The 144,179-nt window shown below is 45.1% G+C and overlaps 1 protein-coding gene across 4 annotated transcripts; it reads left to right on the forward strand.

The window, feature by feature from the left end:
* The first annotated feature begins 1,572 nt into the window (after nucleotides 1–1,572).
* Nucleotides 1,573–113,185, forward strand: LOC147893311 (mechanosensitive ion channel protein 6-like). 4 transcript variants are annotated; one of them, XM_087385993.1, is made up of 10 exons: nucleotides 1,573–2,076; nucleotides 2,617–3,623; nucleotides 5,472–5,645; nucleotides 5,783–6,451; nucleotides 35,104–35,244; nucleotides 47,951–48,193; nucleotides 48,462–48,677; nucleotides 48,826–48,857; nucleotides 80,796–81,072; nucleotides 112,884–113,185. In XM_087385993.1, exons 2-10 carry the CDS (start codon nucleotides 2,622–2,624, stop codon nucleotides 113,028–113,030), a joined length of 2,901 nt encoding a protein of 966 aa, XP_087242119.1. In that variant the 5' UTR covers nucleotides 1,573–2,076; nucleotides 2,617–2,621; the 3' UTR covers nucleotides 113,031–113,185. The 4 variants fall into 4 exon arrangements, with proteins under 4 accessions (XP_087242119.1, XP_087242121.1, XP_087242122.1 ...); XM_087385995.1 differs by having other exon boundaries at nucleotides 5,556–5,645; XM_087385994.1 differs by lacking the exon at nucleotides 1,573–2,076 and adding an exon at nucleotides 2,416–2,504.
* The last annotated feature ends 30,994 nt before the right edge of the window (nucleotides 113,186–144,179 follow it).

Consider the following 144,179-nt stretch of genomic DNA (forward strand, 5'->3'; position numbering starts at 1 on the left):
CTCAACGCCCTACAAGGCTGAGGTAATCTGATCCCCAATCTGGTCCCAGAGCCTGGACACCTGCCCTTATCACAAAAAGAGTAGTCTTGAACTCTATGTTGGTGAAGGGTGCATCAAGTGAAACTCTCATATCTCTTGTCACCCACATAGGTAAGTGTTGCCAAATAACAACCCTAGCATCATCTCTAGCCTATGTTAGGATCTGTTGTGAGAAGGGATGTATAAAAGTCTATAGCTACCTGCAAGAGGGCATCTGGATGTGCTTGTAAAACCCTGTCTGATCAACAAGCTGCAGAATGCTCTCCTTACTATGTTTGGGGCCAAACGTAGAGAAGAACTGCTTGTTGACCCTATCTCCAATCTGAGTCCAAAATGACTCTCTGGCATGAAAGGCATACTTTGCTCTTTGATCTAAGAGTGACTCCTCAGCAATCTCTGGGTAAAACAGGCTAGAAGGAGCATCTAAACAGAAGAATTCTCCTCCTCCTTTCTCCATTTTTGGCGTTCTACCGAGATTTCTTTGCTGACGTTTAAAGCAATACTACGATAATTTCAACCACACAATTGGCATCTCGATCTAAACAAGGATGAAACAGCAACGCTCCTTGCAGAATTGAGCTGAAGCAGTTGAGTTGGGTGCAAGATCTAACCACTTGATCCATAATTATTGCACTGATACCGCCAGATACAATGTGACTCCGCATATGAATGCAAGGCTCTAATCTATTGACGGTCCAAAACTATCAGGTGATCATGACAACAGGCAACATCGCTCACGCGAAGTATATAAAGGACCAGAGAGGGGGGGGGGAGCATTCAGGGCTGTGGGGTGAGGGAAGGAGTCGTCATTGCCAAGCCCAAGCATGGGGATTGGTTGAAGGATTCCACCTTCCACTCGATTCGTCCACCAATCTGCAAAAACGTCACAGATGTCACTTGCAAAACTTCACTCATGGGAAAGAGTTTTGGTCATGCTACCTTGAACATTCCAATGCCTTGGCAGTCCTGAGCCCTCTTGTAACAACGAACGTGGACTCTGGAGTGTACCCAAAAATCGAAGCCGCGATGCAGAAGGGATAGTCTGATATCTCCCTCCTCGAGAGCAACAGGAGAGTAGAAAAGCTCGTCGTCGATAGAAAACGGAATGCAGAGTAGGCGGATGAAGATGCGAATAGAGAAGTGCTTTCAGATCTTCGTTCGAAGACGACTATAAATGTGCTGAAGCTTGGAAAATTGCAAGAATGGAAAGACTAAGGTTGGGAGCATAGCAATATGGGCAGGCGGCGTCGAGTCGAAAGATGAATAGATACTGATGTTCATACAGGTAGAACGGGCACGAGGAACATGGAAGCTACGTGAGCAACTTTGAAACATGAGACGTCTTGATGCGTTACTTTCCATCTCTTCATCTTCCAGCTGCCCCATCAACCTCTTCGCCTCCCTACTTATCTTACTCTTTAGTCGTACTTGTGATGAAGGCGCATGTATGATTACGTCGGCTTTCCTGTACATCGTTTAATTCGTCATCATCTCGTCTCATCTTTGCTTCGATTCATCTCCGCTCACCACCCTTGTATTAATCTACTGTGCAGACCATCTGATCGTTGCTCCGATTGACCTTTGCTCACAATCACTAGAGTCAATATATCACCTGTCGTACTGTGTTCTGATCAGTTCAACGCAACCCAATAATGCGTTAGAAGTAAAGAGACTGTATCTAACGCTGATTCTATTCTGCTTAAATTCAAGTCATCATCACTTTGTGGGCAGTAGATTAGTGCCAACTTATTCTGCAACCGGCCAAGAATACGCCAGAGAGCTTAACAACATTGCCAGACGTTTCAGTGTCCGCAGTAAGTGAGACGATTGCACATAGCTGACTCAACTCAATAGCTTGCCACGGGAGGAGCTGTGCGGCTCTCCTTTCTGTAAAGAGACGGCTTCACAGTTACCGTGACACTATATACGCGCACCGAACAATAGAGCTTACACATCATTGGATCAGAAATTTGATCAAAGCTACGGCTATCGTCACACTAGAACAGAGCATACACATTCAAAATTGATGAATATCAGGTGGAAATTTCAAATCTTTCCTTTTACGCAGCTTCAGAACATTTATGCCGTTTTAGCAAAACAGAGTAAACTTGCAGGTGCCCAGGTTTCTCACATCAACATCTCCACCATAATCTAATCTATGATACGAGGCTAGATTTAACATTGCCAGACACCGTCCAAACGTACACAAGCATTACGTAGGCTCCCCATGCCTCTGTACCGAAAGGGCGCGCAAGGGCAAAGGGGGGGGGGGGGGGGGGGGCAGAGTTGTATCTGGGATAGCGCCGGCTTCTTAAGAACTGCTTTAAGCTCACACGTCACAAATTGAGCCATTTGTGCTGGCGATAGAAAGGAAAACAAATTTTACGAGAGAGTACTTTGCCTGGAGATAGTTGTTTGTCCTTTTCCGTGAACAAAGTAAGAAACTAAAGTCCTGACCATTCAAGGTGTGCATGCATCTGTTAAGATTTTTTCATGATCACTTGATTATTGTTGCCTCTAATAGCGTTGAGTAGCATAAATTATGGCAAGCAACTGAAGCTATTGTCTGTCTTTCAGAGTGGATGGAAGACATATGCGGAGAATCACAGAACCAAGTTGATGAAGTCGCTAGGATGGCTACTACATGCCATCAGACGTCAGCACCAGACAATAACGCAAAAGGACCCAGGTTTTCCAGCCACGAAAGTATTTTGCCAAAAGAGCATGCAAATGCTTTTGGCCAGTTTGAAGAGGAAAATTATCCCCAAGCCCCAGAATGCCGTATTCACAGTAAAAACGTTAACCATGAAATTGATTCAGATCGAAGTCTAGGTGGGGACATTGAACAACATGCGTGTGAAACATTGAGACATGAAGCTGAAGACAAATCCATCAGCATTAGTCATTACAAGAGTAGATTGCCTGGTCTTGTGGATCTCACGCTGCCTTCAACTCCAGATAATTCATTGAATACCATGTGGAAGGATAATGGTGATCCCTCGAAGGAGGGCGATGATAGTAGCGGACCTGGCTCACCTGCAGCAAACCCTTTACTGGAAAGCATACCACTTCCACTGTTTGTGCGCATGAAGACACGTCTGCAAGACCCACCTCCTTTAACACCTGCTGTGAAGCGTCAGCTTACATATTGCAGATCCTCATTGACCCATAGAAGGACTTCTTTGACCTCTAATGAGGGAGAGCAGAGCTCAACATTAAATTGTAGCCCTACAAATGTAGGTCCATCACAGGTGGCAGATCAGACGAATTCAAATGAAAGAAATTCCAGCCTTGGACATATTTCATCCAATTCAAAATTAAATGTCTCCGGATTTGCAAATACAGAAGAGGACAGAGATCCCTTAGATGAGGTTTTCATTCCAGATCACAAAAAGGAAAAGCAAAGCAAGTGGCTCATCATTATACAATGGCTTAGCCTTTTCATTCTGGTGGCACTTTTGGTTTGCACTGTTAAGATACATACCCTTGAAAAGGCAATGTTTCTGGGTCTCAACTTGTGGCGATGGCTGGCCCTGACATTGGTTACCTTTTGTGGCCACCTTATCTCTGGTTGGATTAATAAGGTCAGCCACCTCTTGGAATTATGCTGGGTGCTTATGTCCATCTGAATTTATGTATGTTAAAGACTTAAGTTTCAAGAGGTATTATAAGGAATGAAAGGAATTGCCACTCCCTTGTCCCCTTGCTCTCTTATGTTATTATGTATCAAGAGGTCCGAGAGCCTTTGCGTAACATCACAAGGACTCAAGCAACTCAGCAAGTGATGAATAGTTGTATATCATCTTGGTTGCCCTTTCTTATGCATGCGGCAAGATTTTAGCTGTTTTTGTCAGGCTCTGTCTGCCTAAAACTAGTATACCAAGGTTTGACTGCACAAACTGTCCAGGAGAAGTGCAGCTTTCCATTCAACTTTCCTGCATGCATCTATTCGCCATCTTTGGCACTATCATCACAGAATAATTGTAGTACTGCTCAAAAATTTGAGAATCAGAGTTGCTACAAAATATTTCCCAGATCCAATTTTATCTAGGATGGACAAGTATACCGATACATCTCCTTAATCGTGTGGATCCAGAGTGCTATGAGAGGGGACTGAATGCTGGGAGTAATGCAACAGGATAGAGGTGAAGAAGCCGAGTGGGAGACAGGAACTGCTTCCGGTAGGTGATGCTGGCAGTCAAGTACTCACTGAGAATGTTATGGAGCGCTCGTTGCCTATCAGCTAGATTTAGATTTAGATGCTCGTTGGGGAGAGACTAAAATGAAAATGTTTAGACTTCACAAGCAGTTGTAGCTTGAATGAAGAGATTTTGGACTACCTTTTGATTAGCCTTCTCCTTTAGTGCTAGCCTTTATCATGGCTGAGTCTGCCCTTCACCTCTGGAGTGCCGACAGAAACTCAGTATGAAGACTTTGTATAAATGGATGCTCAAGTATGTGTGGCTGTGTGGATTTGTATGTGTGAGAGCATTTATACTATGGTCTACACCCACTGTTGGGCGCTGATGATGTCAGTGGGGATGTCATAGTAGCTAGTCCCTGCTATGCTTGATGGAGTTTATGGTTTTCAACCTTGTGAGTGACTATATCTAGGTAAATGCTCCATTTTGGTCAAGCACCGAGTTGTTTATCATTCATGGTGCTCTAGCCTTCCTGCTCATCCTGATTGCTTGAGTATTCAACTCAGATCTCCACTGAATCTCCCAATCTACAGCTCTCTCCCTGTCTATCAGTTTTCCATAGAAGAGATGGTCTCACATGTTTCAGGAAATATTGAACACAGTCTTAGGCATTGTCACTGGGGTTGGCTTCTATAAACCAAGCTAGGCCTTTTTCATTTCCTTTTTCTTTAGTTTGCTCTTGGCTTTGACACTAGAATTCTTTGGCCTTTACTCTTAAGACCTGTGCAATCAAGCCGGAGTTTTGTTGTATTTCCTCACTTGGCAAGGAGGACTTGCTATCCTAAAGTAGCAAAGCTGAAATATCTCTGGAAATTTGTGAATTTGATGTGACTCATCATCAGTTTACACTCGTAGTATTATTCTAGCTAAGTGCTTGAACTTTGCAATATATGAGTGTTATAGATGCACTTTGTACACCGTACATAACCACACCATGTACTGAACAGAAAGAACTTTGCAATTGGGCCTGGCTTTAAATTTGTTGAGTCTAGATAATCATAGGTGCTTCCATTTTGCAGTAGTCTAAACGTGCTTATAGGTTCATTGTTTAGTGCTAGAAGTTCCTATAATTACATAAATCTTTGTTTATGTAATCAATTTATTGAATTCAATTGAAGCACACATCATGATGCAGATTTTTGGATGTAGATTGCCTGCCACCATTGTCATATGTCCTACTTTGTCTGAGTCCTTTTTTAAATTGTACTCTAACAAGGATCATTGTTGAAGTTGTTTGTGTCATTGATAGAGAAGCATTACCTTTTGAAAAAAAGAGTCCTTTATTTTGTGTATGGCCTGCGGCATTCTGTGAAGAACTGTATCTGGCTAGCGTTAGTGCTTGGAGTTTGGGAGGTGATATTTCAGGGACATGAAGAGACAGCTGCAGTCAACATCATGACCAAGGTACACCTTTCATTACTAGTCGCTTTTTCTGACGATTCAAACAAGTTCAATTTTTCTTTACGTTTTATTATCCATCTGTTTGAACAAATTCATGTAGTGGGGATGTTATTGAAGTGGCCATTTCTCTGAATTAACAGGTACTTTGGTGCCTTTTCACTGCATCCATTTCTTGGATGGTGAAAGTTCTTGCTGTAAAAGTTGCAGCGAATAGCTTCCATCGCACTGCATACTTTGACAGGATTCAAGATTGCTTGTTCAATCAGTACCTTCTGGAAAGGTTATCTGGGCCCCCAGCCATGGCAGACACTCCTCTCAATGAAGAAAACACAGGCAGGTCTAAAGTGCATGCAACAGCCAACAAAGCAAGAAAACACAAGGCCATAGCTGATTTGTCCAAGAATGAAAACGTTTCAATACCAAAATCTATTTTGGACCTACATTCAAAGGAAGAGGAACCCCCAATTGAAACCTCTAATATCAATTCTGCTGGGAAAAGCAGTATTCTGACAAAAATTAAACAGATTTGGCAGAGAAAAAAAGGCATTAAAAATTTGCAAGGTCCAGATGAAATGCATGTGCAGCATTTTGGATCATCCCTGCATACTTGGGGAAACAGGTTTGGAAGAGATGAAAGCATGGGGAAAGGGGAGACAATAGAGAGGTCACATCACAATGTCATTGAAGTAGGTTGCTTGACGCCTCCAGCAAATTCTTCAATCCAACCTCCTGGCACCTTCCAAGTTCCTATGACTGCAAGAACCCCAAATCAAATTCAACAAGAGAAACTGCAAGAATTGACATCAGATGTGAGCTTCCTTGCCTACTCAAAACTTTTTGTTTCCTCTCTCTCTCTCTCTCACACACCTTTTTTTTTTTTTTTGGGGTGAAATCATTGATTGATTATATTATATGAGTAGTAACCTCAAAGAAAGGTTCTACAATTACATCAACTGAAAATTTCAGTATATGCCAAAAAGACCTCATGATCTATGCAGCGGGCCTGCAAGCAATCAAAGAAAGATTGCTGCAAAGAACACCTAAAAAAGCCAAACAGAGAGAAAGTAGGATCATCAAAGACTTTACAATTCCTATATGTCCATAAAGTCCATAGTGCCCAGTAGCGAACCCAAACGAAGAAAAGATGAAACTCTGGTCTGGATGGATGAAACTCAAATAGCTAGAAGAACTTCCCAAACGGAATAGATGGGAATCTCGCTCGCAGGTGCTGTCGAAGCAGATCAAAAAACTCACGAGAGGACGGACAATGCCAAAACGAGTGAGGCACAGTCTCCGAAGAAGCAGAACATCTATGGCAAAAGTGCAGGAGCAATGTGTCGATGAGCTAATAGCTGTCCAGATGGAAACACTCCCAAAAGAACTCGCCAAAAGAAAACCTATTGCCGAAGCGGTACTATATAGGTCCAAAGTTGCTGTAATCTTTTTCTCCACCACTTGGCTGGGCGATGCATTCGCCAAACAGAATCGCCTCTCTCTGAAACCCAAGGTTGAGGCAAAAGGATTTTATACAATGCAGGTACAATAATCTGAGATAGCCTCAAAGGACAAGAAGAGGACCCTGGAGAAGTCAAAGTCCAATCTTCCAGTCGGTCCTGGAGTTCCAAAGGAGGAATCGGAACAAAGGGCAAAAGCATAGAAGTAATTTGTCGCCACAAAGGACGATAATGAGAGCCCTTATCCATATGTAGTGGCTGCTAGAGAAAAGGGGAGCACAGTACTAGCATCATCTATAACATCAGCAACCGAGGTGATGCCTTTAAATGAGACAAAGTAGGAACGTCGAGGTTCCTGTAAAGCCAAGGGAGGCTGAAAGACTTTCGACCAGTGAATGCTTTCAGCTCTCAAAGAATTCCCAAGCAAAGATTGCCATCCATTCCATTCCAGATGAGAAAGAACATGCTTCCAGTCAAGAAGCAAGCGGGAGACAAAGGGGCATCCAGGCAAAGTGCCATCAGTGCAGTCAAAAAAGAAATCCCAGTGATCGAGTTGCCAATGACCAAACGCAGAAATACTGATATGAGTGACCAGAGTCCTAATCATAAGAGCTCAAGGCTGATCACCTTGCAGAAATTGCAGCAACATTTTCCCCCTGTGGGCAAGAATATGCACATGAATAGCCGTGATGTTCAATCCACCATGCATCTTGGGAGAACAAATGTGATGCATTGAAAGCAGCCTGAGACTTTTTCTGCTATGTTTGGATCGCCAGAAGAGTTCCATAAAGACAGACATGAAAGATGTAAGATCTGCCTTAGTGAACATGATCAATGGCAAGTAAAATTGAATATATGCCACAAGGATGGACTGCACTATTCGAAGACGAACGTGCAAAGGCCAGGTTGCCAGTTTCCAATACTCAAGCTTTTTCCGAAGCTTAGCCAAAACCCAATCAGTTTGTTGTCGGCGAGTGAGTTCCCACCCCAAAGGGTAACCAAGATGACAAACAAATTGAGTGGGTGGAATGATATCCCCGGGCCATAATAGACTATGCCAGTCTTTGGAATGCAAAGGGAGCAGCTTAGATTTTTGAAAATTAACATGAAGACCAGCTACCAAACCATAAATAGAGAGGGCGTGCATCAAGACACCAAGATCATGGGGCGTATTCTTCGGGGTAAAGAAAGAATCATCAGCATAAGCTTGAGCAACCATGCTGCGATTAGCATCCAATTCCAAGCCATGAAGTGATCCTGTAGCCACAAGATGATCAATATATTGTAGCATAGGATGAGTAGCAATGGCATATAGTAAAGCATTGAGAGGGCATCCCTGGCGGACCGAACAACGAAGAGTCCACTCATCAGAGATATCCCCAGAGATAATGCAAGCCGCATTGCTATCTCTGTAAAGCCAGTAAATAACCTGCTGCATTTTTTGTCCAAACCCCAAAGCTCGCATAGTTTGCGAGATGAAATCCCATTGAACTGTGTCAAAGGCTTTTGCAATATCTATCTGCAAGAGCAGAACATCCTGTTGCGTGTATTTGGCATATTCAATCCCAATATAAGCATTGGCAATGTTATCTGTGATATGGCGACGTGAAACAAAGCCATATTGGAAGGAATGCAACCCATCATGCAAATAACCGTTAATCCGATCAACCACCATTTTGGCAATGATCACACACTTTTTTTTTGTGAAACCAGTAACTATATTATTAACATGAGATCAATGTACATGACATTAGACTCCAAAAGAGAGCCTAATGGAATAACTCAAAAACAGTCAGAAAACACTTCAAGGCTAGTAGCATCCAAGTCCCTCGCAGCATGACTATCATATAAAGATTGCTTGAGGGACATTCTGAAGAAAGCATATACCTGAGGCAATGATCACACACACACACACACACACACATTTTTTCGTGAGAAGAAATCTTTATTTCTATAGAATAATTACATTCATAGCTGCTTCAAAAGCGAAGTAGCTACTACTCAAGAAAAGATCTCAGTATAGGCTGTATACACATCCTGATCAATCAAACGAGTCTGAAAACAATCGTAGAATGATTGTTGCAGAGATCGTTTGAAAAAAAGGAAGGATGAAAATAGTGGATCACCAAAGACTCTATGATTTCTATCCATCCATAAAGTCCATAGGGTCCAATATCGCGCGCGCGCGCACACACACACACACACACCTTTATTTTATTTTTTGGTGAAATTTTGTTGCTTTATATCACAAGAGAGTTTCCTCGGAAGGGGAAGCTAGACAATACATCAACAGAAAATCTCAGTGTAGGAAAAATATACATCAAAATCTATGTAGTGAGTTTGCAGACAATCAAAGAGAGATTATTGCAAAGATCTGCGGAAAAACAAGAAAAAGGATAAAAGACTCTATGATTGTGATCTATTTATAGAGTCCAGAGTGCCCAGTATCTAACCCGGTACATCTTGGAGAACGATTAAAAAGCTTATCCACCATTGGTATCTGAAATTCTAGTTAAGTTACTTATCCTCATGAAGGAGAATATGTCTCGCTGTGAAGAACCATGAAGCACCTCCCATGTGTCATCGATTCCATCAGGCTGCAGTTACTATGAATGAGTATATATTGTCCAAGATGCGTGTAAGCCCAAAGAAAAAGTTATTCCTGCAAGTTATATCCACCGTGAACACAAAGAACAAACAGAGCTCTTGCCCAAGTCCTTCTTCAGATCATCTAAGCCTAGAGTGGCTCCTTGCATGCATCACCTCCAGCCAATAGTAGCGGGAAGCTAAGGAAAAAGGGCAAAAGATTATTGCCACTCGAATGGTTCAAGGTAGTAGCTATTACGGAGCCAAAACCACGATCAGCGTGTGGGATACCAGAGTGCAAGTGCCAACGCGTTGTTGCAGCTATGGATTCTGGTTAGTTCCTTCAATAGTGATCTCAATAGAATCGAGCAGGTTGGCAGGTGTGGATGCTACAACCTCCATCGCCCCTTCACGAACGCAAGTGTAGACGTTGTAAGATTATTCCCTTCACGAACGCAGGTGTCAGACTTCTATTTTGCCTTTCTGCCCACCATGCATAAGCACTGGTCACTATAGTTAATGAATCGTGCCTATGTCTCGATCAGAGTGGCGTAGCTGAAGGAATGGGAGGAAGGTGGAAAGGAGGGAAGGGAGCTAGAAGGAAGGAAGCATACCTTGAAATAGAAATGAAAGGAAATGGAAATAGAAAGAAAGTCAAGAAACAAAGGAAATCACTTACATGACAAAAAAGATCCACTTGAGGTGATTGATGTGACAAGTGAAAGTACAACACTCATATAGAGTGGACACACGTACTCAAGTAGCATATGTATATGGGATAACTCCCAAGATGCCACATGGCACTCTCTCACCCAAAGACTCATGAACTAGTTTCTAGTACACACTAGAACACACTCTTTGACTATGAGTTTTCCAACATCCCCAAAGAGTGTAAGACCCAACACGCAAGGAGTAGACTGATCCCCCCTCCACCGCAACTCTGCAAAGAGGAAGTCCAACTATCCAACACCTCTCGTGTGATAGTGCAAAGAGGAAGTCCAACTATCCAACACCTCTCCTTTGTCACCCCCCCTTACTCTAAACTGGGTAGGAGCCTTGCATAGCCATAAGAATAAACACCGAATACAATCATTTTTTGGGGGCCTACCCAGGGTAGAGTATTGACTCCCAAGCCACAAAAGCATACATCATTTTAGAGGGACCACACACACATACCTCACCCATGATGTCACAAGGGTGATGTCAGACAACTAATCTACACACAAGTGGGCAAGTGGCCACCTAAGGACCCATGCACACCCACACACTTAGGGACACACATACTAGGACTCAAATACTCACACTAGGCCTAGTTCCCACAACTAAGCTCCGAAATACCTCAACAGGCATGGGCAGATAGTATGGGCAGATAGTGCTTGGTCGATGATTGGAATCTCCTCTGATGTCTCCTATCCTTCAACCAAGTTGGCATGATTCTGATTTTGTTCTTTTGGTTTCGTTGTGTAGCAATGTGCTTCAATATGGCCCTTGTGCTTATAATATTTGCACGTGATGTTCTTATGGGCTTTCCATTTGCTGGTGGAGGCAAGAGCCTCTTCAGTGCCTAATGCAAAGAGTGGAGATTCTTTGTTCCGGCGAAGTTTTTCGAGAATAAGAGTTACCATATCATCAAAGGTTATTGAGGCAAGCCTAAGTACTTCAAGAGTATTCTCAAAGCGAGAGACTCCTTCCATACTCTTCATGAGCACAACCATTTTGTCCTCATCATCAGGTGGACACTTCAGGCTAGAAATTGTTGAACAAGAGATTGCATTTTTGCCAAGTGTGCACATAATGCATCATTATTCTCAATTTTTAACTTATAAATTGTACCTTCAAGAAAACCTTGGAGTTTGTGATTTTATTACCAAAAAGATTCTCGAGACGCTCCCAAATCTCCTTGGCTGTCGATTTGAGATATGCTGAATCAAAGTGTTGGCAAGGCAAAGTCCAATAAGAGCAATGGGTCTTGAGTTTTGTTGCTTCCATATCTTGAGTTGTTAAGATCCGTTGTTGTGGCGTGGTTGCGATCATTCTCCATCACATCCCATACATTTTCTTTCATGAGGAGCAGGTGCATCTTAGTTTGCCAAGTAGGGAACCCCTAGCCCTGGAACTTCTCGACAATGAGGGATGCAGAAAGAGAAGTCATAGTGTGGCAGCTCCAAAAGAGAAGGCAGTGCCAAGAAGAGGCAGTGGGTAGGCGCGAGTATAAGAGAGCGCGGCAGCGAGCAGCGTGGGCAGCTTTGGAGAAGAGGCAGCGTGGGCAGGGAGAAGATGTAGCACGGGCAGCGGGCAGGGAGAAGAGGTAGCGGGCAAGAAGAAGAGGAAGGGCTGGAGGCAGTTGGGATGTTGCACGGGCAGCTAGCAGCAAGTCGATGATGAGCAGCTCCTCCAATTCGGCATCTTGATCTTCATGATGAGGCTGGATAAGAGATCTAGGGAAGGGCTGCCCTTTGGAAGAAGATAGCTTCCATTTCCAGGCTACCTCACTCCTAAGGTTTGCCCAAGGAAGGAAAAACTAGAAAGGCGGCATGGCTTTGATACCACATAAAGGAATGGGAGAAAGGTGGAAAGGAGGCAAGGGAGCTAGAAGGAAGGAAGCATAACTTGAAACAGAAGTGAAAGGAAATGGAAATGAAAAGAAAGGCAAGAACCAAAGGAAATCACTTACATGACCAAAAGGATCCACTTTAGTTGATTGATGTGACAAGTGAAAGTACAACACTCATATAGAGTGGACACACACACTCAAGTACCATATGTATATGGGATAACTCCTAAGATGCCACATGGCACTCTCTCACACAAAGACTCATGAATTAGTTCCTAAGTAAACACTAGAACACACTCTTTGACTATGATTTCTCCAACAGTAAGGAAAGCGTGGTGAACCCAGATATATATGGCAACAACAACACTTAGTTGTTCACATACTAAACAAGCCGATGCCTACCAGGCCATGGATGCTACAACCTCCATTGCCCATTCACGAACACAGGTGTAGATGTTGTAGGCTTCTCCCTTTCACGAACGTAGGTGTCAGACTTCTATTTTGCCTTTCTGCCCACCACTCGTGAGCACTGGTTACTATAGTCAATGAATCGTGCCTGTGTCTCGCTTTCTCCGTTAGGATGATGAAGTCACTTCACTTCTTTCTGCAAGACACTTGCGTAATGTGCAATGAGCTGAAGCAAGGATCTCGAGATGGAGCAGGAGCAAAAGTCGAATCACCAGGCTGAATCGAGAGTTGGAGATGCGAATGGCGAGTTGGAGAGGAAATGGGCAGCAATGTCGAGGTGTATGGGTGTACAGATGGCGAGGCAATGTATGGAGCTGTTTGCAGGCGCAATGTACGTAAATCAGTCAAAAAACGGCAAAACGTAAGTGATATTGCTGGTATTTCTGATCTGGCGCTCATAATGAAATTTTGAGAGCACGAACAGCTCCGAAAAGGGGGGTAGGACTCTAGCAAGACTGATCAAAATTCATCCGGAATTCTTGATGCAGCTACAGAACTTCCGGTCGCCAAAATTGCTTGAAAAAACTGCATGCGCGACGCAAAACAAAGTCGCCCAAGTAAGGAGTGCTTCCTAGTGCAAAATCTCGCAACAAAACTGAAGCTCGAGATCACGCGAAGCTAATGGGAGCTCAGAACAGCCAGAAGAGAAGTCAACCAGCAAGAACTAACTTCTTCTCCGTTACAGAAGTGCAACAGGAGCGCGAGGGAGAGCGGGAAAGCATGCGACATAGCTGGAAGGACTAGCTTTGATACCACATGTAGGAACAAGAATTGAGAAGAGTTGTGAATACAAGAGAACAAGAAGTGAATACAAGTGAACTCCAACTAGTCATAGATTATGTGGAGCAGTGCTTCATATCATGGAGGATTTGGCTCTATGGAGGTGTCCCCATAAAATACTTGCAGTGGGATCCCAAGGAGTGGGAATGGATTGATACAGGGCACCAAGAAAAAAATCTCTCTTTTGATATGCAGTTAGTAATGCTAGGAAATTTCAGTTTAGCCTCGGAGGTTGGAGACCCACCAGAGCTCTTTGTTGGGAGGACTTTCAGATTTCATCTGATTTATAGAAGTCATTTTGGAAGAGACTCTGGAAATCCCTCAAGATTAGGAAAATTAATTTTTCTTTTGGCTTTCTATTCATGGAGGGATTGCTGTAAATCAGTGAAGATTTAAGTTTGGAGCAGCAGACTCCACTTGCAATCATTGCCCTTCTGTTGAGGATTCCATTCAATACTGCTTATATGGGATTGCAGATAGGCCAGGATCGTTTGGAAAGGGATCACTAGATTATTGATCACATTTATGTATTCTCCTTGGCTCTTGTAGAGATATATACAATGATATGGTGGTGTAGGATAGACTAGGACTTGGTCTATTTTAGAGTTTTTGTGTGCTCTAGTACTTAGACTATATATACCAAGTACTTGTACTTCATTTGGTTGAACATTTCTTTCCAAGATTATGGTCCTAGCAGGAGTCCTCTAACCACCACACCTTACATAATAAAGCTTTTCTATGCAAATCTGGGTCTATTATGTCGAGTCCTCCTTTCCTTCTAGGGAGAATCAAGCTCTTCTAAGCTACCATGGCTCTGGTGCCTGTCGAACCATCTAGTCCACTTCAAAGAAAATTCTCTATAGGTCTTTTTAGCTGAGTGATACAATCCCTAGAATGGCCAAATAAGAACACACAAACCATGATGTGGCCAATAGAACTTGGTTGACCACCCCCCTAGAAGCAAGGTCGAGTTTGGCAGAGCTCCAAAAAAGAAGCTTCCTCCTAATACACTCCAACACTGGGGCAAATTGCTGCAAAGGAGAGATAGCCACACCAACCTAGCAGCCTAAATATCTTATAAAAACACCCCTTTGGATCCATGTAAAACCAAAATCAGCTCCCCAAGCTGTGGTGTCCTCATCACTGATCCAAAAGCATTGGATTTGTTCCAATAGAAGCAAGGTCGAGTTTGGCAGAGCTCCAAAAAAGAAGCTTCCTCCTAATACACTCCAACACTGGGGCAAATTTCTGCAAAGGAGAGATAGCCACACCAACCTAGCAGCCTAAATATCTTATAAAAACGCCCCTTTGGATCCATGTAAAACCAAAATCAGCTCCTCAAGCTGCGGTGTCCTCATCACTGATCCAAAAGCATTGGATTTGTTCCAATTGATGTATGCACCTGCTACATATAAAACAAATCCAAGGCAGCCTTGAAAGATGTGAGTTTCTGTGTAGTGGCACCCCAAAAAATAGCAGTGTCATCAGCCAGCTCATATCCTAGAGTTCCTTACCCTATCTAAGGTCAAGTCTCAGCCCAATGATGTTCGCATGGGATCTCAAAAATATACTCATCGCTTCAGCCACAAATACATACAAGAAGGAGGCGAGAGGGCATCCCTAGCAGAGTAATCTGAAAATCTGAAATCTCTCTGGCTATGGGCTGATCTATAAAAAGGGGAAACCCCTCTAGTTCATGCATCTAAAAATCCAAAATTGTGCAAGGGTACCCTCCATAAAACTCCAATGTACACTGTCATATGCCTTTTCAAAATCCAGGAGTAGAATGGTGAGCCACTGGCCACTCTGCATAGCCCAAATCAAAGCTTTCCAAAATATTGTCAAAGATGCTTTTGCCACGCACAAAGCTTGTTTACATATCGTGAATAAGATCTAGAAGAATGAGGCGCAACCATAGACTGAGAGCTTTGGCCAAGATCTTGTGAAATGTTCTCAACAAAGTGATGGGTCTCCATTGGGATATAAAATTTCGCACCCTCCCTTTGGGATAAGATGGATATGACCCTCAATAAGTGAATCATGCAGCTATTAGAGTCTCAAATGTTCAGCATGGCTGAGGTAATAGGGTCCCCAATCATATCTTAAAAAGCCATGAAAAAGGTGTCAGTCCATATGAACCCGAGCAAGTGCCCTTGTGCAGGGCATGAAGAGAAACCATGAATTTGGATTGGTGAAAGGGGCATCAAGTAAATTTGTTATATGATGTGTCACCTATAGCAAAATACTCTATCAAACTCTATGTCTAGCATCATCTCCAAAAAGTGAATCAGGATTTGGAGGCATAAAAGTCTATAGCAATCTACATGACAACATCATGATCTATTTGCAAAACTTTGTCAGAGTCAAATACAATTTCTCTACCTTGCCTGCAGCCAAAAGTAGAGAAGGAGCATTTAATGACTCTTCCTTCCATCTAAATCCAAAAGGATTCGTTCATGAAAGATATAGTCCAGCAAAATATGCAAATAAGCCCTTGTCGCAGCAAGGCGCTTTTGAATCCAAGCATTTGTGGGCCTTTTCTACTCTTCCTTGTGTAAGGTTGCTAACTGTCGGTGGAGGCTCCTCTCTTATGTGAGAGCATCATGTCTCCTGGTGTTAGAAATAGTATGATAAAATCACTTAGACCACACAGGGCTACTACCACATGTGAAGGAGATGATACTCTACCGTGCAAATGAGAAACACACATTTGCAATGCATCCTCGTGAGGTCCTTCTCTGCATACAAGGCATTTGAAATCCAAAGACTAGCAGAGAGCACCATGCATGACGCTCCAAAATCACAAAATCCACTAGAAATTGATCAAAAGTGTTGACTTCTTGTGTAATGTATACCGAGCCATCTCTATCCAACGCCCAATCATTAACAAACCATCTGTCAATCCGTGCATGAACACGCATTTGTAACATCTTGTTGGACCACGAGAATAAGTATGAAAAGCATCATCCATCCAAGATCTTTACCATTGTATTGAAATAAGAAGGCATCCCAAGCTGCTCTCTCAGAGGAGTGAATGCCACCATGTTAAAAGTCTCTTCCAATAATCCATGAATTTGTAGCTCCTTTTAGAAAAGGACACGATCCCCTCTATTGCTTGGAGCATATAGGTTAAGTAGACCAATCTTATGCTCCTTAATCAACCAAATAATCTAATGTGATCTGGAGGGTATGATGATACCATGTCCAACCACGAGGGAGTTGAAAGAATCTGAAATTGAAACACATGTTCCTTTCCTAGTGCCCAAATCAGGTGACTAAAAAGTATGACTTGAAATACATGAGAGTGTTTTTTCTATTCTTGGAGAGATTTCCAGAGTCTCTTGCAAAAGTTCTTCTTGAAGTCAGCAGAACTCTCAAACTCCTCCCAATGGGGAGCTCTGGAGATTCCAACCTCCACAACTCAGCTGAAATCTCTTGGCATTGCTAATAGTTTAACGAAAGAAGGGGTGGTTCTTATCTCACCGCTCTTCATCAATCCACTCCCACTCTCTAAGATCCCACTGCAAGAACTTTATGGGAACACCCCCATAAAGCCACAGCCTTCAAGCACCTAGGGTAATAAGACGCGGATGAGGATTCTATGTGCCACTTTGGGTCTGAACCACGCTCCACATGACCAATAATCGTAACAAGCTGAAATGCAACTGCTAATAAAACATCATCCGTTGATCTAGACTTCTTGCTTCTTACAAGGACATCAAAAACCAGGGCATCCTTATCTGCACCACAAAAAGCAATAACTTGTAGAGGAATCCCTCCTCTCATGAAAGCTCCCATCTAAGTGGAACGCAAAATAGGCTTATCATCTGTGTCCATCGAATCCATTGGAATATCTGCATCAATCTGCTGAATTCTACCTACACTCCCTCTGAGGTTGCTTACCAACTGAGCCTTACGGTTCTTTTGGAGCTTCTTGAAAGCTTTCCAGGACCACAGTAGAGACAAGGTCCCTCTCCCATGTAAGGAGCTGCTTTGCAAGTTTGGGTCTATGATATTAAGTCCTACTTCCCATGTGGGAAGGATTAGGGTATCCCAAGCGACCCTAGCTCTGGTGTCTGCCAAACCATCTAGACCACTCTAAAGCAATTTCCTTATCAGCCTTTAAGATGAGTGATGCAGTCCATGGAGTCGCACCAATCAAAGCATACAAACCAAACCACGGCCAACAGTACCTGGTTGACCACTGCCAACCTAGAGGCGAGTTCAAGCTCAATTGAACTCCAAAAAGGGAGTTTCCTCCTAACACTCTCCAACACAATTGCAAAGTACTGTGAGGGAGAGATGCCTATACTGATCCAGCCCAAATATCTCATACAATCATCCTTTGAATCCAATTGAATCCGAAATCTCGGTCCCCCAATCTGGAGTGTCGTGTCACTAATCCAAAGGCCATTGGATTTATTCAAGGTAATATGTGCACTTGCTACCAAAGAGAACAAATCCAAGGCTGCATTGAATGAGGTAAGAGTGGCATCCAAAAAGCAGTAGTATCATCAACCAACTCACTATCCAAAATCTCCTCATACTCTCTCAGGGCTATAGGAACAAGAATGAAGATGGATTGTGAACACAGGAGAACAAGAAGTGAACACAAGTGAACTCCAATTGAAATGTTCAACCAAATGAAGTACAAGTACTTGGTATATATAGTCCAAGAACTAGAACACACTGAAAAACACCAAAATAGACTAAGTCCTAGTCTATCCTACACCACCATATCATTGTATATATCTCTACAAATTCCCCCCTCAATGATATGGCTGAAGTACTCTAGAATGATCTCAAAAGTACCTAAAGTACCATGGTTGTACAAATTCATCCACATGTGGATATAGCAACCTCTGGGAGTACAAAAGAAAACAATGTTATTTTACAACCCCCCTTGACATTGTTTGAATGTCTCGTATGTCGATGTCGTGTGAAGAGAGGCACTGACAGGCTTTTAGTAAAGATATCTGTCACATTGTCCTCAGTGGAACAATATGTGAGATCAATGAAGCCATCTGTGATACAATCTCGCACACAATGTTAGTGGTTTTCAATGTGTTTCATGCGAGCATTAAATACAGGATTGTTCCCAATAGCAATGCAACTCTCGCTATCACAGAAGATCGGAGTTGCGTTACCATCGTGAGCATGATGCAAGTCATGCAGAAGCTTCCTTAACCACATACATTCCATAGTGACTGAATTTGCAGCTTTGTATTCTGCTTCATTTGAGGAGAGAGACAGGTGGTCTTGCTTCTTACTGAGCCATGAGATGCATGCTGAGCCCAATGAGAAGCAATAGCTCTCTCTCTCTCTCTCTCAAAAGAGCTCTCAAATACACATATAAGACATTGAACACTCTCAAAAGAGTCAAGACACAGGTGACGACCTGTGCTAGGGTGTTTTGCCCAATGCATTGGCGTTTCATCTAGAAACGTTTCTAAGTGTTTCTTATGCTAGAAATGCGTTTTTTCGTTACACTATGTCCGAAGTAAGTGTTCCAATTCTGGAATTGGTTTGGTTTTCAGCCAATGCTTTGAACTCCCTGAACCAATTGAACACTTCAGATTTGCTTTTCATGAGAAAGAGCCAAGTGAACCTGCAGTAATCATCAATAAATGTGACAAAATATTGATACCCTCTATGGCTTGTGACATTCATTGGTCCACAAACATCAATATGCACAATCTGCAACACCCTTTGTGCGCTTATTGAACGTGGACCATCCTTTTGGAATGGTAGGCGATCCAACTTTCCAAGAGCACATCCTTCACACACATCATGCACTGGTTGCTGTAATTTAGGCAAACCCTCAACCATATTATGATTAAACATGTATACCAAAGCACTGTGATGTGCATGACCAAACCTAGCCTGCCATAGATCACCTGAAGTAGCATAAGAGACAGCCATAGCATGCTGAATATAGGGCTGAGCATTAAGCTTATAGAGCCCCTTGCTTGCCTCATAAGTGCCTGTAGCCACAATTTCATCCCTTTTCGTGGATCCTTGATCCTGATCATCATGAAATTCCATGAGCATGTGCTGATCATGGGCAATGGATGGAACTTAAATAAGATTCTTCCTCACATACTAGACATCACATATATATTTTTTCTTTCTTGAATCTAGAAGGATGGGAATATGTCCCACTCCTGTGATGTCTTGGGATGCATCATTGGAACAAGTAACTTGTCTGCCATAAATAGTTTTTATTTCTTCAAACCACTCTTTCTTGTGAGTCATGTGCTTTGATTCACCACTATCTAGATACTAAGTATCTATGGCAGCCAAAGAAGAGGCATGAGATGAAGCATGAGAGGCATCATATGCAATTGAATCCCCCCTTGCACCAAAACTGTCCTGAACTGTAGTAAATACAATATCTCTTCCCTCTTTTGCAAAATTTTCATGGGATGGTGGAGCATTTGCACCCTCAGCTGGTGTAACATAATTACTGCTTGTGCCTTGTCTGTTTTTCTCATTGGCAATCCTTTTCTAGCACTTTGCAATGTAATGACCAGGTTTCTTGCAACAGTTGCATTTACCCTTCTTCACCTTTGCACCTTTGTCTGCATTCCCTGCATTTATGTTTGCATTCCCCTCCTTCCTGGGCTGATAAGCATGGCTGGTCTTTTTATGAAATTCACCCTTTCCATGAGTGGCAAGTGCTTGCTCACTCTGACTAGAGGAAAGGGCTGAATTGGAAGTCCTCATTTCTTCCTATAAAAGCGATCCAACTCCCTCCTCAAAACCTAAGTGAAGCAGCCCTGAGCATAATGGTCAAGGAAGTAACAAACGTATCATAAGAGGGAGCTTGTTATACTGAGATCATGCAGGACCAGCTATCCAGTCACTTAGTGAGGGGATGACATGGTCACAAGTATGACACAAGTCATGGCGATGACATGGTCACAAGTCATGGGGATGACATGGTCACAAGGATGACACAAGTCAGGGGATGACATTGTCCCTTTTGGGATACAAATGCAATCAAGCACTATATTTCTGCCCCAAATGTTGTCCTCAATCACAGCCAAACACTGGCTCAAATGCAATGTACTTTTGCCCCAAAAAATCAGCTGGAATCTCAGCCAAATCAATGGCTCACAATGCAAAAGCAAACTCTTGTTCAATAGGCATCCAAAAGTGCATCAACTTATAGCCTTTCGGGGGCAGTTCCTATGGAAGAGAGTCCGAAAAACACTCCTTAAACTGAAAAAGAAAATTTGTCCGCTGCTTTTCCAACTTAGAGAAATGAGACTTTTCTCAAGGCACATGGTGTAGAGGGAGAGGTTAGGCTAGGGAGAGTGATAATGATACTCAAAGAAAGATATAATGAAATGAAAATGAAATGACTAAGTAATGAACAAATAAAAGTACTCACATGTAGAGTGATAATGATACTCAAAGAAAGACATAATGAAATGAAAATGAAATGACTAAGTAATGAACAAATAAAAGTACTCACATGTAGACCAGAGAGCTTGTAGCTTGATACTTGATTGATTTGAAACTAGACAAGTACAGCTCTTATATAGAGCACACATACACATATGAACACCAATGCATATGGGATGACTCCCGATGTGACACGTGGCATCCATAGGACACACTAGACTAGAGCTCACACTAGAATACACCAAACAGACTCATCTTGACTCCATTTCCTAACACCTCCCCATGGAGGAAAGGTGAGTGACTTGTAGAATGGAACCAAGAACAGAACATGACAATGACGGTGTGTGGACAAAAAACTAAATATGTTTTTCACTTGTTGCATGCTAATGGGTAGGTACATAGCTATGTACATAGCTAGTTGGTGGTGGCTTTGAGTTATGGACACCCTCATAAAGGACTCTACACTGATGTATATATTTTCTTGAGATGGTAGATACTTCTACGGGGACTCTTGGGATATGATGAAATGCAATGTGGGAGCATCAGGCACTCCAGAGCATTTGGTGTGGAATGACATGTCTTTCATTGATGTCTTGTATTATGATTATCTTGCCATGAGTGGTTCCTGATTGTAAGACAGGTGAGTATTCATATCATGGGTTGTGGGCTTGAGGAATGTGCGGTCATGTGTGGCAATCAAGCACCCAATGCTTGCTTGAAGGTTATGTGCAAAGTGTGGTACCCAAGGTTGGAATGTGGGTAGAGACCTTGGTCTAAGTTCTTGTGAATGGTGGAAGAGTGGTAAAATAATGTGATGATGTGGCTATAATCAAGAAAGGTATGCATGCAACGTGGCTATGTGATGAGGAGGAGAGCTTCTAGATGATGAGCTAGTAGGTACGTGAAGAAGGAAGGTGTGGCAACGCGATGGCACGCTGCATGGTTCTGGAGGGAAGCCGAGAATGTACAAAGGAGGAGACTGGAGTGAGAGAGGGGGGCGTCGTTGCCTTCACGGGGAGCGGCTGGATTTGATGAGGAGGACGACTGTCCATACTAGAGCTTGGGGGACCTGGCTCGAGGGCTGTTGCTCTTGCTGAGAGGATCTCAGAAGAGGATAGAGGGGAGTTTGGTTAAAAAGGCAAAATGTGAGCTCGGGGAGGGGGCACTTGCTTGAAGGTTCAAAAGGCTTGGGAGCGACAGGGAGCAGACGAAGAAGGTATCTTTTACTATGCAGGGGGGGACGATGGCTCTCTGCAGGGAGCTCTGGAATCCGGCTAGGCATGGCTATTGTGTGGCTAGAGGACCTTGGAAGATGGAGCTGAGCTTAATGAGCAATAGAGAGACTGTGGGAGCGCCTCACTAGTATCCAGCTGCAAGAGAACGTCAGTTCATTGTTGGGGGCTGCTGGAGTCTAGAAGGGTGAGCCGTTGCCTCATAGCCCGAGCCTCTGGATCTAGGTGTTTGCATCTCTACAGAGGGGTCTCGATTGTGGAGTTTAAGAGGACCATAAACATTTCGAATTCAGGGACAGAGAGCTTCTGGGAGGGCGATGCAATGAATCAGGTTGGAGAACTATGGGCGATGTGAGTCTGTGATTTTGTGAGCAGGAGAGATGAGCTGCTGCGGGATGCTGCTTGATATCCTGGCTTTTGCATTGGTGGAGAGCTTTTGGATGGAAGATGGTGGATGACCAGGAGGCCACAACATTGTTGGAGGTGTGGATTGGAAGTGACTTGGGAATGATTGCGTATGGGAAGGGGATCGTGAATGGACAAAGAGGAGAGAACAATCATGTGGGGAGAGCTCCTTGGCTAGCTGGGGGTGGCGCGACCCATAAGCTGAGTACTCCATGAATTGGAGAGGAGTGGGAATGCATGGACGTTGGTGGGTGCTCCATGGTCCAAGAGAGAAGCTGTGAGGCTACGATGCACACCTGGGGGTAATGGGCAACGGGGGTGGTGTAGGTGAGAAGACGGGCTGGCTGGTCATTGGATGGGAATGATTGCTCTAAGGCTAAGAGTAGAGAGGCCTTGCCAGGCCGGATGTTGAGATCTCCAGGGGTGGCGAGCTGTGATACGGGAGCTTAGTGCACCTCAGACTTCCGTGAGTCCATAAGGAGCTTGTGAGTGGTAAATAGTATTGCCAATGGGTTGTTGGCAGTTCGGTGGATAAATGTGAAGGCAGAAAAGAAGACGAGGTACTCGATGTGAGGAACTCAAAGGATAGCACGCTATTACAGGAGAGCTTGGTTCACTTCAAACTCAAAGAATTTTGATGAGAGCTCATGGATAGCAAACAGCTTGCATATGAGATGTGTGAAGGCCTTTAGTGGTGTTGCATAATGAATAGTTGTAGTTGTGGAGTACGCTCATATAGATGAATTTATGTTTCATGGGTCATCTATGTGTTTTCTGAGCTTGTCTTGAGCTGTGTGATCCACTTGGTTCTTTTTTAGGTTTTTTAGCTTTCAGTGGAAATGTGGCGAGAGTATGAGTTGTATCCGGAGGTGTGTAGAGACAGGGAGTTTCAACGAAAGCCTTTTATCTTCTGATGGTGTTGTTCACTTGATTTAAATGTGGATGAGGGTGGCTGTGAAGGCGGATTAGGCTCTCGTCGTCCGAGGAACACTTCAGGTTGGAAAGTTGTTAAACAAGAGATTGCATTTTTGCTAAATGTGCACAAGGTATCACTATCCTATATTTTCAATTTATAAAATTGCAACTTCAAGAAAACCTTGGAGTTTGTGATTTTGTTACCTAAAAGATCCTCGAGATGCACCCATATCACCTTGGCCATTGATTTGAAGTCGATGTGATGAATGAAAGTATCATCGAGGCAAAGTCTGATGATAGCAATAGATTTTGAGTTGTGTTGCTTCCATGTCTTGAGTTGTTGAGAATACGTTGTGGGAGCGTCATCCTCAATAGCATCCCATACATTTTCTTTCATAAGGAGCAACTGCACCTTAGTTTGCCAAGTAGGGAATCCTTCCCCCTTGAACTTCTTCTCAAGCAATGAGTTTGAAGAGAGATAGCTCATTGGGTACCTCGGGAAATGGCAACTTCAGTCTTCAGCACTTTAGGAGCGGGAAAAGAGATTAAATTGAGGGATGGAACTGAAGGCAGAAGAGGCGGAGGATAGGGATGTCATTATGCGGGAGATGGAGCAGCAATTCATGGGCAAAATGAGGGTACCTCAGCTCATGTGGAGGAGAAGAGACAATGAGCAGCAATGGCACGCATCCTGAGGGCAATGAGTAGCAATGGTGGGTGTACGGGCAGGTTGTACGGGGCTGGTACGGTGTGGCAAGCGAGGGTAGTAGTCCCAAGGGCAGTACGGAGTCTTGGCGGGCAGGTTGTACGGTGCTGGAACTGTCTGTACAGTCAGTACAGACTATACAGCCTGTGTACAAAGGCTGTACGGCCTGTTTGCAGGCTAAAACAGCGACACTTTCAGCCTCAACCTTAGATTTTTTCTAGTTCGCTTACCCATTTAGCATGTTTATCCTCATGTCTGCATGATGTATTTTTGCCTTGAGCTTGCTCTTGCGGGTTTTGTTTATACTTAATTTTCATCCGGAAAGAAAACTTAATCTGAAGGTACGGAACGAAGAAAGAGAGAGTGCAGGTACGTAACGAGTCAATAGATCAATAGTCACATCAAACTTTAGATAGATGATAACACACAAGTACAAAGTACTTGTACCTAGACCTAGGACTAAGTGTCCTAGGTGTCACATAGGACTAAGTGTCCTATGTGACCTAAAAGGCACTAACACTATAAGTGCCTACACTTATGCCTACAAGGCACATACCATGGCCTATAGGGCATCACTAGAACCACCAGAAGATGGCCTACAAACCCCCCTCCATGGGATGGGCTGAAGTACTCTGGAAACGTCTTAGAATACCTGGTAGTTTTTGGTCATGGTGGCACATGTTCATCCAAAAGGATATAGCCACCTATGAATGTACAAGGAATGTCAGATCATGTAACAAAGGGAACCAAGTGTAAAGCCTGTCAGAAGACTTCAAACTTGGGATGAGGAAGTGCCTTTGTAAACATATCTGCGATGTTGTCCTCTGTGGGAAGATAGGACAACTCTATGTCTCTTGCTGACAACCGCTCCCGAACATAATGATAGTGAACTTCAATATGCTTGGTACGCGCATGAAACACTGGGTTACGCGCAATGGCCAAAGCACTCTGGCTGTCAGTGTAGACAATAGTGGAGGATGTTTGGCAAATACCAAGATCTGTAAGTAACTGTCGAAGCCAAACACACTCTACTGTAGCGGTGAAAGCTGCCCTGTACTCAGCCTCACAGCTAGACGTGGCAACTGTCGGTTGCTTCTTGCTAAGCCAAGAAATACATGAATTGCCAAGCAAAAAACAATTGCCAGTATGTGACACTCTGGTGTCGGAACATCCTGCCCAGTCACTATCCGTGTAAGCATGCATGGTAAGTGAACCCTGATCACCATAGAAGAGGGCTAAATCCTGAGTGCCTCTGAGAGATCTGAAGACTCTCTTCACTGCCTGCCAATGCTGTGAACTGGGCATGTGCATGAATCTGCTGAGCTGAGATACTGCATACTGCAAGTTAGGTCTGGTGTGACATAAATAAATAAGGCATCCAACAGCCTGCTGATAAAGAGTGATATCACATGGTGGGCTCCCATCATGAGCTGAGAATTTGAAGCCAGGGTCCACTGGAGTAGAGATTGGCTTGCAATCCTCAAACTGAAAATGATCAAGGAGCTGTCCAATATACTTGGACTGAGACATCATGATACCCCCCTCAACATGAGCAAAGCCGTCCCATGTCTGACATGTCAAAAATCTGCTGCAAATCAGCCTTGAAAGCTGCAATTTGCTGAGTATCTAGGCCCGTGATAAGCATATCATCCACATATAAAATCAGCACTAAAAAATCAGATCCACTCCCACGGACATAAAGAGTGGGTTCTGTGGGACTATTCTGAAAACCAAGGGATAGTAAGTGTGCATGAATTTTGGCATACCATGCCCTGGGTGCCTGCTTCAAACCATAAAGGGCTTTTCTAAGCCGGCATACCTTATTTTCAGAATTGACAACCTCAAAGCCAGGAGGTTGTGTGACATAGACTTCTTCCTGCAGATCCCCATGAAGAAAAGCGGTCTTGATGTCAAGTTGGTGCACTTGCCAATGATGATGGGCTGCAATGGCAATGACACATCTAATGGTAGTAATCCTGGATGTGGGAGCAAATGTCTCCTCAAAGTCAATGCCTTGTTGTTGGGCATACCCTTTTGCAACAAGACGGGCTTTGTATCGATCTATGCTGCCATTAGATTTCCTTTTTAATTTGTAGACCCACCGCGTTCCAATGGCATGCTTGCCGGGAGGGAGATCTACTAATTCCCATGTGTCATTTTTGGCAATAGATTGTAGCTCAGCTTTCATTGCATCCATCCACTCTTTGCTGTCAAAAGCATCTTTATGGCACAGAGGCTCTTCATTGCAAGCTGTAGCAAGGAGTGCAAACTCAAGAAAGTGACCATGTTGTCTATTCCTTGATCTTGTCCGGGCAGCAAAAGGCTGATCTTGTTTGCTGTCCCTCAATGTATCAAGAAGCCATCTGGGAACTTGCCTTTGCTGTCTATTGACAGCTCTTTCTTCAATGACTGCATCATGAGTAGTGGGATCATTTTGCTGTCAAAAGCATCTTTATGGCACAGAGGCTCTTCATTGCAAGCTGTAGCAAGGAGTGCAAACTCAAGAAAGTGACCATGTTGTCTATTCCCTGATCTTGTCCGGGCAGCAAAAGGCTGATCTTGTTTGCTGTCCCTCAATGTATCAAGAAGCCATTTGGGAACTTGCCTTTGCTGTCTATTGACAGCTCTTTCTTCAATGACTGCATCATGAGTAGTGGGATCATTTTGTGCCGGAAGAGAAACCTGCAAATCAGCATGAGGTTGTGGCTGATTATTGCTTAGTGGAGGGCCTGCAAGAGGCTCATGTTGCTGGTCAAAATCCTCTTCTGATGATGGCAGAGGTAACCAGGATTCAAAGGCATCAAACATGTCAACATCTGGCTTTGCCTTGCCGTCCACAAGAGGAGAAGCTGAATGTTCAGCAAAGATCACATCTCTACTGACAATAATCTTTCCAGTATTTGGTTGATATAACCTATACCCTCTGCTCTCCTGGCTGTAACCAATGAATATGCATTTGATTGCCTTGTCATCAAGCTTATGTCTCAGCTGAGATGGTACATGAACATATGCAAGAGACCCAAAAACTTTCATGTGTGAAAGTGAAGGCTTCCTGCCTTTCCATGCTTCATAAGGTGTAATAGTCTTCAATGCCCGTGTAGGTGATAATTCAGCACATAGTTGGCACACATTACTGCATCAAGCCAAAATTTATTGGGCAAAGACTTGGCCTTAAGCATGCATCTGGCCATCTCCATTGTGGACCTGTTTTTCCTTTCAGAAATAGGATTCTGCTGAGGAGTGTAAGGAGTAGTGCATGAGTGAATAATGCCGGGTGAGGATAGAAATGCATCAAACTCCTTTGACATATACTCACCCCCCCTATCTGTGTTGAGGGTGACAAGCTTGTTTCCTGATTCATTCTCAACCATATTCAGCATGAAATACTTGTATCCTCCAATGGCATTTGTCCTCATTGGGCCACAGACATCACTGTGTACTACCTGCAATTTCCTTTGTGAGACTTTGGGACAATTCTTTTGAAAAGGAAATCGATGCATCTTACCCAAAAGACAACCCTCACACACATGTTTGGAAACTGTGTGAGTCTGAGGTACATCATTTGCCATCTGCTGTGAATGTAGCTTTGCAAGAGCTCTATAATTGAGATGGCCCATTCTCTCATGCCAAAGATGAGTTTCAGCAAGTTGTGAATTTGAAATAGCCAATGCTTCAATAGAAAGTGCAGCTGGATGATGATCAAGGTGATAAAGCCCTTTTTGCAAAGTGCCAGTGAGAACTATGGCATTGTTATCACGAAGATCATATCCTAGGCATCTGTAGCCATCAAAAATTACTCTGAAACCTGAAGTAGCAATTGCTGAAATTGAAATCAAGTTGACTTCAATGCCAGGCACAAAAAGAACATTTGTCAGAGTGACAGGATGGCTGGAAATGGATGTGAGCTATACATCTCCAACTCCTTTTACAGCATATGAAGCATTATTAGCACATGTAACAGTCCCCCCTCGAGGTGCATCAGCTAGAGAATGAAACAACTGTCTATAGGATGTGACATGCTTGGAAGCACCACTATCAAAGTACCAGGACTGAGCATCATTAGCAGTAAAGAGTGCATCAGCTTTGGAGGGATCAAATGAGCAATGGACAGCCCATGCCCAATCATCCTGAAGAGCATGTGCATGTGAAGCATCTGCTGGCTCATGGGATTCAATAGCATGTGAGGCATTAACTGTCAATCCTGCTTTCTTTTTCTCCGAAGCAATGCGCTTCCTGCATTCTGAAATGTGATGTCCAGGCTTGCAACAATAGTTGCATCTTTTCTTCTTTCCCTTATCTGCTGTATTTTTAGATGCATGGGAGGAATTGCAGCTGCTATGCGCAGATTTTGGCCTGCCCATAGGCTTGGAAGCCTTGTCTCTTCCTATCTGCTGTGAAGCAAATGCATGATCAAGAATAATGGCTTGTCTGTTAGCTCTACTTTGCTCTTCCTGCAAAAGCAAAGTAACTAGCTGGTCAAAAGAATAGTGGTCTGGATTACCCATGGCCACTAATCGAAGGGTTGTAGCAAACCCTTGATATGTATTTGGCAGTCCATTCAATGTGGTACTGACAAGCTGTGAATTTGGCACCACCTCATCAATGTTGGCAAGCTGTTCCATGAGGTCCTTGACCTTTGTCAAATATGCATCCATTGACTCACCTTCATTCATATTCACTTCCTGTTATTGCCTTCTCAAATATGCAAAACGAGCTTCATTGCGAATCTGATAGAGAGAAGCCAATTTATCCCAAGCATCCTTTGCTGTCCTGCAAGACCGGATGTGTGGAATAATGATTCTCTTGCATGATAAAGCAATGCATGAATGTGCATTTGCATCTCTTACATCCCATCTTGACTGTTCTTGAGTTGGAAGAGCAGAGGCAGGAGTGCTAGAGGAAGAGGCATCAGGAGGAGTACCCCCTGCAGAAGGACCAGCAGTAGAAACAACCATTGTAGCATTGGCTGGCCTCAGATCAGCCCCAGAAACAATATTCCACAAATGCTTTGCAACAAGAATATGTTTCATGAGATAAGACCACATCGGATAGTTGGTGCCATCCAACTTATCATCTTCACGAAGAACTCCAAATAAATCTTGATTGTTCCCAGCCATAGCAACTGTGATACCCTGAAAAAGACCTGAAAACCCAAAAGCCTCAAGGCTATCATTGCAAAAAGCTGGCTGTCCCAAAAATGACAGCAAATATCTCTAAATTTCTGATTCAAATCAAAGGGCAAATGCAGATCTGACCCAAATGTGACTGTGACAGGCAATGCTCACTGCAAAAACAGCAAATTTTGCAAAAGCCCCAAATTTATTGAGGGCAAGTAGGCCAAAAAGAGGGCAAATGCAGAAAAGCCCCAAATTTTGCTGAAATTTTTGCAAATGTGACCCAATGTATGCAAATCTGACTCAATGTCCTGCAAATGTAACTTAATGTCCTGCAATCTTACCCAATGTACTGCAATCTAAACAAGAAATTGCAGACCAAATCCCAAAACTCCAATATTTTTGCAAGAAATTGCAACCAAAGGAGGTGAAAAGAAATGAAAGCCCCAAATTTGCCAATGTCCTGCAGAAGCCCCAAAACTACAAATGTTTGTAAATGACTGCAGTGAGACCCAAAAAGGGTTATAGCAAGCAGGAACCAAGAACCTGGTTCACAGCCAATGCCAAAACGGAACCTGTAGGTAGATTCGCACGTGTGAAACTGTACGGAATACCCATAGCAAGTACAAGCTGTACGATCAGCTGTTCTACATGTACATGTGTACGGAAAGCTGGTACAAGCTGCTGACGACTGATCTGTAGGTATACATGTACGGAAGATCATACGGAAAACATGTACCTTGTACGGAACATGTACGGTGCAAGTACCTTGTACGGAGAAGTTCCTACGCATGTACAGTTGTACAGAGAAGTTTCTGCACAGGTACAGTTGTACGGCGTAGGTACCTTGTACCGAGAAGTTCGTGTGTAGGTACGGTTGTATGGCGTAGGTACCGTTGTACGACGGATCTATCGCTGTAAGTGCTGTTGTACACAGCAGGTGCGACGGGCAGAACAGCTAGCGACGTAGCTGGACGGCAGGATTCGGGATCTGTACGGAAGCCCGTACAATCGTACGGATTGTACGGATGGAGCGCAGGCTGTTGAAATCTGTGAGTGATGCAGATCCGGAGGCAGGGGAACAGGTCCAGTAGCGCTCTGATACCACTGAAGGTACGGAACGAAGAAAGAGAGAGTGCAGGTACGTAACGAGTCAATAGATCAATAGTCACGTCAAACTTTAGATAGATGATAACACACAAGTACAAAGTACTTGTACCTAGACCTAGGACTAAGTGTCCTAGGTGTCACATAGGACTAAGTGTCCTATGTGGCCTAGAAGACACTAACACTATAAGTGCATACACTTATGCCTACAAGGCACATACCATGGCCTATAGGGCATCACTAGAACCACCAGAAGATGGCCTACATAATCGAAGAGACAACAATGCAATCTCCACTTCTCTGTTATTTGTTTGAGGTCTTGGATTCATCTTCAAAGTCAACTCATTCTCCTTGCAACATGATGTGATTCTCAATCCCGTCCTTTGAAATAACCTATCACAACCTTGATCTCCAAAGTTGGTCCTTTTTCTTTCTAGTTGTTTGCTTGAATTTGGCGAGGCTAAAGAGTTGAAAATATTGAGCTCTTAAAATTTAAAGAAAGGGGAAGAAGGGGTAACAAGAAGAGGCTTTTAGAAAAGTTGAGGTGGCTTTTTGAAGTCTTTGGAGGTGGAAAACAGAACTTTAGAGAGAGAGGGTTTAAAAAGCTTGTTGAGGTGGCTTTTCTAAAGAATATAAAACTTTGGAATATGTGGCCTGCCTTGTTTCTCTTTTTCAATTTTGTGCATGTCTCGTCAACACAGCTTCTCGCCGGGATCTTGAACCATCTTCAAACACGTATAAACTAGTGTAGGTACAAGAGCGATCTCAGAAGGAGATGAATTACTATAAACAACAATTCGTTTGTGCTTCCAATGTCCACAAGATGCAGCCTCTCTTTTGCTACAATTAGTCAGATTTTGTATATTTACACACACACACTCTTTTTTTTGGGTGAAAACTTTGAATGCTTTATATTACAAGATAGCTATCCCAGAAAACTGGCAAGCTGAAAGATTACATCAAGAGAAAATCTCTGTGTAGGACAAATATACATCATGATCTATGTAGTGAGTGTAGACAATCGGAGAGAGATTGCTGGAAAGAACGATGGAAGAAAACAAAGTAGAAAAAACTAGATCACCAAAGACTCTATGGTTTATATTTTTCCAAAGAGTCTAGAGTACCCAGTAGGCAGTGATGAACCCAGGTAAAGAACAACTCCATATCTGGCCGTTGAGGATAGATCCCAAACAGCCAGAAAAGCTTGCCAACAGAGGATGCCCAAGAAGCTCCGTGTCTCAACAGGGTAGTGCCAAACATATGAGATACAGATTCCCTTAGAGCTTAACACCTACGACAAATAGCTGGAGCTATACGTCTACATGATAAAAGCTATCCAAATGGAACAACCCGCAACAGAACACACCATTGAAAGACCTGTTGTCGTAGAGGGACCTTGGAGTGCCAAATTTGTTTCAATCTTTTTCTACACCATTTGACCGGACAATGCAAACACTAAATCTGATTAGCCCTGTCTGATGCCTAGGGTGGAGACAACAGAACTTTATATAAAGATGAGACTATTATATGAGACAACTTCAAAGGATGAATGGACAAGTATACTAGAAGAACAGTCCAATCTTGAAGCATGTCTTGAAGTTCTAAAGGCGGTACTGGTTGAAATGATTGAAGCATCCGAGTAATGATCTGCCATACAAGACGATAGTGCATTCCTAAACCATATTTTCCAGTAGCCAAAGGGAAGGATAAAAGAGTTCCATCATCATGAATGACATCAGCCATAGAGGAAATCCCTTTTGAATTAAAAAAATACGAGCATCTAGGCTCCCGTAAAGACAATGGCTGAGAAAAGCCGTGTGACAATGGATGCTCTCAGCTCTCAAAGAGTTACCTTGCAAGGAGTCCCGTCCATGCCAAGCCAGATGCGAGAGAATATGTTTCCAATCCAAAAACATTTGAGTAACAATAGGGCAACCTTTGACCTTGCCTTCAATATTGCCCAATTGAAAGTCCCACTAAGTGGGTTGCCAATAGCCAAAAGCAGGAGTAGTAAGTTGAAGAAGTAAATAGCGGATCATTGCAGCCCAAGGGTGATCACCATGTAGGATGTGTGGCTATAGCATATAAAATAGCACTAAGAGGACAACCTTGGTGAACTGAACAATGGAGTTTCCACGCTTCAGAAGTATCCCACGACAAGATGCATGCAGCTTTGCTGTCACGGTAGAGCCAAAAGATGATATGCTGCAATTTCTGACCAAAGCCCAAAGCTCGCATGGTCTAAGCTATAAAATCCCATTATATGGTGTCAAAAGCCTTTGCAATATCTACTTGCAACAAGAGAACATCCTGTTCAGTATACTTGGCATACTCAATCCCAATATAGGCACTTGTAATATTGTCAGTTATGTGCCTACGAGAAATAAAACCATGTTGCACCAGATGAAGGCCCTCATGCAAATATTATTTGATACGATCAACCACCATTTTGGTGATGATCTTATAAATAACATGCATCAAAGTGATAGGTCTCTAATCAGCCAGAGATTCATAGACTGGCTTCTTAGGTAGATGTTTTACAAGCCCTTTCTTCCAAGAATCTGGCATGCATTGATTTTGCCAAGCACTATTTATCATTGCAGAGATTTGAGGAGATCCCAGTATGCCAAGAAGAATTTAACTGTGAGACCATCCCAGCCGGGAGATTTCCATCTACTACACGATTTAACAGCATCAATTAACTCTCTTTCAGTGAAAGGATCTTCAAATCCAAAGCCTATGTGGGTGAGACAATGGGAGTGGCATGCTGTAATAATTGTTGCCTTGCTGAAATAACCTCCTGTGAAGGAGGATCTGCTTTTACCAAAATGAGCACAAAATGATGAACACAAGCTGCGGCAGGCTGTGTTCGAGAAGAAGTCCAAACACCATCAGAAAGAAGAACCCTGCAAATACTCTGAGAGTGCCTCTTATAGTGTAAGCTTTAAAAAAAACTTTGGATGAACATCCTTTATCCAAAAAAGCCCTCTGTCGTGCCTGTGTCTCCCATTTAGAGATTTTTCTTTTGTCATTGCATTGCAAACAATGTTTAGCCTGGCATAAAATCTGATTTTCTTCCACATAAAGATTTCTAATATGACTCAGCTTAGTCAAGGATTGACACGTGTGTTTAGTATGAGCAACATTCTCACTCAAAGTCTTCATGTAAGTTTTGCCATAGTTGTGAATAACTGCTTGCATTCTAGCAATGAAAGCTTCCAAGCATAGTCAATGCCAAAGCGAGACTGTTGTGACAAGGGGTGGACAGCCTCATACACCATGGCCTTGTATGCATCATTCTCCAAATAACTATTATTGACAATGATTAGTCTTCTTTGTGTAAGCCGATTATCAGGCATGTCATGAAGAGAGATCCTCAACCACAAAGGGGCATGATCAGAATTACACTCACACACAATGTTTTTGGAGTATTTTTTACTTTTTTTGGTGTAAAATCATCTCAGTTAGGTTCCAACTCTCCATGCCAACAACAACAACACTTGTGTGCTATAGAGACAGCTTCTGCGCTACACTTGAAACTATATCTACTTTATTTCCCATCAGCCTCCTCTGCCAATTCCACAATACTACATCGCTTTAGCCTGCCTTTACGTTGTTTCTTTTGCCTTCGCATAGATGAGTAAGAAACAACACAACCAGAGATGTATGCACAACATAGAAAACCTAAATTCATGCTCTTATTACTCTTCCGCTTATTGAAGCTCCTATGTTGAACGATTTTTTCCACTGCAATTGGACTATCAACCGATGTTGTGTTGTGCTGCTTGAAATCAAGATACACATGATTTCACAAAGATTGCTTCCCATCTTCACATTATATCCTGTTTACACGCCTCTAATTACACAAGGCAATTGTTCGACCTAGGCACAATTTCAATTCAGCAGCCTGCAATGTTTCTCTCCCATAAACCAGTTGCTACCAAACAGGACTTATGTATTCTCAGGATTGAGTTTGTAGCCCTGATACTAGTGATACAACAGCACAAGAAGAGGGCCTCTCACCTTGTTTTCCACCCAGCCGTGGATTCCCACATTGAGCTTGACCTTGACGTGTGTCAATTCTTACGTCAGGTTCCTCTTTTCAAGCTCCTTTCTTGAGCTCCTTCTAGAATCCTCCCTTCTACCCCAACACTTGCCTCTTGGCCTTTCATATTTGTGCCATGTGTCCCACAAGGGACCCTTCCATTAAAGCCCTCTCCTAGGCTTCCCTATGCACCTCTTCACTAATGCCTAAGCCTAGGTAGGGCTCTAGACCCAACCCTATGGATGCAAGTGTTGTCAAGCCGTCTTGGTTTCCCACCTTACCATAACCAAACCACAAGTCTCCACGATTATGGCTGATGTAACAAAGGTGAGATGAGTTGGTGCAAGCAACAAGTAGGGCAGCTATACTAGTGTCTAGACAACTATACAACAGACCGCATGGAAGAAGGGGCTAACAGCGAGGCGAGGGAAGTATTGTACGGAGAAAGGGGATCAAGGGCAAGGAAGGGGTCAACTAGAATATGTAGAGGCAAGAGGCAGGGTAATGTCCTAAAGTTTGTGAATTTTCTAAAATAGGTGCTTCATTTTAGAACTTTTGCTAACATAAATGGAAAATAAAGAAGTTTTCAAAGAGACTATTATCCTCACATTCTTCTTTTGCTAACATAAATGGAAAATAAAGAAGTTTTCAATTATCCTCACATTCTTTTGATTTGCTTTTGCAGACAGTCTCAGTATGGACACTAAAGAAATTGATGAGAACAATCAGAAGTACAAACTTAAAAACATACTCCTCAATGTTGTCACATGAAAAAGGGGATTCTGTAATTACCAGTGAAGTCCAAGCCAAAATTGTTGCAAAACAGGTATGTCCTATTTTGTGGTATATAACAAGATGAATTTCATTCATGTGGCCTGCCGTGAGAGAGAGAGAGAGAGAGAGAGAGAGAGAGATCAGCCTCAGCCTTGGTTTCTTTCTACCTCATTCCTCTGAGGTGTTTTTATTACATGCTTAGCATGTTGTATTTCCGCACAGAGCTTGCTCTAGCGAGTTTCTTTCTTACTTAATCGAAGTCTCTTTTTTGCCCAAAAAAAAAAAAAAAGTTGCGAAACAGGTATGTCCTATTTTGTGGTATATATTTTTGAGGAAAAATATCCATTTAACATTCCAAATCACTCATGGAGAAATTCTTCCTAAGAAACTACGAAGTATAAAAAATTGGAGAGATGTGCTCTTATTTTTCTGAAAGTAAAACGCTTGTGGTTTTATATGTGTGAAAGAGGTAGAGGTAGAAGATATGATTTGATTTCACAGAAGAGAGAGAGAGAGAGAGAGAGAGAGAGAGAGCTGATACTGTTGTATAAACTCCTCTTGAGACCCTTCTGGATCTATGGGACTGCTGATCACTATCAACAAATAGTGATCCTTTACAGCCGGTAAAGAAAATACTATAGACTTCTTGATGAGCTAGCTTGTGTGCGAGTCCAGGTATCATGTTGTGGTGTTCCAAAACTTTCAATCAAAGAATAGGGCTGTCCACTAGCAGCCTTTTGTGCCCTCATCCGCCGAGCTTCTGGTTGGGGGGCGAAGCTCACGCAAGGGAGAGGAGGTACCTCTGAATTCTCAATCAATGTCTTCTGCGGTGGCTTTTCCATCACCCGTTTTCTAGGCACCACTGGGCTTCACTCCCATCTCCTTCTCTTTGTTGAATGGGCTTCCTAGGGGGAAATTGGATGGGCCTGCTTGTGACTTCTTCTCACGCTTTTGTCCTAAAGTCGTCACCTCCATCGCAAACCTCGCTGTTCTAGACTTACGGGAGGGAAACCAAGGTGTGCTGCCATCACCTTGAGAACTGGATTGAAGATCTTTGGTGACACTCCTGACCACCTCCTGGTACCTTGAAGGCATAGATTGCTCACTTGGAAATGAGGTACTTTTAGAGCAAGTGATAGGTCTTGACGGATGTGAAGCCCTTCTTGTTCTTTCTGATTCACTAAACAAGAGAAGACAAGGGTGATGCACTCCTGTGCCCACTGTCCACCTTGGAGGAAGGAGGTGGGGATGCTCCTCTAGTGACTGAGTTGGTACTAGTTGGTGATGAGGCCTCTGATATTGATGTTGAGTCATCCTTACTACTGTCACCATTCGTTTGTGACCTTGTCACAGCTCCCAACACGGCACCAATCAAATGGGGTTTGTCACTCTCCCTTGCCACTACTACGTCAACCATGTTGACTTGGGATGCTGATTCCCCTCTGCTATTGGGACAATCTCTGGTGTAGTGGTCATTTGTGTTGCATTGTGTACAACCCCAAATGGTTGTGTACAGTCATTTTGGTAGTGGCCGTACTCACCACATCTGTAGCACATGATGGGCTTGCGAAATTTGGTACCTTTGAGGTAAAGCCTTCAAAAACCACCCGCCCTTCATGATGGCATCATTGGGTGGCGTAGACATCTTTGCAGCCAGGACCCTCATTCTTGTGTACATCTCCGAGATACTTTCGCCAGGCTTCATGGTATCAGTGGATAACTTCTGGACAATCATGTGTTCGAATTTTTCCAACTTGAAAGTGCGTAAGAATTCCTCCCTTAGGTATGTCCATGTCTGGAAGTGGTCAGGGGGGAATTAACTGTACCATACATCCGCGGCATTCCCCACACCTTTAGCTCTACATGCTGTGAGGAATTTCCTCATATGAGCTTCCGCATCTTTATGAAGGTGGCCTTTGAACTTTTGAGTCTTCATGTGGACCTTGTTGAGTAGCTCGAGAAGTCTAGCTTTGTTTGCAGGAGTGAGAATGCCATCACTACCCGAGAGGCTGAAGCAGATGCAAGAGTTGGAGGAAGTCCCGATGGAGCCGTAATGAGTGTGACAACACCTCATGTGGAGAACCACACTGGGAAAGTCACTACTGATGTAGCCGTAGAGGAAGTGTACCCAGATGGTACTGCATATGCGGAGGGCCTCGGTGTTGCAGAGGGAAAGGGTGAGAACATAGAAGATGTGGGGGTTAAAGAGGATGGGAGAGCATTTGGGAAAGAGAGGGATGGAGTTGAAGTCATGGATGAGTAGGCAGTAGGGAAGGAAGGAGGTGGTGGAAAAGGCAGCACCAATGTGGATGGAAAGGGAGATGAAACCTTCATGGCAGGTAAAGGCATGGCCGGAGCAAAAGTACTCCTGAGTGGGATAGATGTGGAAGAAGGATTAGCTAGGAACCCGGAGCTATGCATAACAGATGAGGTAGCAACTTGTCCAGCAGAGGTCGAGTCGGGAGCAGAGGGAGTCACCACTCCTGCAGAAGTGGTGATTGATGAAGACAACGTTGCAAGAAGAGGAGCGGGGCTGCCTTGACCTTGATGAGTCCCCGAGGAGCTTTTGTCCTTTGTACCCTCTTCTTTCACCTATTCTCCGCTTTGCATTTCTTCTTCTCCGGAGTCCAGATTTGACCACCAGGGTTCCTGTTGATCCAAGTCAATGAGAGTGTCGATGAAGTTACTTGCTCTGGCTACTATTCCAATGGGCTCACTTTATGCTCGCGTTGAGGATTTTGCGAACTTTCGTCGCACGTAATGCTTCTTGTACCGAGTTTGGTTTGCTGGAAGTCTTTTCTCCACTCTCCTAAAGTACCTCCTAGTTCTCTCACTAGCTCCTTCAAATGTTTTATAACTACTCGGCATAAGACCTCTCTCTAGGACCCTAGAGCACCACTTCACTTGTGCTACTCAACACCAACAGTGTCCCACCGTGATCACCATAAACTATCTGAGGCGGGGGGGGGGGGGGGTTTCCTTAACACTTCCGGAAGTATTATCGGAGGCCTAGGGCCACTAAGACATGCCATGGGTGTTTCGGATAGGCGAGTGCTAGTCGATGGTGTCAACGATGTGCGAGCGGTGCAAGTGCAGGAGTGATGTGAGCAAGAAGAAGACTAAAGCGGAACAACATCATAAAAGCCAACCCTCGACATGAATGGAGCAGAACTCCAACCACATGACACAGGGTTTGGGGTATAAATGGGGTGAGATGTGGGACCGTTAAATCCAATGCTTACTACGCATAACACATGGCATGCCAAAAGTTTCACAAAGTTGGATTGTCCCTCTTCTTCCTATGAGAGACAGTCTTGTCCTTTTGTGGGAAAGACTATAGGGTTTGTGGGAAAGACTACCCTGTAGTGTAGAGATGCTCTAAGGACTCTTTGGGTAGGAAAGGTCTAATTGATCATATTTTTATTCTTAATCAAATCATTTCTTTTTTATTTCCAATAAAGAGAAATGCATCATGCTGGTTTGAGAAAAAAAAGCCTTAAATAGGGCAAAATCAAGCTCCTCTAAAAGAGCTAAAGAATATCCAAGGTTGAGGCTGAAAATGCCACCTCAATCGTGTGGATGATTTTGAGAAGAATGGGAAGCCACTCCACTACCTCAAGAAAACATTCCCTCTAGTAGAGGCTTCTCATGAAGACCCCTACATGCTCCTTGAAATGGCTACCAAGGTGTGTAGTGTGTATGTCGAGTTACTAGCTAATGTGTGTGAGGGGTGGACCTAGGAACCATCCAAAGCCTCTGTACATCTGGGTCTCCTTTCACATTGATATGCTCGCCAAAATCTCCCACGAAGTATCCATAGATGCATGCGAGGTCTGCATAGAGAGCTAGGAACATTTTCGAGAGAACACGACTCAACAAAATGTCGTTTAACCAAAAGAGCCCAAGAAGAGTCATGCTTCTCGTAGAACACCTAAAGGCCCCAAAAGAGGAAGCCAAGCTATCGATCCCCAGCTCATGAAGAAAGGAGAATGCATAAAGGTGATCAATAGTCTATCTATCCCCTTTCAAATGATCCTCGTTGTCTGTAGTCCCATAAGCAATGTTGAATTCTCCCAAAAGGATTTTCGCAGATATGAAAAAATCTGAAAATTTGCCTACTGAGGAGCTTTGGTGGGCTTCTAGCAAAAACAAGGCTAGGCTGAGATCTCTTGGCATCACTAATCGTGTATCAAAAGAAGAGGAGGCTCTCCTCTTGGTGCCTTACGCCAATCCATTCCCACTCCCCGGGGTCCCATACAAATTCTTTATGGGGACACCTCCATAGAGCCAAAGCCTCCAATGAGCCCAAGGGAATGTGATATGGGTTAGGCCTAGATACCATCTTGACTACAAAAAGGATTGTTCCACATGACCTGCAACCCTGACAGGCTGAAACGCAATATGCATAAGTATATCATCCATACCACAATGTTCTGCATGGATGAATCAATGATGGATGACCGGATGCTTATGAGCCTTCTAACCGTGCAACTGTAGCTGCGTATATACAAATGAGAGGCACGAATAGGGAGAGAGAAGGGGCTGGTGGTGATGGCCAATGGAGAAGGTGGAACTGGGTTGGAGGGCAGAGCGAGATATGGCAATGGGCTAGGGTAATTTTTGAAAGGCCATACATCTCTCCCTCTCCTCCCCTCTCCCTCTCTCAAGCGTTCCCTCTGCTTTCCCTCTTCCTTCCCACGTATCTCTCCCCTTCCCTCCCCTTTCTTGTTATACTATACTAATGGGTCTCCATTTAAAAATATGTATCTCTACATTCCAGGATCGGATTTCCTTGTAATTTGTTGCAACAAGTTTGTAATTTCGTATATTAATTCCATCGGGATTCAAGAATTCCATTTAAGCAACAACAGTCGAACAATTTCAAAGAACGGTTCAAAAATTCGATTGTACAAAAGCTGCGACTTATTCAACGTAAGGTCTGCAGAATTTATTGAATGGAATCGAAAGGCTTACAGAAGTGAACCCTGACTACGTGGATTGGACAGGAAGGGTCAAGGTTTTGATGGTAGATTTGGCCAGTTGCAATCAGTGAAAGGGGATGCGCAGATATGGCTATGGCAGCAGAAAGGGAAGCGGAGAGAGGAGGATCGAGGGGAGCTCGGGTGTAAGGTGGAGGGGCAAATGGGAAAAAAGAGCGACGAAGAGGCAAATGGAAGAACAAAACGATGGAGAACAGCCAATAGATTTTAAGCTCTGGACCTCCAATCTAGAAACATCTTTAATTTTTGGGTTGTACCTTAGGTTATGAGCCCTTTCTTTTCACCCCCCTTAAGGCTTGTTTCCACAGATCGCATGTGCGATGGTGTTGTGGCCATTGGTGTCACTGCGGTGGTAGGAGGAGTAGGAGGTAGATGAGGCCACACACTTGTTGAAGGCAGTGAGAGCTAGATCAGGACTCAGAACACAGAGCAAAAGAGGGAAGACATGGATGTAGCTGTGCATGGGGACTGCCATGTGGTTGGAGCTGGTTGGCAATCCAAGAGCTGCACGTGTGAGCATGGTATGAAACGGGCAAGAAACACTCTACATGCTGTGAGATCCAGTTGGAGGATGTCATGCCAAAGTTGGAGGGCCTGGCTCGAGGAGGGTCTACGTCTTCTTCACATGACATATCCCATCATTGGAGGAACTGTGCCAATTTCTCATGTTCGAATGTGATCTCCCCCAGGGCGCATATTCTGCAAAATTTCTCGGGAAAGGCTTCTTACTCATCAGAATGGGTTTCCGAGCCTCCACACAACGTGTAGTACTGCGGTGTTGGCAATACCATCCTTCTGGATCCGGGGGAAAAAAATTATATCCGTTATGTCTAGTATGTTCCTAACTAAGGAATAATCTTATTTCAGTTCCATCTAAGCCCATGATCAGCACATGCTCATGGAATTTCAGGATGATCAATGGCTACAGGCACTTATGAGGCAAGCCAGGGGCTCTATAAGGTTGATGCTCAAACCTATATTCAGCATGCTATGGCTATCTCTTAGGCTACTCCAGGTTTTCTATGGCATGCCAGGTTTGGTCATGCACATCACAGAGCTTTGGCATACATGTTTAATCATAATATGGTTGAGGGTTTGCCTAAACTACAGCAACCAACGCATGAAGTGTGTGAAGGATGTGCTCTTGGAAAGTTGCATCGCCTACCATTCCAAAAGGATGGTCCAAGTTCAATAAGAGTACAAAGGGTGTTGCACATTGTGCATAGTGATGTTTGTAACCAATGAATGTCACAACCCATAGAGTGTATCGGTATTTTGTAACATTCATTGACGATTACTCCAGGTTCACTTGGCTCTTTCTCATCAAAAGAAAATATGAAGTGTTCAATTGGTTTAAGGACTTCAAAGCATTGGCTGAGGACCAAACCAATTTTAGAATTGGAACACTTCATTCGGACAATGGGGGAGAGTATACTTCATGAAGGAACATGTAGCAAGCTATCTCTAGGAACGGAAAGGAAAGATTGCAAGCATAATGGAAATGAACTCAAATGAAAGTAGGCAATAGCAATGAACCAAAATACTCACATGTAGATAGCTTGATATTGACTGGCATGAAAAGACTCAAGACAAGTACAACACTATATAGTGTGAGCCTCTAGATTCTAGAAAGTCACAATGCATATGGGATAATCTCCCATATGACACGTGGCACTATCTAGGATTCACTAGACTATAAAATAAGTCCTAGGGACCTAGGACGCACAAATACACTCACTTTGACTTAATATTCTAAAATCCTCCCATGAAGGAAAGTGAGGGACTACTGGAACGAAGCCAAGAACAGAACATGACAATGATGGAATCTACTGCTCTGTGCACCCCAAGTAGCTCAGAGGCTCAAATGAAGCATGGCTACCTGACCAGCACATCGGTCTAGGGAATGCACCAACATCTTGGAACTCGGCCAGGCCTGATAGAGAGACCCATCAAAGCCAATAGAAACGCTTTAACAATACATCCCCCGATGGCTTCGTAACAAGACTTGGTAGGAAGCCACACACCACTCATAAAGGAAATAAAACATCATTTGAGGAGGACTATCCAAGGCTGAGAACCTTTATTGACTCAAGGACACAAGACTCATTATTACAAGCATTTTTTGGGAACTATTTAGGGCAGAGTACCCAAGCATACATAGAATAGATCAGAAACAAAAGTCCCAATCATCAGTTACATAGACCTCTGAATGGAGAGAGAGATCTTTGATGTCGGCAGTGAGAGCATGAGTTGGTGTCGAAGTATCATCTTCTTCTTCGTCTTCACCAAGTTGGCATGATCCTTGTTTTGTTGCTTGGCAAGCTTCTGGAAGTAGTGATCCTTGGTGTGACCAAGCTTCCCACAGTGATTGCATTTGAAAGGTTTGAATTTGCCTTTGCCCTTGGAGTACAGTGCACTGGAGTCTGGAATGTCTAGCTGAGATCTACTCTCTCTACCATGTCTAGCTAAGAGTAGAGAAAATTTCTTGGATCTGCTAAGAGAAGAAGACATAAAAGTATGTAGCAATACGCATGACGGGGATCTGTCTTCCATCAGAGTGAATAAGCTTATATGTACTCTCTCTACCATGTCTTGGGCCGAGAGCAGAGAAAAAGTCTTTATTTAATCTTCCTCCCATATGGAATCCATAAGGATTCCTATGCATGAAAGATAGTTTTCTCTTAGATCTAGCAGTATCTTCATATGAGTCCTTGCTGCAGCAAGGCACTCCATCATTTGTGGGCCTTTTCTGCTCTTCCCTTTGTAGGACTGCTAACTGTCGGCAGAGTATCCTCTCCTACTTGAGGATCTCATGTCTCCTTATGTTAGCAATGGTTTTGTAAAAAGCACTAACACTAGATAGGGTGCTACAATATGTGAAGGAGATAACACTCCACTCTGCAAATGAGAAACCCATATGTGCAAAACCAACTCTGTAAGGCACTCCTCTGCATACAATGCATCTAGAATCTTGATACTAGCAGAGTGGTACCTCTCATGAGGCTTAGAAATGATAAGAACCATAGATGCTCTCTCCAGAGAATAAATGCCATCTTCTCTCCCCTCCTTTTTTTCCAAAGGCAACGCCACCATGTTGAAGTCACCTTTAATAATTCATGACTACAGTGGTATCAGAGTAGGCGGCTATCTTGTGTACTATGGAGTGAACACATGGCATCTGCACGGTTATGGTGGCGGCTGACACTGACTGTGTAAGATTGCAATGGCGGCTTGATGGTAGCTGGCATGGGAAGTGATTACCTACGTCAGTCCGCATGTTGTGATTTGTCCAACGATTTGAGGGGTTGACCCAGCCCTATGTGGGTGGTTGCCATTATTATTTGATCCGGCCTATTCAAGGGTGATCAAAGTTTGTAGGTTGGTCAGGTCTGCTCGTGGGGTTAGGCCCACTAGGGGTTTTGGCAATATGGGCCTTGGTGTGTGGTCCAAGCCGGTACCCTTGGTAATATGAATGTATTGGAGGGGTATTGGAGCCCCTTGATGCACAGATGACACGTGGATATATGAAGGGATAAAAATCCCACATACTATGGTGAATTGGTGGATCTTTGGTGTATATGAGGTAAATGAGTAGACCCTCCTTCAGTCCCACTGGCCTTTTGCTGGGGGTTGAAGGAGGCTATGCGCAATTGGGCCCCAAGAGAGAAGTTCCTTCTAGAAAAACACACAGTCCCCTCTGTCATTGGGGCCATAGAGATTGAGAAGATCAACCTTACATCCACTAATCAACAAAATAATCCATTGTGCTCTACAAGAAATAATGATACCATGGCCGACTACCAAGGGAATCCCTCCTAGCGCCTAAAGCAGAAGACCAAAATTTATGACCTGAAAGTAATTTATCTAACTTTGAGCAATCACTGGTATCCAAGTTGTGTTTGTGAAAAAAGAGTATATCAACAAGACCACCAATGACACGTGGATGAAGCTAATTGCAGACCAACTACTTGTGACGGCAATGAGGCACACCATCGAGGCCCTAAATGTTGCAACTAACAATCCTCATCAACGGAAGGAAGCAGGATGGAACACCATACCCGACCTAGTGCCAAAAAATCCTTCCAGGGTACGGGGCCTCCTAGTATATGCGTGAGAGAGGGGCAAGAAGTCCATAGGGGAGAGATCCCCAAGAGGTGCCCTATTGACAAGAAAACCAATAATTTTGTCCTCAAAGTTGGAAGGCACAAACTCCTCCTCTCCAAAGTCCACCAAGGCAAAGAAAGAGTTTCTGTGAAATATGCTTGGTGCTAGAGTGCATAGAATCTCTGCACTCAAGAAATGTGAATAGGTAAAAGCCACCCTCTTCCCTTGATCAATGAAGGGAGTCTGAAAAGTGGACAAAGAGGGTGATTGCTCGGATGAGGGTCTAGGACCTCAAAGAAGATATGCATGAGAAGCATCACTAATCCTATCCGAGATCGAATCTAGTAGAGTGTTCGTCATGACTTCAGAAGAATCTGGAACCTCTCTAATCGTTGTAGGAACATGAGTGTTAGGGGCAGCCCTAGCAAAGGCTAGATCTAGTGCAACACTGGCCACGACTTGAGATGCGTCTTGTTCTCTACTGGATCTGGAATGACTGAAGGCCCAGCAAGGATGGGTTCCGGGGTGAATCCTCCCCTCCTAATCTATAGGTGTTGGAGGATCCGCTTTCACTCTAATCAAAATCGAACATGGGGCAGTATGTACAAGACTTATGGTGTCGAACAAGAAGGTAGTCTTGAAGGTATACTCTGTTGAGTATGTGAGCGGGCCGTATTGAAAGCTTTCTTATATCTTTTTTCTTCTTTTATGCAATCTCAAGCAAACAAAGATCATGCATATCCGACATTGGTCCTACTTGCCTGCGATCTTGGCTCTCTACCAAAAAAGAGAGCCATTTGGATGCCAAGCATGATGGGTCATAAAAAATATTAGGGTCGGAGACAACCACCCTAACTCTAGGTATCCCATCCAATCTAATTGCCTTGCCGATGAGGAGGTAAAACCAAGGGGGACTCAACGACCACTCCAAATGTAGCTCCGGTCACACCTAGGGCAAACCTAGAAATCTGCTGAAAAGAGAGGTCATCTGCCTGCTGTTCTCCTCCATTGGGTCGAATCCAAGAGAGAAGGACTTGAGGAAAATTTTCCTAGAGCTGAACACTAAGGGACTAGCCTTGAGCATAGTGCTTGCAGCTCCAGGGGTATCAAATGCCACTTGAAAACCTCATCCCAAATTCAGACATCAATGAGGTGTTGAGTGAGGTCTGAAGGTAAGTTCGCAAGCATTTATCCCCAGCTTATGATCTAGAAGGGTAGGACCCATTGGTGCGTGCAAAAACGGTGGTGTAGTTCCCAAGTCCCACATCCTTTGTAACTGCAGCAACTTGTCTTTTGAAAAGATACATGTTCTCATGGCTAGTGGAAGTGGAAAATGATTGATTGGATGTGTCGCCATTCATCAATCAAGAATGCTGATGAAATATATGTCCCTCGATTGGAGAAGGATGAGGGAAAAGGGTAAAACAGGAAATCCTGAGCAGGCATGGAACCAAAATGCGAGTTGAACCAGCAAGAAATCCAAGAGCAAAATTGCAATTTGGATGTGTGTGAGGCCTCCATTAGCAATGTGACATCCTAGAGCATAGATGTAACGTCGAGCTGCCCTAAAAGCTTGGGACAAATTTGTGATTTGCAGCTTGAGGTCTTCGGGTAGCAAATCCAAGATTCGAAGCAACTTCCTAATCAACTATTGGAGCGGGATAGGGAGGGAGTGATGCAAGGAGGATGAGGGGCTGAGTTGGGGCTAAGAGGTTGAGCTAGAAGGGGAGGGAAGGAGGGAGAACGATGTAGCCATCAACAATGCTATACGCCTTCTTTGCGTGGAGACCAAAGGGATAGTACCAGATGATCTTTACGTCAGCCCATCTCAGGTCTCCCTCTTCTTCTCTTACGGCTGCTGTCTTGAAAGATTGGGCTAGCTTAAATAGTACTTTGGCGAATTCCCCCATCCTCTCTAGAAGAGCTTGACAAACAGTGCATCATGTGGAATGATAGCATACTTGATGAGCATGGTAGACCACTTGAAACTTCTCGTTATATGCAGTGGTAGATGGGAGAGAGGCCCTGCCTCTTCTTGGAATCCTGGACAACTTTTGCGAAACTTCTAGAGGGTCTTAAAGTTCAATTGGTAAGTCACCTTAGAGGAAGTGCAGGGAGAATTCAACAAATTGATGTAGCCATATCCATGGATTGGGTTGACACAAATGGCATGTGTATTTCTTGCTCTACTTGGATGGGGGCTTTCACGGGTACATGTTTTCCAATACAAGTTATAGCATTACAACAATCAGATGAGGATGTCTTGATCTTCAATGTTAAGACAGGAAGTAGGCTGTCTAGATCTACTCATGATACCCTATTGGGAGTTCCTTTTCAGCCTATCAGGATCTTAGGTTATATGGAGCATGGCTCAAATTCACAATGGTACCTAGACCGAGACCCACTTCTTCCCTCTTTGGGCTCCTAGAGGATTTGGCTATACGGAGGAGTCCCCATTAATCTTTTACAATGGGATCCCAGAGAGTGGGGGTGGATTAATGCAGGGCACCGTGTGAAGTAAAATTTGTTCTTTTGTTACACTTTTGTTACACAGTTAGTAATGCCAGGAGATTCCAAATTAGATGTAGAGGCTCTAGGCCCTCTAGAGCTCCTCATGAGAGAATTTTCATTTGCAAAAAGTTGGAAATCCCTCTAGAATAGAAAAATCACTCTTTTCTTTTGGCTTGCTATTCATGGAGGGATTGCAACAATGAACCTGTGGAGGTCAAGGTTCAGGGTAGAAGACTGTCCTTGCCATCATTCTGGGGTGGATTCTATTCAACATTGTCTATGGGATTGCAGATAGGTAAGGATCATCTAGAAGAGTGTTGCCAAGATTTTCAGTATGTTTGCTCCATTCCCTTTATTTATGACCTAGGGCTCGGTAGCTTGGCTCTCTTTTTCTGGACCTCAGGTATATGAGAGACATGACTTTTCTTGGGCTCTCTCGATTGATGATATTGAGTTGAGTCATGCTCGCTAGATGATAATCTCTTCTCACACTTCAGACCCAAGCATGCATCCGTGGATTCTTCTTGGGAGATATTGGCACGTATTTCAGCATGGCACATCTAGAGAGCCAGATGCACCCCAGGTCCACCCTTCTCACACTTTGGCCATTGTTTGAACAGATACTTTTCATATGTTGATGCCCATTTTGACAAGCGTGCAGGGGACCTTATGGTGAGCTTCTAATAAGAGTGGCTACATTCCTTAGGGAACGGAGGGGTTCCCCCTTTTCTCTGAGTCCATTGCAAGTTGAGATGGAACTTTCAGCCTCAGCCTTTGTTTACTTCTTATTCGCTTCGAGGAACTTTTTATTTTCCCCTTCTAGGGTGTTATTTTTTAATGCTTGCATGATGTATTTTCGCATTGAGCTTGCTCTCGTGGGTTTTTTTCATACTTAATAGATGTCTTTTTCTTGGTAAAAAAAGAAAGAAGTGCAGTCCTCAATAACATCAATTCTTAAGAGTAAGAAAATATAATAACTATAGAATAAGCAATTACAGGTTAAAGATAATGCCAAAAAAATGGGAGATTCACAAATTTGGCAGGGGCATCATGACGTGCATATGTACTTTCTTTTCATTGATATGCAAACAGCTTTCTTGATGTTTTCAATGATGTATCTTACTCTTTCTTTTTTTATTGTAGATTTTTTATAACATGGTCAAGACAGGGCAAAAATGCATTATGATTAAAAACTTCATGTGCTTTCTACCTAAAGATCAAGCGGCTAGGGCATTTTCTATGTTTGATACAACTGAGGCTGGAGAGATCACTAAGAAATCATTTATGAACTGGGTTGTCAATGTTTACAAAGAGCGTAGGGCTCTTTGTTTGACATTGAATGACAACAAAACAGTCGTTGAAAAGTTACACAGGGTTTTGAATGCGGTAGGTGCAACCTCTAACTCTATGCTTGCTTAAGGTGTTGTTTAAGCCTTGGTTGTTGTGGAGAACAATTAGGTTTATCGTGGGACTATTTCCTTTAGGGGACTGATACCATATATGAAAGAATTGAAGAGATATGATATACATTTGAGAATTCTCTAGATGTCTTTGTATAATCTTGTAAGGGTTTATGTTTTTACTACTGTTTGAATATTTTTTGCACAACACTTGATTCGGTAGTTGCTCGTGAAACTCTTGTGTCTCTTAACAGGTGCTCACAGTAATTCTTACGATCGTTTTCATCTTGATTTTTGGAGTCGAAACATCTAAGCTTCTTCTATTTTTCTCATCTATAATTGTGCCTTCCGTATTTATTTTCGGAAATGCTGCCAAAAACACATTTGAGTCCCTTATTTTTCTATTTGTCACTCACCCGTTTGATGTTGGAGATCGCATTGTTGTAGATGGACAAAGTATGCTTGTAGAGGTATGTTGCACATCCTAGGCCAAATATTTTCAGCTTTGTCATTTGAGAAAATTTATAAAAAAATAATATCAATGTATGATAAGCATTACAGATTAAAAAAGGATCTTCCTTGCAATGACATTTCAAAATGATGTCCATTGATTAACAGGAGATGAATGTCCTGAACACCATTCTTCTCAGGTTAGAGAGCTTATTCTCCACCTTTAATTTTAATCATTTTTATTGGAGTACACAATAAACAAAACAATAATGTCTATTTTTTCTGCATGGTTCCATACATCCATTTGTAGTGGACATGTGACAAAAGGTGCCTCAGTAGCACTCAACAATGAAAGTCCACTTGTTTTAAGAGTTCTCCTTTGCTGCTTGACCGGACTGCCATGATGTCATTCTTCTCTGTGCCCTCTTCCTCCTGGATTCCCTGTCACTAAACCTTGTCCTGCCTTGACCTCTTTCTCTCCCGGCATGTTGTTTGCTTCTCCACTTTCTTGGCTTCCGCTCCCTGTCCCCTTGTTTTTGCCTGTTTTCCTGTCCCACTTTCTTCTGCTCCTGCATTGCTGCTTCCTTCCTTGACTTCGTCTTCTGCCTACTCTCTTTCTCAGCTTCTGGGAGCCCTCACCCTTCCTGTTTGCACTTTCTTTATTCCAGAGTTTGTTATATTTAAAATTTTGCTTGAATAATTCTTTTTCTTCTTCTACACTAACGAAGTCACCAGTGTATCCTCTTCCCCATAACTTGGAGCTATGTCGTATTTCCTACCTCGTGTTTTATTGGTGATGGCAAAGATCTTGTCGTCTTAGAAAACAGCATCATAATATACGGGACCCAGCTTGGTATTGATACCTTGTGCTATCGAATCTCCCTCCTGGACTGTACAAGGCCACTATAGACTGTGAGCAGTTACAAAACGGCCTCCACTCTTATATTGCTGTTACTGATGGCCACATGAGTGAGAGGTGGGCCTCAACATCGACGTAGTTCACGGTTTCTATATCTTCTCGCATAGACATGGACCACATGCAAACGAAAACAATATAGACACAAAAATGTAAAGGTCAAGGTTAATGATCGTGGTCGCCGTAGTGTTAATGGAAACCTATTGGGATGCAATCGCAGGGAGGCTGCAACAGCCACTACAATAAGGCATTCAAAAGCAAAAAACACCACAAGATAAACGCAGTCCACCAAGCAACACACACAGAGTTTGACTAAAACCATCACATAAGCAAACTTGTTTTGATAGAATTTGATACCCAAACTTTGCATCATTCAAAATGGAGAGCAATGGCATGAAGCAGGCATGCTAGACAAAAGAAGAGCATGCCAATGGCAAGAAGCTTTGCAAACGGCAGAATGGTCACCCATAAAATCTTGAAGCTCAGAGAAAATGATTCAATTACCACAATGAGGAAGAAATAGTGCTAGCATCGACAAAACACCCCATTGGAATGCAATACTTCTATCATCGACAAAATCCCTAGTAGTGAACAGCAGACTGCTAGGGCTATAACTGCCTGGCAGGGGGGCACATGGCCGACCCACTGCCCTAGGCAATCAATCAGCATGGAGGGTGGGCTGAGCCACCTCTGCCCTACATAAGGGACTGCCAGCAGCCCTACAAGGGGGCTGATCCGCTGTGCCACATGGGCCGACTATAGGGCCAGCAGTAGCCCTAGGTGGCCCACCACCTCAGCCCTCTATAAGGGCTGGCACACAGTCCTAGGAGGGGCTGGTCCCTCGCTCCATGCCGACTAGCCCTCCACTAGGGCCGACCCCTGCTGCCATACCATGGGCCAACCAGCATGCCGCCCTCAGCCAATACAGGGCTACTAGGGCCTACCAAAACAACATGTGGACCAACAAGGGGCCCAGGAGGACCACACAATACCTACCCTAGACTACACTCACGGGTGCGGGCACACCCACAACACAGGCCCTCGCTCATCCTACCCTAGCCTCCCATTGAGTGGGCACACCCACAAGCAAGGCCCTCTCTCTCTAGGTGACTTCAGGAGATGTTTACCCCCAACAGGGAGGTGAATCCCTTCTTAGGACTATTGACAGATGTTTTGGCCTCCAACTGCCTCTCAAGATCTCTATCTCCACATCCTCTGCCTTATGCCTCCTCTCTCTCTCTCTCTTCCTCGCTCACCTCCCCCTCTCCCTTGCTCTCCCTCCCTTTCTCTCTCTCTAAATCTCTCTCTCCCTCTCTCTCCCCCCCTTCCTCCCTCACTCTCGTTCTCTCTCTTTTTCTTTCCAAAAAAAAAAAACTTAAATTATTGAGAAAAAAGGGAAATTTTAAATACGTGGAAAAAAAGTTTTGAATAGTTGGTTGTTCCTTGCTCCTCCTTGCTCTCTTGCTAGTTTGCCACATGTTGAGGGTGCTTCTCCCTCAAATGTTTCAAATGAGCAGCGAGCTAGTGAGGAATTACAGCCCAATGTTTGGAAACACTACCACCGTCGTGGCGTTAGTCAACCAAAGGATGGTACAGCCAGCGGTACAGATGATAAACCCATTCCAAAATGGGCAAGGTTGACCATTCAGGATGCTAAGGATCAGCCTACTTTGGGGAGAGCAGATGCATGTTTTTTGATACTCAGGTATGAGACGCGGTGGAAAACAAGAAAATAAGCATGCCCACACATGCAAACAGTGTCCAATGGGTATGATACTTGCCTAGGACTTAAATAAAATACGATTAATTTATTTTCAAAGTATCTTACCTATCGTACAAAGACACACTACGATGGGAGCAAGCAGATGCATATTTTTTAATGCTCAGGTATGAGACATGGTGCAAAATAAGAAAATATGCATGTCCAACCCTGCGAATGATATCAAATGGGCATGAAACTTTGCATGGGACGTAAAGTAAATAATTTAAGACATGTGCCATCATCATAAGGTGGAAAATCCACATTGGTTGGATGCATGCATTCATTTTCAGGAAAGGCAACATCTCTGCTATTATGATCTTCATTGTTTCTAGATCATAGAGCTTGAAGCCCTTACTTTGTGCACTATATCCAACAAAAATGCATTTGATGCTTTTGTCATCAAATCTTTGATCTATGCTGAGATGGAATCAAAGCATAAGCAACTGGGCCAAACACTCTGAAATGATGAAACTTTGGCTTATAGCCATAAAACCTCTCAAAAGGTGTCACATTGACCAATGCTTTGGTAGGGCATCTATTCTGTAATGCTTTGGTAGGGCATCTATTCTGTATGTATGTGGCTATAGTTATGGCCTCTCCCAAAATGCCTTTGATATTTTCTTGAATTTCAGCATGCATCTTATCATTTCCAGAAGTGTCCTATTCTTTCTTTCTGCAATAGGATTGTGTTATGGTGTGTATGGCACTATCTTGTGATGCTTGACCCCATTTTCCTTCAAATACCCTTGAAAGCATTTGATGGGTACTCTCCCCCATTGTCGGAATAAAAAGTTTATATTCTTGAATTGGTTTGGTTCTCAACCAAGGCCTTGAACTCTTTGAACCAATAGAACACTTCAAATTTAGTCTTCATGAGGAAGAGCCATGTGAATCTAGAATAGTCATCAATGAAGGTAACAAAATACCTTGCCCCTCTATGGGTTGTCACATTCATGGGACTGCATACATCACTGTGTATTATGTGCAAAACTCTAGTTGAGTTCACTAAATTTGAGCGGTGCAATTTGCCAAGAGCACACCCTTCACAAGCTTCATTGGCTGGCTTCTGTAATTTTGGCATTCCATGAACCATTTCATTGTTGTACAAGTAGGCCAATGCTCTATGATGAACATAACCAAACCTAGCATGCCATAAATCAATTGAAGAAGCAAATGAGATGGTATCAAGGTACAAGCTCTTTGGTCTACATGTGAGTACTCACCCTTTGTTCATTGCTCTAGTCATTTCATTTCCATTTCATTATGTCTCCTTTTTAGTATCACTTCCTCTCTCCCTAGCCTACCCTCTCTCTCTCTCTCCCTCTCTCCACCATGTGGTATCAGAGCCACCTCTCCTACCTTTCCTCTTCCCTTCTCCTAGCTCAACCTAGAGGATGAGGGAGGCCCGCAAATGGAAGCTACCCTCTCCCTCCAAGGTAGAGCTGCCCTCCCCTTTCCTTAGCCTCTCCATTGAAGTCTAATGCTGCTCCAGCCCGCCATCACTTTGATCTTATACTGGAACCATCACTTCAGCGATTGCTGCACCATCTCTTTGCTGGTCCAGCCTTCTGGAGAGCTTTTGGATGAGTTTCATCGCGAGAATCGCTTGCTGAAACAAGAAAACAGCTTTTCGATTGGGTGGTTTTGATCAACTCCAAATTTTCTTGCATATTTGCAGTCACTACAGCAGGGCGCCTCATCCTGGTGCAAAATCCCCTTCAAAATCAGCTCCCATCCTCAAAACCACTGCTGGTTTTTTTTTTTTTGTTGGTAGTGCTAGTTATATTACTTGAATAAGCGAGAGTACAAGAAGGCCTAAAGGCCAGCGGGCTGCAATCACAAAATGGATACAGCCCAAGAAAAAAGAGCCAAAATGCTAATTACAAGCCTCTCAGGGCATAATCATCAGAGAGTGGACAAACAGCCACGGTGGGGGGGCGTAACGCCACTGAAGACTCTGAGTAGAGTGCTGGAAGAACAACTCCCGGTGGTCCCAGTCACGAAGGAAGCGCCGTCTCTTTTCCTTCCCTACCCGGGACTCCCCTTGAATCTGATCCCACTGACCCTTGAGCGTATGAACGATCATGCTCCAAATGTCTGCTAGGGTCTGGGTAGCAGAAGAAGTCTGATCTCCTACAGTCTGCGTGCATCTAGAAGTTTAGATATGCCAGCCTGCAATGCTCCCTATGATCTCCCAAACTGGGTGCCGAGTCATCGCTCCTGCATCTGTCTCTGTCAGATGCCAAGGGAAGCTGTCCATGTATGCCCAGGTGGCCTGCGTGATGAAGAAGACGGGATCCTGTCTAGAGAACTCATAAGCCAAGTGATGTCCCATCTCAGTGCTGCACCAGCAAACGGCTCCCCAAGTGATCGGTCCTAGCTCGGGTGCAGCCCTCGCTAAGATCCCCATGACTCCCTTCCAAACTGTCTGCGCATGCGAGCAGCTCCAGAGGCAGTGTTTCAAGGATGACTCCTCCTGAAAACACATCTGGCAGTGCCCCTCCTGCCCCATCTGCCTTAGCCAGCTGCCAACTGGTAGCCCCTTGTGTGCCACCATCCAAAGGAAGTAAGAGATCTTCCTTGGCCGCCAGCTAGCCCAAAGAGTCTTCCAGAAAGTGCGAAGAAAGACCAGAGATATCCCCTGGGCATACCAACTATGTGCCTGTGTGGGTAGCCCGCGCTAGAGAGCCCCAAGAGCACGCCTACCCGTACGCGCACTGTAAGAGAAGAAGGGGGTAGGGTTCTCTGAGGTCTCCAATGGTGGCCAGCGCCACTCCCCTGGGTCCCACTCCACCTCTGTCAAGGAACGGCCCTCCCATATCCAGAGTCTCCAATCTTGGTCCTGCATGATCAGGGGGTCTATATGCCACGTCTTCCCTTGCAGCCCTACAATGCGAAGGCGCTGCCAGGGAAGCTGGGGGTCGATCACAGCCTCTCTGCTCTCTAGGCGGCTATCATTGGCGATGGAGAAGAAGTGTATCGAGGAGTCCGAGAAAAGGCCTGCAACCACCAAAGGAACGCCCCGTGGAGTGAACTGTCCTAGCCACCTCTCATCTCCCGAGAAGAGCTGTCCGGTGACCATGGGAATCCTCCAACCTGCAGGAATGGCAGCATCAATCTCTGCTCGTCGATCCTGGATCCCACGTGCCATACCAACTGCTGCTGCTAGCTCGCCTGGGCTCACAACTGGCTGTAGACGTCCCTCCAAACCCGAAGCGAGCGCGTGGGCCCACGTGCCAAGAGCGCCCAAGGGATATGGGATCTCTCTCCAAGCTGGCGACCTGTATCATCTGTCACCTGGCTGCTCCAGATCAGGGGCTGTCTGTCTATGTCCTCTCGGCAGCTGGGGGAAACCTGGGAGAGGCTGTGTCGCAACTTCCTCCAGACCGATACGAGGCTACGGAGGAAGGGGGAGCGGGGCTGAGTCAAAGGGACAGAAGTGAAGATCCACCGGATAGATGGCTGCCAAACACCCCCTCTCTGGGGGGTACACGCGCTGAGACCATGCTGTAGCAAGAGCTTCCACGTTTGCCCTCCTGGGGTCAGACCGCGGATGACTAACTTGCCAAGTAGTGCTTGACTCTGCAGTTCTGGATCTATGATGCCGAGGCCGCCCTCTATTTGGGGGAGAATGACTGTTTGCCAGGCGACCCTGGCTCTGGTGGTGTCGGAACCGTCTGAACCAGACCATAGGAAGTTCCACACCAGTCTCCTCAACTGGGCTACACATGATCTCGAGAAACACCAGCAAGAGGCCACATACCAAGCAGTGGCAAGAAGGACCTGGTTGACCACAAGGGCCCTGCTTGCCAAGGATAGCCGAGCCGTGCTCCAGAAAGCAAGCTTCCATCGTATGGAGGCTAGGACCGGCAAGAACTGCTGAGCCGGCGTGATGTCCAAGCCTACCTGAAATCCCAAGTAACGTGTCATCTGTCCTCTAGGGATCCAGCAAAACCCCAGGAAAATACCCCACTGTGAGCTGGCTCCTGGATCTGTAAGAAAACCAACTGATTTATGCCAGTTGATTTTCGCCCCAAGCGCAAGGCAAAAAATCTCTAGGGATAGTCTCACTCGCTCCAGTGACTTGACATCATCCTGCACATATAGGGCTGTGTCGTCTGCATACTCGGAGTCCAGAAGTTCTGCATCATCTCGAATAGGGAGACACATCCCACGAAGACCAGTGGTACAGGCTCGAAGGAAGTGGGTCATGGCCTCCACAAAATCAAGCCTGTCGCAAGGCTCTCTGGCATCTGCCCGCTGGAGAAGATATGCTGGAAGGCTGCGAGCAAGGGCCGGTGGATCTGCTCCCAAAAGGTGGTGAAGAAAGCTCTGGAGAGGCCATCCTCACCTGGGTGGAACAATGATCTGTAGAAATCTGTCGCCAAGTCCCAGACCTCGTCTGGATCTGTCCTGACACTACCATCCTGCGCCCTAAGAGAACGGAGCTGCTTCCTTGCTGACCTCTGTCCATGAGTCCTGAAGAACTCTCTGCACATCCTGTCGCCTTTCCTAGCCCAGAAGGACTTGGAAGCATGAAATGAGAACTCTGAGCGATGCTGGGTGATCTCCTCTAGCATGGCTCGGGCAGCATGGCTCGGGCGCGAACCTCCTGCTGTCTGAGCTCCTCAGAGCCTGGAGAAGACTGCTGCATCCGCTGAATCGAAGCGAGATCTCGTCTGAGACCCCTCTCCTTCGCCCAACACTGCTGCCTGACCTGAATCGCCTCCTGCTGACAAATGAGGCTAGACTCAGCAAGCGCCTGAGTTACCTGTACTGCCATATCCTCGGTGGGGTCCCAATCCTGCTCCCACAGGTCCACTATCCTGCTGTGAACCGCTGCTCTGGAGTAGATGGAGTCTGAGATCCGGCAAGAGCGTGGAGGTGAGGAGTGAGGGGCTGAGTCCAGGACTAGGATGACTGGGGAATGGTCTGAGAGTGTCGTCCCTGGAACCACTCCTGACTCTCCACCTCTGCCAAGCGCCCAATCGCTGACATAGAAACGGTCCAGCCTCTCCAAAAGTCTGCCTCCCTCCCTCCTGTAACCCCAAGAGAAGTCCAGACTTCCTGTCCACCTGCGAAAGGAAGGCTCCCTCCAGCTGTCCCGACCTCCCACTGCAAATAGGAAGGAGTCCCAATCTGCCTGCTCTAGCCTGAGCTATACCGAGGAACTCTGGGCCCCGTCCTTGCTGATCCTCTAGGGTCTCAAGGTTGTTGAAGTCCCCTCCTACAATCCAAGAGCCCATCTCTGGCAACAAGTTTGTCAAGGATCTCCAAAAAGCGGCTCTCTGTCTGAGATCGGTCGAGGCATAGATATTGAGGATGCCGATACGGGATCCCTCAATATTCAAGCCCACCCAAAGCGCACGTCCTGGGATCAAAGTGCCAAAACCACACACATGCTGAACTAGAGAAGCGTCGATGGAGGTACAGACACCCCCGCTCCTCCCCTGCTCGCCAATCCAAGGTTCCCAGTAGGTGTGGGAGCGTCCTATGAGGACCTTCCCACAAATACTGGTCTGAGAAGCCGAAAGCTTGTGTTCCTGCAGTAGGAGCACATCTACCCTTCCCACCAAGGCTGGCTGGAGCTCCTGTCTGAGCACCATCTTCCTGGGGCCGTGGGTTCCTGATGAGTGGAACCCGTTGACATTCCAAGAGATAATGCGTATACTCATGAGGAGGGAAGGTGGGCCACAAACAGCTGTCTGCTTGCGGTCGAAGTCGAAGTGGTCGGAGGATGTCTAGTGTGCAGATGAAGGCGCTTCTGTGAGGGTTTCGAAGGAGAGGCCGGATCATCGAACCCATCCTCTAAAACCTTCAGTAGCGGGGAGAGGCCCTTCGTCCCATGGTGGTAGGCTCTCTCTAACCAGCTCGACGCCTCTGCAAGGGAAATATTGTAGAAGCCCGCTACCTCTGAGGTCCTCCATGGGCGGAGCCCTTCCGCGTAGGCCCACTCCAGAGGTGGCCGAATAATGACCAGGAGTCGGAAACGTTTGGTGCTGTGGCGCCATCGCAGACGAACGTCACCCTCCTTCCACTGCTGCTGAAGCTCCGCTGCTCTGCTACCGATCTAGTCCTGCACCTACTCCTGGGACTGATCTCGTATCGTCTCCCAAACATTTTCATTCGTCCATTGCTTATTCCCTTCACTGGAGATAGTGAAGGAATAGCTAGGACCATCGTGAGGGGCAAGAACGGACACCTTGCGGAGGAAGAAGATGCTGATGTCTAGGCATGCAGGGAAGGAGCCAATACCCGCTGCATCCAAATAATCCCAAGGTCCTGCTCAATAAAACTCCAATGGAAGAGCTCTAGGAGCAGCCCTTGGGCGTGGGGACGAGGATGAGGAGTCTGAACCAGAGAGAGGGGTGCTGGCCATCTGCGGGGAAGGGCCTCTCCCCTCTGTCGGGCCAGGAGGGATAGGCGCGGGTGAGGTCTGTGCTGGCTTCAGGGCTGCAGGTGGCTCAGGCGGAGGGGGGGGTTCCCTCTGGATCATGCTCGAGGAAGAGAGTGGAGCGGAAACCACCGGTGCTGGGGGGGATCCTGGAGGGGGTGGGGGTCGGGGGATCAAAGAGGAGGGGGGAGGGGAAGGAGGGCGGGGTGAAGGATGAGGGGGAGGCTGACTGATCTTCTCCTTTCCCTTCTCCTTCCCCTTACCGGGCTGCTGATGAGTAGTGATCACAGGGGGGGGCTCTTGCTGTAGATGGGCAAGCTTTTTGGGTCCTGCTTTGTTTCCCTTCCGTTTTCTTTTGACCTCCGTCCAGCCTTCCCCTTCGGGAGGGGGTGCCGCTGATTGGTGGGGGGGATCCTGAGTTGCCTGAACGGGGGTCTTCTGAGGTTCTGTACCCATGAAGCGAGGGCAGGAGCGCGCCTGGTGCCCGAAGCCATGGCATCTCAAACACTGATTTGGGCGACTAGTGACCAAAATGCGCTGCGTCACCACACCTGTGTCCGTCTCGATCTCGAACTCCGAGGGGATGCTCTGCGGATCGAGGACTGCCACTTTGACACGTGGCACCCCTTGGGCTGCCGCCGCATCAACGTAGGTGTCCTGCATAGGCCAGCCAAAGTGCGCCCCCAGGTCCTTGATGATCAGGCGAAGCTCAGTTGCGAGACCTGGGAAGATAAGGGTAACTGGATGGCGAGGAATGCGAAAGCGGGCATCGAAGTCAGCTACACTGAAACCCCTATACCATGGGACCATGAGGATGATCTTCCCACCCACAGACGTAGGGGGTCGCCTGACCATATCGCTCGCAGCCTGTGCTGAGGAGAGCTTGAGCCAGAAGATGCCATGTCCCATGAGTGCAACCTCCTCGATGTGACTGTCCTCAAGGTAGAGGGTGGACTCTGCAACCAGTCCCTGATGTCTGCTCGTGAAGGGGAGTAGCCAATGACTCTCCCATAAACGGATGTCTGGGAGAAGTCCGTGGCGGCCTGCTTCACCAAAGAGACCTGGTGCTTTGTCAATGTTACGCGATAGGCTGATGGAGGGGGGGGGGTCCGTCTGGGCCACCGGTTCTGGGCACGTGGCCGCCATATCGCATTGACTAACTGCGAACGCTCCAAGGCGGGGGAAGGAGAAGGAAACGGAAGAGGCGGGGATGGGGGATTGAGGCGGGGGAGGGAAGAGGGAGGGATGGAGAGATATGAGGAAACGGGGGGGGAGAGAGGTGGTGACGAGGGGGTGGGTAGCAGAGGAAGGAGGAGGAGAAAGAGAGGGGGGGGGGGGCAGCGCAGCGCAGGGGGGTGAGAGGAAGGGGGAAGGGGAGGTATGGCAGCGCCGCACGAGAGGGGGTGGGGAGGAGGGGTGAGGAAGGGAGGGAGGGGGGGGGGGGCAGCGTAGCGCCGGAGCGGGGGGGGTAAGAGAGGGCGGGGGGGTGGTAGCGTAACGCGAGGGGGGGGAGGCGGGTGGGGAACTGAGTGCGGAGAGGGGAGGGGAGGAGCGGAACCGGGGGGGGGGAGCGACAGGCGGAGAGGGGAGGAGTGGAGCGGGGAAGCGGGGGAGAGCGGAGTGTGGAGAGGGGGGATGAGCGGAGCGACGGGCGGAGGGGGAGGCTAGGGGGACGGAGGGCCGCGCGGGAGCAGCAGTGAGGGAGGAGGAGGAGGGGAGGGCCGCGCAGCGCGAGGGGGGGGTAGACGGGAGCGGAGGAGGGGAGGGAGTTCGCAGGAGCTGTGCTTGACCATAGGTTGAGGTCTATAAACCACTGCTGGTATTGCCAAAACCACCTCCGGTTTTAGGGTTCCAGCCATGTTTTCTGTTTCATAACTCGTAGTACTATTGAGGAGAAGCTTATCCAATACTCACAGCAAGTTTCCAGGTTCATTTCGTGCTGAAATCTGCGAAAAACTGTCAAAACTGTGATTTTTGATCTAAAAGTCGACTTTTGCAATTTTAGCCCAGATTTTCAGTACTTTTTGGAGATTTTGACATATTTAGCCTCTGATGCACTAGGGCTTACAGTTCTGCATGTTTCTGAGAAAATAATAGAAACCCTAATTCTGAGAAATCCTAATTTCTTTTTTTGAGAAAAAAAAAAGAAATCCTAATTTCAAAAATTAGGGCTTTTCTGATTCTTTGATTCCTACAGTTGTATTACAGCCTCCTCTATGTAAAACTCTTGAGGCTTACCAAGAAACTTTGTAAAATCATCACTATTTTGTAACATTTGTTCGGGGACATTGTAAAATCAAGTGAAATTACTCGACATTTGTAACTCCTTCCGGCACATTGAGAGTCATGACATGATCTCCCTTGGTAGCTGCTCCTATGGCCTTCATCAACACATCATTCGAGGGCATTCTCGCTTGGTTCTTCACCAACATACCTCTTTGCATCAAGATGTGCACACTCTTGTGCGGTAGCTACTTCGGGCTCATGGGTTCTCTGCCTTGAGTAGTCCCTCTAAAATGAATGTTTGGAGCGTCAATAAAGGTCCTCTGCCGCCTTGGATTGTCCTCCTAAAATGATGTATTTCTTTTATGGTGTGTGACTCCATGTTTCTAGTCCCTAGAGTCAAGAGGCGGATGTACTGTGGGAGCCATGTATTGGCATTGATAGGATCTAGTTATCAGGCCTGGCATATGAGTTCCAGGATGTTGATGCATTGGTCTTCTAGACCTCTAAGTTGTTCATGCATCCATGCTGAGACATGAGTCTCTGAGTCATGTTTGGGATGTGAAAGCCATATGCGTGCTCAATCTGACCTCTGAACCATGCTTAGACTTCAGTCTCTGAGTTGGCATGGGAGCCATGTCTAGTTCAGACATTGCATAGTTTAGTAGTCCTGTCACTGTCATGTTCTGTCCTTGGTTCCATTACAGTAGTCTCTCACCTTGCCTTCATGGGGGGATGTTAGAATATGAAGCCAAGTTGAGTCCGTTTGGTGTGTTTTAGTGTGTTCTAGTGTGAGTTCTAGTTTAGTATGTCCTATGGATGCCACGTGTCACATTAGGAGTTATCCCATATGCATTGGTGTTCATATGTGTGTGTGTGCTCTATATAAGAGCTGTACTTGTCTATTGTCAAATCAATCAAGTATCAAGGTACAAGCTCTTTGGTCTACATGTGAGTACTCTCCTTTTGTTCATTGCTCTATTCATTTCATTTCCATTTCATTATGTCTCTTTTTGAGTATCACATCTCTTCCTAGCCTACCCTCTCTCCCTCCCTCTGTCCACCATGATCCTTTAGCTCCTCCTCCTCTCCCTCCTTGCCTAGCTCCTCCTCCTCTCCCTTCTTGCCTAGCCCCTCCTCCCCTCTTCCTCCCTACTCCTATCCTTGCCTAGCCCCTCCCCCCCTCCTCCTCTCTTATTGGCCCCCCGAGGATGCTAATAAATTCTACTTCTACTTCTTATCCTACCCCTTCCTTGCCTCTCTACTCCTACCCTCTATCCTAGCCTCTCCCCCTTCCACCTCTCTTTCCCTACCGCTAGTCCTATCCTCTCTTCCCCTCTCTTAGCCTTCTTCATCCCCTTCTCTCCCCTTAGCCTTCACCCTATCCTCCCTTTCCTCGATACTAGTAGCATTTTTAGTCAAACGGAGCTCAACAGTGTTCGAGTCAGTCTTCCCACCTCGATTGACGATGGCTCAGCCTTCAGCCAAATCCTCGCTCGCTTCCACCGACGGCGAAAACCATCACTTTCTCAGGAGAAACAAGGATTAAGATATAGATTAGCAACAAAATTCTCATTACATTAAATTTTTTCCTTTAATAAGGGTTGGTACACCCTTAATCCAATACAAGCCTGATCAGATGATCAACATATATGATAATGAAGGCTATGGATGAGGTCTCTTAATGAAATGATGTATTCACAGAACTTGATGCCTCTAATGAAGAACTCAATGGTTCAATGAGAAATTATTACAACAGTCGTTTCCGGGGTTTTTGGGCCTTCTGAGCTCATTTCTGATGTCATAAAAGCCAAATTATGTATGTATCAAAATGTTGGATTTTGTGTAAGGGATTTAGGCCATAAATATATGTTTTTAATCTCATATGCGACCTTTGAAATGTAGACCATGGTTATATTCAGAAATTGATATATAAACGTAAAGGCATCTCTAGGCTTGATATAGATAAATTTAATGTCTTCATGTAATCCATAGATATGGGTAAAGTCCTAAGTGCAAATGTGTGGAAAAGGTTTGCACACTTTTCAGGAAGCCAAAAAAGTTCACCGAGAATTTCCTTCCTATAATGTAGGGTTCTTGATCTCTTTAGAGTTGGTGGATTTTTGTCCACATCTAAAAAGAGTCATATTGTGAGTGTGTGTGTGTGTGTGTGTGTGCGTGCCTATAAAGTACCGCTTCGACAATAGGTTTTCTTTTGGCGAGTTCTTTTGGAAGTGTTTCCATCTGGACAACTATTAGCTCATCGACACATTGCTTCTGCACTTTGCCACAAATGTTCTGCTTCTTCAGAGACTGTGCCTCACTTGTTTGGGCATTGTTCATGCTCTCGTGAGTTCATGCAGGTTCCGGGTAGGTCCCGTCTACAGCTGCGTGCTCATCTATTGTTTTCGTACAGACCTGCTTCTGTACACTACTTCTTCCTGCTGCTCCTATCAGCCCTCTTGATTTCCTGGCTGTCTACCCTTGAGTTTACTCCTCCCTCCCTCCTTTTTTCCCTACCTATCTTTGCCCTTTCTGTGACCTCTTACAGAGATTCCTTTTTTCTGTCAAGTCCTTTATTCTTTCTCCTTTCATTGCTCTATATATATTTCACTTTCTTTACCTTTCCTCTTCTTCAGAAAATGGCATACTGTCCATATGCAAAGACTTTTCAAAAAGAACAATCAGCTCAAAGCAAAAAGCAAAAGCAGGTCATGGGTCAGGATGACCCCTTTCATGCCTCTGCAGAGGCTCAACTTGTATACGAGGTGATGCATGAGGGTTTTGAAGATACCCGAAAAAGTTGGAAGGATTCAGTTCCCACCACAGGTATTATGGTGGAAGTGGATGATATTTTTGATCGAGTTAAAGAATATGCCAAGCATGCCATCATTATATTTTTTCTAGGACGGATGCCTGCCGCTGCAGATGTTGGTAACTGGTTGACTAGAACCCTGGGTGGTTGCTATGTCAAAAAAGTTCATTATGCAGCAAGGGGTTTTTTTGAAGTGATCATGGTAGATGAAGAGCACAGGCAGATTTTATTGGAGCACTCTCCTCTTTTCTATGGGCAGCAGATGGTTCATGTGTTGCCCTGATCTCCCACCAGAGACTATCAGGCGTTGATCCAACACAGATGCCCTGTCTGGGTCGAAGTTGTGGACTTCCCTCAATGTCTGGCTTCTCTTTTGCCAGAAATCGCAGCATCTTTTGGCAAAGTGGTATGTCCACCATGGCCTAATGGCAATTCAAACAGATATTGGATTTTGTGGGACACAGATAATCCAACCCCAGACTCTTATTCGGTTACAGTGAATAATGTTTCGATGGGCAGTGCTTTCTATAAATTGAAATAGGGTCTCTTTGCAGGTGCTTGCTTTGAATGCAAAAAGTTTGGGCATATGGCTTCGCAATGCCCTTCACATACTCCAAAAATGCCAGTGAAGGCTGATTTGTCTCTGCCTCCGAGCAAGACTTTTACTGTCCCCTCTTTGATGAAGACTAAGGGGGTGAAACAAATTTTTGCTGTTCAGGACAAAGGGAAAGCACCGCTTGCTTCAAATGGTGATGTTTCTCCTTCTGTGCCTTCGGCCTCTCATCCTCAAGCAAAGGAAAAAACTTTGAATGATGCTTGGCAAACCCCAAGAAAAGTCTTTTCACCTAGGAGACCTTGGCCCTCCCAGACTTGGAATGGTGCTTCATCTCAGGGCAAAACACCGGCTGAGAATTCTGATATTGGTTTGACTTGGGTTGAGGTGATAGCCAATCGTACCCTCTTTCCAGAAGAGGAAGTTGCTGCATTATTGTCTTCTCCTCGGGCTGAGTTTTCTTCTCAAGGCCGAGGCCCGGATATTGAGGTGGAAATGCAGACATAGAAGGCATTTTTGCTGTTGTACATACCTGTCCTATATCTGTAAATATGCTTGATCATCTCAAATGTGTCACTTTGAATGTACAAGGTTTGTGTGATGCTCGAAAATGGAAATTGGTCTGGCTGTATATACACCAATTGCAGCTTGATATAGTGGCTTTGCAAGAGCATAATCAGCACATGTATGCTGGAAAATCTGGACATTTTGCTGATTATGACATTTTTATACTGGAGGGCACTCCCTTGGGGTAGCTTTTTTGGTCAAGCATGATCTTCACCCTATTGTGGCCTTCAATTATCACCATGGTCGATGGATGATCATACAATGCCTCATTCAAGGCGACATCTTTGAATTTGCATCAGTATATGCTCCTCAATCTTCCGGGAATCGAGCTTTGTGGTCTGGGATGCCATGCATAAATATCCCTGGCGGCATTATGCTTTTATCTGTGGTGATTGCAATAATGCCCCACAACCGAGAGATAATACCTCAAGCCACACTCACATGTTGGCTTCTGAAAAGAAGGCATGATCTAATTTTTTGCTTCAGTTGTCTCTCATTGATCTTTGGAAGGAATTGCAGCCCATGCTTCCAGGGTATACCTTTCAGCATAATTCTCAATCTTCATATCAAGCACGCTTGGACAGATGGTATCGGGTTGATCCGCAGCATTCTGATGCCTTCACTTGTCAGCTTTGGATAGACCATGCTTTCATATACTCTGATCATGCTCCTCTTTGGCTAAGGCTCTCTTTGCATGACTTTACAGATGACAGATTGGCTTGCAGAGGCCTTTTGCTGATAAATAATGGTTACCTTGATTATGTTGATTTTAAAGACATGGTTTCTGATGCCATTCAGCCTCTTTCTCATCAGATGCACATTGATCTGGATTATGCATGGCAGGCTTTTGTTGCAAGAATACAAGCTGTTATTCGGGATTATGGTAAATCCTACATGCAGGCCACACGGGAGACCGTGAAGCATGCCAAATACACTTGCCAGGGTTTGACAGATCTCAGTCATCTTCGGCCTTTGTCTTCAGAACAAAGCATGCTATTAAAATAAAGAGTGATGTATTCCATTCAAAACAAATCATACAACAGGTGGGAGAGCAAGTACTCTATCCCTAGCCTCAACAATGTGGCAAAAAAGCCATGGTGGTGGTCTAAAATGCCACGACATCCCAAAAGGGGTCAAATGAAAAAACAAGGAGCAGTCCCATGTCCTCATGAAGGATATAAGTCTCCCACGAGCTGCCGAAGAGGTGCCTGTACACCGCTCCCACTGACTCCTGAGAGTGAAGATAATCTTCGCCCAAATGGAAGCGAGAGTGTCAGCCTCCGTGCATAAATGGCCCCCAAGGACAAAAGAACATCGCGAACACCATATCCGCCATAGGGTAATGCTGGAAATCACCTCCCAGGCTGACCCTGCAGCTGAAGTAGGCAGGGAATCCTGAGCTGGTACAGGTACCAAAAGCAAGTCCTGTGGCTCCATGATGTTGGCCTCTGTGGGACCTCGTCTCTGGCGACGCTGCGTGAAGAAACCGTGGTCTCCTGGCTCTGACTCAAAGAGAGTAAAGGCTCCAGATCCTCTCCCCCAAAGGTCAGCGCCCTATGTCATGGGAAAGGACTCGGATGTAACATGTGAGAACAACCTGAAGATACCTGTCCAGACCACTCTAGAGCTGGGGCAGCTCCATAAACAATGCTTGCTAGATTCCTCTCCAAGCTGACAACGTATACACAAGGAGGGTCTACCCATCTGCTGAAGCCAAGTACCCATAGGTATGCCTCTATGTATAGTGAGCCAAAGAAAGTAGGAGACTTTCCTGGCTCTACTGATGCCCCAAAAGTGAGTCCAGTAGCTCAGCAAGAGCTCTGCAGTAAGTCCCTGTGCGTGCCAATGCTAGGAGGCAGATGGTAGGTGATGAGAGTCTCTTTGCTGAAGCCTGTAACCTGCCCTCGTTGAGTGCTGGAAAAAGGAAAGAGGACGATCGCCTGCCACCGGAGCAGGCCATGCCCACTCACCTGGGTCCCAGTCAAGCTCCGCAAGAGGTCGACCCTGAAAAATCCAAAGTCTCCATCTAGTATCCTCTGCAATGGTCAACCTGGAAGGATCTGTGGCCCATTCCTTACCCAGGCAACCAATGACCCTGACTCTCTGCCAAAGGAGCTCCTGCCGATCCAGGGGCTGAGTGGGATACAATCTGTGAGAGGAGTCCGCCTCAAAATAAATAAACGGTGCCGGTCCTAAACGAACTCCAATGCATAGCCCAACCTCACTAAAACAACCTGACCAAGTAGAGATGGGGTGAACATAGGCTGGATCTGTGAGTATATCCCTCCACTGTTGAGGAATAGCTCTCATGATCAGTAATCGGGTGGCAACAATCTGTCCAAGTGGCCCGTGTCTATCTCTGATCACCTTCTCTGACATCTCCACACCTCCCCTGAACCAATCTCCAACTGTCACAACCCCCTGAGCATGCCATCGGGCCAAGGGAGTCCTAAGTTCTGTACCAGGGGAAGATCCCTGATACCGAACCAGGGGGTTATGGGAAAGCATGCTATTATGCTAGGCTAAATTTTGTCTCCAATCGAATGATCGAAGAAAACTTGCTAAATGGGAGACCCGATCTAGGCAAAGGGCTGTTGCTCTTCCAAGCAATTCTTTAAAAGTTTGCAAGCTGCCAATATTTGTCGGATCCGGATGCCTCATGGTTCTTGGTCCTCATCTCGCTCAGAGCTTGCTGTTTTTTGTGTGCAGCACTTTTCATCTCATTTTGGGCATGTGGACATTCTTTCTCCTCATGTTGTGTCTACCCGCCAGCTTCTTTTGCAGCTTGTCCATCCCATCCTCTCTGATGCTCAGGATTTGGAATTGGAAATTCCTTTCACTGAAAGAGAATTATCAGATGTTGTTAAATCCTGTGGCAGATGGAAATCTCCCGGATGGGATGACCTCACTGTGGAATTTTTTCTTGCTTTCTGGGATATCCTCAAGCAGACTTTGCTGCAAATGGTCAATTTAGCCTGGGAAAATCAGCAAATGCCTATGTCATGGAAAAAAGGACTTGTCAAGCTCCTTCCAAAAAAGCAGTTATGTGATTTGCTCACTGATTGGAGACCAATAACGCTCATGCCAGTTATTTACAAGATCATAGCCAAAATGGTTGTTGATCATATTAAAGGTTATTTGCATGATGGGCTGCATCCTTCGCAATATGGCTTTGTTCTGCGTAGGTATATCACAGATAATATTGAATATGCCAAATACACACATCAGGATGTTTTGCTCTTACAGGTGGATATTGCAAAAGCCTGTGATACAATTCAATGGGAATTCATCTTGCAAACAATGCGAGCTTTGGGTTTTGAAACAAAAATGCAGCAGATTATTTACTGGTTTTACAGGGACAGCAATGCAGCTTGCATTCTTTCTGGAGATCTCTCTGATGAGTGGACTTTGTTCGGTCCGTCAAGAATGTCTCCTTAGTGCTTTATTATATGCCATTGCTACCCATCCCATGCTGCAATATATTGATCATCTCGTGGCTTGGATGCAAATCACAGCATGGTCATGGTGGTTTGAACATCATGAATATCTAGGTGCACATCCTTGCTCACAAGGGAAAAATATTGCTACGTTTCCTGCAAGGTGATCAGCCTTGGGCTCTTATGATTAGATCTCTAGTTACACATATCAGTATTTCTGCCTTTGGTCACTAGCAAATCAATTATTGGGATTTCTTATTTGGCCGCATCGATGGCACTTTGCCTGGCTACCCTTTGGTCTCCAGTTTGCTTCTTGATTGGAAGCACGTCCTCTCTCATCTGGAATGGAATGGTCGACAGTCTTTGCTGGGTAATTATTTGGCGAGCTGAAAGCCTTCACTGGTCGACAGTTTTTCAGTCTCCACTGGCTTTATAGGAACCTTGTCGTTCCTATTTTGTTTCTTTTAAGGGCATCACTTCTGTTGCTGATGTTATTCAGGATGATGGCTCTGTGCTACCTTTCTCTCTGGCGGCTATACGGTATGGCTTGGGCTCTCATTATCGTGCTTTGTGGCAACAAATTGCTTATATACTTTTGCCGTTTGTTCCGATTCCTCCTCTGGAACTTCAGGACAGGTTGGAGGATTGGACTTTGACTTCACCAGGGTCCTCTTAGGCTATCTCAGATTACGGTGCGTGCATTGTATAAAATCCTTTTGCCTCAACCTTGGGTTTCAGAGAAAGGCAATTCTATTTGGCGAATGCATCGCACAGCCAAGTGGTGGAGAAAGAGATTAAAGCAGCTTTGGGCTTACAAAACTCCTCTCCGACAAAAGGTTTTCTTCTGGCGAGTGCTTCTAGGCATTTTTCCATCTGGACAGATGTTGGCCCGTAGACACATTGCTCCTGCTCATTGCCACAGATGCTTGAGTCCTCAGGAGATTGTGCCTCATTTATTCTCGTTTTGTCCATGTTCTCGTGAGTTCATCGATCTTCTTCACCAACGCCTGCGAGCGAGATTCCCAACTAGTCTTTTTGGGAAGTCTTTCTGGCTCTTTGGTTTTCATCCACCCAGACCAGAGTTTCATCTTTTCTTTGTTTGGGTTCACTATTGGGCACTTTGGACTTTATGGACAGACAGGAACTGTAAAGTCTTTGGTGATCCCATATTTTCTTTATTTGGTTTTTTAAAGCGTTCTCTGCAGCAATCCTTCTTTGATTGCTTGTAGGCGCACTGCATAGATCATGATGTATATTTAGCATACACTAAGATTTTTAGTTGATGTACTTTTGGCTGCCTCGTTTTGAGGTTGCTACTCTTGTAATATAATCAATCAAAAGTTTTCACTATAAAAAAAGAGTGTGTGTGTGTGGGGGTTTCATCTTTTCTTTGTTTGGGTTCGCTATTGGACACTCTGGACTTTATGGACAGACAGGAACTGTAAAGTCTTTAGTGATCCTATATTTTTCTTGTTTGACTTTTTTAAGCGTTCTCTGCAGCAATCTTTCTTTGATTGCTTGCAGACACGCTGCATAGATCATGATGTATATCTAGCATACACTGAGATTTTCAGCCGATGTAATTTCGGCTGCCTCGTTTTGAGGTCGCTACTCTTGTAATATAATCAATCAAAAATTTTCACTTAAATAAATGTGTGTGTGTGTGTGTTGGGTTAAAGATCTTTAGGGTTGTCATGCCGCCCTTTGAGGTAATCTCACATTACTATCCCTTCTCTTTACAAAGTACTGTTGCCTCCGCCTTGGGCTTCTCACAGGGTGACTCAGATTTGGCATATTGAAAGATTTCCCAAGTGGTGCAGGAAGAGATTGAGACAGATTTGGCACTCTAAAGTTCCTCTCCATCAGCAGGTTTTCTTTTGGAGTTTTTCCCTCCGGGCAGCTTTTGGCTCATCGACATATTGCTCTAGCTGCTTGCCGTCGTTGTTTGGCCTCACGGGAGACTGTATCTCACATCTTCTAGCATTGTCCTCATTCCAGTGATTTCTTAAACTTCCTAGGGCAGCATTTGCGAGCTCGTTTTCCTCGTGCTACTTTTGGGAAGTTCTTCTGGCTTTTTGGGATACACCCACCTCGATAGGAGTTTGATCTGTTTTTTCCTTGGGTTCGCTACTGGGTACTATGGACTCCATGGAAGGATCGTAAGCATAAAGTCTTTGGTGATCCAACTTTCTCCAAGTTTTCTTTTTTCCAGCACTCTTTGCAACAATCCTTGTTTGATTGCTTGCAATCGCACTATATTGACTATGAGGTGTACTTATCATAAAGTGAGATTTTCTCATGATGTAATTGTGCTGCCCTTTTTCGGGTTAGCTTCTCTGTAATATAATCACTCATAGTTTTCACCCCAAAAAAAAAAGTGTGTTGGGTTAAAGGTGGTGTGATTGGGGATCTAAAAAAAGCTCGCAGATTTCTCGAAAAAGCTCACAATAAAAATTTCCCCCCATCAGACCTGTCTACCTCTATTGCTGAAGAGGGCATGCCGGCGAGGAGGGAAGGGATCTCTATGACCAGACCAAATGCAGCACCAAGGAAGGAGACAATGGTAAACCTAAGGGAGGCCAGGAAACCTAATGAAAAGGGAAAATTTTTTGTTATCCTCCTCAATAGGGTCAAAGCCCAAATGGAACCATGAGATAAAGATCCTCTTGAAGCCTAGCATCAAAAGGTTAGCTTTCTACATTGTGGCCGTAGATTCCAAAGTGTCAAAAACCACCTGGAAGAACCCACGTCCCAATAAGCAAACATAGGTGAGATGGACTGCAAGGTCTCCAGGTAACACTGCAAGCATCCAATCCCTGGCCTGTAGCTAGAAGGGATGGGATCCAAAGACCCGGGCATGAAGGAGAAGGGCAGAGGTTGGGGCAGGTGCAAAGGCGGGGGAAGGTAGGGAGAGAGGGAGGGGAAGGAGGCGGGGGAGAGGAGACGGGGAGGGGCTGGGAGGGAGAGGCTTCTCAAGGTAAACATTCTCAAAATTTCAAACCGTATGCTCTCTATCCTCCTAGTATATTTGCCTAGCTTGTAGAACAGAGGCATTGGGAGGGATTGAGGTGGCGAGTAAATTTTGGAAATGTTGTTTGATCAGCTGAATTTTCTCTTCATATTAGCATCATGATAGTTATCCCCTTTCTTCAAAAGAGGGATTTCTTCATTTACACTCTTTCTTTTGATTATCTTCAAGGTTTCTTTTGTGGGTCGAACCTATGCCGACATTGTTGTTGCACTGACAGAACTACATCATCAAGATTGATCTTTTGTTTGGGCCACCCCGCAACAACTAGCCTTTGATGATCTGAAGCATCGCCTCGTGAAGGCCCCCATCCTCATGCAGCCAGATTGGGATGTCATTTTTCATGTCCATGTGGGTGCTAGTGGGTGGGCAATAGGTGCTATACTGGCTCAACCTAACCAGGATACCAAGATTGATTTGCCCATCTACTTCTCCAGCCGACAACTCAATGGATGAGAACGCAATTATAGTACCACAAAAAGCTCTTAAGTATTTATTGAATAAGCCTACTTTTGGTGGCCAGTTAAGCAGATGGATTCTTCTTTCTCAAGAATTTGAATTCGACATTGCGGTGAGGGTCGGCAGACTGCATCAACTTGTAGACCACTTGTCCAGGTTACATTCCGGGGAACCAGCCAGTGGTAGCACATATAAATTACCCGATGCGGGCCTTTTTGGGGTGATGGCACAACCTAATGAATGCCTGTTTGTAGTGGATGTTTCCCACCATGGTATGCCAACATAGTACACCTCTTGTCTACAGGTGGCTTTCCTCCAGGGCTCCAACATAGAAACGCAAGAGGATCCTGCTCCTTTTAAGTTGATTGCAGGTCAATTGTACAAGCTCGGGAAGGACCAGATCTTGAGACGGTGTGTGCTTCCTCACGAGACACAATCCATTCTTGAAGAGGCACATGTTGGCATTGGTGGAGGGCATATGACCTCAGATGCTACTGCTCAGAAGATCATGCGTGCGTGGTTCTGGTGGCCCAAGCTCTTTCACGACTGCCATGCTCATGTGACCCGATGTGATTCATGTCAACGAGCAGGCCCCAAGCCTACAAGGCACGAGTACCTTCCTCTCAAACAATTCACTCCGGCGCCCCCCTTCTATCGTTGGGGATTGGATTTCATTGGGCCCATCTCTTCTGCCACATGCCCCAGATCATCTCTCGGTTTGGTTGTCTTGTTGAGTTGATGAGTGAAAGAGGATCTCACTTCCTCAATGACACCATTGTTGCCCTGGTTCACATGTTACAAATAGTTCACAAAATTTCATCTCCCTATTACCCACGTGCCAATGGTCTAGCTGAGAGCTCAAATCAAACAATGTGCAAGATCATGCATCGTCTCTGCTTGAGTTGTTTAGCAGATTGGGATGACATACTTCCAGCTGCTTTATTCGCCTACCGAACGGCTTACAAGGCGAGTACTGGGAATTCACCCTCCTTCGAGGTGGTCTATGGGCTGGAGGCTACTATCATGCCTTATGAATTTCATCTTGATACCCACAGGGTGCTTCTTGACAAAAATGACAACTTTAAAGCCTGCACAATGGAACGCTTGTGGGATTTAGAGGCACTAGCGAAGCATCGACGTGAAGCAGTCTTCGCTCAAGAACGCTCAAGAAGTGTGGCAGAAACGACAAAAAGCATGGCATGACTTGAACCTCAGGAAGAGAGATTTCAAAGTTATTGTTGTATTCCAGTAAGTTTCTCAAACACAAACCTAAGTTTGTAAGTGGTTGGACAAGCCCATTTTTCATTGCCAAGCTTATCCCAAGTGAAGGAGTCTACTTGGCCACTTTGGAAGGCAAACTCCTACCTGCACCAATGAATGGGTCACGTGTCAAGAGGTACCATGTTCAATGAGAAAACACCCTCCTAGTCCTTGTATATACACTCTTGCCCTCTCTCTCCTCGATGACACCTTCTCTTTCTACTCGGTGCCACTTTCTCTCTCTAATAAAATCCTTCTCTTTCTACCGCGATGCCACTTTCTCTCTCTAACAAAATCCTTCTCTTTCCACCTTGGTGACACTTTCTCTCTCTACATGGGTCCTTATCTTTTCACCCCAGTGCCACTTTCTCTCTCTACATGGGTCCTCTTTCCATCCCCCAGTGTCACTTTCTCTCTCTACATGGGTCCTCTTTCCACCACGGTGCTATTTTCTCTCTCTACATGAGTCCTCTTTCCACCGGTGTCACTTTCTCTCTCTAAGTGAGGCCTCTCCTTTTCATCTCGTGCCACTTTCTCTCTCTAAGTGAGGCCTCTCCTTTTCAACCGGTGTCACTTTCTCTCTCTAAGTGAGGCCTCCCCTTTTCATCCCGTGCCACTTTCTCTCTCTAAGTGAGGCCTCTCCTTTTCAATCGGTGCCACTTTTTCTCTCTAAGTGAGGCCTTCCCTTTTCATCTCGTGTCACTTTCTCTCTCTAAGTGAGGCCTCCCCTTTTCATCTGGTATCACTTTCTCTCTCTAAATAGGCCTCTCCTTTTCATCTCGTGTCACTTTCTCTCTCTAAGTGAGGCCTCCTCTTTCCACTCCCGTGTCGAATCTCTCTCTTGAGCACGGACTTCCCTTTTCACCCCACCCCATGTCACCTTCTCTCTCTAACTAGCAACTCCCCTTTCCACCTTAGTGTCACTTTCTCTCTATAACATAGTACTCACCTTCCACACAGGCATCACCTTCTCTTTTTAGAGGGGATTCCCTTTCTGAGTGTCACCTTTTCCCTCTTAATGGAACCTCTCTCTTATAAACCCCTTCTCTTTCCACCCTCTATCCACCCCTGCCTCTCTCTTACAAAACCCTTACCTTTCCAACCTCTGTCCACTCCCGACCTCTCTCTTACAAACTCATTCCCTTTCCACCCTCTGTCCACCCCCATCTCTCTCTTACAAACATCTTCTCTCTCTCTCTGACAAAATCCTTCCCTTTCCACCCTCTGTCCACCTTCCACCTCTCTCTTACAAACTCATCCCCACCCCCTATCTCTCTCTTATAAACACCTTCCTTTCCACCCTATGTCCAACCCCTACCTCTCTCTTACAATTCCTTCTCTTTCCACCCTCTGTCCACCTCTACCTCTTTGTTACAAAACCCTTCCCTTTCCACCCTCCCATCTCTCTTACTAACTCATTCCCTTTCCACCCTCTATCCACCCCCTACCTCTCTTACAAACACCTTCCCTTTCCACCCTATGTCCTCCTCCATCTCTCTCTTGCAAACACCTTCTCTTTCCTCCCTATGTCCAACCCCTACCTCTCTCTTACAAATCCCTTCTCTTTCCACCCTCTGTCCACCTCTACCTCTCTCTTACAAACCCCTTGTCTTTCCACCCTCTATCCACCCCCCATACTCATTTCCTTTCCACTCTGTGTCCATCCCCTACCTCTCTCTTACAAACACCTTCTCTCTCCACCCTGTGTCCACCCCCCACCTCTCTGTTACAAACACCTTCTCTCTCCACCCTATGTCACTCTCCCATCTCTCTCCTACAAACCCTTTGTCACACTCCATCTCTCTCTCTCTCTTACCAAAACCTTCTCTTTCCATCTTCCATCATCCTTGCGTTGGCGCTTTCAATCTATTTTTAGCACTTCGCTAAATTTGGCGGATATGCTATTTTTTGTGGATTAGGTTAAGTTTGGTGGATTTGCTTTTCGACCTCTCCCCCCTCCATTAGTTCTCTCCACTCCCTTACACATCACACTCAAAAGTGCTATTTTTAGTATCCTACTAATTTTAGCTTTCTTGCTTTTGGTTCACTTCCCTCCTATTCCTCTCCCCTTTCCTCCATCAGTTGAATCCCTACACACCTTCTGATTGCAGACAACTTCTTCCAAGACTTCTCCGGTCTTCTTGTCACCCACCTTCCCCTCTCCCTGGGCCAGTCTTGGCACCCAACTATCCTCCTCCCCTGTCAGCTCCCTCCCTCCTCATCAGCTCTCCCTCTCCACGCAGCTCCCCCTCTTCAGCGCAACCCCCCCTCCTCCCTCAGCGCAACCCCCCCTCCCTCTCCCTCTACCCGCCACCCTCCCTACCCTCTACGCTCCCCTCCCTCTCCCTCTACCCGCCCCCCTCACCACCTCTACGCTCCCCTCCCTCTCATTTATGGCTATTTACTCTTCTAGACTATCATGTAGGTATTCTAAATAATGGGGGTGGCTTTTTGCACTCCTTGGGAGCTGCCATCTGCCCTCCCTAAAGCAGATGTACTAGAGGGTTTCTTGCTGTCCCATAGATCTTTTGGTCTCCAGTGGACGTTAATAGACTTTCTTTCTTTCTTTCTTTCTCCCTCTGGACGATGATAAACCTGCAGACGTATCAGAAAGCGGATGAAAAACAAAGCAACCTTTGTGTCCTCTTATGCCACCCACATGGTTGATCCCCAAGGTGAAAGGAGAAAGAAATTTTGTTATAGAGCTAAGGGATGGAGATATAGGGATGGTCGAGAAGGGGGGGGGGGGGACATACAACCTATTTGGAGGGGTGTATATGTCTGCACAAGGAAGGTGAGGCAGGGGTGAGCAGAGAGGAGGCAAATGAGGGAAGAGGACTGGCACAACTATAGGCAGGAGCTTTAGGCTGCGTACAGATTTATAGCCATACAGGCTCCATAGAATAGTGGAAGGCAAAAGTTAGCCAAAGGCTGGGGAAGCATCAGAAGGAGGGCGTAGTTGATGGGTGGGTACAGAGGAGGTAACGGAGAAGAGGTAGGGAGGAGTAGCAGCCGTTTCCACAACATCTGTGGACTCACATTTGGAACGTTCATTACTCATATATCATTGATTATTGCTCTACCACACAAAACTTGACATCTTTTGTTGAAGCTGGTTGGGATAAAGGCACATTGCCACCCCTTTATTAAAAATATGACACCTATGACTGTCTTAAGACAGTCATAAGGGGAAAAACCTAATCCTAATAAAACCTATGAGTTTGTGGTGTGGCTCATCACTTCACACCCGCATCTTGAGTGTCACTCTCTCTCTCTCTCTCTCACCTTCTCTCGGTTGTTCTTCTCCCTCTGACCTTCCCTTTCAACTGGTATCAGAGCCAGCCTCTCTTCCCCCACTATCCCTCTGCCTACCATACCCTCTACCTCCCTCGGGACTTGTGCCCCCTTGACATAGAGCAAGCAGCTAGGGCTGCAGCGCGGGACAGCTACGCGAGGCGACAAGGCAGCAGCGCAGGGCAGCGCAGGCAGCGTGCAGGCAGCGCGTGGGCAGCATCTGGGCATCGCGCGGACTCGCGCCGTACAGTCGTACGGACATATGGCCGTCCGTACAGTCGTAAGGACACCGTACTGTCGACTGTACCGTACGGACCGCCGTACGGACTACGACAGGGAGGGGCGTTTTTCGATTGGGAGCAGCTTCAGGAACTCCTTCGTCAGGGATCTGCGTCAAGAAAGTTTTTTTTTTCGAAACCTTTCTTTTTTATCTGTACCCTGCAGAGGTACAGCAGGTACACAGGTACTCTGCACAAGTACACTGGTACAAAAGTACAACAGGTACATCAGTTTTGTTTTGGGAGAAAAAGAGGAGGAGAAAGAGCACTCTGCTCTTTCATTCAGGATCATTTTTCAGTTCTCAAAACTGTGTTTTTTTGAAAGTACAGCAAGTACCTTCGTCTCCCTCGTGCTTGAGGTGACCAGTACCACAGTGTGTGGTTGATTGCACAGTTATCTTGTTTTGGGAAGGTAATGCCGTGATTTTGCAGAGGACTTTTATGCCTTTGCTGAGTGCAAATCTCAGCTTGTGGGTGACATTTTCAAAGGGCTTTTGCCTGGAAGCTTATGTAGTGTATGCCTTGAGGCAGTGTGGAGCCAGGGAGCCCACATTAGTCTTGTTTCCGCAGTGTACTCAGTGACATTTCTTGCAGGTCACATTTTGTGTACGACACCTTTTGAAAATCTCAGTTGAGCCACGCTTGGCCAGGGCGCATCGAGTTTACTCGGTCCCTAACTGTCCATCGTTGACAGTGCTCAAAAGATTCTCTTCAGTGTCTGTACGTTGGGATCTGTGTTGTTATTGTGTACACAGGGCTGTTTATGCATTGCATTGTCAGGTGAAAGTGCCAGGAGAGCGCTACATTTTGTATGCTACCTCAGTGTTGAGGTGTTCTTCACTTGGTTCAGGTGTCAAATCAAGGGGCTTTTGCCCAGATTTTGCTTGAGAGCACTTGGGTTACTGTCAGAGACCTTCAGATGCCTTTTATCACCTTGGCAGAAGGGTGATTGCTTGGGATTTGTCCCATTTTCTGTTGCAGGTTTGTGACAGGCTGAAGAGTCTAGAGCTTCTTTTTTCAGTGAACAAAACAGTGTATGACAAGTGGTTTGTGCATATAAAATCAGTGCAATACCTCATCTAAGGTGGGAGAAGTGATCAGGACAGCAGTGTTTTGTGCTTTGTCAGCTGATGATGCACTGTTAAAGCACTTGTGGAACAGCTGCAGCATTCTGAAATTACTGTTTTATGCCTATTTGAGCACGGTACAGTGTGTCAGAAGGTACAGTAATTGGAGGGAAATTTTTTCTGTTTTGCTGCAGATTTTTTGACAGTAAAAACAGCACTATTGTGAGTGCTCCTGGCTCTTGATAGAGTAGGTTTTTCTGAGAAATCAGAATTTTATTCAGTCTTTTTTGACTTACAGGGAGTCAGGTACTTTCCTTATCTGATATGGCATCAGGGGGAAGTGAATCATCAATTCTGAACATAAAGAAGTTGGAAGGGGCACACAATTATGCATTATGGGCAAAACAGCGTTTGAATGTACTTCTGCTTAAGAAGATTTCTAAGCCCATAAGGGTGAAGGGTGTCAAGCCATCTGGGATGTCAGATGATGAGTGGGAGGAGCTAGATCTGTCCGCGAGGGCTGCTATCATGCTTACTCTCAGTGATTCTCTTGTGTACAATGTTCAGGCTGAAAAGACCTCTTATGGTGTATGGCAGAGGCTAGCAGAGTTGTATGCCCAAAAGAGTTCAGCCAGTAAGGTGTATTGGTTGAAGAAGCTGGTTGATCTTCGCATGAAGGAAGGTACAGCTATGACCTCACACTTGAGTGAGTTCAATGCCATCTTTACACAGCTGATTGCACAGGGGTTGAACCTTGATGAGGAGTTCAAGGCTACTTTCTTGTTGTGTACCCTTCCTGAGAGTTGGGACACTTTCAAGACCACCTTGTCTAATTCGAATGTCACTCTTATATATGCTGATGTAGAGAGCTCTCTCCTCATGGAGGAGATGAGCAGGAAAAATAAAATGCTTTGCAGGTACAGGAAAGAGGCAGGACTCAGCAGAAGGGGAGATCTGCTAGTAAGTCCAAATCCCGCAGTGAGTCCCGTGGTAAAAAGGATATTGAATGCTTTTATTGTGGCAAGAAGGGACATGTGAAGTCTAAGTGCTTCAAGTTTATACGGGATCAGAAAGCCAAGAAGGCTGAAGCAAAGGATGCAGGCAGTGGAAGCAAAGGCAAAGGCAAGGCCAAGGTAGATGACTTGGATGCAGTGAATGTTGCAGCAGAGGACAGTGACAGTGACACAAGGGATTTAAGCAGGAGAAAGGTATTGACTTTGATGAGATCTTTTCCCCTGTAGTCAAGATGACTACTTTGAGAGCAGTGTTAACTCTTGTTGCTCATGAGGACATGGATTTATGTCAGATGGATGTAAAGACTGCTTTTCTTCACGGAGATCTCCATGATGAGATCTATATGAGTCAGCCAGAGGGATATGCTGTTAAAGGGAAAGAGCAGCTTGTGTGTAAGCTCAAGAGGAGCTTGTATGGACTCAAGCAGGCACCAAGAGAATGGTACAAGAAGTTTGATGCCTTCATGCAGTCCCAAGGGTATCATAGGTGTGAGACCGATCATTGCTTGTACACCAAACGGGCAAAGGATGGCAGTTTGATGCTACTCATTCTATATGTGGATGACATGCTGATTGCCAGTAAATCTCAGCATGAGATTAGTGCTTTGAAGAAACAACTGCATAAGTCTTTTGACATGAAAGACTTGGGTGATGCAAACCATATTCTTGGCATGCGGATTACTCGTGACAGGTCCAAGGGACTTTTGTTTCTGTCACAAAAGGAGTACATTGACAAGGTACTGCAGAGGTTTAAAATGGAGGGGGGGAAGTCTATTAGTACCCCGTTGCCTCCACATTTAAAACTCAGCAGTAAGGACAGCCCCAGATCAGATGATGATAAGGCTGAAATGGCCAATGTTCCGTATGCATCTGCAGTTGGTTCCTTGATGTATGCCATGGTTGCCACTCGTCCGGATATTGCTTTTGCGGTGGGAGTCATCAGCAGGTATATGGCAAATCCAGGCAAGTGGCACTGGGAAGCAGTGAAAGGTGTCTTGAGGTATCTCAAGGGTACGAAAGACTTGTGCATATGCTATGGTAGGCAGGATGCATTGGTGCATGGTTTTACAGATTCAGACTATGCAGGGAATGCAGATAACCGGAAGTCTACTACCGGTTATATTTTCACATTTGCAGGAGGTGCTATATCATGGGTGTCTCGGTTGCAGAAATGTGTTGCACTGTCAACTACTGAAGCTGAATATGTTGCAGCCACTGAGGCTTGCAAGGAAGCGATATGGCTTACTCGGCTGGTGGGAGATTTGGGCATTACAGGAGATATGCCAGTTTTGCATTGTAATAGTCAGAGTGCTATCATGTTGGCAAAGAATCCGGTCTTTCATCAGAAGACCAAGCACATAGATGTGAAATATCATTTCATCAGGGAGGTACTGGAAGACAAGCGACTTGAGCTTGTGAAGGTGCATACTGATGATAATCCTGCAGATTTGCTCACTAAGAGCTTGCCTACAGAGCGGTTTGCACATTGCCGCCACATCATGGGATTAGGATGAGACCACTCTTATTTTATGGTCTTGTATACAGTAACTGTATATTGCTGTAATTTTTATTCTTTTCTCCCCTTCGGCATATTGGCCTTTAGGTGGGAGGTTGTTGGGGTAAAGGCACATTGCCACCCCTTTATTAAAAATATGACACCTATGACTGTCTTAAGACAGTCATAAGGGGAAAAACCTAATCCTAATAAAACCTATGAGTTTGTGGTGTGGCTCATCACTTCACACCCGCATCTTGAGTGTCACTCTCTCTCTCTCTCTCTCACCTTCTCTCGGTTGTTCTTCTCCCTCTGACCTTCCCTTTCAAAGCTCATCTAGTAGCCTTGTGGAATTGATTTTCCTCACAAAGAAAAATCAAAGGACATGACCATTGTGAGAGCCATAAATACAAAGGTTCTGAATACAAAGGGTCAAGAATTTCCTTTCTCCTATTGGCACACATAGTATGAACTGGCATTAGTCTATACAAACTTTGTTGTTCTCTATCTAGGGATTTCTACTATTCTGTGTAGGTTACTTTCTCTCAAGGTTGAAGTTGCAAAACCACATGCATCACATCAGTTTTGCTTATCACGAGGTTGAGTTGGCTATGTCAAGATTTGGCAGCCAAGAGAGCTCGGTTTTTTATTGGTGTTGTCTTTTACATAATTGGAAGTATCTTTATCCGAAACAAAATAAGCATCAAGATCTGTGCTGCAACTTGGGGATGAGGAATCAAGTGGTAATTCATGTCTTCATCTATCGAAAGAATTTCTTAAATGATAATAACTGAAGAATAGCCAGTCTTTAAGTCTTCAACTGGCTGTAGGAATGAGCAGCTTCCTTGATTAAATTCTAATTTTAAATAAGTTTTCCTTGTGAAAGTGCATGCTACATGATACCTAAAAACAGAAATGTACATCAACAAGGGAAGATTTAACAACTTTTACCAAGATATACCACCTTTTTATGTGGTTACCTATAAAAAAGGTCAAGCAGTCTCTCATGGAGGCATAAAGTTTCCAAAGATCATTTTCCCAGGTTTCTTTCCCTCTTTCCCTCTATATCAGTCATGATTAATAGAGCGGGATGTTGTTATATGAGATTTTTTCAGCCGATTAATATTCTTAGCTGATGAGAGACATGCTTTTCTGTGATAAAAAACATGCTGTGCAAAAAGTAGGGCCATTATTCTTTGTCGTGATTCCTTGCCTACATTAAAAGGGATCTACCTATGGCTTTGTTGTTATTGTGAGAATTTCAGGGATCAGTTTCACTTAAGGAAAACAACATTATTTCTAATGGACAACTTTCGAATTAAGGATAGAAACAGTAATGGCCAACATTGGCACTAGTATCAGCAGCGTATGTTCTAGCCTAAAGCTATTGCTATTTAGTGAATACATATCCAGAACAGAAGACTGCCTTTTGGATGCTTCTCTTTACTTTCTGGCAACACCAGCTGATGCCTTTAACATCTGTCATGCAGTGCACAAAAGTATTCTTCATGAATAGATCATACATTTTGTACCTCGATATCATTACAGCTACCAACTCTATGCTCTATTGATTTCAGCTCTTCGAGTGAAAAGGTGTACTTCCCAAATTCTCTACTTGCCACAAAACCAATCTCAAACTACTATCGAAGCCCAGACCAATGGGATGGAATCGACTTCCAGATTCACATGAAGACACCAGTTGAGAAGCTCACAACGTTACAGGAAAGACTCCAAAGGTACATTGATGGCCTACCGCAAATTTGGTATCCGGAATTCCGACTAGTCTGTAAAGATATAGAAGATTGTACCAAAATGAAGATGGCTGTGTGGATGAGACACCACCTAAACTTCCAGGTATGTTCCTCTAATCAGCCTTTATATTATTTTACCTCTTTTGTGATTTGCTTTATCATTTATCACTTACCAATATTAGTTACTTTCTACCCTGATAGGTACCACCTTATTCACACTTTGGATTACCAAAATCAAGCTCGTTAAGCTCGTCTATTACTTCACATAAAATTTCAGCTGTCGCATCCTCATTTCATTCTATAAATTAGTTCTCTTTGATGAAAATTACTTGCTGTTATCAGACTTTGAAGTACATAGAAATTCTATGAAAACAATAAGAGACATTGTTACTACAGGAATATTATTTCCAAATCTTTTCACATGTCTTTTGGCTAATTATCTGTAAAGTTTTGTATATATTTGTGACGTCCCCCTAATGGAGCATACGTCAATTAAGTATGAGAAAGCAGTCAAGAGCAAACAACTCAAGTCATGCTGAGCATAAAGATACCACTCCATCTAGGATCGAGCTGCAGCCTGCTCCCTCTCATGCTCCTTCTTCCCCTTCCTTCCTAGCTAGATTCCCTCCCTCTCAAACCTTCCTCACCCTCTCAGCCTTTATGCCTCATTTGCTCCCTCACCCAATCTAGGAGCTGCCAAAGAAGCTGAAATTTTGTTTTCTCTAAGAGTTGCCAAAGATTCGTTTTTCCAAGTTCTGCCAAAGAAATTCGTTTTTCCAAGAGCTGCAAAAGAAAAAAAATTTCCAGGAGGCTGCCAAAGAAATTCGTTTTTCAAGACTTCCAGTGCCTCAAATTGTGGATTATTTGCCTTATTTCAAAATGTATCAAACTGCACATCTGCTCCAGGTTTGCGGTGCTCCAAAACAAAATTCAAATTCCAGGAAGTGCTGCTCCAAAATGTGATTTTGATCTAAGAAGTTCTGCCCTCTCATTCCAAAAATCTGATCCAGCATTGCTTCCCCCATCTGCTCCATTTAGTCTGCTGTTCCAGGGCAGGAATCTGCCCCTCAAATCGCATTTATCTGCTGTACCTTTTGCCTAAAAGAGCTTTAGTTTTGCAGCCTCTTGTAGCTCCTAAGCCCTCTCTCAGATTCTCCTATCAACCTCTCCACTCTCCACCCCTCCCTTTCCCTCCATCAGCCCCTTAACCTCATCCCTCTGTAACCTCTCAGCCTCTAACCTCTCCTCTTTTTTTTTTTTTTTTTTTTTTCCATGAAAAATACTTCTATTAAGTATGAACAAAAATCCGCGAGAGCAAGCTCAAAGCGGAATACATCATGAAATCATGAGGATAATAAAAAACCCCTCAGAGTGAGGTGGAAAGAAACCAAGGCTGAGGCTGAAAGTGCCATCTCAACCGTGTAGTAGATTCAGAGAAGAAAGGAGAATCCTTCCATTCCCTGAAGAAAGAAGCCCTCCTAGCTGAGGCTGCACGGGAGTCCCCCTGCATACCCGTCCATACGGCCATCAGAGTGTGTACGATGTCTGTCCAGATACTAGCCAATGTGTGCGAGGGATGAACCTGAGTCCCTCCATAGCCTCTGTGCATCTGGCTCTCCAGATATGCCAGGCTGCTATGCTCGCTATAATCTCCCAAGAAGTATCCACAGAGGCATGTACAGCTGTAAAAGGACGGTGTGGAACCACATCCAACGAGCAGAACTCAACCCGATGACGTCGAACCGAAATGGCCCGAGAGGAGTCGAGTCCCTCATAGAAAACCTGAGGTCCTGTAAGAGAAAGCCAAGCCACCGAGCCCCAAGTCATAAAGAGTGGGAAATGGGCAAAGTGACTGAAGATCCTGGCTATCCCCATCCAAATCAATCTCGCCTGTCTGCAATCCCATAAGCAATGCTGAATAGACTCCGAAGCAGAAAGGCAACGAGGGCAAGTAGGGTCGGCTCCGAACCTGGACCTCCAAAGGTTCACTGCAATCCCTCCATGAATAGAAAGCCAAAAGAAGATGGTGATCTTTCTATTCCTGTGGGATTTCCAGAGCCTCCTCCAAAAGTACCTCTGCTGATCCGCAGTGATATCAAAAGTCTCCCAATGAGGAACTCTGGAGGGTCTCCAGCCTCTACTACTGAGCTGAAATCTCCTGGCATTACTGACCGTGTAACGAAAGAAGGGGATGGTCTTCTCTCGATGCCCCGCGTCAATCCACTCCCACTCTCCGGGGTCCCACTGTAAAGACCTGATGGGAACTCCTCCATAGAGCCAAAGTCTCCAAGACCCGGTGGAGAGTAACTGGGGGTCAGGGTCTAAGAACCACTCTGAATCTGATCCCTGCATCAAAAGGCCTACGACCCTGATAGGCTGAAAAGCAGACTCAAGCAATATATCATCTGTAGATCTGAGCAATCTGCCACCATCCTGGACACTGAAAACCAAAGCATCCTCCTGTGCATCTCGGAAGGCTAAGACCTGAAGTGGAACCCCGCCTCTCGAGAAAGTACCTGCCCAAGTGGAGGAGGTGAGAGGCATATCATCTGTGTCTATCCAAGCCTCTGGAAGGGCTGTCTCAATCTGCAAGATCCTCCCTGCACTCCCTCTGAGATGTCTTGTCAACTTTGACTTGGTTTCCTCTGGAAGCCTACGGAAAGCTTTCCAAGATCCCAAAGAAGAAGCAGGTCCCCTCTCCCACCTGGCCCACTGCATGTAGAGTGAGGCCCCCAGTGGTCTGCCACGATCATCTAAAATACTGTCGTTCCACATGATGGGCTGCCTATCAATCTCTTCCCAGGAGGAAGGAGGAATCCTCCGAAGAGAGCTTCTGAAACTAGCCCAAGCTTTCAGAATGGCAACCATGAGAGGGGATGAAGGTGATCTGAGGTGTGCTGAGGTGAAGATCCATCTAACACTGCTCATCCAGTCTCCTCCTGAGGAAGGTGTGCACCTCTGTATGCTGCTGATAAGAAAGTCCTTCCACGGTTCCTGTCCTGGCATAAGTCCTCGCACCACTATCTTGCAAAGTAAGGCTCTGCACTGTAAATCTGGATCAATAATATTGAGACCCCCATCCTGTGTAGGGAGGATGAGGGTCTCCCAAGCCACTCTGGCTAAGGCATCTGCTGTGCCATCAAGCCCACTCCAGAGAAAGTTCCTGATCGGTCTTCTGAGCTGAATGATGCAGTCCCTAGAACGGCACCAACATGAACAAATAAACCAAGCCGTGGCCAAGAGGACCTGGTTGACCACCACAACTCTAGAGGCAAGATCCAGCTTGGCTGAGCTCCAAAAGAGAAGCTTCCTTCTGATGCTCTCCAACACGGGAGCAAACTGCTGCGTGGTAGAAACACCCAAGCCGACCTGGCAGCCCAAATACCTGATAGGCACACCCCTCTGAACCCAAGTGAACCCTATGTCAAGCCCCCAAACTGGAGTGTCCTCATCACTGATCCAAAAGCCATTGGATTTATGCCAATTTATCTGTGCCCCTGCCGCCAAGCAAAATAAATCCAATGCTGTCCTGAAAGAAGTCAATGTCTGTGGAGAGGCATCCAAATAAATTGCTGTGTCATCAGCCAACTCACTGTCAAGCAGCTCCTCTTCTCTTCTGATAGGAAGTCTCAGCCCAAAGATGTCAGCTTGAGATCTAACATAGATGCTCATAGCTTCGGCCACGAATAAAAAAAGGAAAGGAGCAAGGGGGCATCCCTGACGGACTGATCTCGAAATCTGAAATCTCTCACCCCTTACCCCACCAATAAGTACCTGGCTATGGGCTGATCTGTACAAAGAGGAAACACCTCTGATCCAAACATCAGTGAATCCAAAGCGTAGAAGGGTGCCCTCCAAAAAACTCCAATCTACTCTGTCATAAGCTTTTTCAAAATCCAACAGTAGAATGGCAAGATTCTGGCCACTCTGCATGGCCCACTCTGAAGCTTCCCAGAAAGAAAAAATGTTATCAAAAATACTTCTGCCATGCACAAATCCGGTCTGAGTGTCATGAATAAGATCAGGGAGAAGTGGCTGCAATCGGAGGCTGATAACCTTGGCCAGAATCTTGTAACAAGTCCCCAGAAGTGTGATAGGCCTCCACCGGGACAATAAATTCCTGCTACCTCCTTTTGGGATAAGGTGGATGAGGCCCTCTGTAAGCGATTCAGGCATCTCGCCAGAGTCCCAAATGGCCTGCATGGCTGAAGTAATATAGTCTCCAATCATATCCCAAAATGCAATGAAAAAAGACGGGGTGAGGCCATCTAAACCTGGGCACTTGCCCTTGTGAAGGGCTGAAAGTGCAGTCCTGAACTCTGTGTTGGTGAAAGGTGCGTCAAGTAGAACATGCATATCCGGATTCACCAACACTGGGATACTCTGCCAAATAGCCTGTCTAGCATCCTCTATATCGTGTGTCTCAGGATCAGCAGTAAGGAGGGTGGCATAGAAATCTGAAGCTATGCGTAAGACATCATCTAGCTCTGTCTGTAAAACCCCATGTGAGTCAATAAGCTGAGATACACTCTCTCTACTATGTCTAGGGCCAAGAGTAGAGAAAAAGTGTTTATTGACTCTACCACCCATCTGAATCCAGAAGGACTTCCGTGCATGAAAGGCATACTCTGCTCTCTGATCAAGCTCTCTGATCAAGCAATAACTGCAGATGAGCCCTCGCTGCAGCAAGGCGCTCCTGAATCCAGCTCCTGAATCCAAGCATCTGAAGGCCATTTCTGCTCTTCCCTCTGCAAAGCTGCTAATTGCTGGCGAACACCAATCTCACGTCTGAGAATATCTCGTCTCCTGGTAGAAGCAACTGAGCAGTAAAAGTCGCTAATACTAGAGAGGGCAGCGGCTAAATGTGAAGGATGTGGCTGCCCTCCCTGGACATGAGCAAACCATATCCGTAGGGCTGCCTCTGTAAGGTCCTCCTCTGTGTAAAAGGCATCTGGAATCCTGATGCTGGCAGATCGGCCTCTCAAGTGAGGCTCTAAGATAGCCAGAACAACAGGGAAATGGTCTGAGGTGGAAACCCCCGCAGCAATGCATACCGATCCACCTCTGTCTAGTGCCCAGTCATCTACATAAAATCTGTCAATGCGTGCATGAATAGGCATCTGTTGCCTCCTGTTCGACCAAGAGAACAGGAGGGACTGTGGCTGAATAAGAAAGGCATCATCACACCAAGTATCTCTGCCACTCCTCTCACTCAGCCCTCCTCGGTAACTCTCTCCCTCTTCCTAAATTGACAAAGTGATGAACATAAATTTTCTTGGAGTTTGATTTGGCCTCAGATCTTCGATTGTCAAATGGATCCCCATTCAAGAAATCCTCGGCCATTTCCACAGGCCACAAGAATAATCGTTTATTCAAAGATGAGCTACTGCAACTCAAAAAGGATGTGGAGATTGAGAGCTCCATAGCACTCTTTGCATGTCATTCTAGGAAGATTTTCCTCAAGTCCTCTCTTCGTTTTGACCTTGTAGTGGAGGATAGGAAGATGACTTCTCTCTTCATTAGATTCCTAGGTCCGCCCCAAGTTTACCATGGGCTCATTTGCCATGATTGGAGCTGCCTTTGGATTGGTTGCTAAGATCCCCTCCCTCCCCCCCTTCCTAGTTTACCATCTTCAGTGGTAGAGGTAGTCCGATCAGATGGGGTTTCTAGAGTTACGGTCCTTGTTTCCAACCCTAACATTCTGAATAACCACATCATGCTCTAGCATCCTGATTTTTCTCTTTTTTGATCGAGACTCGAGATCGGAGGTAGACACGACTAGTGCAGGATCTGTAGGACCCTTGGGCATTTTTACAAGGATTTTTGACAATGACGGTCTAAGGTGAGGGACTGACTATTGGAATGGAACCAAGAATAGAACATGACAATGACGGTCATCAAACTGTGCACCCTATGTAACTCAGAGGCTAAAGTTTGAGCGTGTTTAGAGGTTGATCCAAGCACTCTCATGGCTTGAGACTCAACATGCTCAGAGGCTCACGTTATAGCATGGCTACATGACCAGCTCATAGGTCTAGGAATACACCATCTTGGAACTCGTCCAGGCCTGATAACAAGACCTATCAAAGCCAATACATGGCTCCCACAGTACATCCCCTCTTGGCTCCAGGGGCTAATGAGAGACATAGAGCCACACACCAAAACAAAATAGAAAAATACATCTTTTTAGGAGGACTGTCCAAGGCAGAGAACCTTTGACTCAATACACATGATTTATTTGCATTCATCTTGGGGGACAACCTAGGGAAGAGTACCCTTGACACTCAAACAAGAAAGTAGTAAAGATATATTTCATTCATTTTATGCATAGCAAGGACAGAGAACCCATGTGCCCGAAGTAGCTGCCGCACAAAAGTGTGCACATCGTGCTCGTCGATGATGTGTCGAAGATGCTCAGGTTGAGGATGCCTCGGAAGATGTGTCGATGAAGACCATAGGAGCAGCTACACGTCATGACTCTCAATGTGCCGATCAGAGAGTCATTGAATGCACAGAAGAGGCTCAAAAAAATGAGCGAAAGTGCTCAAAAAAATGAGCGAAAATGTATTGTAGGAGATGACGAGGTCTGAAAAGAGTATCCCCCACTATCGGAAGCCTCAAGTTAATGTACCGGAGTGTCGGTACAGTCAAAATGACTTGTGGGTAAGCTCGGGAAGCTCAAATCACTGGTGGAGGTCACGGGAGTCCAAATCTGAGCAAAAAATGCCAAAAAGTAGCCTAAAACTGCTCAGAATCGGCTTCTGACAAGTTGTACGGACTCCTTGCATTGTCGCGCATTCGCTTGCAAAGGTCCGTACCAGCTGTACAGACAAAAAAGCAAATTTTTTTTCCTCGAAATGGTGTGGGACAGGGTCGTTTATGTTTGGGTAGTGCCAAAATGTCAAAAAACGTCGAAATTGCACCTCAAAAGGTCAAAAAACAGCCGTTGGACTGCTCCAAAACAAGTTTTTTTTTTCCCCCCAAGAAAAGTACTTTATTAAGTATGAATAAAAACCACAGAGCAAGCTCAAGTGTGGGAGTACATCATGTCAAACATGAGAAAAAAAAAACAGCTCAAAATGAGCAAACAAAAATCCCAGGTGGCAGCTGAAAATGCCATCTCATCCTTGAAGGAGAGTCAGAGAAGAAAGGACAATCCTTCCAAACTCTAAGAAAAGCAACCCTCCTAGCAATAGCAGTCCTGGAGGTTCCTTGTATGTTCGCCCAAATGGCCATCAAAGTATGTATAGTATCTGCCCAGATACTGGCGATAGTTTGAGAGGGGTGAACCTGGGAGTCCTCCAAAGCCTCTGTACATCTGGCTCTCCAAATATGCCATGCTGTGATACTAGCCAGAATCTCCCAAGAAGTGTCTACAGAAGCGTGCGGAGCTCTAAATGGAGTAAACGGAACATCCCAGAGGGAGCATGACTCCACAAGATGTCGACGAACAAAGAAAGTTGTGTCTGTGTCATGTCCCTCGAAGAAAGCCTGTGGACCAGTGAGTGACAACAAAGCAACTGATCCCCAGGTCATGAAGAAGGGTGCTCTATGAAAAGTGTAAAATATCCTAGCAACACCCTTCCAAACCATCCTCACCTGAGTGCACTCCCAAAGACAGTGTTGCACTGACTCAACTGCTGAGTGGCATCGAGGACATGTAGGGTCAGCCCCGAACTTGGATCTCCACAGGTTCACTGCAATCCCTCCATGAATAGTAAGCCAGATGAATAACGTGACTTTCCTATTCCTGAGGGATTTCCAAAGTCTCCTCCAAAAGTTTTTCTGCATCTCTGCAGAAATCTGAAAAGTATCCCAATGAGGAGCTCTAGAGGGCCTCCAGCCTCTACAACCGAGCTGGAATCTTCTGGCATTTGTGACCGTGTAACGAAAGAAGGGGATGCTCTTCTCTCTGTGCCCTGCAACTATCCACTCCCATTCCCCTGGATCCCACTGCAAGGATCTAATAGGGGAACCTCCATACAACCAAAGCCTCCAAGATCCAATAGCCAGGAGAACGGGGTCTGGATCAAGATACCACTGTGAGTCTCTACCCATCTCCATGTATCCTGCAATCCTAACAGGCTGAAAAGGAGCCTCCAAAAGAATGTCCTCTGAAGATCTGTGGAGTCTGCCTCTTGCATGAATCTGAAAGACAAGGGTATCCTCATGTGCATCCCGCAAGGCTATAACCTGCAGAGGGATACCTATCCTCGAAAAAGCCCCCAACCATGTGGACTCAAAAATAGGCAAATGGTCTGTATCCATCCACTCCACTGGTATGGCTGCATCTATTTGCTGCATCCTGGCTGCACTTCCTCTGAGGTGACTAACTGAACAAGCTCTCTGATCCTCTAGAAGCATCCTGAAAGCTTTCCAAGCACCCACCATGGATGCAGGTCCCAACTCCCATCTAGACCACTGCATATAATGTGACATGCCCAGTGATGTGCCATGCTCATCTAGTATGCAATCATTCCACATGACGGGCTGCCTGTCAATTTCTTCACGAGAGGAGGGTGGTACTCTCTGAAGAGTACTTCTGAAGCTGTCCCAAGCTTTCAGAATGGCAGCCATGAGAGGGGAAGTAGGAGATCTGAGACGGGCTGACGTAAAGATCCATCTAGGGCTGTCCATCCAATCTCCTCCCTGAGAAGGTGTGCATGTAAGAAAAAATCCTTCCAAGGCTCCTGATAAGGCATCAAACCTCTGACCACCATCTTGCAGAGCAAGGCTCTACACTGCAAATCTGGATTAATAATATTGAGGCCCTCTTCCTCAGTGGGTAGAATAAGAGTCTCCCAAGCCACCGTGGCTATCACATCTGAAGTGCCGTCTAATCACTCCACAAAAAATTCCTGATAGGTCTCTTGAGCTAAGTGATACTGCGTGTAGATCGGCACCAACAAGAGCAAACAAACCAGGCTGTAGCCAACAGTACAAAAAACAAGCTTTTGGCGACCAACCGACGAGGAATGTCCACCAATGCCGAGGGAGAACCACGAACTGATGCGGGAGTGAGCTGAACTCACAAACGAGGACCAGGAGCAATCACTAGGATACCGGAGTACTTGATGGCAAGGAACCATGGCAAGGCTAAGGGAAGGGAGGCTCTACCTTAGAGGAGAGGGGAGCTTCCATTTGCGGGCTTCTCTCATCCTCTAGATAGAGCAAGAAGAAGGGGAAGGTAGGAAGGGAGGCTTTGATACCACATGAAGGAACATGGTGGAAAGAGGGAGAGAGAGAGGGTAGGCTAGGGAGAGAGGATGTGATACTCAAAAGGAGACATAATGAAATGGAAATGAAATGACTAGAGCAATGAACAAAAATGAGAGTACTCACATGTAGACCAAAGAGCTTGTAGCTTGATACTTGATTGATTTGACACTAGACAAGTATAGCTCTTATATAAGAGCACACACACACATATGAACACCTATGCATATGGGATAACTCCCAAAATGACATGTGGCATCCATAGGACTCACTAGACTATAAAACACCTACTAGACACCTAGTACACTTATTTTTTACTCACTTTGGCTTCATATTGCAACACATAGCCCCTCCGATTGGGTTTGCACTAGGAAAGGAATGAAAGAAGTTGTGGCAAATCGTCGAAACGAGGTTGAATAGGGAGAGCCGGGAGCCCCATGTACTGAGAGACCAGAAAAGAAAGAAAGAAAGTCATACTAACGTCCGCAGGAAACCTCACAGGTCTATGGGACAAAGTACAAAATAACAAAAAGACTTACAACATCTAGATAAGTCAGAGGATCGAGGAGTGCACATGGCATCTCAGATCGATTATTATATCACACTAATACATACTAGGACTATAAAACTAATAGAAGTGGCCTTCATAACATCAGTTTAAGACTAAGAGTCTTTAGGTTTAGATTTGAAATCTCTAATTAGTGTTGTTCCATCTCGATACACAGCCCATTTTCCAGCTTTATGTGCATCCTTCATTTTGGTGAGCTCGACACTCCTCTGCTTGAGCTGAGTTAAGGTGAGTTCCTCAGAAATCCAAATCCTTGTGCCCTTCAACTTGTTTGTCTGTCGAAGAATCTTAATTCTTCCCGCTCTCTCCTCGAAAAACACTTGTACTTGCATTCTTGTTTGGGAGACACAGCTGATATCGTTATGATCCCACTCTACTTGTGGTATTTCCTTCTTGAGACATGCAATCCTCTCATCTGCTGTGTAATCTTCTTCCGGGCCAAGGCAATCCTTAGGCAGCCCTCCAACGCATAGTATCTTCTTATTATGTGCTATAGCCTGCTGCTCTTTTACTTCTGTGTACAAATCCGCTTTGTTGAGTTTGCTGTCCGCAACAATAGCCATCTCTTCCTTGGCTGAACTCACTTGGGTATTGATCATTTCCTTGACCTTGGAGACAAGAGTTGGAGCTGGTGGAAATGTGCTGAATTTCTGCATAGCTTCTGCAATAATTTCTTGCTTGCCTTTGTTCTCCATCTCGTTCACCTTCTGCTAAGAGCTACAACTAGCAGCCTAAGCTCTCTGACTTCATGCTCCAAGTGGTAAATGTGCTCCTGAGGGTCTAATCCGATCCTTTTCTAGTAGGTCAAAGCATAGGGACTGGGTGTTGCTGCAATGTCGGAGTAAGAGGGCTTACTGATGGGGGTTGTGGTGAAAGTCTTCACCTTCGGGAAATCCATGATGGCCTTGCAAATTCTCCAAGCCCTTCACTGAAGCTAACCCCCCATGCTGAGCCAAGGGCTCAGCTCAGCCGGGGGTAACAAGCTGTATGGAGGCCGACGACTTGTGTACGGGCTAGGTGGTACGGACGACGGTGACGAGCTGTGTACAGTGACCTGCTATGCGGCGCTGCTTAACGACCTGTTGTAGGGCGGCACTGATGTACAGGATGTTGTACGGTCGGGCTGCTGTACAGGCAGGCTGCTGTATGGGAGTGAGAGAGTGGGTGTGCAGAGGGCTGAGGCCGATTTCAGCGAGAGGCGATGTGCTGTAGGGCTGAGGCATATCAATAGGGCAGGATGGGAAGCAGAGGGATGAGGAGCAGCAAAGTGGCGATTTGCGGCAGGCTGTCCAAGAGGGAGAAGTGATCCAAGCACCCTCGCAGGCTGCCCAAGAGGGAGAATTTGCACCAGGCTGCCCAAAGAGGAGATGGCAAGGAGATGTGATTTGCAGCAGGCTGCCGAGGGAGGAGATGCACAACTAGAAGAGGGGCTGCCGGGAAGTAGTAGACGTGATCCAAGCAAGAGGGTGCTGCCAATCTTAAGTGATCTCGTTGGAGGGGGGGATTGCCAAGAAGAGACGCCAGAAGGGAGCCAAATTTAGCAAGGTTGGCTAAAAATAGCATGAGAGGGCTGCAAGATGCGCTCCAAAAGCAAGGATCACGGTGGAGGATTTGATCGCCGAGTACCTATGCTGAAGTTGGCCAACTGCTAAATATAGCATTGGTGGGAGGCGGGAGGTGAGAGAAAGAGCGGTGGCAATATTTGAATGGGTAAGCCGGCAGAATTTGAATTTAAATTGTCCACCACCTGTATAGGCCACGTGAGACGTAAAGCTTTTTTTTTATTAAAGTGGTCCCAGTGGTGAACAATGGTCACTGGAGTGACAAAGAGGTGGACAAGAGTGACATAGGGGTGAACAAGGTGAACAAAGGATGAACCAGGGTGAACCAAGGATGAACAAGGGGTGACATGGGTGTGAACATGAGGTGACATAGGGATGAACATGGGGTGAACAAGGGGTGACCTAGGTGTGAAAAGGAGTGACCTAGGGGTGAACATGGGGTGCACATGGGGAGAACATGGGCTGAACAAGGGGTGACAGAGGGGTGACCTAGGTATAAACAAGGGGTGAACATGGGTGAACAAGGAGTGACAGAGGGGTGAACAAGGGGTGAACAAGGGGTGACCTAGGGGTGAACATCGGGTGAACATGGGTGAACAAGGAGTAACTTGAGGGTGCATGTGGGGTGCACATGGGGTGAACAAGGGGTGACCTAGGTATGAACAATGGGGTGACCTAGGTATGAACAAGGGGTGACCTAGGGGTGAACATGGGTGATAGATGGGTGTGAACAAGGGGTGAACAAGGGGTGAACATGGGGTGAACAAGGGGTGACAGAGAATGACCAAGGGGTGACATAGGTGTGAACAAGGGGTGACAGAGGGGTGAACTTGGTTGACAGAAGGCTGACCAAGGGGTGATATAGGTGTGAACAAGGGGTGACAGAGGGGTGAACAAGGGGTGACATAGAGGTGACCTAGGTATGAACAAGGGGTGAACACGGGGTGACCAAGGGGTGACCAAGGGGTGAACTAGGCCCTAGGTGTGAACATGGGGCGACAAAGGGATGGAGAAGGGGTGACAAAGGGATGACCTAAGTGTGAACATGGGGTAACAAAGGGGTGAACAAGGCGTGATAGAGGGATGACCTAGGTGTGAACATGGGGTGACAAAGGGATGATCTAGGTGTGAACATGGGGTGACAGAGGGGAGGTGAACAAGGAGTGAACTAGGTGTGAACAAGGGGTAACCTAGGGGTGAACAAGGGGTGATAGAGGGATGAACATAGGGTGAACATGGGGTGACAAAGGGATGAACAAGGAGTGAACTAGGAGTGAACAAGGGGTGACCAAGGGGTGACAGAGGGATGAACATAGGGTGAACAAGGGGTGACAGAGGGGTGACATAGGTGTGAATTAGGGGTGACAGAGGGTGACCTAGGTGTGAACAAGGGGTGAACATGGGGTGAACAAGGGGTGACATAGAGGTGACCTAGGTTTGAACAAGGGGTGACCTAGGGGTGAACATGGGTGAACAAGGGGTGACAAAGGGGTGAACATAGGGTGAACAAGGGGTGAATATGGGGTGAACAAGGGGTCAGCTTGGGTTGTTTCTAAAAAATGAATGGAATAAATTATGTGTGTTGGGTCAATAAAGGTTCTTTGTCATGGATAGTCTGTTGGAAAGGTCACCTCCCCATCTGTAAGCCCCCATATGAGGAGAGCATGGGGGAGGGAGACCTAGGGCAGTACCCAACAGAAAAAGAGAGAAAGGGGCTGCCACATAGACAGCATCATGGCTGTCATGTGGGCAGCACACCTAGAGCTGGAACAAGCCTGGAGCAGAGGCAAGATAGTCTGGGACAGATTGCGAAGGATCTAGGACATGGAGGCGCACTGTTTGCAGAGGCGCAGATATGGCAGGGTGTGCAGGCCCAGATCTGCAGCAGGAACTGTGGGTGTCAGTGGGCAGGAGACAGGCCTTTTATAGGCTGGATATATGCCTTGAAAGGAGGGCCAAAGCCCTAGTGTTGTGGGCCAAGGGCCCTTGTAATGAGAGCCCCAAAAGGGCAGCCCACAGTCCCATAAATGGGGAGCTGTGGGGTCGGTTTTCAGACAGACTGAGTCGGCCAGATTAGGGCTGACCAGTCAGTATTTTTGCAGGCCTTGGGGCCTATATAAAGAGGCCATTCAGGCCTCATTTCACATCACTTGCAGCAGCAGTTCAGGGAGCAGAAGGAGCAGCAGAACAGGCACCTGTGGGCCTCTCTCTAGGAGGATTCAAGTGGGCTGTAGAGCTGCAGACCTAGCTCAGAGTGCTGCCCACCTAGGCTGGTGCAAAGACAGCAAGGTGGAAGGGATATGGACGGAAAGTCTACAGAAGCTCGAGGTGGAGCACGCGGACTCTAGTCTAGAGATAGCCAGCAGATAGGAGAAGGACTTTGTGGTAAGATCAGAGGACCACACCATTGGTGGGACTCTAGATCTGTCTCTCTTGTATAGTGTCCATAGTTGTGGACGGAAATATATATTTTGGTGGTTTCTCTATCTGGTTGGTTCATTGTCTATTGATGAGTCTGCACACCTATTGTATGCACATAAGTAAAGAAGTATGTGATTCCACACCCACACCGCACACTGTGTGAGCTCCTGGGCATTACTATAAGTCTTCCGCTGCGTGTACCCTCTGTTGGGTATTTTCTAACATGGTATCAGAGCCCAAGTAGGAGGCTCACAGGTGTGGGAGCCTGAAGGCAGGGACCTTGCTGAAGGACGACCCTGATTCAGAAGCTCTAGGGAATCGACTTCCACGGCTGGAGGATTGTGCCCTTGCGAGAAGGAGGGTGACTCAAGTTCAGTCACATGCGTTTAAAGTTCGCAATCCAGGTGATCTAGAGATGTACTTTTGTTGCAGACCTTGCCAAAGGAAGGACGGGTTGAAACAGACCCTCAGAGCATGGTGCCTGGAAGACTCCAGGTTGTTCACTCATTATGAGAGGGACAATTGGAAGATCATAGAGGTTGGGTTGCTCGAGTTCGAAGGCGGGAACGTGATTGAAGGAGGTGGTGCCAGGAGGTGCTACCAGAGATGGACCTATGTACCAGGATGGTGTGCGGAAGCGGAAGCGGACCTGGTGGAGCAAGAGCCACTGGATGCAAAGCCAGGAAAAGATTTCGACACCGAAAGGTTCCAGAAGACTACGACCAGGGAGTTACTGGAGCATCTTCATCGACGTGTTGGCATTGGGCTGAGATGTGTCGGTGAGAGGGGGTGTTGGAAAGGTCACCTCCCCATCTGTAAGCCCCCATATGAGGAGAGCATGGGGGAGGGAGACCTAGGGCAGTACCCAACAGAAAAAGAGAGAAAGGGGCTGCCACATAGACAGCATCATGGCTGTCATGTGGGCAGCACACCTAGAGCTGGAACAAGCCTGGAGATAGTCTGGGACAGATTGCGAAGGATCTAGGACATGGAGGCGCACTGTTTGCAGAGGCGCAGATATGGCAGGGTGTGCAGGCCCAGATCTGCAGCAGGAACTGTGGGTGTCAGTGGGCAGGAGACAGGCCTTTTATAGGCTGGATATATGCCTTGAAAGGAGGGCCAAAGCCCTAGTGTTGTGGGCCAAGGGCCCTTGTAATGAGAGCCCCAAAAGGGCAGCCCACAGTCCCATAAATGGGGAGCTGTGGGGTCGGTTTTCAGACAGACTGAGTCGGCCAGATTAGGGCTGACCAGTCGGTATTTTTGCAGGCCTTGGGGCCTATATAAAGAGGCCATTCAGGCCTCATTTCACATCACTTGCAGCAGCAATTCAGGGAGCAGAAGGAGCAGCAGAACAGGCACCTGTGGGCCTCTCTCTAGGAGGATTCAAGTGGGCTGTAGAGCTGCAGACCTAGCTCAGAGTGCTGCCCACCTAGGCTGGTGCAAAGACAGCAAGGTGGAAGGGATCTGGACAGAAAGTCTACAGAAGCTCGAGGTGGAGTACGCGGACCCTAGTCTAGAGATAGCCAGCAGATAGGAGAAGGACTTTGTGGTAAGATCAGAGGACCACACCATTGGTGGGACTCTCGATCTGTCTCTCTTGTATTGTGTCCATAGTTGTGGACGGAAATATATATTTTGGTGGTTTCTCTATCTGGTTGGTTCATTGTCTATTGATGAGTCTGCACACCTATTGTATGCACATAAGTAAAGAAGTCTGTGATTCCACACCCACACCGCACACTGTGTGAGCTCCTGGGCATTACTATAAGTCTTCCGCTGCGTGTACCCTCTGTTGGGTATTTTCTAACATAGTCCTCCTAAAATGATGTATTTCTTTTATATTTATGGTGTGTGACTCCATGTTCCTAATGTGGCATCTTGGGAGTTATCCCATATACATATGGTACTTGAGTGTGTGTGTCCACTCTATCTGAGTGTTGTACTTTCACTTGTCACATCAATCAACTCAGTGGAGCTTTTGGTCATGTAAGTTATTTCATTTTGGTTCTTGCATTTCCTTCCATTTCATTTCATTTCCAGTTCAAGTTATGCTTCCTTTCTTCTAGCTCCCTTGTCTCCTTTCCTCCTTCCATTTCCTCCATGTGGTATCAGAGCCATGTCCCCTTTCCAGCTTTTCCTTCCTTGGGCAAACCTTAGGAGTGAGGTAGCCCGGAAATGGAAGCTACCTTCTCCCAAAGGGCAGCCCTTCCCTCAAGCTCTAGCCTCATCATGGAGATCGAGATGCTGACTTGGAGGAGCTGCCCATCATCGACTTGCTGCTAGCTGAATTGAAGGAGCTGCTCATCGTCAACTTTCTACTATGCTTGCTCCCAGCTGCCCGTGCTTCCCCTACGCCCCGCTTTTCCTGCTCGCTACCTCCTGCCCACTGCCTTCCTGCACTGCCTCATGTTGCCTGCACTACCTCTTGCTCGCAGCTGCCCGTGCTACCCTGCACCCCTCACTACCTGCTGCCCGCTGCCTCCAGCTGCCCGCGCTGCCTTTCTGTTTGCACCTGCCCGTTGCTGTTGCTGCTGCAAATTCGTCATCTTGCAACCTTCTGTCCACATGACCTGGGCTCCAATGTTCCAGCCTTTTGTGAAGTTGTCCTGCACCTCGTCATTTGCTACAGCTTTCGGAGCTATCCTGCTGCCCATCTTCACGAAGTCATTTTCCATTATGACTTCCTTATCTTCTGATTCGGTGCTCGTGGAGAAGTTCAAAGGGGAAGGATTCCCAACCTGGCAAACAAGAATGCAACTGCTGCTTATGTGAGAAGGAGTTTGGGACATGATTGAAGATGATGAACTCAATGCTTCATCCTCCGATCTCCACGTATGGAAGCAGCATAATTGCTCTTATTGGTCTTTAACTAGCAGATACATTGATCCACCACGTGGACTCCAAGACAACAGCCAAGAAAATATGGGATCGCCTCGAGAGTCTTTTTGGTAATAAGTTCACTAACTCAAAATTTTTTGAAACTCAATTTCTACAAATTGAAAATGGAAGATAGTGATACGCTAAGTGATCACTTGGCAAATTGCAATCTCTTGTCCATCAACTGTCAAGTTTGAAATGTGCACCGGATGATGAGGACAAGATGGCTATTCTTATGAAGAGTATGGGCAGGGTTTCCCGGTTCAAACAAACCCTTGAAGTACTAAGGCTTGCCACTACCACATTTGTTGATATGGTAGCCCTACTTATTGAAAAAGACCGTTGCAATAAGGAATCCCTTGTAACCTATCCTACTGATCAGGCACTTGCCTCCACAAACAAATGGAAGACCAATAAAAATGTTATTTGCAGGTTTTGTAAACAGAAAGGTCACATTGAAGCAAACTGCTTCAAGAAAAAGGCAAAAGAGCAAGATGATCATCATGGCTTCTTGGTCACAGAAGACCAAGTAGCAGAAGAGGCACTTGTAGAGATCCATGCGCTCACAGCTCAAGTGTTAGGCTTAGGCCCCCTTCTATCTGTGTGTTCCTATTGAGTCAATAAAGGTCCTTTGCCTTGAGTAGTCCCTCTAAAATGATGTATGCATTTGTGGCTTTGGAGTCAATAAGGGTACTCTACCCTGGGTAGTCCCCCAAAACTTAATTGTATGGGGTATTTACTCTTATGTCTATGCAAGACTCCTACCCAACTCAGAGTAAGGGGGGTGACGAGTGATGGTCTACCCTTGTCAGTCGCAAGCTGACTGAGAAGTCACTATCACACGAGAGGTGTTGGATAGTTGGACTTGCTCTTTGCAATATTGCGGTGGAGGGGGGGATCGGTTTACTCCTTGCTTGTTGGGTCTCACATTCTTTGCTTTGAGGGGGGATGTTGGAGAAATCATAGTCAAAAAGTGTATTCTAGTGTGTACTAGAAACTAGTTTTATGAGTCTATGTGAGAGAGTGCCATGTGGTGTCTTGGGAGTTATCCCATATACATATGATACTTGAGTGTGTGTGTGTCTACTCTATATGAGTGTTGTACTTTCACTTGTCACATCAATCAACTCAGTGGAGCTTTTGGTCATGTAAGTGATTTCATTTTGATTCTTGCCTTTCCTTCCATTTCATTTCATTTCCAGTTCAAGTTATGCTTCCTTCCTTCTAGCTCCCTCTTCTCCTTTCCTCCTACTTCCAATTTCTTCAATATCTTAGCCCCGTGACACTGAAGAGACCCGCATCAAGCAATTCATCCTCAACCCCTGTTGCTGCTTCACCCAAAGAGACTTGTGGCAAATGATCTGTAGGTTGATGCAAGCGGCTTGCTTGCACTACAACATCAAAGTCGAATTCTTGGAAAAGAAGTATTGCTCTGCTGAATCTACCCCCAAGTGTGGGTTTTTTTAGCAAATACTTGAGAGCGTGATGATCAGTGAGATGATACTAAACTTACCGCCCAAGAGATAGTGACGGTACTTTGTCATGGCATAAACCATGCCTAGGCCACTCAATATAACATTGCCTTTGGGAGTGCAGACAAGCGAGGACGATATGGAAAGGTGTTGCTAGGATTTTCAGTATCTTTCATATAGCAACCTTTCTATATGACCTGGGGTTCAGTGGCTTGGTTATCTCTTACTGGCCCTCGTGTGTTTTACGAGGGACATGATCCAGATCCACAGCTCTCATTGTACGGCAATACTCAGTGGAGTCTTGTTCCCTCCAGAATGTTCCCTTCACTCCTTTCAGAGCTGCTCATGCCTCAGTAGACACACCTTGGGAGATTCTGGCTAGCATTGCAGCTTGGCATATTTGGAGAGCCAGGTGTACAGAGGCGATGGAGGGTATCCAGGTTCACCCTTCCCAGGCTATGGCCAGTATTTGGACCGACACAGTACACACTCTGATGGCCATATGGGCGAGCATGCAGGGATCCTCCAAAGCAACCACTTCTAGGAGAGTTACTTTTTTCAAAGTTTGGAGAGGATCTCCTTTCTTCTCTGGCCCTCAGGGTTGAGGTGGCATTTTTAGCCGCCGCCTTGGTTTTTTATTAGCTCATTTTGAGCTGTTTCTTTCCTCATGCATTGCATGATGTACTCCCGCATTTGAGCTTGCTCTCGCGGTTTTCATTCACACTTAATGAAGTAATTTTCTTGGAGAAAAAAAAAAAAAACCCATCCAAGTGGAGCAAAAAATAGGCCTATCATCTGTAACAACCCAATCCATGGGTATGGCTGCATCAATTTGCTGAGCTCTCCATGCACTTCCTCTAAGGTGACTTACGTATTGTAATTTGTAATCCTCTGAACATTTGATGAAAGAGTTGCAAAATCCTACAAAGGAGGTGAGGCCTCTCTCCCATCTAAACCATTGCATATAATGAGAACTGCCAAGTGGTCTGCCATGCTCATAAAATATATTATCATGCCACATGATGGGTTGTCTATCAATCTCTTCCAGAGAGGGGGGGGGGGGGATTCTCCGAAGAGTACTCCTGAAGCTGGCCCAAGCTTTCAAGATAGCAACCATAAGAGGAGGGGAGCGAGGTTAGCGATGGGCTGAAGTAAAGATCCATTGGTACTATCCATCCAATGTCCACCCAAAGAAGGATTATGGGACTGTATGCAGCGAATTAAGAAATATTCCCATGGCTCTTACCTAGACATAAGTCCCCTTTTGATTATTTTGTACAGCAAGTCTATCTGGGTCTATGATATTGTGACCTCCTTCCCACTTGGGAAGTATCAAGGTCTCCCAAGACACCCTGACTAAAGCATCTGTTGTGCCATCTACTCCTCTCCTCCAAAGAAAGTCCCTTATAGGCCTCTTAAGCTGAGTGATGCAATTCCTAGAGTGGCAGCAACAAGAGCAGAAAAACCACGTTGTGGAAAGAAGAATACGGCTAACAAGCACTACTCTGGAAGCAAGGTTAAGTTTGGCTGAACTCCAGAAAAGGTGCTTCCTCCTGATACTTTTCAAAATGGGAGCAAACTGATGTGATGAAGAGATACCCATACCAACCTAGCATCCCAAGTATTCTCTCTTTTTTCATAAAAAAGACTTCTATTAAGTATGAACAAATCAAACAAGGCAGCGGCAATACATCATGTGGTGCATGAGAAAACATCCCTCAAAAGGAGGTAGAATACAACTAGTCTGAGGTTGAAATTTCCATATCAACATTGTAGTAGTCTCTTAGAAGAAAGGGGAGCCCCCCCATTCTCTAAAAACTATAGCTCTCCTAGCAGAGGCTACACGTGGGGACCCCTGCATGGTTGCCGAAATGACCATTAGTATATGTATAGTGTTTGTCCATATAGTGGCCAAGGTATAAGAAGGGTGGACTTGGGATCCATCAAAGCTTCTATGCATCTGGCTCTTAAATACACCACGCTATAATACTCACCATTAGTATCTCCCAAGAAGAGTTCACAGATGCATGTACAGCTCTAAAAGGTGAAGCCAAAACATCATCCAAAGAGCATGGCTCAACTAAATTGCGACGAATCGATAAACCCCAAGATGATTCACGTCTCTCATAGAAGACATGGGGTCCCAAAAAAGAGAGCCAAGCAACTAAGCCCCATTCTTTAGAAGCTTTTTGACATCTTTCCAGGTTCCCACTGTGGAGGCAAGACCCCTCTCCCACTTGGACCACTGCATATAGTGTGAGGCACCAAGTGGTCTACCATGATCATCAAGTATGATGTTGTTCTGCATGACGGGCTACCTGTCTATCTCTTCACGCGAGGAAGGGGGAACTCTCTGAAGAGTACTCCTAAAGCTAGCCCAAGCCTTTAGGATAGCAGCCATAGAGACCTGAGGAGAAGCTGAAGTGAAAATCCATCTAGTACTATAACTCCAGTCTCCTCCCAAAGTTGGTGTATAGGACTGCAAGGTGCGCATAAAGAAATCCTTCCATAGCTCGTACTTGTTAGGAAATGGAGTCAAGATGAGCCAGGTTGGTATGTTAGTGTGAGTTCTAGTCAAGTGTGTCCTATGGATGCCACATGTCACATTGGGAGTTATCCCATATGCATTGGTGTTCATATGTGTGTGTGTGCTCTATATAAGAGCTGTACTTGTCTAGTGTCAAATCAATCAAGTATCAAGCCTACAAGCTCTTTGGTCTACATGTGAGTACTTTGCTCTTGCTATTTCATTTCCATTTCATTGTGTCTCTCTTTGAGTATTATTATCTCTCTCCGTAGCCTACCTCTCTCTCTTCCTCTCCACCATGCACCTTCATGTGGTATCAAAGCCACCTTTCCTACCTTTCCCTTCTCCATGCTCAATATAGAGGATGAAGGAAGCCTGCAAATGGAAGCCATCCTCCCCTCCACCATGATTGAGCTCCCTTCCACTCCTTTCTTCCCACCTTATTCTCTTCTCCTACCTTAGCCTCACCTTTGGAAGCTATGGATCTTGGTTTGCTGCCCACATGAAAAGGAGCAGCTCGGTCACCATTCTTGTGGGCAGGCATTAGTGGGTGTCTTCATAGAGGAAAAAGACAGCTCGTTTTTTTGCTAAAAAATGGCTCGTTTTTGCTGTTTTGGGAGCGTTTTTATGAAGGAAATAGTTGCTAGCTGTTGTGGAGATGTTTCTACTACTGGTCGTCCTAAAAACGACCTCATTTGGAGCCCGTTTTTGAAGAAATGACCTACTTGAAGAGAGTTGCTGCTACATCGACCATTGGCGTCATTATGTGTGTCATTGCTGCTCATTGCCTCTTCTCCTCCACCTAAGCTGAGCTATCCTCATTTTGCCCACAAATTGCTGCTCCATCTCCCACATGATGACATCTCTATCCTCCACCTCTTCTGCCTTCAGTTCCAGCTCTAGGTTTCATCTCTTTTCCCGCTCCTAAAGTGTTGAAGACTGAAGTTGCCATTTCCCGAGGTACATAATGAGTTCTCTCTCTTCAAACTCATTGCTCATGGAGAAGCTCAAGGGGGAAGGATTCCCTACTTGGCAAACTAAGGTTCAGTTGCTCCTCATGAAAGAAAATGTATGGGATGCTATTGCTTCCACAACGGATCCTCAACCACTCAAGACATGGAAGCAACACAACTCAAAAGCTATTGCTATCATCGGTGATACTTTGATTCATCACATCGACTTCAAATCAACAGCCAAGGCGATATGGGTGCGTCTTAAGAATCTTTTTGATAACAAAATCACAAACTCCAAGGTTTTTTTTTTTTTTCCCAAGAAATAGACTTTTATTAAGTAAGAGAAAAAACCCGCGAGAGTAAGCTCTAAGCAGAATACATCATGAAATCATGAGGATAAATAAACCCCCTCAAAGTGAGGTGGAAAACAACCAAGGCTGAGGCTGAAAGTGCCACCTCAACCCTGTAGGAGTCTCAGAGAAGAAAGGAGAACCCTTTCATTCCCTGAAGAAAGAAGCCCTCCTAGCTGAGGCTGCACGGCAGTCTCCCTGCATATCCTGGCTACCCCCATCTAAATCATCCTCACCTGTCTGCAATCCCATAAGCAATGCTGAATAGTCTCCAAAGCAGAGAGGCAACGAGGGCAAGTAGGGTCGGCTCCGAACCTGGATCTCCAAGGGTTCACTGCAATCCCACCATGGATAGAAAGCCAAAAGAAGAGAGTGATTTTTCTATTCCTATGGGATTTCCAGAGTCTCTTCAAGAAGCACCTCTGCAAATCCGCAGTGATATCAAATGTCTCCCAATGAGGAACTCTGGAAGGTCTCCAACCTCTACTACTGAGCTGGAATTAGGCCAGACACTGGAGTGCGAAGGATCCATTCTGAGGGAAGAGGATCAATAGTGTAAACCATCCCCTTGCCCCTATCAAAGGGAGGAAGTGAGGACTGCTCTCGATCCTGTGTCTGCCCAGCCGCGGAGACCTCTACTACCTCGAGGAGTGATTGGCACCGCTAGTTCTACAGGAGAAGCTACAACCGGGGAGGAGGTCGTAACTGAAGCATCTCGGACTACGTGATGTGAGACTGGAGGGACAGCCCGAGGTGAAGCAGAGTCCAATAGTGTATCCTCGTGAACTGAAGGAGGGATCTGCACACGAACCGAAACCCACTGGTATGTGTCGGGTGCCTTTGAGGTAGAAGATCGAGAGGCACCTGAGGTAGAAGGTGGTGGTATCAAAGGAGCGCTCAGTGGAGGAGCACTCTAGCGAGTAGGAGCTATACCACCATCCATGAGGAGGACTACCATGTGGAGGTCGAGGAGCAGGTGCTGGACCTGTACCACCCCCCTATCGAGGCCGAGGAGCAGGTGTTGGACCTATATCACCCCCCTGTCGAGGCCGTGGGAGGGTAGCTGTACTAGAGGGCTTCTTGGGCCTTTTCTTCTTCCTGGGGCAATCCCTAGCAAAGTTTCCAATGGTCTTGCATATCTTGCACTGGTCCTGCCTGCTTGTAATCTCTACTCTGGCAAAAAAAGGAACCATCCGGGCATTGGATCATAACATGGTCCATCGTGAGGTTAGGATCCTTACAGAGGACCCTAACTCTAGGTACCCCATCAGCCTTGGTTGCCTCTGCTGCAGTCAATGGCAACCTAGGGAGGGATGGGATCTTAGCAACCGCTCTGAAATGCTCCCCAATAACAGAAAGAAGTCAATGGTAAACCTGGGGAAGCCCGGGAAATCTGATGAAGAGCGAAAAGATTTCCTTATCTGCCTCCACTAGGTCGAAACCAATATCAAAGGCGTCAAAGAAGATCTTCCTGTGTCCTAGGTGTAAAAACTCAGCTTTAAGCACTGTGCTCGCAGCCTCTCGAGTGTCAAAAACAACCTGGAAAAAACCTCGTCCCAGAAGATGAACATCTAACAATCGTGGAGTGAGGTCTGGGGGGAGAGCCGCAAGCATCCAGTCTCTGGCTTGGGATCTAGAAGGGTGAGACCCGAAGATGCGTGCAAGCAACATGGTAGAGCATTCAATCTCTACGTCCTTCTTGAGTTGTTGCAACTCGTCTTTAGAAAAAGAAATAGTTTTCGCGACCGGTGGAGGTGGAGTAGGATTGGCTGATGGAATATCCATCGCCAATCGAGGTGAGAAGGCCAACTCCTACACTTTTGAGGCTCCGTCTGCTCCAAAAAACGCTGTGGGAGAAGGAAGAGGGGGGAGACAGGAAGAAGGAAAAAGAATGCAGGGGGTAGGGAGCGGGGAAGAGGGAGGGCTGAGGGAGGAGCGGGGGGAGGTGGAGGGAGTGGGGTAGAGGGAGTAGGGGAGCAAGGAAGGGGGAGCGGTCTGAGAGAGGAGGGGGCAGCTGAGCGGGAGAGATAGAAGGGGGTAGAGGAGAGGGAGGTAGAGGCAAGGGGGGGGGGGGGAGAGGCGAGGGTAGGGAGCAGGTAGAGAAGAGAGGTGTAGAGGCGGGGGGAAGAGTAGAGGCGGGGGAAGGGTAGGGGGAGAGGGGTGTAGAGGCAGGGGGGAGGGTAGAGGCGGGGGAAGGGTAGACGAGAGGGGTGTAGAGGTAGGGGGAAGGGTAGAGGCAAGGGAAGGGTAGGGGGAGGGTAGAGGCGGGGGTGAGGGGAGCGGGTTAGAGGGAGCGGAGGAGCATGGAAGGGGGAGCGGGCTGAGAGGGGAGGGGGCGGGCTGAGAGGGAGAGGAGGGGGGGAAGCGGGCTGAGAGGGGAGGGGGCGGACTGAGAGGGAGAGGAAGGGGAGGAAGGGAGAGGCTGAGGGAGGGGGAGGGGGAGGGGCTGAGGGCGAGGGAGGGGGCTGAGGGAGGGGCTGAAGGAGAGGGGGCAGCAGGGGAGTGGGGAGGAGCAGCAGCTCAGCAGAAAGGTGAGACGTTCTTCATTCAGACATCATTCGAATTCAGTTCAACTTTTCACAAGTTTCACTCCAAGGTTTTCTTGAAATTACAATTTTATAAATTGAAAATGGATGATAGTGATACCTTTAGTGAACATTTAGCAAAAGTGCAATCTCTTGTGCAACAACTTTCTAGCCTGAAGTGTTCCCCAGACGATGAGGACAAAATGGTTGTCCTCATGAAGAGTATGGAAGGAGTCACTCGTTTTGAGCATACTCTTGAAATACTTAGGCTTGCCGTGACTACCTTTTATGATATGGTGACTCTTCTTAAAAAGTTCACTGGAATAAAGAATCTACAATCTGTTCTTCAGCTACTACAGAGGCTCTTGTCTCCACCAGCAGATGGAAACCCAAGCCTATGTTGGGGTAAGTATGATCAAGGAGGGCTTGCTCTATGGTGCATGTGTGCATCTAGGGGAGTCACATGTGTGTTTGTGTGTGTTGTAAAGGCACATCAAGTGCTATGATGCGTCTAGTGTGTGACCTAAGTGATGATGTAAGACAAAGGCAATCCCACTGATGTAGGGATTGATTCCCACTGATGTAGGGGTTGATTGCCACTATGTAGGGAAGGTATTACCTTTCCCCCTTTCTATAAGAGAGAGTCCTCTCTCTCACAATCAGAATAGAGATCTACCATCTTTCTTTCATTGTGCTCTCACACCTCTTGCAAGATGCATCTATTCTATCCTACGGGATCCTACAATTGGTATCAGAGCTTTAGGTTCTAGATCTAGCCTAGCCTAGCATTAGATGCTATCTCTAGCCTAAGCCCTAGTTAGGTGCCACATCATCATCTTCTTCCTCACCTCCATCTTCCACCTTCCCTTCCAAAATCGACTTTGGAAGTGAGAGTTCTCTTCAAGCTCGCATTCTCAGCTTCTCACTTTTAGGAGAGTCTTCCCAAGGTCAGGGCGAATCTGCAGAACAAGCCATACGCGCTATCTCGCCATTTTCAGGGCGGCATTGTCTCAGGAAGCTGCGTCGACCTTCTTCCTGGTTCTCACTGTGGAGAGCAACATTGTCAAATTCCTTCCAGAGGGAGCTGGGCGACATCACGACCTTGCTGCTCATCAAGTCTGAGTTCATTTGGAGCAAGATTCGGGTCGATTTTGTCAAAAAAACAGTCCACGGTTCTTCTACAATGCTGGCCAACGTGCTTATCTTTTGCGCGATTCCTCTCTGAGGGTGAAGCTCTACATGTTTTCCTTCCTCTCTACTGCAAAACCCCTCTGAGTTTGGGCCTCTACATGACGAATTGGAGCAGATTTTCGAGCTGCCTCTTTGGCCATGAAAGCTTGACTATGCAAGTCTAAGTTTGACTTTGGGCAGTCAAAGTTTGACTGGTAGTTTGACCAAGATTTATTTTCAGTCTGCTATGCTCATTTTCTAGCATCTTCTTGGTCATCTTTTGCTTAGACATCTTGCATAAATGTTGTCCTGACTAATTGCCTCATGCTTTGACATTTACTTAAGTCACATAGAGAAATCCAAGTCAAAGTATTCAAGTTACTCTTTGAAGGATTATTTTTATTGCTCATATTTCACTTGTAAGGCACTAGACACTGCCCTCGGGTAAGACCTTGCCATGGAAGCTAAGACCTTTTTTGAGAAGTTGGTTGGAACTAGTTTCCATACTTGGCAAACAAAAGCCAAGCTTATGCTTATGAAAAAGAAGATATGGAATGTTGTGAATGGAAAGAAGTCTACAAAAGAAAAAGCTAATTGGTTGATCAAAGACAAGAAGGACTACTTCAACAACAAAGCAAATCTGGCTGAAAGAAGAACTCCATCAGCAAATGAAGAAAATGAAGACTATGCTTTTTAGGCACTTTGTCTTTTGAATTTTTTGTTTATCATCACTTGGTCAAATTTTGAGGTTCTCTGCCTGGAGTAGTACTCCAAAAAGAATATCATATGTTATGTCTTTTGTAAAATCACCTCTGGTCACCATATGATGTAGACCATGTGATATGTGTTTTGACTATCCCATTTCTGTGAACCTCACACCCTTGGGAACCCTTGCTAGCATGAGATCCTAGCCATAGATTAATCCTTGACCACCATGAGATGGCATGAGAAACTATGAGACTAGATGTATCCTTGACACTGCAAGAGGCAACCCCTTGAGGGGGGGTTTGTTGGGGTAAGTATGATCAAGGGCTTGCTCTATGGTGCATGTGTGCATCTAGGGGAGTCACATGTGTGTTTGTGTGTGTTGTAAAGGCACATCAAGTGCTATGATGTGTCTAGTGTGTGTGACCTAAGTGATGATGTAAGACAAAGGCAATCCCACTGATGTAGGGATTGATTCCCACTGATGTAGGGGCTGATTGCCACTATGTAGGGAAGGTATTACCTTCTCCCCCTTTCTATAAGAGAGAGTCCTCTCTCTCACAATCAGAATAGAGATCTACCATCTTTCTTTCATTGTGCTCTCACACCTCTTGCAAGATGCATCTATTCTATCCTACGGGATCCTACAGCCTACACCAGCACATGGAAATACAAAGCCATACAAGCCTCTCAAGTGCACCTTTTGTAACAAGCTTGGTCATACGAAGGACAAGTGCTACCAGCAAACAGCAAACTAATACCATGCCAGTTGGGTTGCAGCCGCCACGAGTGACGATGAAGATGACGACCCTCCAACACAAGCTCATGCTCTTACTGCTGAAATCCAACATCTCTTTTTCCCTCCAGAGAGCAATGGAGATGATGATCCATATATTTTCTAAGCATGTTCTATTTGGATACTCTACTCTGAGATGTTTCCCAAACATGAATGCAATAAATCCTCCTAAAATGATGTGGTATGCGGCTCTATGTCCCTACTTAGTCCCTGGAGCCAGGAGGGGGATGTGTTGTGGGAGCCATGTATTGGCTTTGATAGGTCTATTTATTAGGCTTGGCATGTGAGTTCCAAGATGTTGGTGCATGGGTTTCCTAGACCTCTGAGTTAGTCATGCATCCATGTATGATGAGCCTATGCTAGGTGAGCCTTTGAGTCTATACCATGCTTACTAGCCTCTGAGCCATGCTCACTTGCCTCTGAGTTAGCATGGGAGCCATGTCTAGTTCTAGACTGTCATTGCACAGCTCAATGACCGTCATTGTCATATTCTTAGTTCCATTTCAGTAGTCACTCACCTTTCCTCCATGGGGGGTGTTAGGAAATGGAGTCAAGATCAGTCAGTTTGGTGTGTTCTAGTGCGAGTTCTAGTCTAGTGTCCTATGAATGCCACATGTCATATTGGGAATTATCCCATATGCATTGGTGTTCACATGTGTGTGTGTGCCCTTTATAAGAGTTGTACTTGTCTAGTGTCAAATCAATCAAGTATCAAGCCTACAAGCTCTTTGGTCTACGTGTGAGTACTTTCATTTTGTTCATTGCTCTTGCTATTTCATTTCCATTTCATTATGTCTCTCTTTGAGTATTATTATCTCTCTCCCTAGCCTACCCTCTCTCTTTTCCTCTCCACCATGCACCTTCAGTCCTGGCATAAATTCTCTCACCACCATCTTGCAGAGCAAGGCTTGGCATTGTGAATCTAGATCTCCCGCTTTCATGTGTGGTGAGGAACAATGTCTTCCTAGCCACTATGGCTATGGCATTTGTTGTGCCATCAAGCCCACTCCATTGAAATTTCCTCACGAGTCTGTTGAGCTGAGTGATACACTCACTAGAACAACACCAATAAGAACAAATAAACCAAGCAGTGGCCAACAAAGCTTGATTGACAAACACAACCCTGGATGCAATATCAAGCTTGGCTGAACTCCAAAAGAGGAGTTTTCTCCTAATACTCTCCAAGTCCGGCACAAACTATTGTGATGGAGAGATACCCATGCCGACATGGCACCCCAAATACCTGACAGGAACACCCCTTTGAACCCAAGTGAAACCAATGTCATTCCCCCAACCAGGGGTGTCCTCATCACTAATCCAAAAGCCATTGGATTTATGTGTGTCCCCGCAGCAGTGCAAAATATATTCAAGGTTGTCCTGAAAGACGTGAACGTAGGTGTAGTGACATCTAGAAAAACAGCAAAATCATATGTGAGCTCACTGTCGAGAAGTTATTCATCCCATCTAAGGGGAAGTCTCATCCTAAAGATATCAGCTTGAGATCTAATATAGATGCTCATCACTTCAGCCACAAATAAAAGGACGAACGGAGCTAGAGGGCATCCCTAGCGGACTGATCTAGAAATCTGAAACCTCTCTCCCCTGACCCCACCAATAAGCACCTGGCTATGGACTGATCTGTATAAGGAGGATAACCCTCGAACCCATGCATGTGAAAATTCAAAGCGAAGAAGGGTGTCTTCCAAGAAGCCCCAATCTACCCTGTCATAAGTTTTCTCAAAATCCAAGAGTAGAATGGCCAATCTCTGGCTGGTCTGCATAGCCTACTTAGAAGCCTCCCAAAATGAGACAATATTATCAAAAATGCTCCTGCCATCAATGAAGCCCATCTGAGTATTTTGTATAAGATCTGGAAGCATGGGCTGCAAGCGTAGGCTGATCACTTTTGCCAGGATTTTGTAGCAAGTGCCTAAAAGAGTACTCAGTCTCCACTGAGACACTAAGTCCCTACTGCCCCCTTTTGGAATAAGATGAATGAGACCATCTGTAAGTGATTTCAGCATCTCACCAGAGTCGCAAACACCGTGCAAGGCTGATATAATGTGATCCGTAATCATATCTCAAAAAGCAATGAAAAGAGAGGAGGTAAGCCCATCCAAACCCGGGCACTTGCCCTTATGAAGGGCAAGAAGTGCAGTCTTAAACTCTATGTTGGTAAAAGGTGCATCTAGTGAGACCCGCATATTTGCTTTCACCAAGATAGGAATACACTGTCATACAACATATCTAGCATCATCTCTGGCTTCTGTGTCAGGATCTATTGTCAAATGGGAGGCATAAAAATCTGTAGCTATGCGCATTGCAGCATCAGGATCAGCATGTAAAATCCCCTCTGTGTCAATAAGCTACAAAACACATTCCCTACTATGTCTGGGGCCAAGAGTAGGAAAAAAGTGCAAATTGCATTTCCTACTATGTCTGGGGCTAAGTATCTAACAATGGCACCCCTATGAATTCAAGTGAAACCCATATCAGCTTCCCAATCCAAAGTGTCCTCGTCACACTAATCCAAAAGCCATTGGATTCATTTCAAATAATGTGTGCATTTGCGTCAATACAAAACAAATCCAAGGCTGAAAGAAGTGAGAGTTTGAAGGGTGCATCCAGTGAGACTTCATATCTAATTTCAACTACATGGGAATACATTGCCATACAACATATCTGGCATCATCTCTACCCATTGTGTCAAGATCTGTTAAGAGTAGGAAGGCATAAAAATGAGTAGGCTATACGTAAGACAGCATCAAGATCTGTTGACTGCAAAACAGTCCAAGTCAATCAGCTACGAAACACTCTCTCTACTATGTCTCGAGCCCAGAGTAGAGAAAATGTGTTTCTTGATGTGACCTCCCATTAGAGTTCCAAATGACTCTCATGCATGAAAGGCATACTCTTCTCTTTGATCTAGTAGTATGTATTGGTAAGCCCTTGCTATAGCAAGGTGCTCCTGAATCCAAGCATCAGTAGGCCGTTTGAGGGAGCCATCTGAGTGCTGGAGCATGATATGATCATCATAAATGTTAGGGTAAAAAACAATGACCTTAACTCTAGGAACCCCATCGAATTTGATCGCCTTTGTTGTTGAAGAGGGTAATCTAGGGAGGGGAGGATTTCCGTGACCATTCAAACATAGCTCCAATCATGGCAAGGAGCGATGGTACACCTAGGGCAGACCTAGGGAGGGGTGGATCTCCGTGACCACTCAAAAAGTAGCTCCAATCATGGCAAGGAGCGATGATACACCTAGGGCAAAACCTAGAAATTTGATGAAGCGACACCCCATTTGCCTCTCCTCCTCTACTGTGTCGAATCCAAGAAAGAAGTGCTTGAGGAATATCTCCTGGAACCAAGTGCTAAAGGGCCAAAATTGGACACAGTGTTCATAGGTCTAGGAGTTCCAAAAGCCGCCTAGAAGAATCCTCATCCCAAAACCTGAATGTTAGTGAGGTGCTGAGAGAGGTCCGAGGGCAAGGCCACAACAATCCCAAAACCCGAATGTCAGTGAGGTGCTGAGAGAGGTCTGAGGACAAGGCCGCAACAATCCAGTCCCTAGCCTATGATTTGGAAGGGTGGGGCCCATGGATGCGAGCAAAGAGTGTGGTGGATCTCTCAAGCTCTGCATCCTTTAGTAACTACAGCAGCTCGTCTTTTGAAAAAATACATGTTCTCGTGGCTGATGGAACTAGACAAGGATTGACTGAATGGGTCGCCAGTTGTCAATCAAGGATGGAAGGCCAGTTCAAACCAATGAAGATCCGTCCGTCATTCGGAGAGGGTTAAGAGGCAAGGGCAGAATAGGAAAGGAAGAGGAGGGAGAAGAGGGAAGAGAGAGGGAGGAGAGGCTGGGAACCTAAGGAAATTCCAAGGGGAAGAGAGGCAGGGAGCTTAAAGGAATTCTAAGGGGGTAGAACTGAAAGAGGCCGGGAAGCTAAGGAATTTCTAAGGAGAGGCATTGAGAGGGAAAGAGGAAGGGGTAGGGGAGAGGGAAGGGAGAGGGAGAGGGGACGGATGGGGGGCAGAAGGGGAGAGGTTGAGCGGCTAACATCGTTTTTGGAGCAGCCAATGGAGTTGAATTTCGTTTTTTGGAGCAGCAGCACTTCTGGATCAAAATCATTTTTTGGAGCAGCCAAAGCCTGTAGCTGAAATTATTTTTTTGGAACAGCCAGAGGCTAGAGCTGAAATTTTCTTTCGAGCAACAACCTGGATCAAAATCGTTTTTGGGAGCAGCCAAAGCCTAGAGATGAATTTTCTTTTGGAAAAACAACACTTCCTCTATCAAAATCGTTTTTGTAGCATCCAAAACTTGGAGCTGAAATTCATTTTCAGGAGCAACCAAAGCCTAGAGCTGAATTTCATTTTTGAAGAGCGACCTAACTAGAGAGGGCGATGGAGGAGCAAAGGGGGAGAGAGGATGAGGGGAGGGAGGGAGAGGCTGAGAGAGGCTGAGAGAGATGGAGAGAGAGGCTAAGGGGAGCAAGAACGATGGGGAGCTAGCTGAAAAACGAGTTATTCTTGTTTTGTGTTGTTGATCAAATAGAAAATTTCCTATCAAATGCTTTCAGCTCTCTATTATTTTATAGGCTCAGCACTAACATATGTTATCTAGAACCCTGCCTGTGTTTGAAAGCATATTTTAGCAAAGAAAGAAATTTAGATCAGATTCTTACAGTCTGTGTTAAAAATCTAGCAAAAAGGTTTCTTGAAAAAAAATCTAGCAAAAAGGGGCCTTGCTTTATGATAGTTTTCTGCAGGAAGGAGGTGAAAGATTTCAAAGGCGGAGCAACTTCTTGTTATTTTTGAAGCAGCAACTGGAAGATCTAGATATCAATTATCAGCTGCCCCAACAACACATACATGTAACAGGGATTCCAATGACAAATGCATCTTTTGAAAAATAGCTTATCTGCTGCAAATTCATTTAGCATCAACCCAAAAAGTTCTTTCACAAGTCAGGAATGCAAGACACGAGGATGATAATTTCTCTTGGGGTATTGGTAATTGGAGTTGTATTGCTAACATTTTCTATAGACTGCATTCCACCGTGAAGAATGTACATCATGAATTTAGAAAATAATAACATATCAAATTTCTATTCTTTCATTGCTTGAACATTTCCAAAAAATATTTGACTGGGCAAAGGTCTCTTAAAGATACATTTAGGTTCACAAAAAATAAAGTTTTTGGGATTTTGATTGCTAAATTAGATAAGAAAGTGAAAAGCTGATAAAATCATCAAAAGATAGTATAAAATACTGTTGTAAGGGAATGTAGGAGAATATTATCACGTGTAATGACTTGATAAGTAACAACAAAATAAGAATATTGTGATTAAGCCTATCTATTTTAGAAGGCTCTAGTTTAGATTATACTTTTAAACGATGCATTGAAAATTCACTCTTTGTGTCAAGCACCTCACTTTGGACTACATAAAATTTGCATTTTACCATCTGAGAACGTTTCCCCAACTGGTTTAGTGTCAGTATTGTTGGGAAGTGGTGGGAGAGAAGAGATGCATCATGACAAGAGTGGAGAGCACAAGAAGAATCCAAAAGTGTGTTCTATTGATTGTGAGAGAGAAGCCTCTCATTTATAGAGTGGGAGAGAGGGTGGCCTAGATAATAAACACCTCTCCTACATCAAAGGCAATCACCCCTACATCATAGGGACTTCCTAAATCATTGGCAGCTCCTTAAGAGGGCGCCCTCTACTGCATCATCACCTGTGGCCTCGTCCTAGATAGCACTAAGTGTGCTTCACTACACACACTTTTTTTGTTTTGGGTGAAATCTTTGATTGATTATATTATATGAGTAGCAACCTCAAAATAAGGTGCTACAATTAAATTAACTGAAAATTTCAGTATATGCCAAAAAGACCTCATGATCTATGCAGCGGGTTTGCAAGCAATCAAAGAAAGATTGCTGCAGAGAATGCCTAAAAAAGCCAAACAGAAAGAAAGTAGGATCACCAAAGACTTTACAATTCCTATATGTCCATAAAGTCCATAGTGCCCAGTAGCGAACCCAAATGAAGAAAAGATGAAACTCCAGTCTGGATGGATGAAACTTAAATAGCCAGAAGAACTTCCCAAACGGAACAGATGGGAATCTCACTCGCAGGCGTTGTTGAAGCATATCAAAAAACTCATGAGAGCACGGACAATGCCAAAACAAGTGAGGCACGGTCTCCAAAGAAGCAGAACATCTGTGGCAAAGTGTAGGAGCAATGTGTCGATGAGCTAATAGTTGTCCAGATGGAAACACTCCCAAAAGAACTCGCCAAAAGAAAACCTGTTGCCGAAGCGGTACTTTATAGGCCCAAAGTTACTATAATATTTTCCTCCACCACTTGGCTGGGCGATGCATTCGCCAAACAGAATCACCTCTCTCTGAAACCCAAGGTTGACGCAAAAGGATTTTATACATAAATGATCCGAATGTGTGAAAGCATGATCAACCCAAATTTGACAAGTGAAGGCATCACAATGATGTGGATCAATCTAATACCATCTGTCCAAGCGTGCCCGATAAGAAGATTGAGCATTATGCTGAAAGGTATAACCCGGAAGCATGGGCTGTACTTCCTTCCAGAGATCAACCAGGCATAATTGAAGCAAAAAATCAGACCATACCTAGGTTTCAGAAGCCAACGTATGAGTGTGGCTTGAGGTGTTGTTACCCGATTGAGGGGCATTATTGAAGTCACCACAAATGAAGGCATGTTGTCGCCATGGATAAGTATGCATGGCACCCTAGATCAAAGCTCTATCATGAGAAGACTGGGGAGCATAAACCGATGCAAATTCAAAAATTTCCCCTTGAACAAGGCATTGAACAATAATCCATTTACCATGGCGATCATTGAGAGCCACAACAAGTTGAAGGTTGTGCTTTACTAAAAAGGCCACACCAGAAAAGGACTGCTCTCCAGCATAGAAGATATCATAACCAGCAAAATGGCCTATTTGACTAGCATACATATGCTGATTATGCTCTTGCAAAGCAACTATATCAGGCTGCAATTACCTAATATACATCCAGACCAGTTTCCATTTGCGACCATCATACATTCCCTGTACATTGAGAGTAACACACTTCAGATGATCAAGCATATTTACAGTTATGGGACAGGTATGTACAGCAACTAACGGGCTGTCTACGTCTGCATTTCCACCTCAATGTCCGGGCCTCTGCCCTGGGATGAAGCATCAGCTTGAGGTAAGGACAAAAGTGCAGCAACTTCTTCTTCAGGAAACAAGGCCCGATTTGCAGTCACAGCAGCCCAGGTCAAGCCAACACCAGAGTTTTCAGCAGGTGTTTTCCCATGAGAGGATACACGACTCCAAGTCCGAGAAGGCAAAGGTCGCCTGCTGGAGATCACTTTGCGAGAAGTTTGCCATCCATCAGTCAAAATTTTTTCCCCCTTCCTCTGAGGTGGAGAGGACAAAGGCACAGGAAAAGAAGCATTACCATTTGAGACAGCCGGGGCTTTGCCTTTGTCTTGAACAGAGAAAAAACCCCTTTGTTTTTTACCACGGAAGAGGCATTTGCATTCTTATTCAAAGATTGAACCATTTCAGCTTGCACTGGCATCCGTGGAGCTCGGGAAGGGCATTGTGAAGCCATGTGCCCAAATTGCTTGCATTCAAAGCAAGCACTTGCAAACAGCCCCCACTTGAGCTTGTAAAAGGCACTCCCCATGGAAACATTATTCACAGTAACCGAATATCAAGCTGGAGTGGGATGATCTGTATCCCACAAAATGCAGAAGCGATTCAAATTTCCATTGGGTCGTGGTGGACATACCACCTTGCCGAGGGAAGCTGCAATTTTAGGTAGAAGAGAAGACAAGCATTGAGGAAAATCCACAACTTCTACCCAAACAGGGCAATGATGCCGAATCAATGCCTGATAATCCCGGGTGGGAGACCAGGACAGAACATGGACCATCTGCTGGCCATAGAAGAGAGGAGAGTGCTTCAGCAAAACCTGACGGTGCTCCTCATCAGCCATGATGATCTCAAAAAAGCCCCTCGTTGTATAATGAACTTTTTTGACATAAGAACCACCCAGGGTTCGAGTCAACCAATTCCCAACATCTGCTGCAGCAGGCATCCGTTCTGGGAAGAAAATTATAATGGCATGCTTTGCATACTCCTTAACTGGATCAAATATATCATCCACTTCCACCATAATGCCAGTGGTGGGAAGTGGATCTTTCCAACCTTTGTGGGTGTCTTTAAACCCTTCATGCATAGTCATGAAGGAAATCATCTGAATTCATCACATATTTTTGTTTCTTGTTGGAAACCGACTTGTCTTTGTGAAAGGTTTTCTCATAGGAATAATCCGCCATTTAAGTTAAGGAAAAGGCTTGAAAGCGGCAACGCTTTACAAGGAGGAAAGCACAGCAGGTACAAAACTATACGGATTTTTCATGGCTGTACGGACAAAATCATATGGATTTTTGACGGTACGATTTTTTTTCCCCCCCTTTTCTTTTCCTGATAGCGAAACTGTACAGATTTTCGTGACTGTACGGACCAAACTATACAGACTGTATGGACAAAACTGTATAGATTTTCCTTGACTTTACGAACAAAATCGTACGGATTTTTGGCAAAACGATTTTATTTTTTTTTTGAATTTTGAATTTTCTGACAAAGCGTACGGACACAAAACGGGCGTCAAACTGAGGGAGAAACAAGCAGCTACAATGTGGGAGCACGAGGGCTAGCACAGGATCTCTCACACGCACACACACTCACACACACACTTCACTACACACTTTTTTTTTTTTTGGGTGAAATCATTGATTGATTATATTATATGAGTAGTAACCTCAAAGAAAGGTTGAGGCAAAAGGATTTTATACAATGCAGATACAGTAATCTGAGATAGCCTCAAAGGACGAGAAGAGAACCCTGGAGAAGTCAAAGTCCAATCTTCCAGTTGGTCCTGGAGTTCCAAAGGAGGAATCGGAACAAAGGGCGAAAGCATAGAAGTAATTTGTCACCACAAAGGATGATAATGAGAGCCCAATCCATATGTAGTGGCTACTAGAGAAAAGGGGAGCACAGTACCAGCATCATCTATAACATCAGCAACCGAGGTGATGCCTTTAAACAAGACAAAGTAGGAACGTCGAGGTTCCTGTAAAGCCAAGGGAGGCTGAAAGACTTTCGACCAGTGAATGCTTTCAGCTCTCAAAGAATTCCCAAGCAAAGATTGCCGTCCATTCCATTCCAGATGAGAAAGAACATGCTTCCAGTCAAGAAGCAAGCGGGAGACAAAAGGGCATCCAGGCAAAGTGCCATCAGTGCAGCCAAAAAAGAAATCCTAGCGATCGAGTTGCCAATGACCAAATGCAGAAATACTGATATGAGTGACCAGAGTCCTAATCATAAGAGCCCAAGGCTGATCACCTTGCAGAAATTGCAGCAGCATTTTCCCCCTGTGGGCAAGAATATGCACATGAATATCCGTGATGTTCAATCCACCATGCATCTTGGGAGAACAAATGTGATGCATCGAAAGCAGCCTGAGACTTTTTCAGCCATGTTTGGATCGCCAGAAGATTTCCATAAATACAGACATGAAAGATGTAAGATCTGCCTTAGTGAACATGATCAATGGCAAGTAAAATTGAATATATGCCACAAGGATGGACTGCACTATTCGAAGACGAATGTGTAAAGGCCAGGTTGCCAGTTTCCAATACTCAAGCTTTTTCCGAAGGTTAGCCAAAACCCAATCAGTTTGTTGTCGGCGAGTGAGTTCCCACCCCAAAGGGTAACCAAGATGACGAACAAACTGAGTGGGTGGAATGATATCCACGGGCCATAATAGACTATGCCAGTCTTTGGAATGCAAAGGGAGCAGCTTAGACTTCTGAAAATTAACATGAAGACCAGCTACCAAACCATAAACAGAGAGGGCCTGCATCAAGGCACCAAGATCATGGGGCGTATTCTTTGGGGTAAAGAAAGAATCATCAACATAAGCTTGAGCAACCATGCTACGATTAGCATCCAATTCCAAGCCATGAAGTGATCCTGTAGCCACAAGATGATCAATATATTGCAGCATAGGAAGTAGCAATGGCACACAGTAAAGCACTGAGAGGGCATACCTGGCGGACCGAACAACGAAGAGTCCACTCATCAGAGATATCCTTAGAAAGAATGCAAGCCGCATTGCTATCTCTATAAAGCCAGTAAATAACATGCTGCATTTTTTGTCCAAACCCCAAAGCTCGCAGAGTTTGCGAGATGAAATACCATTGAACTGTGTCAAAGGCTTTTGCAATATCTACCTGCAAGAGTAGAACATCCTGCTGTGTGTATTTGGCATATTCAATCCCAATATAAGCATTGGCAATCTGTTATATGGCGACGTGGAACAAAGCCATATTGGGAGGGATGCAAGCCATCATGCAAATAACCTTGAATCCGATCAGCCACCATTTTGGCAATGATCTTGTAAATGACTGGCATGAGTGTGATTGGCCTCCATCCACCCAGTGAATCACATAACTGCTTTTTTGGAATCAGCTTGAGAAGACCTTTTTTCCATGACAAAGGCATGTGCTGATTTTGCCATGCTGTATTTACCATTTGCAGCAAGGTGAATTTAAGAAGATCCCAGAATGCAAGAAAAAATTCAACAGTGAGACCATCCCATCCTGGAGATTTCCATGTGCCACAGGATCTCAGTGCATCAGACAATTCCCTTTCAGTGAAGGGATGTTCAAGTTCCAAAGCCTGAGCATCAGACAGAATTGGATGAACATGCTGCAAAAGAAGCTGACGTGCAGACACGACCCGAGGAGAAAGAGTATCCACATGCCAAAAATGAGTGGAGAAGTGCTGCACTCATAAATCAGCAAGCTCTGAACGAGATGTTGACCAAGAACCGTCAGGCATCCGGATCCGACTGATATTGGCAGGCTGTCTTTTGTAGTGTAAACTCTTAAAAAATTGCTTGGAAGAGCAGCCTTTATCCAAAAATGCCCGTTGTCTGGATCAAGTTTCCCATTTAGCAAGCTTTCTGTGATCATTAGATTGAAGAGAGAATTGAGCCTGACATAAGAGCATGCTTTCCTCTGAAGACAAAGGGCGAAGATGAGCAAGCTCAGTCAAACTCTGACAAGTAAATTTGGCATGTGCTACAGTCTCCCTTGTGGCTTGCATATAGGATTTGCCATAATCTCGAATAACTGGTTGCTTCCGAGTAACAAAAGCGTGCCAGGCATTATCCAAACCAATGCGTGTTTGACGAGAGAGAGGCTGAATAGCATCAAAGACCAAGGCTTTAAAGTCAGCATGCTCCAGATAACTATTATTAATCAGCAAAAGCCTTCGGCAAGGCAATCTGTTAGTGGAAAATCCATGTAAGGAAAGCCTCAACCAAAGAGGAGCATGATCCGAATGTGTGAAAGCATGATCAACCCAAATTTGACAAGTAAAGGCATCACAATGCTTTGGATCAATCTGATACCATTTGTCCAAGCGTGCCCGATAAGAAGATTGAGCATTATGCTGAAAGGTATAACCTGGAAACATGGGCTGTAATTCCTTCCAGAGATCAACCAGGCGCAACTGAAGCAAAAAATCAGACCATGCCTGTGTTTCAGAAGCCAACGTATGAGTGTGGCATGAGGTGTTGTCACCCGATTGAGGGACATACACACACACACACACACACACACACACACACACACATACACACACACATTAAATAAAAATTGACCACATAGACGACTCATATGAACTTTTTTTATTAGTGGGAAGAAATCTTTTATTTCTGTAGAATAATTACATTCATAGTTACTTCAAAAATGAAGTAGCTACTACTCAACTAAAGATCTCAGTATAAGCTGTATACACATCTTGATCAATCAAACGAGTCTGAAAACAATCGTAGAATGATTGTTGCAGAGATCGTTTGAAAAAAAGAAAGGATGAAAATAGTGGATCACCAAAGACTCTATGATTTCTATCCATCCATAAAGTCCATAGGGTCCAATATCGCACCCATACAAAAAATAAATCAAAACCCTGTCTCTGTGGATGAAAGCCAAACAACCAGAAAAATCTGCCAAAAGTAACAGTAGGAAATCGCTGTCGAAGCCTCTGTCTGATGAGAGCAATGAGATCAGAAGTATTTGGACAGGACCTAAAGATGTGAAACACTGATTCAGTAGAGTGCTGGCATCTGTGACAAACAGCTGAAGCAATATGTCTGTGTGCGAGTAACTGTCCAGATGGAAAAATGCCAAGGAGAACTCGCCATAGGAAAAGCTGTTGTCGAAGAGGGACTTTGTAATGCCAAAGGAGACGCAGCCTTTTTCTCCACCACTTCATTGGACGATCCATATGCCAAACAGTATTTGCTCTGTTGGAAATCCAAGGTGGAGGTAATAATACTTTATATAGTGATGACACTGTGATATGTGAGAGCTTCAAAGGACGAGCGTATGAGGAAGGAGAGCGTAAAATCCAATCCTCAAGCCGATGCTGAAGTTCCAAATGAGGTACCAGCAAGTACGGTTGGAGCATTGCTGAAATTTTATGCCATAAAGGACGATAATGAGCTCCCAAGCCATATTTACGAGCAGCCATAGAAAAAGATAGAATTGTGCCATCATCCTGAAGTACATCCGCCACAGATGAAATGCCTTTGAAGGAGAGAAAATAAGAACGTCGGGGTTCTTGTGTGGCCAAAGGTGGGTGGAATACTTTAGACCAAAAGAGATTCTCTACCCTCAAAGAGTTGCCCGAGAGAGAGTCCCTGCCTTGCCATTCCAAGTGGGATAGAATGTGTTTCCAATCAAGAAGCAGACAAGAGACAAAAGGGCATCCTCTGATCTTGCCTTGGATAGAGCCAAATAAAAAATCCCACTGAGTAGGCTGCCAATTCCCAAAGGCAGATGTATGAAGATGTAATAAGAAAGAGCAGATCATGAAAGCCCAAGGCTGATCTCCTTGTATAAACTGTATCATCATTTTCCCTCTGTGAGCAAGTAAATGCTTTTGAATATTGAGAATGTTCAGACCCCCGTGCATCTTTGGAGAACAGAGACGATGCATGGAGAGTAATCTGAGACTTTTCTTGCCATGTTTTGAACGCCAGAAAATTTCCATGATAGATGACATAAATGAAACCAGATCTGCCTTAGTGAACATAGTGAGAGGCAGATAAAATTGTATGTATGCTATCAAAATGGATTATGTAATTCGCAGACGAACATGTAATGGCCAAGTTGCAAGCTTCCAATATTCAAGTTTTGCCCTTAACTTTACTAGCACCCAATCAGTTTGTTGTGAACGGGTGAGTCCCCAGCCTAGAGGATAACCAAGATGTCGAATGAATTGAGAAGCGGGGACAATTTCTCCAGGCCACAGAAGGTTGTGCCATTCCTGTGCATGTAAAGGCAGCAATTTTGATTTCTGAAAATTTACCCGAAGGCCAGCAGCCAATCCATATGTAGAAAGAGCATGCATAATCATGGAAAGATCAGCCCGAGTATTTTTTGGAGTAAAGAATGAATCATCAGCATATGCCTGAGCAATCATGCTGCGACTGCCAAGAATCTCCAAACCGTGCAGCTGGTCAGTGTCCAAGAGGTGATCTAGATATTGAAGCAGTGGATGAGTGGCTATGGCAAAAAGTAAAGCACTCAGTGGACATCCTTGTCTGACAGAGCAAGCAAGAGTCCAGGATGGAGAAATATCTCCTGAAAGTATGCAGGCAGCTTCACTATCTTGATATAGCCAAGTGATGAGTTGCTGCATTTTTGTGCCAAAACCCAAAGCCTGCATAGTCGATGAAATGAAATCCCACTGAACTGTATCAAAAGCTTTGGCAATATCAACTTGCAATAACAAAACATCCTGCTGTGTGTATTTGGCATATTCAATTCCAATGTAGGCATTAGCAATGTTATCTGTGATATGCCTACGCGGGACAAAGCCATATTGCGCAGGATGCAACCCATCATGTAAAAGCCCCTTTAGCCGATCAACAATCATTTTGGTAGTGACTTTGTAAATTACGGGCATAAGAGTGATAGGTCTCCAGTTTGCCAAAGACTCACAAATTTGTTTTTTAGGAAGGAGTTTAACAAGACCTCTCTTCCATGTGTCCGGCATTTTCTGATTTTGCCACGCAGCATTCACCATATATAGCAATGAATGCTTCAAAATAGGCCAGTATGCTAGAAAAAACTCGACTGTTAAACCATCCCATCCGGGGGATTTCCATCTGCCACATGATTTGATCGCATCTGACAGTTCCCTCTCAGTAAAGGGTTCCTCCAATTCCAAAGCTTGAGTAGGGGAAATGATTGGAGAAACATGTTGCAACAGTAAATTTCGTGCAAGCAAAATCTGTTGCGAGGGAGGAGCTGCAGAGCCAAATTGCTGAGAGAAGTGATGTACACAAACAGAGGCAAGCTGTGACCGTGAAGTAGTCCATGATCCATCGGGCATAAGCACTCTGCAAATTTCTGTTTTGATTCTCCTCTGATGTAAACTCTTGAAAAATTCTTTGGAAGAGCAACCTTTATCTGTGAAGGCTCTTTGTCTTGCTCTAGTCTCCCATTTTGCCAGTTTCCTGTGATCATTTAGTTTAAGACAACGCCTGACATAGTGTTGTTTGCTCATGCATGGACAACGAACGATGATGACTGAGTTCAGTGAGGTCTTGACAAGTAGATTTGGCCTGAGCAATGGTTTCCCTCAGAGTCTTCATATAAGACTTGCCATAAGCTCTAATCCACCATTTGCATTTTAGAAATAAAAGAATCCCAGGCATCATCAGCATGAAGATGGCTGCTAGAGGAAAGACAATGAGCTGCTTCAGTAACCATTGCCTTGAATTCAGCATGTTGCAAATAACTATTGTTTATGATTAGATGTCGCCTTTGTGGCAATCTATCATCTGGCATCTTATGAAAAGATAACCGCAGCCATAGTGTTGCATGGTCTGAATGCACAAAGGCATAGTCAATCCACATTTTGCATGCGAAATCCCCATTTTGTTGGGGAGTGACACTATACTAACGATCCAGTCATGCCTGATAAGCGGAAAGAGCATTATGTTGAAAAGTGTAGCCCGGTGACAAAGGCTGCAATTCCTTCCAAAGGTCAACCAGATCCAAATGCAAAAGTAGTTGAGACCATGCATGCCTTTCAGGAGATAACATATGATCATGTATGGAATTGTTGTCTCCCTGTTGTGGAGCATTATTGAAATCCCCACATATGTAGGCATGATATCTCCACGGATATTGTTGCATAGCATCCCAAATTGCAGTTCTTTCTCGAGAGGACTGAGGTGCATAAACTGAAGCAAATTCAAACACCTCTCCTCTAATAATGCATTGGAGAGCAAGCCATCTGCCTTTGTTGTCATTTAATGCAATGACTGGTTGAAGCTCATGTTTGATCAGAAGGACTACCCTACGACTCATATGAACAAGGGAACATACAACCTACAACCTACACCTATGTCATGGTCCTAGATACCAATAAGTGTGCTTCACTACACATACACACTTTTTTTTTTGTGAAAAGATTTTTCTTTTATATTACAGAGTCACAATCCCAAAGCAGGATATGCTCAAGTGCACCAAGAGAAGATGTCAAGATATGACAAATATACATCATGATCAAAAGCACCTATTTGCAAGCAATCAAAAAAAGATTGCTGCAAAGAGTGCCTGAAGAAAGAGTATAGGGGGAAAACAGGATCACCAAAGACTCTATGATTTCTATCTTGCCAGAGAGTCCATAGTGCCTAATATCAAACCCATGCAAAAAACAAATCCCCTGTCTGTGTGGTTATATCCCAAATAACCAAAAAGATTTTTCAAAAGCAGCATTGGAAAATCTGGCGTGTAAACGCTGGCGCAGGAATCCCAAAAAGTCACGTGTGTGAGAGTAATGCCAAAGAAGATGAGGCACTGACTCTCGTGGAGCCAAGCATCTTTGACAAACAGATGGAGCAACATGTCTGCATGACAAAAACTGTCACATACACACACACTTTTTTTTTTAAGTAAAATCCAGTGCTGTGTATTTATAATATTAAAACTTTACAAGAGGGAAAGTCTCCAAGATGGAGAGTATCCACAGATCAGAAGCATAAAAAGAAAAGCTCAATGCAAGATGCATGTATATCACCCTCATGGCAGGCATCATATAAAGATTGTCGCAATGAGGCTCTAAAGGATTCATATGACTTTTGAAACTGACGGCCCAAATATGCCAAATTATGTTCTTCCCAAATTGTTCAAAGAGCCCAATATCTCACCCATGAGAAAAAGAGTGAGTATTGAGATAAAGACGTCCTAAATCTGCCAAATAACCAAAAAAGTTTCCCAAATATGTGACTCGGGAAACGGAGGCGAAGATGATCTGAAATTTTCCCCAGGAGGTTCCGAGTAGACTGACATTGCCAAAGTAGATGAAGGACAGTCTCTGAAGGAGCGTGACACCGTAGGCAAGTGGGTGAAGCAATGTGACATTTAGCAAGTGTGATTCCCACTGACAATGTGCCAGTCAAGCATCTCCAAAGAAAGAGTCTTTGTTTCAAAGGCATTTTACACCTCCATATTAGTCGGAGATTCTTCCGCCACCATGAAAGAGGCCGCCTGATATGCCACAGAGTATTAGCATATTGATGAATCCAAGGGGCAGGCTGAAGAAGCTTGTAGACTTTGATGGAGGTCAAAACAGACAGAGGAATGGGACGAGAGCATGTAGCAGTGGGGTACAATTTCCAATCCATAAGCATGTCTGTGTCAGCCACAGGGGGAATAGGAAGGAAAGGATGCAAGAGATCAGCAATTCTCTTCCATATCAACCTGTGGTGAATTCCCAATGCATAAGTGGCAGAGGCCTGAGGAAAAGATAAAATATGGCCATGATCATCTACCACGTCATTGATGTATCTGATTCCCAATTTCATGAGATTATATGCCCTAACCGGTTCCTGTAAAGCAAGTGGAGTGTCAAAGATGGCACTCCAATGAATACTTTCTTTCCGCATTGAGTTTGTCCCCGAATGATTATCAGGAGTCCATTTGACTTTAGAAAGCACTTGTTTCCAGTCCAGTATCAGAGCAGTAGAGAAAGGGCATCTAGGAATCTTCCCTACAAATTTCCCAATGACAACCTCCCAATGATCAGTAGTCCAATGGCCATAAGCATTTGTCCTCATGTTGACACACATGGATGCTATCATACAAGTCCATGGCTGTTTTTGACGGAAAAAGGTATTGAGCATAGTCGCCTTCCTTGCAAGTACATGATATCTGATATTTAGAACATTAAGTCCTCCATGCATCTTAGGGGAGCACACCATTTCCATCTTCAGCAGTCTCAATGCTTTCACAGCAGTTTTTGTCTTCCATAACAGCTCCATCGCTTCAGACATAAAAGCTGAGATATCTCTAGAGGACCAATGTAGTAAAGGCAAGAAGAACTGAACATAAGACATTACAATAGACTGGACTATTCTGAGCCTAACATGAAGTGGCCAAGTAGAAATTTTCCAATAGTCCAATTTATTTTGAAGTCTTTGGAAGATCCATTTTAGCTGTTGCTTCCTGGTGATATGCCATCCTATAGGATATCCCAAATGCCTGACAACCTCTTTGGAATGCACTATCTGACCAGGCCAGAGAATAGAATGCCAGTCACATTGTTTCAGTGGAAGCAATTTGGATTTGTCAAAATTGATATGCAATCCCGCTGCTAATCCATACAATGATAATGTGGCCATAAGCATGCAAACTTCCCGAGGAGAGTTCTGTGGCATAAAAAAGGAATCATCAGCATATGCCTGTGCCAAGAAGGATGCAGCCCCAGGGATTTTAAGACCAATCATCTGTCCTGTGCTTGTAAGGTGATCAAGATACATCAGGAGGGGATGAGTCGCAATGGCATAGAAAAGAGCACTAAGGGGGCAGCCCTGTCTGACTGATCTACCCAATGTCCATGACCGAGATAGATGGCTTCCGAGGATGCACTGAGAAGTAGAGCCAGAATAAAGCCAATAAATTGCATTTGCAATCTTGGGACCAAATCCCAGCTTTGTCATGGTTTGAGAGATAAAATCCCATTGTACAGTATCAAATGCCTTAGAGATATCTACCTGCAATATGAGCACATCTTGATTCGAGTACTTAGCATATTCAATTGCAGTCAATGCATTGGAGATATTGTCATGAATTTGTCTTCGCGGCACAAATCCATACTGGTGAGGATGAAGGCCCGCATTCAGAGTGCCTTGAAGCCTATATACAATCATTTTGGCAATGAGTTTGTAAACTACAGGCATCAAAGTAATAGGCCTCCAATCTGACATATGATCACAAAGATTTTTTTTTGGCACAAGTTTGATGATGCCATGCTTCCAGAAGTGCGGCAATTGATTTTGTTGCCAGGCAACATTGATCATTTGTAAGAGAACATCTTTCAAATCATCCCAAAAAGAAATATAAAATTCCACCGTAAGACCGTCCCAGCCAGGGGACTTGTATTTGCCGAGACGGACAATGCATTTTCAAGTTCCGTGTCAGTAAAAGGTCTGTCAAGTAATAGAGCATCATCCATTTTCACTATCCCAGAAACATATTGAAGAATTTCAGTCCTTGCATCAGTCATTTGATTTGATGGGGATCCAGGGGTAGAGAACAGTGTCTGGAAGTAATTCTGGCATTCATCTTGGAGATCAGAGAAAGAGTGCGTCCAAGATCCATCTAGTTTCCTGACCCTTAGACATGAGTTTTTCTTTCGAGTGGCATGCAGGCCCTTGAAGAAGGCTTTTGATGAGCAGCCCTTATCCATGAGGGGTTTCATTCTTGCTCTAATCTGCCATTTGTGCAATTTCCGCTAATCATTGTCAGTCAGTTTAATCCGGGCTAGTGAGAGGGAATCATTTTCTGATTCAGAAAGAGGCCTTAAATGTGAAAATTCAGTCAGCTGTTGTGCTGTCCTTTTTGCCCATTTGACCTCATTCCTCCATGTAGCCATGTGCCATTTTCCATAGTCCCTAATAACATTCTGTATACGAGAGACAATGCTGTCCCAAGCATAATTCATGTCCTCCTGAGCATGCAAAAGCAAGGGATGAATTGCAACTCTGATCATTTGCTGGAAATATTGATGTCGAAAATAAGCCTGATTAACATGCAGTAATCTGCTGGAGAGAGTCGGCAATTCATCCAGTGGCATACCAAATTGCAGATTTAACCATAATGGGGCATGATCTGACAATCCCAATGAGAAATCAATGAGGAGATGAAGGCTGAAATCTGCATATTGTTGTGGAAAGAACAGATACCATCTGTCAAGCCTTGCCTAGTATGTGGTAAATGCATTATGATGGAAAGTATATCCGGGCACTGACCCTTGTAGAAGAAGCCATAAATCTTCAGCCTGCACAGAGAGAAGCATGCTATCCCATTTCTGTCTTTCCGATGAAAGCATATGAGATCGTGAAGTGGTATTATCTCTCAGCAGAGGAGAATTGTTAAAATCTCCACAGATAAATGCATTAGATCTCCATGGATATTTACTTAAAGATTCCCATAGAGAGGCCCTCACGGCAGAAGTCTGGGAGGCATAGACTGATGCAAGCTCAAGAATGTCTCCATTGACATTACATTGTATAACTATCCATCGGCCACTGCTGTCATTGAATGCTAACTGAGGGTCCAGCTCATGTCTGGCCATTATGCATACACCTGAGTAGGTTGTGGTACCGGCATAATATATATCATAGCCACCAAAGTGATCATGATGACCAGCCTTAGAGTGTTGATTATGCTCTTGCAAACAAACAATATCTGGCTGCATTTTATGTACATAATTCCAGAAAAGCCTCCACTTTGAGACATTGCAGAGGCTCTGTACATTATATGTAAAGCATTTGAGTGTTTGATGCATGAAAGAGATATATACAATAAAGTATAAGTATGAAACAAGATCATCAAAGAGGCAATGCCTCTGCCTGCATGGGTTGCAGGCTTTTATGATCCATGAAAGATACGGCATTTTCCCCTTCTTCAGAATCACATATGGGGATACCCTTCTTCAAAACCCCCACCCAATTTTGAAGGACAGGAGCTGAAGTAGAAGCCTGTCCTGGTAAGGGAGAAGAAGCATCCCATTGCCGAGATTGAAAGGGGCGTGGCTTCAATACAATCACCTTCTTTGGCTGTTGAAAACCATCCCGATCTGTCCCCACAGATTCCTTCATCTTCTCCTTTTCTTTTTCTTTCCCTTTTCCAACAAGTGATTGCACCTGATTAACTGGTTTAGCATTCTTTGCTCCATTTCGGGTTGCTGGCTTGACTTGCAAATTCTCATTCTTTTCCCTTGTCTGAGGTGGCAAGGCATTAGGAGGGGGTTGATGCAGAACTATTGGGCATTCAGAGGCTAGATGCCCAAACTTATGGCAGGCAAAGCAAGCGCCTGCAAATACACCCCATTTAAAGTCCAAAAACTTTTTCCCCAATTGCACACCCTCAACTTCCACTGCAATGGAAGGAGGGGTAGGTATGTCAGTGTCCCAGAGGATGCAGAATCTGTTACGATTTCCCATGGGGCATGGAGGGCAAATGACCTATCCCAAAGAAGCGGCCAGACCAGGCAATTCTTCATGCATATAGTCCGGGAAGTTGACAACCTCCACCCATATAGGACAATGATGGCGTATAAGACTTTGATAATCCTTGTTTGGGGACCAAGGCATGGCATGTACCATCTGCTTCCCATAAAAGAGGGGAGAAAGCTCAAGGAGCTTTTGCTTGCACAAAGCATCAGATAAATGCACCTCATAAAAGCCTCTGGAGGCAAAATATACACCCTCTACAAAGCATCCTCCAAGAATAGACTTGATCCATTGCGCAACATCACTGGCAGCTGGAATTCTTCCTGGAAAGAAAATAATTACCGCGGTTTGAGATAGCTTCCTGAGAGGATTCACAAGGGAGGGCAATTTCAATTTGTATGTGACCTCTGGAACTGGTTTGCCCCATTCTTGTCGTGACTGTTGAAAGTCATCCTTGAGTGTATCAAACACATATTGAGCTTCCAGAGTGAGCTCATCATCCTGAGATGCAGGCAGAGAAGGACGACGCTTGGCATCTGCAGGTCTATCTTTTCTAGCATATGTACAGACATCAGAACCTGAAGCCATGGTTGAGGGATGGCAAAGCAAGCAAGAAATGGAGAAAAGACAAAGCACCGGGAGAAGGTGCAGAAAAGTACGGCAGAGGCTGTACGGAGAAGCTGTACGGAAGGCCTATGCAGGTAGGCTCTACGAAAACTGTACTGAGAGCACTGTACGGAAAACTTCACGGAGAGCACCGTACGGAAATAAACTGTACGGAAAAGTTGTACGGGATTCTGTACGGAGGATCGTACAACTGCGATTCTGTACGGACAAGAAGGGCTGACAAAGATGTACAAGATTGTACGGAAAGAGACAGGGAGGTACCGAAAAGCTGAAAACCCTGACGATGTCACGTCGTACGGAAAGGCAGATGGGGAAGGTAGCAACGTAACGGAGGGACGACGAGGCTTACAGTCCTGCGCAGCAGGAACGTCCGTACGGCGATCGTACGGACGTACGGACGGAGGGGGAGAAGACCTAAGGGGGTCGGGGGCCTGCACTCACCGTCGCTCACTCACCGTCGCTCACTCATCGTCGCTCGCTCACATACACACACACACAAACATGTGACTACTAATAGATACACACATGCACCTTAGAGCAAGCCCTTGATCATAAATGTCCCAACATACCCTCCCTTAAGGGTTTGCATGATGCTATGTCAAGGATACATCTAGTCACATAATTTCACAAGCCATCTCATGGTGGTCAAGGATAAATCTATGAGTAGGATCTCATGCTAGCAAGGGTGCCCAAGGGTCAAGGTTTACAAAATGGGATAAACCCCCCCAAATGGTTCTCTCTCTTGCATGTACAAGGATTATCTTAGGCCTTTGTGTGGACCTAGTTTCTCATGTCTGCAAGAGGTACCATGGAGGTAAAGACATATCAAATAGTCTACATCATATGGTGACCAAAGGTGATTTACAAAGACCTAAGGACTAAAAGACATAACCATAACATTCTTTTTGGAATACTACTCCAGGCAGAGAACCTAAAAATGGACTACATGACTAAGTGTTGACAAAAGTTCAAAGATGTTGGACTTTAGAAGGTCCAATCTTTATCTTTATCTACCATAAAATTTGTTTCTTCATTTGCTATGGAGTTCTTAGTTCAACCATATTTGCCTTGACTTTCTTCTTCTTATTGCAAAACTTCTCAGAGTGATTGTTTTTGCCACAATAAGTGCAAGGATTGATCCAATAGCAATATTTTTCAAGATAATTGGCCTTGCCATCCATAGTGCTTACATGCTTTGTATTTGCTTTTTGAGAACTTTATTGTTAAGTGCTTGAGTTTGATCTTCTACCTTTCTTGAAGTCTTCTTTCTCTCTTCTTCTTGTAGAGGACTAATGATGCTCTCTAGTGTTGGTTGGGGAAGATTCTTCAAAGTAGTCACAACATAGTCAAAGTCTTGAGGCATACTCTTTAAGAGCACAGCCATTGCATCATCTTCACTGACTAGAAAGTTGATTGTGGCCAATTGTGTCATAAGACTCCTCATAGTGTTGACGTGAGCTACAATAGAGTCTTCATCCATCTTTAGTTCAAAGAACTTAATCTTCAAAGTTATGAGCCGAAAGTACACTCTGCCGAGTATTAGGGGGGCATGCATTGGAGGAAATGTCTTTTCCTTCTTCTTTGGGCAATCTCTAACAAAGTTTCCAAAGATTCCACAAATCCGACACTGGTCCTTCCTGCCTGTAATCTCGACTCTCTGTCAAAAAAGAAAGTCATTCAGGCGTCGAAGCATAATGTGATTGTCCTAAATGATAGAGTCTGAGACAATGATCCTAACTCTAGGTACCCCATCCTATGTGATCGCCTTTGCCGGCTAAAGAGGGCAAACCAAGGAGGTGGGGGATCTTAGTAACCACTCCTAATGCTACTCCTCTCATGGCAAGGAGTTGATGGTACACCTAGGGTAGACCTAGAAATCTAATCAAAAGAGACGTCATCTACCTTTCCTCCTCTACTGGGTCAAAACCAAGAGACCAAGGCTTGAGGAAAATCTTCCTGAACTTGAGCGCTAAAGGATTAACCTTGAGCATTGTGCTCGCAACTCCAAGTGTGTATTAAATGGCACCCGAAAAAGACCTCGTCCCAAAAGTCGAATATCAATGAGGTGTTGGGGAGAGGTCCAAAGGTAAGGTTGCATGTATCTAGTTCCTAACCTGTGATCTGGAAGGGTGGTACGCATGGATGCGTGTGAAAGTAGTGGTGGATCTCTCAATCTCTACATCCTTTTGCAACTATGGAAGTGGACAAGGATTGACTGGATGGGTCACCATTGGCCAATCAAGGGTGGAAAGCCAATTCAAGCTGCTAAGGGATTTGTCCGTCCTAGGGAGAGGGTAGATTTGGGAATCCTAAAGGAAAGCTAAGGAGAGATGGAAGGGGTTGAGGGGAGAGGCTGAGTAGGGGAGAGGGAGGGGCTGTGAGGAGAAGGCTGAAGAGAGAGGGTAGATTGTAAAATCCTTAAGGAAAATGAGAAGGTGAGAGGGAGGGCTGAAAGGAGAAGCTGAGAGGGAGGGGGTGAGAGGCTGCTGTGTGGCTACCAAGCTTGGACACCCAGACCTTCAGAGCATGCCCTATCAACTCATATCGGAGCTCTAGTGGAAACTGTGGCTTGTGGATTTGAACAGCAAACGGTCTTGAGATGGAGCATTGCTACACGAGAAGCTGTTTGAAACGCACTGCAATTTCCTAGCCCCAATGTAGAAACGAATTTGAGCAGATTCAAGGCACAGGAAGATGTGATTTGCAGCAGCCCTTGGAGCTGATTTTGAAGACTTGAAAGTTCAAAATGGAGCTGTCGAAAATTCTACCTTTGGAGCTGTTGAGATATCGAAGCAGGAGCTGTAGAAGGCGCAGTTCCAGGAGCAAAAACGCAAGTATAGAGTGGCTGAAATTCAGACTGCCAAGGATGGAGCATTTTCTAGGTGATGAGGATCTTCAGACAATGGTGCACTTTCCAGGCTGTGAGAGGCAGCAGAATAGTTGCAATTGTGATCAGATAGAATGCAGCTTGTTGGCGCACTTAACAAAATTCAAGATGCAACAGATGGAGCATGTTTGGGACCATATTCTGTTTGCCAGATGAAGGAGACAGCCGAGGGAGGTAGGAAGGATTGTGAGAGGCTGAAGGAGGGCTGAGGGGAGGGAGATAGGAGCAAGGAGGGACCCCTAGGGAGCACGACAAGGAGCTGTTGTTGTTCAAGAATTTCATGGATAAAAATATACCTTTTGCATTTTCAGTTTTGCAAAATTCAAACTAGGCTAGGAGATTTCAGCTCACTTTGTAGAGATTGGAGGCCCTCCAGACCTCTTCATTGGGATTCATTTCATATTTCTGCTGATCTGCAGAAAAGATTTTGAAGGAGACTCGATTTTGGAGGAGACTCTAGAAATCCCACAAGAATAGAAAAATCACTCTTTTGCAGGCTTTCAATTCATGGTGGGATTGCAGTGAACCTGTGGAGATCCAAGTTCGGGGCTGATCCTACTTGCCCCCGTTGCCATGCTGTTGTGGAGACTATTTAGCATTGTTTATGGGATTGCAGACATGAACAGGTTTTATGGAAGGGGGTTGCCAAGATTTTCAGTTCTTTCGCACATCCCCCTTCTTCATGACCTGGGGCTCACTTTCTTGGCTTTCCCTTTCGAGGCCTCAAATCTTCTTTGAGAGGCATGACTCATCGTGTGCTATAGCTGTCAGACAACACTTGATTGAGCCATGTTCTCTGGACGATGTTCTTGCCTCACCCTTCAGGGTTGTGCATACCTCAGTGGACTCTTCTTGGGAGATACTAGCGAGTATATCAACGTGGCATATATGGAGAGCCAAGTGCATAGAGGCATTGGATGGATGCCAGGTTCACCCCTCTCAGACCATGGCCAGTATACGGACAGGCACTATACACACACTAATGGCCATTTGGATGGGCATGCAAGGGTCCTCTTGAGCAGCTTTTGCTAGAAGGGTTGCTTTCCTCAGGGACTGGAGGGACCCTCCCTTCTTCTCCGAGTCTTCCACAGGGTTGAGATGGCATTTTCAACCTCAACCTTGGTTATTTTGTACCTCTTTTTTAGGAGATTTTTTTCATGCACGCCATGATGTATTACCACATTGTGTTTGCTTGAGCGGGTTTTATTCATACTTAATGGAAGTCTTTTTTGCACACTAAAAAAAAATATCTCTAGTTTCAAAGTCATGATAAAAAAATTGGAAGGATGTCAAAATTACCTTGTATGAAATGAAATTTGAATTTGAGAGTGTGTGATAGAAAGGGCTTGATCCAAGCAGCTCCCCATCATGCTCCCCCCCCCCCCTTCGTTTAGCTCCAAGTCTAGCTCCTTCTGCACCCTCTAGTTCTTCCACCTCCCTCTACCTCTTCCCCTCTAGCCCTAGCTTCTCCCTTCCAGTCCACAAGGGCAAACTCAAGTATCTAGGTCAAGGATCTTATCGAGTAAGAAAAAGAAATCCCATCGGAGCTATGCTACTAGAAACATTAGGATGGAGTCCAATTCAACACAACCATAAACGGGAGCCGACTTAAGTTATTACTACATCAACACACAAGCCATCCCTGATAATAATGAAGTTTTGGGAACCCCAAGTCAACCCTTCAGAATCCTGCTGCTGTGTACCAATCCAAGAATCCACGATCCTCTTCATTTCATGGTTCCCTGATGCAACGGCGACCTGCTTGACAACAAGAGTTCATCATCGAGGACGTCACTGATCACAGAAACCCTAAATGCCGCTGCCTCTCTAGGTCATCGTTGAGGAGATCTTCATCGTAACAGGCCGCCATCTAGGAGGTCTCCAACGTTGCACGTTGCACAAACCCTAGCAACCGCCATCTCTAGGTCTGGCTGTATACCCCGTTGCTACGGGCTTAGATAGGATGTTATCAGGTGCACTCGTCACTAGCTTAGCAACAGGCACACATAACAAACAAGGTACTAACCTCTGAGAAGGTCCCGCCAGTTGCATCTGCATATGTTCTGCATTGGGACTCTCCTGCATTCAGATATTATCATATTAGCCGTGCGACGGTCTTTATTCAGTGGACAATCCTTCCACTGATGTCGCTGAAGGCAGCCGAAGCACAATCCTTCTTTTCTAGCTTTCTCTTTTTGTTCAGGGGTCAACGAGGACTTTGACCAAGCCCGGGCTGCCATTGCAGTTATTTTCCTTTTTACCCCAACGGTGGTACTTGTTTTTATTGGTCCCTCAACCGGCTTCACCTGCTTGTTGGTTTGGCCACTTGGCTGCGAGACACTTGTCTTTGAAGTCCATTTCCTCTGAAATCCCCCTTTTTTCGGGTACTCATACTGAGTCCCTGCCTGCACAAATCCACCAGATTGCCTCTAGCATCCTCATAGTTCAGGGCTACTGTAATAGATTCATCTAATGTAGTCACATACTTAGCCCCAACTTCCATTTTGATCTTGTCGTTCAGTCTCTTTTAACTGAACCAACATAGGGAGAGGGTCTGTTATTTTCATGACACATTCCCTGAATTTGTCGGTGTACTCTACCACCGACAGACTCCTCTGACGAAGATTTTTATAAGCATCCCAAGCTTGGGACTCTTCATCAGGTGGGAGAAAGTGTTTCTTAAATTGAGCTTTAAACCCTTCCCAGGTGGTAGGAGCAACTTGATCCTTCGATTGCTTTATCCACCATCTATCCCCGCTGCCTCAATAAACAGGTGTGTGGCCTCACGGATTTTCTTTAGATCAGATCTAATTTCACAAATGGCGAAGGCTTCTTCCCACTTGTGTAACCAAACCTCGATCACATCAGAACTGCGCTCGGTCATCCGACCAGCATACTTCTCCGGTCTATAATTAGCGATATTAGGCACTTTGACCCTTGCGCGCTCTAATGAATGTATACTGGGCTCTGGCTCTGCTGGAGCTTTGCCCTTATCGATTCTAGACGGTCTAACCGACAAGGCTTGCACCATCTCCCTGATCTCATTCTGACCAGCATTCACTTGAAGCTGCTGGTTCATAATCTGCTGTAAAGCATCTTCTAATATCGAAATCCTACCGATCAAAGTAGGTGCTGTGTGATGTGACACTGGTTGTGTAGACTGGTTGTGTAGACTGTGCTCTAGACTCACTAGGATTCACCCTAGAATTTTGTCCTTCTGCCTCCATAGGTTCACAATGGAAAATGGTTTTTTTTTTTCAGATCTCCTTCCTTTAAAAAAAATAAATAAATAAATGCAAGAAATTAGGCAACAGTCTCTGTTGTAGAAAACAAATCAACAACCGCCCAAAATTTGTATAGAGGGGAAAAAATGCTCCCTAGAAATTCCTCGCAGATCAAGTGGGCGCGCGCTTCTCGATTTTCCCTGTATGTAAGTTCGTCACGTCAACAGCGCTCAGCGTTAACTAGTAGATCACCCGGCCAGCATCGACATCTACGTCCCGACCCTTCGCCTTCGTTACATCAACTATGACCCCCATGCCTTCTATTGTCTGCACATAGTCGTCCGTCGATATTCCACCAGGTAGATGATCCGATGACTAACCGAGGTCCCATAAACTCATTGACGGACCACGTTCTTGCAGCAAACGTGCGTCAATCCTATGCCTTCGCCTTCGCAGATGAACGTCCACCTAAGACGCCCCGATGCTTGCTCGCAATCTTCCACCACTCCATCACGGACAGTCCGCGTCACCTCTGCTCCCAATCTGCAATCGTCTTCCACATAGTCTTTGAAGGCTATGATGGTCTTCGTGGAGCCCGTCGACGAGCAGCCGCTGATATTCTCTCCGCCTTCTGTCCGTCACAGTCTACCGAGCCTCCTTCCCTTACCTCTGCTGTGATACCAATTGATAGAAACTCTATTCCCTAAAACACCCTTAGATCATGGGTGATGGCATCTATTCTTTCCTCCTAGCCTACTCTCGTAGATCGCATAATATTCAATTCATATATCCTTTTTTTTCCTTCCTTCCTTATGCATATCCACGAGACCCTCATCTCCCTAGATGGTTCCCCTTGCCAAATGTCAAGATTTTAGCCTTTCCACTTGGTGCACCATTTACCCCTCTCTTGGGGCACATTTAAAACCACTTGCCCCTTGGCATTATTGCACATTTAGGTGCACCTAGGCCTTAGCACTCAGAACGACCTAGTCAATGCCATTTCACCGTCACCTAGGACCTTGGCAGTTACTTCTCTTGACCATTTCATTTACGCACATTAATTATTACAACAATTGGTTATCTAAGAGAAAATGCCCACTGATCTTTCCGAGGTCATGCTATCTCGCTAGAGCATAACATTAAGGATGAAGGAGATGGGTTGCATCTTAGGGAGAAGTTCAAAGGGGAAGGATTCCCAACCTGACAATCAAGAATGCAGCTGTTGCTTATGCGAGTAGTAGTTTGGGACGTGATTGCAAATGAAGAACTCTATGCTTCATCCACCGATCTCAAGGTACAAAAGTAACATAATGATAAAGCCATTGCTATTATTGGTCTTTGTCTAGCAGATACACTCGTTCACTACGTCAACTTCAAGTCAATAGCCAAGGCAATATGGGATCGCCTCGAGAGTTTTTTTGGTAATAAGATCACTAACTCAAAAGTCTCTTTGAAACTCCAATTATACAAATTGAAAATGGAAGAAAATGATGCGTTAAGTGATCACTTGGCAAAAGTTCAATCTCTTGTCCAATAACTCTCAATTTTGAAATGCCCACCTGAGGATGAGGACAAGATGGTTGTCCTTATGAATGGTATGGAAGGGGTTTCTCGGTTTGAACAAACCCTTTAAGTTCTAAGGCTTGTCACATAGCGCAGGCTCTCGCCTGACTACATCATGCAGCTCTCCCTGCTTCATGCAGCGCAGTCTTTGGCTTGACCACCTATCATCCCATAGCCTTTCGTCGCAGCTTTGCCACCTGTCATCAGACAGTGCCTGGTTGTAGATCATGAAAATTCAAGGTCAAATCCCTGATTGGCCTAGACATGATGTGGAATTTCTTTGGGTCTAGCCATGGCAAGGGTGAACATGATGGATGTGGCGCTGTTATTAAGCAAGCTCTATTTAAACACCAATTAACATGCCCTCAAGAAAATCTCAATGATGCCCATGATGCTATAACATGGCTTACAACCAACCTCTCCATAGGTACTCATTCAACATATAGTAACCAAAGCCTTAAGAATAGTGTAGTATGCAAAGTGTTCCATGAACTGAAAGTGGGTGAAGTGCAAAAGAGAAGCCGGCACGATTGTGAGAAAGTTAAAGGAGTTCGTGGTTTGCACAACATATGGGGCTTTTCAAACCACCACCTAATTAAAACAAGAAAATGTTCTTGTTTCTGTAGTGCATGCATCATAGGGGATCATGACAATAATGCATAAGCTCTATACTCTTCATTTATTGATTGTGGGAAGAGTGTGGCTCCAACCTCAAATTCAGTGATTTTACATACTACTTCTTCAAGAGGACTCCCCCTCACCTTTGGCCGATACTAGTGAGGAGGAGTTTGTGCCTTCTTCAATTGGTGATGTGGTTCTTGTTGTTCCTATCAATAGGGTATCACCTTTCATAGGTGTGGGAGTGTTTTTTCTACGGACTGCCCTCCTTTGCAGTAACATTATGGTAGGAGACCTTGTGTGCAAGAGGGAAGTGTTTCCTCTACCAGGTTGGGTAGGGTCTTCCACCCATCTTGATCACGTCAATGAGCATTGTCACCCAGAACGTTAAAGATCTTGGTGGTGTGTCTCATCGCCACCAAAGGCAGCTAATTTGTAATTAGCTTTATCCAAATGTTATTGGGGGTCCTAGTGATATACTTTTTATTCAAGAATACAAGTCGGATGCCATGGATCCTACAAAGTCAAGTAAACTCCTCTTTCATCATACATTTTGGTGTCCGGCTTTGGGTACCAAAAGAGGAACATGCATTTCAGTTTCACATTCCTTTCTTCCTCTAGTGGTTGGACATGGTATCGTCTTGGCCCCTAGGTCACAATGGATCTTATTGTTGATTGGATGGCCTAAGGTTGGTCTTCTCAACTTGTATGTCTCCAACAATAGAGGGAATCATGTCCTTTTTTGGAAGGAACTTCTCTCCTATGCCCTTATAGCAGACCCATGGATCATTTGGGGTGACTTCAACATGGTGAACTTGCCATTAGATAAGTGAGGGGTAGAGAAGGAGGCATTCATTCACTTGGGAGAGCAACTTAGGATTCCTTCCTCTTTCATTTCAATAGTAGAGATGCTTGGTTTGATGATGCCTTTCACACTCATCCACAATCACTCCTATTTTTTTGATCAAGCAAGAGATCTCAAATTCCCATCCATACATGTATTGAGAGATTCTATGTTGATGATTGAGCCCTGGATAGATGAGGCTCGGTATGCATTTCACTAGTGGTTTCCACCTCACTTCACTTTTTACTTGGCCAGCACTAGGACGTTTTTTCAAATTCTGAAATCCTGTGCTTCCACATGGCACAATATACACCCTTAGATTTTTTAAATTCTGAAAGCCCAAAAGCTTTGAAAGCTTTTGAAAAGCTGCGTAAAAAGCCAAGGCAAAACCTTTAAATATAGGTGAAACATAAAAAAACATTGTAATTTCAAGTGTGTTGCTGTTTGTTCATCATCACCATCAGGTTTGTTCATCATCACCATCAGGTTTGCTTCTACTTCCTTACTTGCCTTCAACTCATTTATTAGATCATCAATCGTTGTTTGTGCTTGGATTCAAAGTAGCCAATCGTAAACAGATTTTTAGTGCTTCACTGTTGCAACTTCCCTGATCTCCCACTATTTCTTTAACTCTCTGTGAACGATTCTTCTCTGAGTGCACAACCAACAGACTTCAGCTAACAATTTTTGCTGCCTCTAGCCCAAACTTGAAGCCCTTCCATCTCATTCGCAGTGCCCTTTTTGAACTCCTCAAGCTTCAATGCGAATCCACTTGTTTTCTAGGTTTCATGTCCAGAATTCGTGTTTTAATTTCACGTCGAGGTGATCATCGCTTGTCACTTCATCAACGTAATCAAGGCAGCTCTGGATCGAAGGAAAGTGCTCCGACACAGTTTCATGTGTAGATCTCGTTGTTCTAGCAGCTCCTAATGCCGTCGCTCTGGTGTAGCCATAACATAGGTGATTCTTTGGAGTGAAGCGTTGATGGTGGATTGATGCGAGACAGAATAGCTACCTGACATGAGAACTTATACATCACGTCGATTGCAATCCTCTCTTTTTTCATGCTCGATTTCTAATTCTGTCTATCTGTGGATCTCTTTCTCTCGTTTGTTAGCTTGCTTGGCCGCGTTTTTGTCCTCCCATACTACTAGAAGCTTGCATTCTATCATTAAACAGAGACCTTCCTTTTTCGAGTGCACAGAGTGCCTCTCACGGTTCATGGAAGGAAGTAAAGTGTGGTGACTCCAGAAAAGCAGGCAATCCCACAACTTCGCACTTATCCAGTTTGCCATTATTCTTGCCACATCTTACCATCGTGTATTGGCATGATGATACCATTGGGCAAGCATTCTGTAGTCCAAGCATTTGGATGAAGGTGGAAGGATCGAAGTTGTGGTGATGGCTACGAAGAGGTAGGTGCTGATATGGAACATAGGAAATCCATTTCAATTGGCAGCATGGTGAGAAATTCATCAGGCCTTATTCGAATGGGATAAAATGGAATGGAAATCAATCTTTGCCAGGCTCTCAAGGCTTATTGCAGGAAGCTGACCTAAGGGCAACAAAAGACTTTATCGTTAACATCCTTCACCGCCTCATGCTATTTGCTGCAAGCACCTGTCGAAATCTAGAAAGCAACTCATCTCATCGCTTGAATTCTCAACTCTTAGGCAGCATGTCGCCACAGACGAGACCTACATCGTCATGCTAGCTGAATGATGCATGTCACTCTCCAACATCCTCTAGACAATGAGATGATGGATTTGTTTGCACAGCTAGTGATGAAGGCGTTTGCCACAGCCTCTAATTAACGCACTGCAGAGAGTTTTTGGTCAGTGATAGTGGCCAAAAGTGGCAACACTAACAAGGCTTTTTTGCCCAAACACAAATACGTGCATCTTGTTAAGGTTGCCGTTTGTCGACTGGGGCTTGAAGTCTTTTCTTGTAGGTGTTGCAAAGAAATAGGCGACTTCTCGTCGAGCTATGGACATCACAAAGGATACTCCACGTAAGTAGATGATTACCTTGATGGTTTGAACATCTTTGATCGTTAGATTGTGTATAGCTTTTGTGCTTGAATTTATCATCTTTAGGAAATTGCACATATGCTAACCAACATATCCAAACATGTAGAACATGAGGAATGCATATTGACTAATCATGATTGTTTTTCAAATTCCAACATTCCTGCAAAGTAATAGGCGACTTCTCGTCGAGCTGTGGACGTCACAAAGGACACTCCACGTAAGTAGAATGTACGGTCATTTCAATTTTGAAATGTTTCTGCACCATCTGTTGCTCTGCTCCGCATTAATGCGCTACACCTCCAACACTGGAGGTGACTATTCAAAACGGGGGGATGGCACGTTCCCCTATGATATATAATTTTTGGAGAGACATGTGCCGGCTCTCCACCATACATTACGTATGGTTTTTTTTTTTTTACACCTCATCTTGAGCACGCACACTTCTTCGCACATTCTGTTTCCGCAAGGGAACATTACATTTGCTTGGTTCGACCAACATACTAATCATGTCTGCAACACTTCTGTTTTCGAGATGTTTGCAGCCTCCAAATGAGTGTCTTCTCCTAAAGGTACGCACAACAAAATGTATTTGCTTGATTCAAGTTATTTTATCAATTCTTTCACCTTCTAAAGATAGAGGTTCAGTCCATTTTGTTTTTTCTGTTGCGTTTAGACAAAACCACGTGAGTGAAATTGTAGCAAAGTTTCGGACGGTTTTTATTATTAATCCCTGTAGGTGTTTAAACCCGAACATAAGACATCGATTCATGTCACGATGTAGAAATGACCACCAGAAACTCCTTCGAACATGACCATTCGTCAACGCTCAGAGCAGCCAGAGGTCGAGCTATTCAACTTGATATAACATTAAGAAAGATGTCCTTGAGGCCAGCTATGTCATCGTGGTTGACCATCGCAGATAGATACAAGCAATGGGTTAGTAATTGCACGGCTATTTTCTCTAGCCTTCAAATCTGCGGTGTCTCTGGCATAACCACGCTACTGTCTGCAAACCAAAGGATCATTTCTTCGCAAGGCATAGGCATCTCGAGCCACAGCGCCGCACTCGGAAACATGATACTTTTGGATGCCTGCGAGAATATGGGCATGCAAGTGACTTACTGGAAATGCCAAAGCTGCACACAAGATGCCCAACAGAGCAGATACATTGTGCGGTTGATGCCACAGTACTCTCGGCAGTTGCTTAAAACAACCTCCACACGCAACTGCTAAGCATCATAGATGTATCCATTTCAGTTACCACGACTGCAAATGCGATTGCTCGTGGCACACTCGATCAAAGGTCACTTCTAAACAATCCTCTAATATCTTGGCGAAACGTCCCACTAATCTCGGCTCAACAAATCGTGACAAACGAGCTGTCAGGTGTGCTCGCATACAACATCGAGAACAATCCAATATTGCGCAAGTACAATTCTTTAGCAGAGCGTGCGGACATCAAGATGGGTATGTGCATCTTGAGTCCTCAAACCATTGCAGGTATCTTGGAACTACACGATGAGACAGCTCCATTCGAGTTAGCAGAATCTCAGCCTGAGCTCTTGCTTTTGCAAAACATGGTGGACCCTGCGAACCGTCGCGCCTTTGATGCAAGGGACAAGCATGAGTTTGCCTCCATACAGCTACGGGGTACAGAACTGCTTTCAGAGAGGGTCGCTTCATTCCACGTCGACGGAGTAGCAGCAACTGGCAGTGCGTGCGTTGACATAACCATGGAGTCAGCAGTGTTCCCCTTCCTGTTTCCTTTCGGACGGGGCTACTATGATGGCTGCATACAGTTCAGCAACTATGTGAAAATGAGAATATGCACCTTATTCTCTATCTACACGCTCTACAAGCAGTACTTGTTGATCATGTTCCAGTTAAAACAGGCAGTGATGATTGCCAATTCAAGCAACTCTACATGCTTGCAACGAGACATCGACCAATATAGGAAAGCCAACCCTGCCACGATCGATGAAGATGCAATGAGACACGTGCTTCGCTACAGCATGCCATCAACAATGCCGGGGTCCCCATCGTGGCATCGATGGCAACTGAAGGACCTCATAACGATGGTCGATGCTTGGGGCCTCCCAGATTTCTTTCTGACATTCACTGCAGACGAGGTCACCGATACACGGTGGCAAGAAATTAATGTGATCGAGAGCATCGCAACACATTATAATGCGCAATTCACTTGGAAGGACTGTCTTGTTGAATGCGTGGCACTTTTCCACGCATGCTTCCACATGTTCATGCGCAAGCATTTGCTTTCATCCGACGGTCTGCTTGGCCAAATACAACACCACGTCGTTCGTTATGAGATACAAAACAAGGGCTCCCTACACGCCCATGTCATATTGTGGGTCCACCATGATGACCGTCAGCGAATTGCAAATGAGATTGCAGCTTACATCCCTAGGGACGAGGCCCTGGATCCTCGAAACACAAGGCTGTGAGAACTAGTTCTCAGGAAGCAGTTGCACGTATGCAGGAAAGCGTGCTACGTCGGACCGTCACACCACAGTTGCAAGCACGGCTTCCCTTTCGCAACACAGCCAGAATATGAACCCATCCTCGACCCTCTGACGCAACGTTGATTGTATTACCGGCCGGGACATGAGCATCGAAACGTCGTCCCTTACCACCCTTCCGTGTTACTGTTATGGGGTGCGCACATGAACATACAACGGGTGACAAACTCTTCAATCTCTCACTACCTCCTCAAGTACACGATGAAATCTAAACCAATGGGCAAACTGAACATCCGTTCAGAAGACGCCTCGCATTTGGGGTTGCAACATCTCAACGAAGTAAAGCTGAAACTTATCACCGCGAGCCTCCTATCAAAACCAACCTCTCCAACAGAGGCCGCGCTAAACTGCATGCAGATACCAACAATCACAAGGAGCGAGACCATTCACTATGTCGACTGCTCCCCACCATCTCTAAGACAATGCATTGTCTCACGAAACAACAACGTCACCCTGCACCCGGTCGACATATACTGCGGGAGATCGAGCGTCATCGAGGATAGCACGTTCTACGATTACCATAGGCAATATGTGATCTGAAAGCCCAAGGAAACGCAACGTGGAACGGTCGGTCTTGACCTCTTAGGCAACAGGATCGCAAAATGTGAGCGAGTAGTCAGATTCACTGACTACCACCCTGAACATCAACCAGAGGGGTACTTCTACAACGTGCTCTTGCGAAAACTCAGCTTCAGGAATGAAATGGAGCTCATATCGCCTGCCAACACAGCTGGATCCTACTTTGTCGAATGCCAAATGCGCGGCCTCATATTGAGCAACGAGGACCTCGAGATGTATGTGACCGAATACACGCAAAGGAACTTGCTAGCGACTGACCACATGGACCAGTTGATCAATATGATATTGCAAAAGGTTGCGATCATCCGAGACTGCCCAATGGAAGCGCCTAACATCGACCAGCAAACCGTCGAAGGGCCAATGCGCGCGAGGATCTTGGAAAAAATGGCCGAGTTTCGCACCGTCGCCAATGCCGCATTGACAGTAGAACAACAAAGAGTCTTCGAAAGCCTAGCTTCAACAAGCTCGGGGCTGCACGTTGTCTATGGAACACCAGGTAGCGGTAAAAGCTTCT

This window comes from Dipteris shenzhenensis, chromosome 15 (assembly GCF_047967505.1).
Source record: "Dipteris shenzhenensis isolate YYH24624 ecotype China chromosome 15, Dip_SZ_1.0, whole genome shotgun sequence".
Classification (NCBI taxonomy): Eukaryota; Viridiplantae; Streptophyta; class Polypodiopsida; order Gleicheniales; family Dipteridaceae; genus Dipteris; species Dipteris shenzhenensis.

Excerpts from the sequence above, each read along its gene's own strand:
- LOC147893311 (XM_087385993.1), top strand. The coding sequence starts at position 2,622 with ATGGAAGACATATGCGGAGAATCACAGAACCAAGTTGATGAAGTCGCT. Across the intron at positions 6,452-35,103 it reads TGCAAGAATTGACATCAGAT|ACAGTCTCAGTATGGACACT; the intron begins GTGAGCTTCCTT and ends TTGCTTTTGCAG. Across the intron at positions 48,678-48,825 it reads GACAAAGTATGCTTGTAGAG|GAGATGAATGTCCTGAACAC; the intron begins GTATGTTGCACA and ends ATTGATTAACAG.